This window comes from Nelumbo lutea, chromosome 5 (assembly GCF_056320005.1).
Source record: "Nelumbo lutea isolate HS-2025 chromosome 5, American lotus-T2T, whole genome shotgun sequence".
Lineage (NCBI taxonomy): Eukaryota > Viridiplantae > Streptophyta > Magnoliopsida > Proteales > Nelumbonaceae > Nelumbo > Nelumbo lutea.
In genome coordinates, this window is record NC_142688.1 from 65,521,607 (window position 1) to 65,665,785 (window position 144,179).

Consider the following 144,179-nt stretch of genomic DNA (forward strand, 5'->3'; position numbering starts at 1 on the left):
AGTAGATATCAATCTAACATAGGACAAGAGCACTACACTGCTATAAAGGACATACTAAAATACCGACGAAGAAGCAAAGACTATTGACTTGTCCTTAATGGTAGTTCACTACAAATGGTCGAGTACACAGATGCTGACTTCCAATCTAATCCATATGATCGGAAGTCTACATCTAGATACATTTGGGATCCTGTGTAGTGAGTTAGAAAATAGTCCATAATCGAGGGCAAGTACATTATCGTATGGGAGGCTGCCAAATAAGTACTATGGATGAAGAAATTCATCTAGAAATTTGGAGCCACACCACATCACCCATTCCACTATTGTGTGATAATACCAGTTCTACGAAAGATTGTTGGTAGAGGAGACATCCAAATTCAGAAGGTAGTATCGGCAGAGAATGGTGGCAAACCCACCAACAAAACCACTAACACAAAGTGTTTAACAAACACGTGGATAGTATGGGACTGAGGCTTATACACGATTGGTCCTAATTGCAAGTGGGAATTGTTAGATAGTGTATGCCCTTAGCTTTAATCAGAATGATGTACATAAACATTTATTTGTAAATAGATAAAGTACGTTGTTGTTTCATGTTAATATTGGTACTAATAGAGACCCATGCGATGCACAAGAAAATCTGAAAGATTTAATAATTTTATTTACTATTAATTAATATTAAATTAATAATCAAAATTTTTTATTAATTAACTAAAAGTATTCAAAGTTATTGTTAATATCTAAAATTTTAATAATTGTATCTTTCATTTAATGTTGATTTATAGAAAATAATTATTGATAATTTAATAAGAACAAATATTTTTTAATAAATTTAGCTTTATTAATAATTTGAAGTAATTTTAATAATTGTTATTGTTTTTTATTACTTTTAAATGAAATTTTGATTAACTTTAAATAAATAAAAATAATTACAAAAGCTAACATTTTTATTAATTTCACTAATAATTAACAATTGTATAGGAATGACAATGGGGTGGGTTCAGGGCGGGGCACTATTTTATGAAAAAGTTTGCAAATGGTTTTTATCCCAAGATCCATCTTAGCAGAGAGTGTGGCACTGTACCTTGCAGCTAGGGAGAGGTCCTTTCCTGTGAAGCAGTGTATTCATCATTATGGTCCGAGAGGTTAAGTGTAAGAGACCATTACAGGACTGATTTACCTGATGGGTTTTATCTTACCTGAGTCCATTATCCTTGGGTCTTCATAGAGTAGTTGAATCCAATGATCATTTAGGTGTAAATGTTGGGCCCAAACTGAAGTGATGCTGATTGGGTCATGGGTTCACTGCCCTGAGCAATGAATTTGGCCTACCCTCTTTCAGGGGTAGGATTGAACCCATGTGGATTCGTGTAAGATCATTGTGGGGTCCTACACCATACAGTATCAAGCCTAAAGTGGCCATGCAACACCTTCGATCGTGAACCTTCAATCGTGGTCATGCAACACCTTCGGCCATACAACATCTTCATATGGAGCACCTATTCTCCTAAGAGGATAAGGTTTATCTCTTAATAGAGTCCAGATCCAAATCAGATTTTAATAATCTCCTAATTAGATTAGGAGAGTGTTCCATAAGGAGATAAAAGAGAAGAGGGCGAAATAGGCTAGGAGACTTCACTCTCTTGCTCTCTCTTCTTGTCTCTTGTCTTCTAAGAAACCCCAATTCAACCTAGTCTTTCAAGAACTTATTTTGAACATTTTTTTCAGTTTTTGCAAGAAAAAACGTTGAGAAATATCAGTCTTACTCACCCCATTTGATCCAAGCAAGTTGGATAGCAATTTTGGAAAAAAGTGTTGATTAACCAGCTTCACCTATACACTGTGCCATCTTTAGTGGAGGCTGGTTTCAAGACTGATTTGGGCATGAACTTCCACCTTGGGATCTATGCTTGTAGTATCCATATCAAGTATAATTTCCCCTTTTGATTTGGTTTCAAATCGGGTCTGCTTTAGTGCAAAATCAATCCAATAAATTCTAGTTTTTCAAAACACTAGAAAATTGGTTCCCATTAGAGTTAAATTTTTTTTTGAAATTTCACCCCAGACATCTAGCATGAATCGGCCATCCATAAGATGAATTCTAACCCTTCCAACAAGTGGTTGGCCATCTTAGGTTAGTTCTCAATTGAGATACATTCCCACCTCATAATCGTACAATGTAGTAAAACTAACCCTTACATCTACCACTCTCTTTGCTGTTGTGTCAATTTTAGAGACCTCAACAAAGCCTAGCCAAAGGATGAGCTCCCACTATTCAACATGGAAATACTCATAGATGCTATATAGTAAACCATGAACTCTTCTCTTTTCTGGACACCTATGATATAATGAGATTTATATGGATCCTCTAGATGCTCCACATACTGCCTTCAAAATTCACATAAGAAATTTCTATTGTTAGATGATGCCTTAGATATTAAAGAATGTCGGGGCACTTATTAAAGAGATATGACATGTGTTTTCCATGACCTAATGCACAAAAAAATCAAATGCTATGTGAATGAAGTCATGGTCAAAGCCAAGAAAACGAATTGTCACATAGAGGTTTTGAGGAATTCACAAGATGTAGGTGGTATAATTTGCTATTTAACCCTTTAAAGTGTGCTTTTGGAGTTAAGTCAAGAAAATTCTGTTAGACAGTTTTGTATGCCCTTAGCTTCAATCTGATTTGATGTATTTTTGTTATTTAGTGGAAATAAATAAAGTGCATGTTTGATTCATATTGTTTGGTTTAATTCTGTGTAAAACCCTAAAACTGGACATTTATAGAGACTCGTGTTAGTTTTAAATGTTCACAGTCGTTAGATAAGTCTTGGGAGATTTATCCTACCAAGGCTGATGCTGGTGTGCCACCAAGTGTTGGGATGGCCTGTCTCAGCCATCAGGGTAAGACCCGAGGCACATGTAGTATGGGATTACTTGAATCCTTGAACCGGACCAGATTTCCAGTCTTGCCCTGGACCTTGGAGATAGATAGGCAAAACTGGAAAGTTACACCTGACCCCTAGACTCGATTATGACATTTCACTAGGTGTTGGATCAGGCTGCCTTTGATATGCCAATCAGTGAGATCCTTAGCGGGGATCAAAACCTGGGTATGTTGGGGAAGTTTGAGAATTCATCTGAGTAGGTGATCATAGTGACAGAATCAGCCACTTTCTCGGACAAAGGGTAATGATCGGGAATGCACTCTCTCTGATGGAAACCAAACTGCCGGCAGTTGATTTCAATCGTTGGAATTTTGTTTTGCAAAATAAATATATATATATATATATATATATATATATATATATATATATATATATATATATATATATATGTACGGTTTCAAACTGTTTGCAAATGGTTTTAATTCCCGGGATCCATGTGAGAGGAGAGTGCAGCACTGTTCCTTGCAGCCGAGGGAGAGGTCCTCTCTTGTCGGGCAGTGCTTGATCATTAAGGGCTGAGAGGTTAAGTGTAAGACCATTGAGGATAATACCTGATGGGATAATCTTGTACCTGCCCACAGTCCCTGGGTTTTTATAAGATGGCTTGGCCCAGGGACCACTTAATGTAAGTGTTGGGCCCATAGGGTCCATATGATGGACTCAAGGGGTTCATTGAGTTTTTCAGTGAATTCGGCTGGGCCTTGTTTTAGAGGCTGGGCCGAACCCATGTGGCTGGTGTGTAGATCAATGCTTGGGTCCCACGCCATACAAAGAAGCCCAACTGGGCAGAAGATTGGAAAATAATTAGACACTGAACACTTAATGGGCCAGAAGCCCATTTTGAGGTGGGCTGATATGATCACCCATCCTTGGGGAGAATCTGAGATTAATGTTAGTAAAAGGATTGGGCCTTTAACCTTATCCACTCTTGGAGACCAAATTCAAATTAGATTTGAATCTGGTAACCTCCTGATAAGATCAGGAGTAAACTAACTTTATCTGCAGACAGGATTAAGATTATCCCCTATCCAAATACTGATTTGGATTGGGATAACTCCTAATTAGGAGGATTCTTAATCAAGAAGAAAGGAGGAAAAACCCTAACCAAGAAAGAGAAAATATCAGATTTCGAACCACCTTGAAGAGATAGGATATCTCCTGCGAATTGAGATAGGATCTCATTCATACTCCAGAAAAAGAAAAAGGCAGTTCAGCCCTTTCGCCTTTAGAGTTCTCCTCCTGCCGCCGCCATATTTTTTTGCAAGATTAGATCTTTGCAGAAAAGGAAAGTCAAGAAATTTGTTCTTGACATTAGTCTTGCAACAAAGACTAAAAGGATTCAGTGTTTAGTGTTTCCAGAGGATTCTTGTGAAGGATCCAGTGTGTAGGACGCACCCTGCTTGTTCTGTTCCATCCACAGCTGTGTCATCTTCAGCAGGAACGGATCTTGGAGCATTCTTTGGGCGTGAACACCAACTTTGGGAGATACTGCTTCTCCGGATCAGGTATATTCCTCCCATTTATCTTTTGGTACAGATCTGGTTTGATTATGGTTCAAGTAGGATCCTTGAATATTGTATTCTAAACTTAGGGAATATGATTCCCAGTTGGGAGAAGGTAGGAAATTTTTGAAATTTGCCCACCCATTCCGCAACCTTTATGGCATCCATTAGATGGATCCTACCCTTCTTTCAGTGGTATCAGAGCCACAGGTTCGAATCTTGAACCAAAAGAAAATCAGATCTGACCCAGCGCAGATGGATAGAAGGTGTTCTTTCAAGATTTGCGCGGATTGTTTTCTTTTTCAAGAAACTGTTTCTTGTTAAGGGCGATTGATCTGAAATTAATTTTTATTAAATCCAAAATTTATTTAGATTTGTTCTTTATTTATTTTGATTTAATGGACTGTTCGAACCTGGAGATCACAGTGCAGATTTGGCGCAGATAGTCTGCGCACCCTTTTTCTTTCTATTTATTTATATTTAGTTTGTAAATAATTTTTTTTTATTTTTAGACTGAATGTATAGGATTTGATCAAGAATGTAATTAATAGAAATAGGATTTCTGTTATTTTTCTTGATTAAAGAAGAAGGAAGAAGAAGGAGGCGCTGGAGATTTGCAGTTGGAGAAATCGCTTTCTGCGATTTGCAGTTTGTGAAACTGTAACCCTTGTGATTAACCTCTGTTTTGCAGGTGGTGCGAACAGTCCATAGTTTGATTTGTGATTGTTTGAAATCAAAATTATTAATTTCAGATCTTTCATGAATTAATTCTTGAATTGAAAATCAGTTTTGGATCCTCTCGGACTAGATTGGACCAAATCTGGGGTTCGATAGGGACTGTTTTTCTGTTTGTATTTCTCACACTTGCTGTTCCAAATCTGATGTTCAATTACAGGGATTAATTCGGCCCACCTGTAAAGCCCAATTTTAAAGGGTTAAAACTGCAAAAGGCCCATTACTGTGAGATAAGCTGTATGGGCCGAACTGCTATCTACGATTCAGCCCATACACCTAGTAGAAATTAATTGTTAATGACTTGGATTTCAATGGGCTATTCGATGGGCTTTACAGCAGTTAATTGATTGGATCAATTCCTCCTTTACATGTGATGTTTGGATGTTTGATGTGCTGCGACCATGGGCCATAAGTACTTGGCCCATGAAGACTCGTTAGTGGCTCTTGCGCACACCATGGCTAAATGCACATCATTGCCATGGTGTCCTTCAAGGTCATTGGATGACCCCTCTTTGCTTGGTGGGCCCCACAACCCTGAAAAAGGATGCGTACGGAACCCCTAGCCGATTAAGGCCCACCAGAAATCTAACTTTATGAAAGTCAGTGGGAGCCACTCTAGTTTGACCTAAATTAAAACTAGGGCGTTTTTGTTCCCTCTAGCAAATATGAATGCATGTGATTGGATCAATTCCTCCTTTACATGTGATGTTTGGATGTTTGATGTACTGCGACCATGGGCCATAAGTACTTGGCCCATGAAGACTCGTTAGTGGCTCTTGCGCACACCATGGCTAAATGCACATCATTGCCATGGTGTCCTTCAAGGTCATTGGATGACCCCTCTTTGCTTGGTGGGCCCCACAACCCTGAAAAGGGATGCGTACGGAACCCCTAGCCGATTAAGGCCCACCAGAAATCTGACTTTATGAAAGTCAGTGGGAGCCACTCTAGTTTGACCTAAATTAAAACTAGGGCGTTTTTGTTCCCTCTAGCAAATATGAATGCATGTGATAGGGAGACCCATATGATGGACTCTCTAAAGGCCTTCCGTCATTAGCACAATGATGGGTCCTTCAGTAATGAGGAAACACACCATAAAATTGGGCTATCCATTTGCTGTTGGATCTATTAGAGTGTTTCATAAAATGATAGGGGCGTCATAGACCAATGTGGGAGGGGCTTCACCAGAAAATGGGAACTCTCTCACGGTACCTTGGCGTAACCTGAATATGATGGGTAAGCACTCATTAGACAGAAAGGTTTACCTGAAAATGGCTCTGAACCTTGTCTGACAGAGGCCAAAGGGAAACTCATTTGATGAGTGGATATAATCCGTCACAGAAAGGTGGTGGGGTTATGCAGCTGAAACAGTTGGCTTCACGCACCCCATGTGATTTCCCACATTTCCAGAGACATTTCGTCGTCTCTGTCACTGAGAAAGGAGGGAAATCTCAGAGATGAACAAATGGGAATGGAACATAGATTAAAAACCATATCTATGTAGGTAACATGAATCAAACTAAGGTTGTGGACAAATGATTTTGCTATTTTATCAGAAAATGGCAAACGGTCAATTTGCAAAGCTTCTAGACGATAACAAGCTAAAGGGCCCAAACTATGCTAACTGGTACTGAAATCTTATGCTGGTCCTAACTTCCGAAAAGTTAGACAACGTGGTGAAAAATCCTGCACCGGAACATCCGGGTGATAGGGCTTCTGAGGCCCATAGGAGGGACTACCAAGAGTGGGAGGATAAGAACTCCCTAGCCCGCTGCTTTGTCGTTGCCTCATTAGATAACTCAATACAGAGGCAGTTCGATCAGATCGAACTAGCCAAGGACATATTGGACAGTCTAAGAACAATGTATGAAGAGCAGAACCGTTCTACTCAACAGAAGGTCCTGAAATTGTTCATGACCGCGCAGATGACCAAAGGGCAGAAAGTTCATGACCATTGTCTTCGGATGATGGGTTACATTAACGAACTTGAAGCTCTTGGATCCGGGCTAGATCTTGGCACGCAAGTGGATGCCATCCTCAATTCTTTGCCCTCTTCCTTCAATGCGTTCACAATGAACTACAATATGAATAAGCTGAATGTCAGCGTCCAGGAACTCAGCAATATGTTGCAGAGAGCCGAGGTTCTACTCAAGAAGGATGAGGCTGTAGTTATGCTTGCTGAAACTAACAAATCGGGCAAGAAAAAGAGAAAGGCAAAGAAGCCTCAGAAGAAGGCTGCCAATCCTAAGAAGCAGAAGAAGAACAAAGCATCTGATGTCTGTCACTTCTGCAAGCAGACCGGCCACTGGAAGAGGAATTGTCCTGCCTACCTGGAATCTAAGAAAGGTAACATCAAAACTTGTGTCATAGAAACTAACATGTTAGTTACTTCTGTGTCCTGGTGTGTTGACTCCGGGGCTTCAACTCATGCGTGTAACTCACTGCAGGGGTTCAAAGTTAGCAGAAGGTTGAGTGAAGGTGAAGTGACATTATTCTTGGGAACAACTGCAAGTGTTGCAGCAGCGGCAATAGGAACCGTAGAATTAGTTTTTAAAGAAGGAATGCTTGTACTTAAAGATTGTCTTTATGTACAGAACTTGAGAAGAAATTTAATTTCTGTTTCAAAACTGTGTGCTGATGGATATACTGTTTATTTTAGTAATATGATTACTGTTAAACGGAATAATAAATTCATCGCATGCGGGGAACTAGAGAACGGTCTCTATGTTCTACATCCTTCTCTACAAACTTACTTAACCGAAACTACGTCGGTCAAAAATCCCAAGAAAAGGAATCGTGATACAGTAATTCCCACGTGCCTCTGGCATTACCGACTTGGCCATATCGGTATTGACCGAATCACAAGGCTGGTAAAGGATGGTCCTTTGGATTTTCTAACCGTAGAAAATCTTCCCACTTGTGAACCTTGCCTTCAAGGTAAGATGTCTAAGCGGCCATTTGACGGTAAGCCTGAAAGATCTGAAGGCACACTTGACCTAATACATACTGATGTATGTGGTCCCCTGAGTGTTAGGACACGGAACCAACACGTGTACTTCATCACCTTTTCAGATGATTTTTCACGATATGGTTACGTGTACCTAATGAGACATAAGTCTGAATCATTTGAAAAGTTCAAAGAGTTCAGACAGGAAGTCGAGAAATAGTTAAGGAGAGAAATTAAGGCCCTTCGATCAGATCGAGGTGGCGAGTATCTCTCTGACGAATTCAGGGACTACTTAAAGGCCAATGGGATAGTGTCACAATTAGCTCCTCCTGCTACACCTCAACTCAACGGTGTTTCAGAGAGGAGGAATAGGACCTTGTTAGACATGGTCCGGTCACTTCTCGTACGCTCACAATTACCCACATCCTTTTGAGGATACGCATTAGAGACTGCTATCTACGTGCTGAATCGGGTTCCAACCAAATCAATTCCGAAAACTCCATATGAACTTTGGACCGGAAGGAAGCCAAGTGTAAGACACTTGAAGATTTGGGGTTGTCCTGCACACGTTAAAAGAACAAGTGCGGACAAGTTGGAATCTAAAACCAGTCATTGCCTGTTTATAGGCTACCCAAAGGATTCGGTGGGTTGTCTATTCTATGACCCGAGTGAGCAGAAAGTGTTCTGCAGTCGAAACGCCCAGTTCTTAGAATCCGATTACATCCTGGACACCCATCGTCAGGAAATAGTTCTTGATGAGGAGAGCTCAGGAGCAGTGGGAGATGTCCCACAAGTTCCAGGTAATTACCAACCTAGAAAAACCACCCGGGTATCCAGACCACCAGTCCGATATGGTTATAACCAGGATAGTTACCTGGTGGAAACCTTGACTAGTGAAGAGGATCCCGTGACTTACGCGGAAACTATGTTAGACATAGACTCCCAGAAGTGGGTGGAGGCCATGAGAGCTGAAATGGACTCAATGGAGACCAATGGAGTCTGGACTCTAGTGGATCCGCCCCCCGGGGTAAAAGCAATTGGTTGCAAATGGATCTACAAGAGGAAGAAGGGCCCCGATGGCAGGATTGAGACCTTTAAAGCTTGCTTGGTGGCGAAAGGGTATACTCAGAAAGAAGGCATCGACTATGAGGAAACTTTTTCGCCCATGGCCATGCTTAAATCCATTAGGATCCTGCTAGCTGTAGCAGCGTACCATGACTATGAGATTTGGCAAATGGATGTCAAAACCGCGTTCCTGAATGGAGATCTTAGTGATGATATCTACATGCAGCAGCCGCAAGGCTTCATTGCTGCTGGTCAGGAACACATGGTATGTAAACTTAATAGATCCATATATGGACTTAAGCAGGCTTCTAGGAGTTGGAACATCCATTTTGATTCTGCAGTCAAAATGTTTGACTTTGAGCAGAATCCGGATGAGCCCTGTGTTTACAGGAAGTCCAGTGGGGATAAGATCACCTTTTTGGTGTTGTACGTGGACGATATCCTACTCATTGGGAATGATGTAGGAATGTTGACTTCGGTCAAGGTATGGCTATCACAGCAGTTCTCCATGAAAGATCTTGGAGAAGCTTCATACATACTGGGTCTTCGACTCTATAGAGATAGATCAAAGCGGATAATTGGATTATCCCAGGCTGCTTATATTGACAAAATTGTCAAGAGGTACAGCATGGAGAACTCCAAGAAAGGAAACGTTCCTTTCAGGCACGGAGTCACTCTCTCCAAGAAGATGTCTCCCAAGACTTCTGAGGAGATTGAGAGCATGAGAGACGTTCCCTATGCCTCAGCCGTAGGGAGCATCATGTATGCCATGCTGTGCACTCGCCCTGACATTGCTCAAGCGGTGAGTGTGGTAAGCAGATTCCAGGCAAACCCAGGGCAGGAGCATTGGACTGCTGTAAAGAACATACTCAAATACCTTCGAAGGACAAAAGAGTTTTGTCTGGTATTCGATGGTAGTTCACTGCAAGTTCTAGGGTATACCGATGCCGATTTCTAGTCGGATTCAGATGATAGAAAGTCTACATCTAGATATGTTTTCACGATAGGATCGTGTGCTGTTTGCTGGAAAAGCAGCAAACAGGGGTCCACTACAGACTCCACAACCGAGGCCGAGTACATTGCTGCATGTGAAGCTGCCAAGGAAGCCGTGTGGATGAAGAAGTTCATACACGAATTGGGAGCGATTCCATCCAGCACATCTCCCATCCCGTTGTTGTGTGACAACAATGGAGCGATCGCCCAGGCTAAAGAGCCTCGGGCTCACTCGAAGTCGAAGCACATCGAGAGAAAGTACCATGTACTGCGGGAGATCGTTGGTAGAGGGGACGTCCTGATTCAGAAGGTAGCATCAGCGGATAATGTGGTAGACCCATTGACTAAGCCACTGACACAGAAGGTGTTTGAGAAACACGTGGAAAGTATGGGACTCCGGGTTGTAACAGATTGGACCTAAGTGCAAGTGGGAGCTGTTAGACAGTTTTGTATGCCCTTAGCTTCAATCTGATTTGATGTACTTTTGTTATTTAGTGGAAATAAATAAAGTGCATGTTTGATTCATATTGTTTGGTTTAATTCTGTGTAAAACCCTAAAACTGGACATTTATAGAGACTCGTGTTAGTTTTAAATGTTCACAGCCGTTGGATAAGTCTTGGGAGATTTATCCTGCCAAGGCTGATGCTGGTGTGCCACCAAGTGTTGGGATGGCCTGTCTCAGCCATCAGGGTAAGACCCGAGGCACATGCAGTATGGGATTACTTGAATCCTTGAACCGGACCAGATTTCAAGTATTGCCCTGGACCTTGGAGATAGATGGGCAAAACTGGAAAGTTACACCTGACCCCTAGACTCGATTATGACATTTCACTAGGTGTTGGATCAGGCTGCCTTTGATATGCCAATCAGTGAGATCCTTAGCGGGGATCAAAACCTGGGTATGTTGGGACAGTTTGAGAATTCATCTGAGTAGGTGATCATAGTGACAGAATCAGCCACTTTGTCGGACAAAGGGTAATGATCGGGAATGCACTCTCTCTGATGGAAACCAAACTGCCGGCAGTTGATTTCAATCGTTGGAATTTTGTTTTGCAAAATTAATATATTTATATATATATGTACGGTTTCGAATTGTTTGCAAATGGTTTTAATTCCCGGGATCTATGTGAGAGGAGAGTGCGGCACTGTTCCTTGCAGCCGAGGGAGAGGTCCTCTCTTGTCGGGCAGTGCTTGATCATTAAGGGCTGAGAGGTTAAGTGTAAGACCATTGAGGATAATACCTGATGGGCTAATCTTGCACCTGCCCACAGTCCCTGGGTTTTTATAAGATGGCTTGGCCCAGGGACCACTTAATGTAAGTGTTGGGCCCATAGGGTCCATATGATGGACTCAAGGGGTTCATTGAGTTTTTCAGTGAATTCGGCTGGGCCTTGTTTTAGAGGCTGGGCCGAACCCATGTGGCTGGTGTGTAGATCAATGCTTGGGTCCCATGCCATACAAAGAAGCCCAACTGGGCAGAAGATTGGAAAGTAATTAGACACTGAACACTTAATGGGCCAGAAGCCCATTTTGAGGTGGGCTGATATGATCACCCATCCTTGGGGCGGATCTGAGATTAATGTTAATAATAGGATTGGGCCTTTAGCCTTATCCACTCTTGGAGACCAAATTCAAATTAGATTTGAATCTGGTAACCTCCTGATAAGATCAGGAGTAAACTAACTTTATCTGCAGACAGGATTAAGATTATCCCCTATCCAAATACTGATTTGGATTGGGATAACTCCTAATTAGGAGGATTCTTAATCAAGAAGAAAGGAGGAAAAACCCTAACCAAGAAAGAGAAAATATCAGATTTCGAACCACCTTGAAGAGATAGGATATCTCCTGCGAATTGAGATAGGATCTCATTCATACTCCAGAAAAAGAAAAAGGCAGTTCAGCCCTTTCGCCTTTAGAGTTCTCCTCCTGCCGCCGCCATATTTTTTTGCAAGATTAGATCTTTGCAGAAAAGGAAAGTCAAGAAATTTGTTCTTGACATTAGTCTTGCAACAAAGACTAAAAGGATTCAGTGTTTAGTGTTTCCAGAGGATTCTTGTGAAGGATCCAGTGTGTAGGACGCACCCTGCTTGTTCTGTTCCATCCACAGCTGTGTCATCTTCAGCAGGAACGGATCTTGGAGCATTCTTTGGGCGTGAACACCAACTTTGGGAGATACTGCTTCTCCGGATCAGGTATATTCCTCCCATTTATCTTTTGGTACAGATCTGGTTTGATTATGGTTCAAGTAGGATCCTTGAATATTGTATTCTAAACTTAGGGAATATGATTCCCAGTTGGGAGAAGGTAGGAAATTTTTGAAATTCGTCCACCCATTCCGCAACCTTTATGGCGTCCATTAGATGGATCCTACCCTTCTTTCAAATTCCTAGGCTACAAGGTTGACCAATCTAGAATTCATCCAAATGACACTAAAATAGGAGTCATCCTAGAACAACTACTGCCCTAAAAGAATAGACCTAGCTCAAAAACTTCCTAGGCAAATAATCTTACCTCAAAAGATTTATTCCAAGACTCATACCAACATTATCCCCCTTATTCAAGCTAAACCAAAATGACCAACCAATTCCAATGGATTGAGGAACTTAGAAGAGCTTTCAAAAAAATCAAGTAGGCCTTCACTAAAGCACCAACTATGTCCCCTCCTCAAAGTAATAAAGAGTTTAACCTATACACTACAAGCAACTAGGAAGCAAAAGGGTGTCGCATCACACAAGACAACAAGAAAGGTCATAAATGCCCAATCTATTATTCTAGTAGGACACTCAAGTTGACCGAAAAGAACTACTATGGCACGGAACAGTAGTGTCTAACCCTAGTATTCAGAATCCAAAAATTCATGCATTACATCCTTGGATAGAAGGTGGTCCTTATTGCAAAGAACGACTCCAATACTATGATAACAATAACAAACACTACAACTCGAGTAATGAATCATGCAATATCACAAAAGATATCCAATACTACAACTCTGATAAAGTTCATACACAATCATATCTACTTTGTTACCCGATCTGACATCGCAAAAGGTCACTAAGGCAACACCTGATGCAACAACGACATCAATTCCTTTGTAATGCCATTTATAAATATTTAAACGCCTACACAAGATGCATCATTCCACATAACCAGAAGTGAGCTTCTAAAAAGTTGTAGCTACAAACGTGCTCACATGAGGACATAACCTCTCTCTTGTGGTTACAAACGTAACCACAATAGGCATCATTCCACGTGACCCCCTTTTCGAAGTTGGAAAGTTTCCCTTTGTCATTTTTCTTGTTCCCTCTTATAGCTACACCTTGATGAGAATAAAATTTATCATATTTTTATCTCCAAATATTCAGTCTTTTATACTAAATTAAGGCTTATTTAGACTCATATTTCTTGTATTTTGGTTCAGGACATGAAAGAAAACATCAGGAGAAAAGCAAGGCAAATCGGATGATTTTTCACAGTTTCGGCACTGTTCAGTAATCTGGGCCTAACTCTCGTATCCAAGATCCGATTGGGCTGAGTCAAGACTCACTGGAAATATAAGAGAGAAATCTACAACTTTTATGTTTTGGGATTTCGCAGATTCGGCCTGCATTGAAGTCAAATTCGGGCCCGAAGTTGGGGCAAATTCGCATGAAGGCTCAATTCGCAGCTGAAGCCCAACTTGCAGAAAAGCTTTGCAGCAGCCCAATTCGTAGAGGCAGCCTAATACGAATGCAAGAACAAGAAACTGAGAAGGTGGCAGCAAGGAGAAGATGAGCAATCATTCAAGAAGCAAGAAGACTGCAAGAAGAAGGTGGCGGCAAGGAGAAGAGGAGACCTCAGCTCTAAGGGTGACACCATGAGTTCTTTATTTCCTCTTGTTTATTTTATTTCCTCTAGTATGAACTGATTTATTTGTAGCTAGGACTATGGAAAGTCTAATCATAACAATGAATATATTTTTATTCTGATTTATCCAAAATCGTGATTTCCATATAGTCTATGAGTTATCTTACTTAATGCTATTAGGAGTGACCATCTCTTAATTGATTAGGTTTATGTGAATGAATCGATAGAGGAATTCATATAGTAAACCACATAATTCATGGTGTGAACTGAATGGTATATACGGGTATATACACATGATTCATCTGAATGTAATTGTTTTTCCCTAAACTTAATGCACTTCTACCTTGATAACTCTAGTCGAGAGATCGAAGGGTTACCTTATAGAAGTAGTTTTAGTATATCTCGAGAGATAATATTAAATAGAATTGGAAAGACTTCAGCTTATGGGAATGACAAATTATCTTGGATAATCTCACACATTAATATTCATTGGATTGGTTAGGTGGACCAAAAGTCCTAGCGAATTCAATCAATCATTACATACTTCAGCATTGGTTACTTCTGCTCTTGTTTTCTTTTTCTGCTTTTCATTAGTTTTTATCTTTAAATCTGAATTTCGTATGTCCAAATAATTGAGGAAGGTTGTAGTTCTAATACTTATTTTGTTAAATCCTCATGGGAACGATATTTTTATACTACTTGATAAGTAGTGCACTTGCTAGGATAATAATTATAGCTATCACACCTCTCTCTCTATATATAAATAAGGGAGGACTAAAGCCCTCCACATGAGATCATCCTCGATAGTACCACAAGAATCCTATTAATCTAACATCCTACCTCTTTTAGTGTTCCATGTTCCCTTCTCTAGCCCTTGCCCTTACATCCTCAACTGATCCTCCGATCATCTACCATCCTTCATGTGGACCTCCACTATAATCTTACCCTTTAGCCTATAGTATTAATTCCTATTATTTTTAAGTGGACTTTAAATTAATAAAATAAACTAAAACAAATACATTTTTTGTTTTTACTAATATTTTTTGTTTGTATTAATAATTTAGTTTTTATTTTTAGCTATAAAAGTTTAAAATTAATTATAAAACTTTATTAATGTAATTATTTTAAATAAACATTAAATTAATAAAACATTATTACTTCTTAGCACAATTAATTTTTTAATAATTTTTAGTCATCTTAGTATTTTTATTGATTTTATAATTTTTAAATACAATTTAAATTGATTTAAAACTAATTAAAATCTTTACTAGTAACAAAATTTCTAATTATTATAAGATCATATAATTAATTATAATTGAAGTGTGATATATAATTAATTATTAATTGTTTTATGATTCTCAATTACCTTATTGGGTTGGACTCGGATAGTACCACTCTCGTTGTGTATAGGATAGTAAAAGAGCCGCCCCACAACCAGGACTGTTCACGGGTAGGGTTAGGTTAGTTTACTGGGGTTTTCCCAACCGACCCGACCCAGTTGGGTTACCTGAGGTGGAAACCAAAACCGACCCACTGATAGGCAAAACCGACCTGGTCGGTTTGAATTGGGTTGGGTCGGCTTGGGTATTTTCTTATCAATTACCTTCTCTTATGATCTATTTTAGATATCATTTTTTTACTTATCTTAATTTTAAATATATGCATGCATATTTTAGTTCTTTCATCATCTTTTTTAATGTTTAATAATGTATATTGATAGTTAACACTTATTTTGTCTTATAAAATGTATATCTAGTGTTATTGGTAAGTGTTTGAGTTTCATAACATATCCACGCCTATGCCTATCCGGTAGGTAAAATTCACGGATAAATTACAAAAACCCCTTGTACTATGAGGTCAATGACAAATATCCCCTAAACTTCATTTGAAACAAAGTACCCCTAAATTTTCAACGTGACAAATACCCCCTCCGTTAAAGTTTAGTCAAATTATCTTTGAAAAAGAGTCTCATTCATATGTTTGAAATTTTTATAAGTCCCCATACTACCTTAATACCTTTTTCCTTTTTGATTTAATTAATTTTGTAAAGATAACATTGAAGCCCTCTTGGTTGCTCCAATAGAGCCTTACAAATTTCTGATTAAATTAAACATTCAAATGAAATAGTAGAGGTTCCATTCTAATAAAATATAGATTTATGATTTCGTTTGGATTTTTCTTGAATTATTGAAGAAAAGGAATGTATAATTTTTATATTTTAGGATGAAGTCATGAAGAGACTCATGCGAGTGAAATGAAACAAAATTAAAAAAAAAAAAACATTTTTTATGCTAGTGAAATGATTCTTATTATTTTAGATGGTTTCATTCAGAGAAAATGATGATATTTTTAGTCATTTAAGTTTATGAGGAGAAAAAAGAAAATAAAGAAAGTTTAGGTAAGTATTTTAATATTTTAATGCATTCTATCATCTAACTTAACAACTAAGGGGTATTTGTTGCAAAGTGAAAGTTGAAGGGAGTCTGTCGCAATTGAAAGTTCAGGGGCATATTTCCACTGACCCCATAGCTTTCACAGAGAGTCGCAAAGCATATGATAAAACAAGAAAATCAAATATAGATGTGCTTTGCTTGTCACAAAGCATATGCAAAGCGAACGCCAAATTTTCCAACTATAGCTACAAGCCCACAACAAACCTTCAATGAATAATCATGGAAAAATACAAATAAAGCGTTGAAGAAACAAAAGAAAATACTATAGTACAACCATCACAATAGCCCACCACTGCTCTTCCATTCCAATGTGGTGCCTGTTCCGTGGTCTTGGGAGTTGACCATAAAGGGACTTCCTAACCTTCAGCATGTTTTGCACAAAGCAGCCGCCAAACTCAAACCCACATTCTCAAACCTGTCATCCCAAGATTCTTACCATTGTACAAACAATGGCTCCTACTTCAAGTACCCTACAATCCTACATAATTCTCATTGACCAGTTGGCTAGAACAAAGGTCGGGCCAAGAATTTATACAAGACAAATTTTTCTTCGTGTTTATGCTCTCGACTTCAATTTTTTGCTTTTCCTTTTGTTTTTGCACTCTAGCTGCCTCATGCCATTTTATGCTTGCAAACTAATATTATAGTACCTCATCATCAGGTACAACAGTCAAGAGGGAATACTTTACTTTTAGAGAAATTTTTCCCTTCTCAACAAGAAGCCTTGCACCAGAGACGACCCAGTATCCAGGGGGATCCTGTGGTCCCCTTGTCATCTCTGTCGTGTCAACAAACTTTAACAACTTGGGGGCCTGAACAGGAACTGGTGGACCACCAGGGTACACAGCTGAATTGATGTTCACATCAGCTGGACGTGGAGGCGGTTTCTGTACTGCCGAGAAGTGAGAACTGATCAAAGATGATATGAGCCCAGATTTTTGACCAAGGCGATGAGAGCCATCCCATTCAGGCTTCTTGACCAAAGTGGCACCTGAAACCGTTGAGAAGCGGAGACGCAAGAATAGCACTTTCTTTAGACCATAATCTCCAACTTGGAACTGGGCCCCAGTGACAATTGAAAGATCCTCGTCTGACTCCACCGGAGCAGTGCAAACATGAGAGAAGTTCTTCCACTGAACTTTCTCATAATACTTCCGATCATAAGACTCACGGGCAAAGTTTCTCATTGGATCATCATGTAGTTGGAAGACTTTGGGCAGGGAGGAGAGGTGTTGCAAGTGAATCGCCAAGCAGTTGCTTCTCTTCCCTTCTAAATATAGCCGAAGGCCAGTCACTGGCCGCTTACCAACATCTACCTGTAAGAATTGATAAACAGAAAAATTAAATACATTCTAGAGAGAACACAAATTCCTTCACAGGTATGACAATTAGTTTGGCAGGATGGGGGAGTGAAGGTTTAATTAAACGTTCAACAGAACCTGAGTTGAAACACGATAATTAAATTAAACCTCAAACCCCAACCTATGAAGAACTTATAGCTAAAACCTCAAACTGGCTCCAACAATGCACAAACCAAGGAAATCCAGTCAGTTCCAGTCAAGAATTACCCCCCAACTCCACATACCAGTGGACAAAAGAAATAAGTGCCAACTTAAAGAATATACAATTGCAGTGGAATTAATATTGGGCTGCATATAGGACAGATTGCCATCCTAAGAGGGACAAGGGTAATACTGCATGGCCTTAAAATCCATACCATTCACTGTTTTTCCCTTACATTCTGCAAGTTATACATAAATAAATAAAAAGTATATAAATAAATGAAAAAAAAAATTAATATTCTGGAAGCAACATTCTGCACCCTGATCCAATGGAAAGATGAAAAATCCAAACACCCTTAACCTTTCCAAAATCAGACAGATAATGCACTTCAACAAAAACATGGTCCTAGAATTTAATTTCATGGTAAGGACAGTCTTGACAATTACACCACATAGCATCCTGTCACTGATAATGGTCATCACTATTTTAATTCCAGTTGGTGTTTTTATTATGGTCATTTGGGCAAATCCAATTTTTGACAGAATGTGAACATCCCCAGTGGCGAGACAAAAATTTCCCTATCTAATGAGGGGTACTTCTGTCCTTTTAAAACAAGTACTAGTATGACACCACCTACTATGCCCATTTATAAAAAATGGGACTTCCCCAATCACCACCCTTTAATCAAAGTCAATGCAAATTGCAGTAAATAGAACCTTGTTTTGTCCATGTGCCATATATGAGGGCCATTACTCAATTTTGGAGACATCACTATCCATCCTTAGGCGTTTTAATCCATGAAGAGAACATAGAATTGAAGTCACATTTTCATGCTTGTCTGCACAACATTTTATCTTTATAACTATCCTTATACATAACCACAGACCATTTTTGAGATCATTATAATTATCATTAACCATAACTACAAGCAACTCTCATGATTGGCCCAGGCAGTTTCATTGAAAACTAGATGGTTCATTAAAAAATGTCTAATTTTCACCAAAACAACTAGGTCAGCTGGTTATTCTGGGTTTTAAAAAAACCAAAAGAACTGGTATATTAAAAAAACCAGAATTGACTGGTTAACACATACAACCGCCCAGTCCAGTCTGAATATGACAACACTGAGATGAAAAGCTAAAATGGAACTCAAAATCTTAAAGTGACAATTGAAAATTACTAATTATAGTTTATTTTTATGCTTATTTTTATAATAAATTCCCATAAATATTATTTATAGCATCACTATGATTTACTGTATCTACTAGTTCCTGGTTTGAAAATTGTGTATGAGAATAAAAGTTCTTATGTACTCTTTTTCTTGGTCAAGTATGAGTTTGTTTGGTAGGAATTTTTATGCCTCTATATATTGAGGTTGATGAAATAAATATGAACTTTGTTTGAGGTTGTCTTGCTATTTGAGGTTGTCCTTAAGGCTCAGTTTGGAAGGAGTACAAATACAAATATGTACAGTTCAAATACATAGAAATTAATACAGAATACATAGTTTTGCACTCTACATATTTGTATTTGTACTCCTTCCAAACTGAGCCTAAGTTATTGAGTTTGTTAAAGCCACCAACCTCTCGGAATACTATCACATAAATTAATTCTCAAGCATGGCCTAGCTTAGTTTTATTTTATAATCCACAAATTTCATTGTTTCTTCATTCAGCCTAGTATAGATATAATTTAGAGGACTATCATATAAATTAATTCTCAAGCATAGCCCTGAAGGGATGGGAGATCCATCATATGGATGGCCGAACCCTACAGGAAAGTTGGGCAAAATTTCAAAAATTTGTTTCACTCCCATCCGGGAATCGTATTCCCTAATTATATCTATACTAGGCTGATACGAATTAACAGTAGCTCCCAACGTAGGTATTCACGCCAAAAGAGAATACCAAAACCCGCTTCCACTGAAGATGACACATTGTGTAGTGAAGCAGGATCAGCAGGATGGTTCTTCAGCAAGAACCCGAATTCTTCAACAAGAATTTGGTAAGGGCTGGTAAGCACGGCTTCAGATTGTTTCTTCTACCAAGAAACAATATCAAAAACATTTCTTGATCAGATCCACAAGTGCAGATCGAACTGGGTGGGGTGGCAATAACTAGGAAGAATTATGCAATTTGTTGTTGTTTGTTTAATGTGAAGAATTCGCCCCCTATTTATAGCCTTCTCTGGATCAGCCTCCTAATCTAATTAGGAGAGAGTTATCTTATCCTTCAGCTAATCCTAATCAGTTTAAAATTGAATTCGCCCCCTTTTAATTAACTAACTTAATCCCAATTCAAATGGGCCTTAGGCCCATTAAGCTTATGTGCTAACTTACTCTTTAACCTACTGTCCAGTTGGCTCCTTTTGTATAGCGTGGGACCCTAACATTGATCTACACATTAGCCACATGGGTTTAGCCTAGCCTTTGTTACAAGGCCTGGTCGAATTCACTGTATATCACAGTGAACCCCTGAGTCCATCACTATGGACTCTCAATGGGCCCAACATTTACACTAAATGGTCCTTGGGTCCAGCCACTTTATGAAAACCCAATGACTGTGGGAAAATGCAAAATTAACCCATCAGGTATTACCCTCAATGGTCTTACACTTAACCTCTCAGCCCATAATGAACAAACACAGCCCGACAAGAGAGGACTTCTCCCTCAGCTGCAAGGAATAGTTTTGCACTCTCTACTCACCTGGATCCTGAGAATTAAAACCTTTTGCAAACATTTTGAAACCATAATATATATATATATATATATATATATATGCATATCTTTATATAAATATATTTTGCAAAACCAAATTTCAACGTTTGAAATCAACTGCCGGCAGTTTAAGTTTCCATCAGAGAGAGTGCATTCCCTGATCATTCACTTTGTCCGACAAATGGGCTGATTTTTTCACTATAATCAGCCACTCAAGTGAATTCTCAAACTGCCCCAACATACCCAAGTTTTGACCCCCTCTAAGGATCTTATTGATTGGCATATCAAAGATAGCCCAATCCGACACCTAGTGCAGTACCATAATCGAGTCTAGGGGTCAAGTGTAACTTTCCAGTTTTGCCAATCTGTCTCCAAGGTCTAAGGCAATACTGGAAATTGGTCCGGTTCAAGGTTTTAAGAAAACCCACACTGCATGTACCTTAGGCCTCACCCTGGCAGTTGAGACAAGCCACCCCAACCAACTTGGCAGCACATCAGTGTCAGCCTTGGCAGGATAGACCTCCCCAAATCTATCCAACGGCTATGAAGATTCTAAACTAACACGAGTCTCATAAGTGTCTAGTTTATGGGTAAAAACACAAAAGCACACCATAATGACATGAATCAATTATGTACTTTATTCATTTATAATAAATGTCAAAAGATACATCAATTTGATTAGAGCTAAGGGCATAACTGTCCAACAAGCCCAGCTTAATTTTCTTTTATAATCTACAAATTTCATTTTTTCTTCATTCAACCTAGTATAAATTAATTCTCAAGCATGGTCTGGCTTGAAAGAACTTGACCCTAGCAAGTTAAAGGCATGATATTGCTCATAAAGGTCTAGATTAAGAGATACAAGCCTTCCAACTTTACTTGAAACTTCCGATAACCCCCACTTGGTGTAGAAATCAACTTCTCATCAAGTATGTCTTCAGGCACATCAGTAGATGGAACCAAAGGCAATTTAGGCAATGGGACTGTGGGACAATCACTATGGCCATTATATGCATTTAGGTCTTCAACATTGAAGATTGGGCTAATTCCCATGTCACTTGACAACTCTAAGACATAGCCATTAGAACTGGTTTTCACAATGATATTGTAGGGACCTGCACTCTTGGAGTGAAGATTCTTATAAATGTTAGACAATGTATCCCTTAACTCCAACCAGATTGATGTACATAAACAATTATCAGTAAATAAATAAAATATATTATTGTTTCATTTTCTTATTGGTGTGTTTCTATGAATTACTCCTTAAACCAGACACTTATGAGACTCATGTTAGTTTAGAATGTTCTTAGCCATTGGATAGACTTCGGAAGTTTAACCTGACAAGGATGACACTGGTGTGTTGCCAAATTGGTGAAGTAGCTTCTCTTAGCTGCTAGGGTTAGACCCCAAGCACAGTCTGTGGGTACTGAACCCAAACCAAATTCCAATTATGCCCTGGACCTTAGAGATAGATGGGCAAAACCGAAAATTTGCACTTAACCCCAGACTTGATTATGATACTACACTGGGTTTTGGACTAAGTTGTCTTTGATGTATCAACCAGTGAGATCCATCAAGGGTCAAATATCCATCAAGGGATTATTACCCTAAAAGATTTAGCTTTGGTCCACCATACATAGGCAGAACCTAGGATTCTTAGGGGACTGTTAACAGCCCCTTAGATCATTGATAATGTTATCAATTCTGGACCTAGGCCAAGGGTTTGATGGGCCATTGCATGAACCAATTCGGCCCACACTTGTGAAACCTAGTTTGGTTTAGATTAAAACAAAGTAAGACCATTTCAAAATGGAGATAAAAGTTCATTCTACGATACATAACATGAAACAATAATTAGGTCATGGATTAATTACTCGTGCAATTTGTCAAAAATGGCACATGGTCCATTCGCTAAGTTGCTAGATGATAACAAATTCAAAGGACCCAACTACACAAACTGAATTTGCAACCTTAGCTTGGTACTCACATCCAAGAAATTGGACAAGACTGCCAAGCAAAAAACACCACCGTCCTAGTGAAAGAACCCCTAAGGCTAGAATGAATGAATATCGAAAATAGGAAAAAATGAACTCTCTTGCCCATTATTACATCATCGCCTCACTAGACAACTCTATCTAGAGACAATTCGATAAGATAACAACTTATGAAGAAATTCTAGATAATTTAAAGGCCATGTTTGAGAAGCAAAACCGTTATGCACGACAAAAGGTCCTCAAATTGTTGATGACCAATAGGATGTCTATGAACCAATTGGTTAATGACCATGTCATGAAGATGACAAGGTTAATGAATAAACTTGAAGCTCTTGGCTCCAAATTAGATGATGACACAAAAACTGAAGCCATCCTGAACTCATGCATGTAACATTGTTGCAACTACTGTTATAGGATCAATAAGGTTAGTGTTTAAAGAAGTGATCATCACCCTTAAAGATTGTCTTTGTGTTCCACAACTTCGGAGAAACATGATTTCAATTTCCAAGTCATCTAAGGATGGTTATTCTATTTTATTTAGTAATAAGATTACAATGAAGTTGAATAACAAGTTCCTTGCTTATGGAGAACTTGAAAATAGTCTCTATGTACTCCACCCATCTTTAGAAACAAATGTAACCAAAACAACGTCAAAACACATTCCCATGAAAAGAACACAAGAAATTGTTAACCCCAAGTGTCTATGGCATTACCGACTTAGCTGCATAAACATAGAGAAAATCACAAGACTGGTGAAGGATCCTATAGATTTCCCCACCATAAAAGGTCTACCAACTCGCGAAACTTGCCTTCAAGGCAAAATGACCAAAAGGCTATTTACAGGTAAGCTTGAAAGAAGTACAGGCACACTTGACCTTATACATATTGTATGTGGTCCCCTGAATGTTAGGACACAAAACCAACAGCCATATTTTATGAAATTTACCAATGACTATTCTCGATATGGGTATGTACCCAATGAGGCATAAGTCTAAATCCTTTAAAAAGTTCTAAGAATCTAGACATAAAGTCGAGAACAGTTGGGGAAACAAATCAAAGCCCTTCAATTAGATTGGCGATATCTCTCTGATGAATTCAAGGACTACCTGAAGGACAACGAGATTATATCAGAATTGTCTCTTCCTACTACACAAGAATTAAAGTGTATCAAAGATGAGAAATTGGACATTAATAGATATGGTCCGAACACTCCTCATCCACTTAGAGTTACCCATATCCTATACACTGTTGAACTGGGTTCCAACCATGTCGATTCCTAAGACTCCATATGAACTTTGGATTGGCAAAAACCTAGTGTCAAACACTTTATAGTGTGGGGTTGTCCAACACATGCCAAAAATACATGTATAAACAAACTGAAATTCAAAACCAGCAATTACCTATTTGTAGACTACCTAATGACTCAATTGGGTATCTATTCTATGACCCGAGTGAACAAAAGGTGTTTGTTAGTCAAAATGCCCACTTCTTAGAAGAGGATTGCATACACCCTCAACAATACCCAACCTAGAAGATCTACTTGGGTATCTAAACTTGTTATACGTTTTGGCTTATGATCCAAAAAGTTACTTGATAGAAGCCATGGACAATGATAAAGATCCCTTGACTTATACAGAAGCTATGTTGGACATAGACTCCTTGAAGTGAGTAAGACCTACAAAGCTCAACTTGTGGTGAAAGGTCACACTCAGAAAGGAGTCAATTATGAGGAACCCTTCTCGCCTACAACCATGCTTAAATCCATTAGGATACTATTGGCTATAGTTACACACTACGATTATGAAATCTCGCAAATGGATGTCAAAATTGTGTTCTTGAATGTCAAAACAATGGGAATGCTTTGTTGCCAAGGGCCAGGAACACATGGTGTGTAAACTGAATAGATCCATATATGGATTAAAGCAAACTTCTACAAGTTGGAACATTTGTTTGAATCAACAGCCAAACAATTTGATTTTGAGCAAAATCCGGATGAACCCTATGTTTACAAAAAGACAATGGGATACAAAGTTGCATTCTTGGTTCATATGTAAACAACATTCTACTCATTGGGAATGATGCAGGAATGTTAACAATGGTGAAGGTATGGCCTTCGCAACAATTCCCCATGAAAGATCTTGGAGAAACTTCTAATATCTTAGGACTTTGACTCTATAAAGAAATCAAAGCAGTTAATTGGATTGTACCAATTTACTTACATTGACATGATTTTCAAAAGATTCAACATGCAAGATTCTGGTAAGGGATTCGTTCCTTTCAGACATGAAGTCTCCAAAGGAATTTCACCTAAAACCCCTGAGGAGATGGAGGACATGAGAAAGGTTCCCTAAGCCTCTATCGTAGGGAGCATCATGTATACTATGTTGTGCACTTTACCTAACATTGCTCAGGCCGGTAGTACTGTGAGTAGATATTAATCTAACTCAAGACGAGCATTGGACAGCTATGAAGAACATACTAAAATAACTACGAAAAACTAAAGACCATTGTCTTGTCTTTGATGGTAGTTCAATACAAATGATCGGTTATACAGATGCCAACTTCTAGTCTGACCTAGATGATGGAAAGTCTACATCTAAATACATATTTATATTGGGATCCTGTCCAGTCAGTTGGAGAAGTAGCAAACAAGTTTCTACAACAGACACAACTACCAAACCTGAGTACATGGCCACAAGTGAAGCTGCCAAGGAAGTAGTGTGAATGAAGAAATCTATCCAAGAATTAGTAGTACCATCCAACACATCACCCATTCCATTATTGCATGACAACACAAGAATCATTGCTCAAGCAAAGGAACTAAGAGCCCACTTGAAGTCAAAGCACACCGAAAGAAAATATCACATTCTACGAGAGATTGTTGGTAAAGGAGACGTCAAAATTTAGAAAGTGAGTGTTAGAGGAAAATGTGATAGACCCATTAACTAAGTACCATATTTCTTTTAGGGGTGGCTATCGGTATTTTATTCTGTTTGTGGATGATTATTCTCAACACTCTTGGATATATTTGATGAGATCATGTGATAAAGTATCTTCTTTGATTAAATAGTTCCATCAAATGGTGTTGATGTAGTTTGGGGTATGAGTGGAAGTGTTTAAATCAAATAATGCCAGAAAATACTTTGAAAAAAAACATGGCATCATACCCCTATTAGAGACAGTGTTTTAAAAGGCGTGGGAGGCGCACCTCCAGGCGAGGCACAGCCAAAACGCCCCGAGGCATATGCCAGAGGCGCTAATACCTCTGAGGCGTACACCTCAGGTGCAAGAGGCGTACACCTCTTGCGCTTTTTTCATGAGGTGTGCTAGAGGCGTACACCTCTTGCGCCTCATGCACACCTGTTATGAAAATACTTGAAAAAAAAAAGAAAAAAGAAAAAAAGGAAAGGAAAGGAGAGGAAAAGAAAGGAAAGGAAAAGAAGGGAAAACAAAAGAAAGGGAAAGAAAAGGAAAGAAAAGAAAAGGAAAGGGAAGGAAAGAAAAGATAAGGGTAAAGAAAATGGTTTGCCCCTTGCCCCTTTGGCTGGGGGGCTTCGACGCCTTTTAAAACACTGGCTGGGGGGCTTCGACAAGACACACCCCCCTTTGAACTACTATTATGCACCTTTATTCTTCTTAATATAAAAGATTTTTATTAAAAATAAAGAAAAAACGAGATCCCCCCTTCCTCTTCATCCTCCTACCCCCCTCCTCTTAAGAAGGCTTATGCCTCCTTGTGTTCAGGAGGCTTATGCCTCTTGCGTTCTGAATTACGCCTCACACCTCTAGGTAGTGGAACGCCTCACGTCACGCCTCCGCATTTTAAAACATTGATTAGAGCATGAAGTAGTCCACCAGAAAAGTTGTACATACACTCCACAACAGAATGATGTACCAGAAAGGAAGAACAAAAATATTGTGGAAGTGAAAATAAACATGATGTTGAGATCTGTAGTTCTAATTCGTTTTTGGAGTGTAGTTCTTACAGCAGTTTTTTAGATTAATCGGATGCCTTCTCGTGTTCTTAGATATAACACTCCGTTCAGCCTTCTTTTTCCTAAGGGAGAGATGTTCCACATTCCTCTTAAGGGATTTTGGATGTGTATGCTTTGTCCATATTCCTGGTCCTCACCGCTTAAAGTTGGACCCTAAGGCGAAGAAATGTGTCTTCCTTAGGTATACAGGAAATCATAAGGGATATTGTTGTTATGATCCAGTCTCCCAAAATCGGTATGCTACGATGGATGTCACCTTTTTTGAGTCCACACCTTTTTTCTCAAGGGGTTCTTCTCAGGGGGAGTGTTTTGGGGAAGGAAGTGAGCAATCTATACCACTTCCTATTCTAGCTCCACTATCCACTCCAGTGTGTAACCCGCCTACTCCACGCACTTTGCCACCTCCATTGCGTCCTGCCTCTCAATGTTTTAAACAATAGCACAAGAAGGTTGATTCCACAACAGAGGAACCGATGACACTCCCTATTGGCTCATCGAAGATTCTAGGTTCGACTAACACAGATCTAGGTATGCCCCTTGTTTCCTCTGATGGTTTAGTTCCTATTGATACCACTACCTATGCTCCTAACACCATTGCAAATAACCTTGATCTTCCTATTGCACTCCGTAAAGGGAAGAGGAAATGTATCGCTCATTGCATCTCACCCTTTCTTTCCTACAGTGGATTATCTCCTTCCTACTGGGCCTTTCTTTCTTTCCTCGACTTTGTGTCTATACCTAGGAGTGTTAGTGAGGCTATCTCCAAATCCAAACCTGAGTGGAAGATGGCTATGCAAGAAGAAATGAAAGCATTGATTAAAAATCAAACATAGGAGATTGTGGGATTTACCTAATGCATGAAGACAGTTGGATGTAGATGGGTTTATATAGTGAAGTATAAGGTAGACGGAAGTATAGAGAAAGATACAAGGCGAGGTTGGTTGCAAAAGGGTACACTCAGACTTATGGCATAGATTACTTGGAGACTTTTGCACTAGTGGCAAAGATGAGTTATGTTTGAATTCTTCTATCACTAGCAGCTACATACTCTTAGCCCTTCTCCCAACCTAATGCGAAGAATGTTTTTCTTAATGGGGACATGCAAGAGAAGACTGGTGCATTCTTTGTAGATCCCATGGTGAGGATTGTAATCATCTATTTTTATCTTGTAGTGTAACTACAGAGCTCTGGGCTTGGCTTCTTTCTTTGTTTGGGTGTAGTTGGGATATGACAGAAGAAGTAAGCACAAGCTTTAACCCTTCTTTTTTCTCTTGGCCCCATAAAAGAGGAAGAAAAATGTGGAGGTGCACGCGAACAGCATTGTTATGGACAATGTATTGACCTACATTATGTACAGGTCAATACATTGGTTAAAGACTCTAGAATTATTTAACCATTTCTCTTTTACTGATTGTTGGAAGGATAGGAAGTTAGTAGCAAGTTGTTCTTCCTAGAAGGTAAGGGTAATGACTAATTGGGTCCCCCCTCCTCTTGGTTCTTTGAAGCTGAATTTTGATGGGAGTAGCCAGGGTAACCCAGGTCCCTCTGGGATGGGAGGTATACTGAGGAATGAGGCTGGAGAGGTTGTCTTACTCTACTCTAGCCCTTTAGGTGTTGGGAACTCTATCAGGGCAGAACTGTTAGCTGCAATACAAGGAATACTTCTTGCAAAAGAAGTGGGCGTGGAATAGCTTTTGATCGAAGGAGATTCTAAGACAATGGTGGACTAGTTAAATAATCCTAAGGATGTCACTTGGGGCTGCAAAAATGAGTTAAAGAAATTCAAATGGTTGACAAGAAATATGTCTATAATAGTAAAGTGGGTTGGGAGATCAGCTAATGCATTTGCCGATGTCTTGGCAAAACAAGGGGTAAATAGGAAAACATTGTTCTGAGCACAACTGTAACCATTGTTTAACATCAACATTCATGTATTTGTTGTAGTTTTTGTATTTGCTTTTCGGAGAGGCGGCCCCTCACACCTCTAAGAGGATTTTCATGTAACCAATCATTAAATTAATGGAAGATGATTTTACTTATCAAAAAGAAATGGGGACTTGCAAGAGGAGGTGTACATGGCTCTTCAAGCTGATTTTTACAATGATGTGGCTAAAGGTAAGGAGGGGATCACTGGTGTCAGTTTTGATATTGCATTGGTCGCTTTTGGCTATACTCATACTAAATATGATCATACTCTGTTTGTGACAAGGGGATCACTGGTGTCAGTTTTGATGTAGTCATAGGAAATGATTTGCGTGGGAATGAAACCTTGAAGAAGAACCTACACAAAGAGTTTGAGATTAAGGATATTGGGGATCTGAAGTACTTTCTTGGCATTGAGGTGGCAAAGGGCAGCTGATACACCTATTTAGCAAAACCACAAGATAAATGCTTCAGAAGGTGAACTAGTGAAGGATGTTGGAAGGCATTAAAGATTAGTGGGCCGGTTGCTATACTTGTGTATGACACAACCAGGCATCTCTTATGCAGTGAGTGTGGTGAGTCAATACATGCATGCCCCACGAGTTCAACATTGGGAGGCCATTGACAGGATACTTTCCTATTTAAAGGGGCACCTAGGTAGAGTCAATACATACTCTATTTGTTAAAAGGAGGATGTTTGATGACCATGGACATTGAAATTTAGAGGCTTACATAGATGTTGATTGGGCAAGGTGCCTAGATGACAAAAGATCTACATCAAGAGTTTGCACACTTGTTGGAGGTAATCTAGTTTCATGGAAGAATAAGAAACAATCAATTGTATCAAAGTCAAATGCAAAAGCTGAATATAGAGCCATGGCACATGGTGTTTCAGAGCTACTTTGAGTCGAATCCTTGTTATGGGAGATTGGATTCGAGACCGAAGAACCTATGATGCTATACTGCAACAATCAAGCAGCAATTAACATTGCCCACAACCTAGTTCAGCATGACAGGACAAAGCATATACATGTGGATAGACACTTTATAAGGGAAAGAGTGACGTCCGAAGAAGTGTGCTTACTATATGTTGCATCCGACTTGCAGCTTGCTAATGTTTTTACAAAAGGTTTGCAAGAAACAAGCAGGAGCATGATCTACACAAGTTGGGAATGTGCAACATCAATTTCCCAACTTGAGGGGGAGTGTTGGGTTTTGGGTTGATAACAGTTGTTTTTATTTACATAGCATAGTTAGTGAGTTATTGAGTCCAAGGCCCATTAGTTTATGATTAAGTTAAGAGTGTTTACTTAGCTTTTACAAGTAGCCGACTTACTAAGGGCATGCTTGTCTTTGTATTCAGTTTTTATTTGTGAGTATATAAGCTAATGAAAGGATGACCAAACCTAATTTTGGCTTCTCCCATTCTTTTCAACTTCCTCTCCTCTTTTCTTCTTTGCACAAACCTTCTCTTTCCTTTCTCTTTCTTACACAGATTTTATATCAAAACAGATTTTCTACACTTTTCTACTCAAAGAAATCTTCATTAGCTTCAAAAGGAATAGAAAATATCTATTTATAAAGTGGCTTGTGTGGCCTAGAATATTGCTCACCATAATTACAAAAAAGCCACTCCTTTTTTGCTCATCAAGAATCATTACAACCAACAACAAAATGTTTTTCACCATTGGTTGTAAAAATGTGTTTGCTAGAAGGAAGAGGATAAGATGACTGACCACATGTAGCCTCCACCATATGATTGGAAGCACCAGAATATATTATCCACAAATGACTAAGAGAAGCACAATAGTAGCTATGCTTACTAAACAAGCCAAAAGCAAAAAAAGCAGAGGAGATTGTAGAGCACATTATTTGTTGAATCTTTTCTTTAGTCAAAGCATTTGCAACATCTGTCTTGGTCCGAGATGTAGAGGTCGAAACATCATCTGCTCCTTCAACTGAAGTCTAATATGCCTTGTGATGACTCTTCTTCCCACCACATTGATTCCCTTTAGGTGGACGTGTGAGGCTTTCTGTAATGATGTGACCAAATTTTTTGCAGGAAGTATTTCTCTTTTTACAATGAGATATCACATGGCCGAATTCCTTGCACTCGTAACACTGCACCCTAGATAAATCCTTTGGTTTGGACTTGTCAGTTGCTAGGAACATAGCATCTAGTTTATCATTTTTCGCATTCATTTTTATTAAGTAATCATTCTGGTTTGCTCTTTGAGTAATTCATCCAAAATAGTATCAAGTGATGGTATAGTGTGCCTACACAAGATGTTTGATCTTATTACCTCAAACTTAGGTTGGGGGTGTATCAAAAAGTGCATTACTTTCCTTCTATCAAAATGTCCCTTCAGAGTCTTCATACAACAAGTTGAGGATATCTCACCCATGTGAATAAGCTTGTACTCTTTCCATTGATTGAAGAACCCTATATAATATTCCTAAATTTTCCTTTCGCCCTAGCTATTGGAAAATATCTCAGTTTTAATCTGATACAATTGTGAGATGTTGGACTATTGATACACTTCCTCCGAATAATCATACATCTCCTTGGTTGTCCGAAGACGCCTCATAGGATGCTATCTGGGCATTATTAATCTTCCAAGTTTGCTGCCCCTTTGCATCAATCACTTCAAGCATAGTAGTTGATCCATCAATATAACCCCACAACCCTTTGCCTTCAACATAAAACTAAAAATGGAACTACCACAAAGCATAGTTGGTTCCATCAAACTTAACAGAAAGAACATCACTTCTTTTAGATGCCATAGTGAGAGAAACAAAGAGGAAAAGGGTTCTAACAAGCTGAAACAGAAATATGAAGAGTTTGTAGTCCAAAAAAAGAAGGTTCTCAGATGAACCGAATAAAGGAAGTGATCAAAACCCTAGAAAATCAACTCCGAATCTCACTAAATTTCTAGGGTTGTAAGAACAGTCTAGGGCGACACCAGATCTAAAATCTCAAAGTAAACGGAGCAGTAGTTTGAGAGAAAACTTCGAAAAAACTGACCTGATGGGCGTTTCAGTCCAGAAAATCTAGCTTTCTTGTCTGGAACAAAACAATCCAGGAAGAAAGAATATAATAGTCCGAAATAGTTGTGAAGTATACCCAGCTCGATGCTGAATAAAAATGATTTAATTCTAAGATCAAAGCCAAATAGAATGAACCTCGCGTGAACAGTAATGTGAATAGTATCCGTGAACAGTACTCGATTGTTAGTCTTTGTTCACCAAACTAATTCCCACACTAAACCTGCTCTAATACCATGTCAGTGCAGTTCATACAAGAGAGCACACAGCAGATTTGGGGTGTGTCTCATTAAGGCAACCACACCAAGAAAGAACTATTGTCCTTATATAAGTTATGTACAAAAATAAAGAATAGAAAATTACTGATACTATAAGAAAGTAAAATTACTATTCAACCCTCACTTTCACTATCTCTATACAAATTGGAATCTATAAAAGGATATCTAAGTTCTCATGGATTGTCTATAAATAGTCATCAACATTGCAATACAAAAGGAAGATTGACTTGATCAAAAGATGTTCAATTTAGTCAATTCTGGTTGTTGCCAAGAATTTTTCGCTTTTTTCCTTCTCTCTCTCTCTCTCTCTCACCTATTTCTTCTTGTAAGTAATTATCTCTTTAGTCTTTGCTGTTTATAAAACAGCAAGAGTTCCTCCTTTTCTTTCTACTTTCTTGCTCCTTCACCACATACAGCCCACCACCGGATCTACAATTTGTAGAATGTGTATCCTGTCCTACATCGCTGTTACAGAATTGAAGTTGAATATGATGAAGAAAGCTACACTATTCAAATTTTCAACTCCTACTAGACAAAGTCCAACTAAAATGTAGATCATATACACTACAACATTAATAAAGGATTAATAGAAAAAACAGAAAAAATAAGATTTACCGCACTGGTATTAACATAAAGCTTGGGACCCATAAAACTGAACTGCAGAGTTGCAGTGCGCTGCTGCCTACATTGTGGACCAAGAGGAAGATCACTGAATACCGGTGCCCATGGCCTCGGTAGTTGAAATTCCAAAAACTGATGAAGCTCTTCAATGTGGGGTTTATCTGCAACCAGAAGCCAGGGTTAACAATCATATCATCAAGTGACAACAGCAGATCGCTGATTTTTACACATTTGTTTTTCCAATAACTAGTAAAATGCATGGCAAATCTTTCACTGAGGTCACATTTGAATATGAAAATATTCACACTTACACCTGAAACTAGAAATTGAAGTGATTATGCCCCTATTAGTTCATCTGGTTACACCTCTGATAAGGCTACTTCTACCTGAACTTAGGCTCTGATTTATAAGAGATTGAATCACAACTTATCACTTAAGTTGTATGCACAAGTACTGCCTTTTCTGAATTGACACACTCTGATGAAAGGGACTTGTGCAGCAGCTTGAAGTTCCACAGGAAAAGGGAAGGAACTAAAGAAAGAAGAAAAATGCAGAGAAGAGATAAAGACAGAAGATAGGCATACAGGAAGACAGACATCAATAATGTGTCAACAAAGAAAAATGATCCCTCCTCAAGCCATAAGATCCAAAAGTTTCAGAAAAACAAATTTCATTGAAAACAAGTCTCCACTAATCTTTTTTGATTGGTAGTCAAATAACCTTCTTCACAAGCTCCTAAAAGAGAAAACAACTACTTATAGAGAAACAAGAAACCCAAACCCTATTGCTAGTCAAATAACCTAAATCAACACGTTGGAGTCCAACACTCCAAGTACATTTGAGGGCATATATGCAACATTTCTTTATTATTTCCGATCTTATTTGATTTAAATGAACAGCTAATGTACAAGATGAACAACATTTTTCTATCAATTGTTACTTAGTGACAAAGGCAACATTTTTTCGCATGATATACAATATCAAAGTCATTTTTATTTCATTTTTATTAATAATACATAATGTTCTAATCATTTTTAGTTCAATTCATAATGATGTTCAATATCTGAATCAAATCCAAGTCTGATAAGAATTTGATTAATATCTGACAAACTAACGATCCAAATTTGGATCTAAATATGTCCAATTTGATCCTATCTGTTTGCAGTCAGCATCTAGTTTTCCTTTCAGCTGATTTAAATTTAGGGCTTAAAAAATTCTGGCTTGGCTTAGGAATTTAAGGTGATATGGTGATGAATGATAATCTGCTGGAAGATCCATTTGATGCAGTATTGCAGTTAGGTGATCAACAAGCTTCCCATGTCTGATACAAACCCATTCAGAAAATGCAAGATAAAATACATCCTTGTGAAAAAACTCTGACCCGTTATAGTTGGGACAAAGCTTAGATGATGATGATGATGATGACTTATGAAGAGTGCAGATCATGCTTACATCGTAAATAAAGATTGACGGCATGGCTCAAGAATCCACTCCCAGGGACTCCATTCAAAAGGGATGTGATGGGGATAAAAGACATTGAAATCACACCAGGATGTTGCTGGACTGTGTTTAACCACAAATTATGAGATAGGGTTATATCATCAGTTCCCCCTCTCCTCTTGTAAATGAATGTAATATCCTGCAATTAAATTAAAAAAAAAAAATGATAGGTGAGGATTAGTACTGTAGTAATATCCTGCAGTTAAATAATATGTAAATAAAACTATAATTAAGGTCAATGGGCCTCAATGGCTTTCATTATATATCTTCAACTAGAATACACGGCAAATGTCACCCAAAAGTAAATCCTTGTGTGAATCAACTTGATACCTCCTTATGTGAGCAAGAACTTGAGATGTTGGTCTCTGCAAACCTTAGCCGCTGCTCCCTAATCTCAAACTAAAAAAAATGTCATCATAAGTTAAACAGTTGTGTAAGGAGCCCTCATATAATGCTTTCTTAAAAATAATATGATAACCAAAGTTCATAATGATGATGGTAAGATGACCAAAGTTCATAATGCTTAGGTTTCTCTTGATTCATCATCCAGTAGTATTTCATAATATTTTTTATTTTGTTTGGATCAATTTAGGCATGAAAAAGATCATTTCTAGTTTATTGGTGCATGGTATCAAATATTGATATTGTTGAATATGTTGGCCAATTTGTGTCAGAAAATGACCCCCTACCAACAGAAACAATCTATATAATATTAAAAGTATAGGATGCAGGTCAAAAAGTTATTAATTTCAGTCCATGTTGTAACATATCAATTATATCAGCCCATATGGCACAACTTTGCAAACATATGGATATCCCTATTTCCCGTTGTAAAGGTAAAAGGCTCTATACTGGACATCCTATTTACCAACTTGCTTCATATAAATCTCTTTTTTCCTAGAATTAGCAACTTTATCTCCAAGTCGTTCCAGGGTGCTATGTTTGAGCTGGACTAGAGGACAAGTGGACAACAATGGAAGAACATCAACCTTGCATGTGAATAGTAACTGGAACTCATGTACCGGACGTATCTGGGTTTACACCACTAAATATATCAAGGATGGTTCAGTGGACCAGTTGCTCATCTACTCTCCAAGTGATTTACAAAAACATGGCATAAACTATGCAGAAACCTTTTCTCGGGTTGCCAAGTTAGCTGCAATTCAAATCATAATTTCCCATGCAACAACATATCAAAACTAGTGCCTTTTAAAGCACAAGAGGATTTTTCATCCAAGGCATAAAGGTAAAGCCTGCACCTTTTACAAGCAAGGACAAATTTTTAAAACTTTTCAAAATATAAATTTTATTCAAAAACAGCAAACTTAATTTTAAAAGAAACTAGATGTTTTGAAGAGCCTATTGGCTCAAACTAAAATACATAAAGACAACATATATAACATATTCACGGTAAAAAATGTAGAAATAAAATCAACCATAACACATAAAACATATTCAAGCACTTGATAATTCAAGCATTTAAACTCTCAATCAGTTTACTTCTCTCCCATTTGCATTGCTTCATGTACCTAATGTGATGTTAAACATCCTGCATTCCTATTTCTATGAGGTCGCCTATCCACCAGTAGACTTATTTACCAAGGCCCTTTAATGCAAGTCCAAAGAAGTTCATAAGAGGGTCCTAAATTCTTGGCCTGTATACAGAGAAAATAGTTTGGTGACTTTAGTTGTAGTTGTGATAAAAAAACAAAAGAAGTGAGGAAAAAGGGTGAAATAAAAAAGAATAGAGATGAGAAGGAAATTCAGTTGAGACACAGTCCAACAAAAGAGAAAAAGGAGAAGAGAGAAGAAACGAGGTCTAATAGAGAGAGAGAGAGAGAGAGATTCTAACTATTCTCTCCCTCCTATTGACCTTTTGTTTATTAAGTTTCTGATAAAAACAAAATTACAAAAATAGCCTTCAATCGTTACATAAGGCTAAGAAACAAAGGGAAAAGGACACTAGTGCCCTGACAACTAGATTTTAACACTTCCCCTCAAGCTGGAGCATATATATCATAAAGCTCCAGCTTGTTACATATGTAACCCTGTTATGAGCACCCGCACCACACGGCAGCAGTTGAGGCAGCAACGCGCACACGACCGGCACCGCACGGCAGCGGCACCATGAGCCACGCGCACGCACTACGCGGCAGCGGCACCGCGCGTAGCACTACACGCACGCACCGCACGGCAGCAGCACTGCACGCAGCACCACGCGTGCCGTGCGGCAGCGGCACCATGAGCCGCACGCACGCACACCGGCAGCAGCAGCAGCAGAGCGGGGCCCACACGACAGCTCATAGGGTGGGCCCACCCTTATCTGGACACGTCAAGAGACGTGCCTTATCCCTTATCCCATTCTCCCTTATCTTATCCCCTATTCTTAGAAGGAATTGTAGTACCATTAAAAGTAAGTAGTCTAATTAGAAGTAGGAGTTTGAGTCCGTTTAGGACTAACCTAGCCGAATCCAACAAGGAACCCTCCTCTTGTAATCTCCTATTTAAGGAGATGCCATTATTGAATGAGGATATCGAATATTCAGTCAAGAAAGAGAGTAAAGGAGAGTTCGGTGATCACTTGGACAAATCACCCACGAGATAGTCAAAATAGGGCCTGTACGCAAGGCCAAGGGCAAGGAAAGATCTGAGGTTCCTACGGTGGAGCGACCCGTGATGCGATCCTACGCTCGGGCCCATAACATCTTGGTATCTGAGCCTACCGTCATGAGGGAATAGGAGCCGTTGTCTTTCAGAGTCCATGAACTGGAGCATAGGCTCACAGAGAACAGTATGGAGGTCCGAGAGGTCAAAGATGACATTCGGGAGTTGCGTCGCCTGTTAGAAGCGTTCCTCTCCAACAAAGAAAAGAATTCAGAGGGACTAGCCTCTACCAGCAGTCGCCGCACGGACGGGACAGAATCAGCCAACGAACATCAAGCCACCGCACCGACGACTGCAGTTGTCCCCAAGTACAGCCGGCTTGAATTTCCATCTTACGACGGCACCGGAAACCCATTAGGTTGGTTGTACCGCTGCGAGCAGTTTTTCCGCAACCAGTGCACGGATGACAAAGACAAGGTCAGCCTGGCAGCCTTCCACCTTACGGAAGAGGCACAGCTCTGGTTCTATCCCATGGAGCAAGAAGAACCTGGGCTCAGTTGGGAGCAATTCAGGTCCTATTGCCTCCTCAGGTTTGGACCCCCGATGATGAGCAACCCGCTGGGTGAGCTAATCAATCTCAAGCAAACGGGAACTGTAGCTGAATATCAACGCCAGTTCCAAACCTTGCTTGCCAGAGCGGCCTCGGTTAGACCAAATCAGCAAGTGGACATGTTCACAGCAGGGATGATAGAACCCTTAAGGGTAGACGTAGAGATGCAGCACCCCCCAAATCTGGTTACGACAATGAACCTCGCCCGCGCCTTTGAACGGAAGATGCAGCTTACTCACGGACCCTTCAGCATTGGACGACCAGCCACGACTTGGGCACCGTCAAGGCCAGCGGGAGTGTCTATCCCTGCGCCCAACAGGGAGTAGAGGACCCACACCAGTAACCCCTCCAAATCAGTATCACAGACAGGGAGCAGCAGGGTGTCACCCCCCATCCGGCGTCTGTCCCGAGCCGAGATGGCAGAACGACGCGCGAAGGGGCAGTGCTTCAATTGCGATGATCTATACTCCGCAAGGCATAGATGCAAGAAACTATTCTGCCTTCTAGTAGACGAGACTAAAGAGGATGAGGAAGAGCCATCACCAACTGAACCCGAGATCTCACTTCACGGAATCACAGGGATCAAAACCTCCCAGACAATGCAACTAAGGGCGCTAGTGACGGGGAAACCCGTGCGCATTCTGGTAGACTCCGGAAGCACCCACAATTTCATCAGCAATTAGGCGGCCCGCAAGTTAGAGTTGCCCATGGAAGTCAGGCCACAACTACAGGTAGCCGTGGCGAACGGGGAAAGAGTTCACAGCCCCGGTATCTGCAAGAACACCAGAATTCATGTTGAAAAAGAGTTCTTCCGAGCATATTTATTTGTACTATCCTTGGACGAATTTGACATCGTCCTAGGCGTCAAATGGCTAATCACGCTAGGCCCAATCCTGTGGGACTTCGCTGCCCTGACCATGACCTTCCACTTGGATGGCAAACCGGTTACTTGGCAGGGAACCCGGACAAGGACCAAGACACAACTACATGCACTCCAGGGGGAGAATTCGCGCACAACTGATGTGGAGAGACTTCTCACCGATTACTCAGTCGTTTTCCAAGAACCCAAGGGCCTCCCACCTCCTAGAGCCTGCTACCACCAGATCCCTCTAATAGTAGGGTTAGACCCGGTCGTGGTTCGGCCCTATCGCCACCCCCACCGACAGAAAGATGAGTTGGAGAAGCAATGCACAGATATGCTACAACAGGGGATCATTCGGCCCAGCCACTCCCCTTTTTCCTCCCCAGTTCTGTTGGTACCCAAACAGGATGGGACTTGGAGATTTTGTGTGGACTATAGGGAACTCTATAGCCGAAGCGTCAAAGATAAATTCTCGATCCCCATCGTAGATGAATTATTGGACGAACTCCATGGCGCACAATTCTTCTCCAAATTAGACCTCAGGTCAGGCTATTTCCATGTCAGGATGTCTCCCGCAGATGTAGAAAAGACAGCCTTCAGGACGCATCATGGCCATTTCGAGTTCCTAGTTATGCCATTCGGCCTCTGCAATGCCCCTTCCACATTCCAGGCCCTGATGAATGAAGTCTTCCACTCCCACCTCCATAAATATGTACTGGTCTTCTTCGACGACATCTTGGTCTATAGCAAGATGTGGGTGGAACACATTCAGCACCTGCGGGTCGTGCTCGAGCTCCTAAAGTAGCACCGACTCTTCCTTAAAAGATCCAAGTGATCCTTTGGGGAACACCAAGTCCTTTACCTTGGACATGTAATCAGCGGGCAAGGTGTAACTGTGGACAGCTCCAAAATTCAGGCCATCAAGGACTGGCCCCGGCCACAATCCACCAAGGCCCTCCGTGGGTTCCTAGGGCTAACAGGGTACTACCGAAAGTTCGTACAGAATTACGGCCTGTTAGCAGCCCCGCTTACCAACCTGCTCAAGAAAAATGCCTTCCATTGGGATAGCATAGCCGATGCGGCCTTCGTAAGCCTAAGGGAAGCCCTCTCTTCCACACTAGTCCTCTAGCTACCAAACTTTGATCTTGAGTTCACAGTCGAGTGTGATGCTTCCGGCACAGGCATAGGAGCCATCCTTCAGTAGCAAGGGCACCCGATAGCCTTCTTCAGCCGCAAGCTAGCTGACCGCCATCCCAAATCACCCGCCTATGAACGCGAAATCATTGGCCTAGCCAAGGCAATACAACACTGGAGGCCATACTTGTGGGGCAGACCCTTTGTCGTTAAAACAAACCACTACAGCCTCAAATACTTGCTGGAACAACGACTGACCTCTTCCCCACAACAACATTGGGTCAGAAAACTTATGGGTTTCGATTTCCGGGTGGACTACAAGGCAGGATCCCTGAACCGTGCAGCAGATGCCCTGTCCCGACAAGAAGAAGATAGTATGCTCCTCCATGCGATCTCCCAACCACGAGCCACCCTGCTAGAAGACATTCGGAACACACTACCACAATCATCTGAATGGAACAACCTGGTCCAACAAATACAGTCAGGGTCTGCTAACCCGAACTGGTCTCTCCATGATGGGCTGGTATTCTACAAAAAGAAGATCTACCTACCCGCCGATTGCCCCCTAATCCCCTCCATCATCGCCAGCATACACCACTCGACACACATGGGCATTCAAAAAACGTTGCATCGTATTCACGCTAACTTCCACTGGCAAGCTATAAGGGCCTCGATGCGGGACTTTATCCAGAACTGTGCAGTTTGCCAACAGCAAAAATGGGAAAATCTACACCCCGCAGTCGGGGGGAAGTCAGTCTTGTTCATAGTAGTGGACCGGTTCTCCAAATATGCTCACTTCCTCCTTTTATCCCATCCTTATACCGCAGTCTCGGTCACCCATGCCTTCTTCACCCACATTTTTCGCTTACATGGACTCCCCGAGTCCATCGTCAGTGACCGGGACCCGATCTTCACAAGCACATTCTGGAAAGAACTCTTTAGATTACAAGGCACGGCCCTCGCTTCTCCTCCCCTACCATCCACAGTCAGACCGCCAAACAGAGGTGGTGAACCGGACAATTGAGATGTACCTTCGCTGCTTCATGGGTGACCAACCACGGTGCTGGGTGGAGTACCTCCCATGGGCTGAATACTGCTACAATACATCCTATCACTCCTCCCTTGGAATGACTCCCTTCAGAGTTGCGTACGATCAAGATCCTCCACGCCTTCTGTCCTACGAGTCGGGCTCAACGCGGTTGGAAGAAGTTGACCGCAGCCTCCAAGCTCGCAATGCCCTTCTGGCCAAAGTCTCCTTGCGCTTACAGCAGGCGCAAGCACGTATGAAACACGCCTACGATCGGCGGTACCACGAAGTCACCTTCAAACCAAGGCAGTACATTTGGCTGAAACTCCGACCATACAGGCAGCTGTCTCTTAGGCGTCGGGGGCCCCCTAAGCTAGCCCCAAATTCTATGGGCCCTTCAAGATTCTAAGGAAGATAGGAAAGGTAGCTTATCAACTCGAGCTCCCGGAGCATTGCAAGATCCACGACATCTTTCATGTGTCCCTCTTAAAGCTTTATGTTGGCACTCCTCCCGACCATGTGCCTCCCCTACCCCCTTTGCAGGACGGCAGACCTATCCTTCAGCCCTGCGCCCTCATTCGGTCCTGCATCCATCAAGGCACCTTCGAGGTTTTAGTAGAATGGGAGGGACTACCTCCAGCGGAGGCGACCTGGATCCCCTGGACCGATTTCCACAACGCCTATCCAGACCTCAAGCTTGAGGACAAGCTCGTAGTCCAGGAGGGGAGTGATGTTATGAGCACCCGCACCACACGACAGCAGTTGAGGCAACAGCGCGCACACGACCGGCACCGCGCGGCAGCGGCACCATGACTCGCGCGCATGCACTACGTGACAACGGCATCATACGCACTGCGCGCACGCACCGCGCGACAGCAGCATTGTGCGCAGCAACACGCGCCGCGCGGCGGCAGCACCATGAGCCGCGCGCACGCACACCAGCAGCAGTAGTAGCAAAACGGGGCTCACACGATAGCTCATAGGGTGGGCCCACCCTTATCTGGACACGTCAAGAGAACGCACTTTATCCCTTATCCCCTATTCTTAGAAGGAATTGTAGTACCATTAAAAGTAAGTAGTCTAATTAGAAGTAGGAGTTTGAGTCCGTTTAGGACTAACCTAGCCGAATCCAACAAGGAACCCTCCTCTTGTAATCTCCTATTTAAGGAGACGCCATTATTGAATGAGGATATCGAATATTCAGTCAAGATAGAGAGTAAAGGAGAGTTCGGTGATCTCTTGGACAAATCACCCACGAGATAGTCAAAATAGGGCCTGTACACAAGGCCAAGAGCAAGGAAAGATCTGAGGTTCCTGCGGTGGAGCGACCTGTGACGCGATCCTACGCTCGGGCCCATAACAAACCCATTCTGGCACAGCTTAAACTTTTCATGAACAGATCAGCTAGCTGATCTACTGATCTCACATATAGTGTGACAACATCACCACTTGTCACCTTTTACCTTACAATGTGTGTAGTAGTATAATCATCACAGAAGAGCTTAATTGGCTTACTAATAGAAATGTCTATCTATTGGAGGAGATGCTTTAATGAAATCAATTCACAAGTGGTGTGTGTCACGGCCCTGTACTCAACTTAAGCACTACCAATCTCCATCTGAATACCCTTCAAGGGAAAATTCTTCCCCTTTCTTATATAATAAACCATGGCCTGGAGCATCCTTCAAGTACCTCAACACTCTACCAACTCCTTCCCAATGAGTAGTTGTAGGATTTTGCATAAACTAGCTCAACACACCTAACTGAAGGAGATATCTTGACGGGTGGTAGCAAGGCAGATTAGCTTTCCAACTAGCCTCCTATACCTCCAAGGGTTATTCAATAGCTCCCCTAACCATTGGTCCTCTTTACATTGTGATCCATAGGTGTCTGAATTGGCTTAGCACTTAATAGCCTACTTTCATCTGACAGATCCAAAACATACTTCCTCTGTGACAAAGAACTTCCTGACTTAGAACGGGAAACTTAGGCCATGTTTAGACTTTAGTGGTACTTTTGAAAGTGCTTTTCATATTTTCAAAAGTATGAAAGTATGAAAAAGTACCAGAAAGCATTTGTTTGGGGTTTTTTTTTACTTCTAAAAAACATGAAATAAAAGAACAAAAAACACGAAAAGCATGATGTCAGATTTTGATACTTCGTGCTTTTTGGCCCTCTGACATACTTTATACTTTCTAAAACGTGTGCATCAACCACACCCATGATACTATACACCCCACCATGTGAAAGCATATATGAATGCCACATGGACGTATAGATACATTAATGTATTCAGTGACACTTGGCACGTAACATGGCATACAGTATCGTCGACTTACCTTTAGGTGCCACGTGGCACTCATCTATGTTGTCACATGGCATCCACATGTCAATGATCCACCTTTCAAATGCCACATGGCATTTGCATATGCTTCCAAGTGGCATATATGGATGCCACATGTCATCTGAACATAGTTACTGACAAGCATTAATCTATGCTACCACGAGCATGTAATGTCATTGATTTCCTTTCAAATGCCATGTGACATCCATACATACCACCACATAAATGGCATCCACATATTATTGACTTACATTCAATCGCCACATGGCATCCATAAATGATGAAACATGACATGCATACATTTAAAACATTTTGTTGTATCCAAACACCATCATTTACTTTTACTTTGAAAAAACATGTTTTTGAAGTGAAAATACAAAACCAAAAGTATACCACATACTTTGTATTTAGTGCTATTGAAAGTATAAAGCATAAAGTACCACCACAAAGGCCTTAAATTCCCAAGAAATACTAAAGATCCTTGATTTGAAAATGTTGCTACAAGAAATGCTTTAGTTCAATAACCCTTGTGCATCCCAACATATGAGAACTATATCATCAACATGCATAGCCAAGACAATCTTCCAAGACAAGGTGTTCCAACTAAACACAAAATGGTCAGCACTACACTCCTTTAGGCCAACTTCCCGCACCACACCACTAAATCGGCCAAACCAAGCTCGTAAAGATTACTACATCCCATAGATAGCCTTCCACAATTTACACACCTTTCTTACCTCCTCGTAAACAACATACCAAGAGGTTGCTCCATGTACACCTTCAGTAGATCATCATTGAGGAAGGCATTCATAACATCAAGCTAAAAAGGAGGCTAGTCGAAATGAGGAACTAAAGACTCATAACTCTTTTATCTTCTCTAGGAACAAAATGAACTCCGTAATGTTTACTAAGCTCACATGACTCACATTCTAATTGAGAGATTGACTCTAAACTAGGAACCAATTTTTCCAAACATGAATGGAGGGATGACCCAAACAACAATGTCATTGATGAGGAGTGAAAGACGAGTGAAGACCTCTTTGTGGACCATTGTCATCTAGGTAGTACAGTCCTCCAACTTCACAACCTCCACCAATCATCTTCCACATCGTAAGGTCCTAGAAAACAAAATGGAGAAATGGAGAATGCTCAGTGTCCCTATTCCTCCCCTAGATCCCAAAGAAAGTTTCTCTTTAGTTTTTCCAATATGCGAGCCACCTTTATTGGGATCTTGAAAACCAACAAAAATAAATAGGCAGGTTAGCTAAAGTAAACCTAATCATGGTTATTCTTCCTCCAAGAGTTAAGTATATTTTCTTCCAAGAGCCAAGTTTCTTTTCAAATCTCTCCACAACTGGAGTCCAAAAACTACCTCTTCCTAGATTGTCTCCCAACAACAAACCTAAGTAGTTTAGAGGCCAATTAGACACTGAGAATTCTAAAATGTCTGCAACTTCAAAAATTTCCCCTTCCTCCATATTGACTCCCACTATACAACTCTCAAAACTCACTTTTATGTTTGACATTTGTCTGCAACTTCAAAAATCCCCCCCTTCACAGGAAAGTATCATGTCATCTACAAACTACAAATAACCCCTTACAAAGCTTCTAGAATGTGCTCTAGATATCAAATTCCCCAAAACTTCTGCACCAAGGTAAGCAAGAAAGGAGATAGGTGATCACCTTGTCTTATTCCCCTCAATGTCAACAAGAAATCCACCACTGTCCCATTTAACAATGTAAAGTGATGTAAAGTCCTAACACACCCTAACACCTAATTGCACAATCCATCTCCAAAACCAAAGCTACTCATCACCTCCAGCAAGAATGACCAATCTATCATATCTTAAGCCTTCTTCTAGATCAAATTTGCACACCACTCCCTTTTTCCCTGATTTCTAAAAATCCTCCACACTCTCATTTGCTATTAGGATCTGATCTGCTATTTACCTTACCCTCACAAAAGTTCCTTGGTTATGAGCGATAAGGTTGGGGAGCACTTCTCTAATCCTAAGCAGCAACACCTTTGCAATAATCTTGTATAAAGTATTCGCCAAGCTAATTGGTCTATAGTCCCTCGGATGGGTAGCTTTTCTATTCATAGAAAACGATGCTTCCTTTACCTCTTCTAGCTTGAAATTTCTCTTTAACTCCTCTCTAGCCTCCTCTCTCGACCACTCCATCCCCTCTAACCATAGTCTATCATTTAAGGATCTTCAAGATATAGATTTGAAGTGATTCACAAAGGCGTTGGCAATCTCACTCTATTGGTAAGTGATTGAGCCATCAACTTCTAATCTCGAGAAGAAATTCTTCCTCCTACCATGTATCAAAGCATGAAAGAATTTAATGTTCCCGTATCCCTCCTTCACCCATTTGCATCTAGATTTTTGCCTCCATCTAATCTCCTCCTTGAGCAAAACATCCTCCAATTGATTTCCCATTCTCCTTTGCTCCTCAGCCTCTTCTACTATAGGCCCCTTCCCTTGAAATACAATTCCTCAAACTGTTCAATCAAATTTTGTTTGTTTCTTCTAGCCTACCAAACTCCAATATGTTCCACTCCTTAATTCTATCCTTCAAATATTGAAGTTTCTTATGAAATCGCATCCCTTCCCACACCATTTTTGGATTACGCTTTGTCCACCACTCTCTAACTTTCTAAATGAAACTTGGATGGTGTATAACCACATGTTTTCAAACCAGAAAGTAGCAGCCCTAGTGTTTCAAAAGCGCAAGGCACAAAAAAAGTACAAGGGCCAATTTGCTCCTGAGGCGCGAGGTGCACACCTTTTTAAAGCAAGGTGCAAAAATACAAAAAAAAAATCAAAAAAAAATGCCAAAAAATTTTTTAAAATGCATAATATTTCAAAAAATATTAATCATTATATTAATAAAAAATATAAACTTAATACAAATGTTTTAAAAAACCTACTATCTAAAATTAAAGTACATAAACATAACAAGGAAAGAGTATTCAAATGAAAATTTAAAAATAAAAGCAAACATATAAAGAATTTTCAAGCATGTAAAACCCACAATCTCTTTTTTTCCTCAATTGCATTACTTCAAGTAGCTAATGTGATGTAAACACATATTGCATTCTTGATTCAATGAGCTGCCTTTGTAACATGCCCCTCGAGGCAAGCTTGAATAAGTCCATGTTAGGGTCTTAAATTCTTATTTCTCACATTAAAAAAATAATGATTTTATAACTTTAATTGCCTTTAAGAAGATATTTTATTGGAATGAATGAATGAACAACGTTAGGCTTAAAAAAAAAAAAGCAAAAAGCACATACTTTTAAAAAGGCGCATGCCTGGGCTGAGGTGCAAGGCACACTAGGCATGCACCTTTTGAAAGGGGTGTGCCAAGGACCTGGGCAAGGTACATACCCTAAAATGGGCTTCACCTGTGTGCCTAGGCATGCCTTTTAAATCATTGAGCAGCCCCAGTATTTCCCAACTCTTCCTTATAAATCAGTATAGGCCATTGGTCTGATGTTAACCTTGGGAGAGCTCTAGAATTCAAATTTCCAAAATGCTCCACCTAATCTGTTGAGAAAATAAACCTGTCCAGCATAGAACTGATTGGCTTCAATTGGAGATTGGACCAAGTGAAGTTGCTATGCAACAAAGGGATCTCTTTGAGCTCAATAGCATCCACAAATTAGTTAAATTTCCCCATACTAGTGGCCATTCTCTTTCTAGGATTGTTGGTTTCTTCTAAGAATATAATTACATAGAAGTTGCCTCCTAGACACCATGGTCCATCCTACAAACCCCTAAATTTCAAATATACTGAAAACTTGCCTATCAACTCCTCTAAACCAACTAGCACATCACTCTTCCACAAGGTCACTTTGCGCCCAACAGTTCCCCAAGACGGTGCAGCTGCCCACTTGATCCCCCTAGCTTTCCACACACTTCTTGCCCACCTATCACCAAAATATGCTCTTCGGACTCCTAAATCACTACACAGCCAGATTAAATTTCTTAATCACTTCTTTGATTACTGCTCTCTTTCTAGCACTAGCCCATATTTAGTCTCTTTCCTCCTTTCCCCTTATATACCAAATTTCTTGTCTCTTTCAACATCCCTCTTTAATCTCTCAACTTCTTTTTCCTTGCCTTGAACTCATCTCTCTTTTTTAATAAAACCTTAAGGTTATTTGGGTCCTTTAGTTTCCACCCAAGTTTTGCCACAAAGTCCTCATTATTCATTTCCCCTTTGTTCACCTTGCTGATATTCCCCTTTTGCCCCCCTCCACATTCCTTTCTTCTCTCTTCTCGATATTTTCTGCACTTGGCCCTTCTATTGTTTCCTTTTTTTTTTTTTATCAGCAAAAAACTTTCATTAATAACAGAGAAATTAAGTTACAATAGATAAAGATTGCAGAGGAATACACTGCAAACTCCAGCAATTAGCTACATTTCTGCCCAGTACAATGAAGATCTATTTGCCCCTTGTTTTGCTAGGGTATCCGCCATCCCATTTGCATCCCGTTTGACCCAACCAAACTGAGAGTTGAACTTCCTTGCAAGTGTGTCAATTTCTCTGAAGATAAATTTGAGCTTCCAAGGTACTGGTGTGATGTTTTTGGCCCAAGAGATGACCAATAGTGAGTCTCCTTCTATTTCTAAGTCTGTTGTTCCTATCTGCTGCTCAGCCATCTTTAGACCTTGAATTGGGCTAGAGATTCAGCCTGTATTGAGTCACCAAAACCTACTGGTCCTGAGTAAAGTACCACCACCACACCCAAATGATTTCTAAACACACCCTCAATGCCTGCCCTTCCTGGGTTGCCAAGAGAACTCCCATCAAAGTTCAGTTTTAGTTTGTTCAGTGCTGGTGGCTTCCATTCCATGCTTAAACCCATTCCATAGGCTCTCAAGAATTTCCGAAATTCTTTTTCCTTTTTGCTTCCTCCTCTAATGCCTTTCTTCTTTTTTTGATCATCCCTTTCTCCAATGTCCCTTATTTCTCCTTCTTTTCTAACACAGGTTGTGTTCTTTGGCCTGGGAAGCGAATCTAGCACTACAGACACAGAACATTCATTAGTACCACAAAATGAATGAACACAATTATCGGGGTTAAGCTGAAGAGGGAGAAAATTAGGACTGATGCAATTGGTTGTTCATCCTTGTTTAGGAGGTTCAAAATCAACTATCTCTTTCACTTGGCTTCCATGAGAATGTGAACCCACCACTTGTGCAACACAAGGATTCCTTCGACCTTCTGCTTATCTCTCAATGAAGCAGTCCTGCCTAGCCTCTGATAAGCCTTGGTTACTTCTTTACACACACCTTGTCTAGATCCACTTCTCTGTTGCTCTGGACCACTGGGCCATTTAGTTTTCCTTCTCCCAAATCTTCCTGAAATAGCAGCTCCAGATTTAGGGTTCCTATAATCTCTTCGTTAGGCAAGACTTCATCCTCTACACTTGCTAGGCTGGTCAAGTCATCTGAGTCATCCTCTTCAATATCCTCCTCCACACTACATGCCACCCATCCTTCGTCCACTTCCTCCCTCTCCTCAAACCAAGTTCTCAAGTATCTTGGATTTGGAGATTCCAAAGAGGAGTGAACAGCACTAACGATATCTGAATCTGGTCAAGGAGACCACTGCAAGGGGCCTCCAGGAACTTGGTCTGCCAACCTTCAATGTTGTGGCACCTCTAAAGACTGGACCCTTCAAAGTAGAAGAAGATAGACAATTGGTATCATCTATAAGCAGCTGCCCCTTAACCCGATCCACATGATTACTTAAGGTGTCATGTGGGTAGACAACCTTCAAGCCCAGCCCACTTGCTAAACCGCCCTACCTCCAGATAGGTCAGAGATAGTGGCTTGAAAGGTTTTAAAGGTTGGGCCACACTCTCTCCTAGCCATGTCTGCAAAAGATAAATGTCTTGCCACCTTTCCCTTTAAATCAAAACAATTTAAATAACTTTCTTTTGATGAATTACTTGTCTTTTGGTTAGCCTCAAGCAACTGTCTAGTTTCCTGTTTCATCTTCCCTTTGATTCCCTTTCTTTCTTACCAACACTCATGTGCCATGTGGACACAAACTCAACACATCAGAGTCGTCTTCAACCTTGGTTCTTCCTCCCCAGAGCAAGGCTTCCACTTCCAGAATCAGCCAGACACGATTCCATACACCATTGGAGAGAACTTCAACAGATCAAGGCAAAAGCTTTGATTTCACTCTTGCCAAGCTAATCTCTATGGCATGGAGATCTTGAAGTTTAACTTCTTCCAAGACTCCTCTCACAGAACTCACTATTTTTTTGATGATCATCTTACTCCATAAGTGGAACGGAAGACCTAACATCATAACCAATAAGCTTTTCATAATGCCTTCCACCTCGTTGCACAGCAGAGTCCATTCCTGAACCTGGATCAAGCCCTCTTCTGAATCAAGCATAGTAGAACTCTTTTTTCCACCACTAACGTCGAAGATTGCCTTCCTGTCTATAAACAGTAATAAAGCTGCCTCATTTTCAGGTTCCAACTCTTGTGCCACCACATCCAAAATTTTCCCCTAGCCTTTTACTTTATCTTAGTTGTTACTACCAATCTTCGTTACCATTTACCTCTCCCCGGCGTTGCAGTCCTGTGGAACTCACAACCACTACTTCATGAACAAAGGAGCTTTGTTTTCCACTTCCCCTTGTGTGATGGATTTAACTTCTTCCCTCTGGCTAAGAAGATTCTGCACAACAAGATCTTCATTGGAGGAAGCTTCTTTCGTCCTTGTAATCTTGTCAACAAAAAGAAGGAAGTGTTGAAGCTTGTTCGAGAACACTTTCCACCCTTGTTTTTCCTCTCCTTCCAGCACGCAAATCATCTATTTCCTATTGTTACCAAAGTTTTCTGTAACAGTGATAAACCAGGCTTTCCCATTCCTTCTCAGCTCAGCTTCAAGTCGTTACCCACTCATCTAGGGGAGTTGAGTACACAAAAACAAAACCCTTCAACCAGAGCATAGCTTCTGTAGGCAAGAAGATTGTCGCTCTGCTGTCTTCTCTGATTTTCAAAGCAGCCTTACCTCCTGTTCTTCCAAGTTCAAACAATATTTCCTTTGCTTCGACAGCAATTTCAGACCTCCATCTTCTTGATGTATGGAAAGTTCCATCACGTCGAATTGCCTCCACTGTCGAATCCCCTTATCTTTGGAATAAGCCTGTATTTGCTGGAAAATTTTGAACTGCTGGACTATTATGCATCGACCATTTTGTTCATCTAAAAGAAGTGTTTCTGCCCCAACTTTTGGAAGCCCTCAAAGCACTGGGATTGGCCAAGGAAACTTCTGTTTTCATTATTCTTTGCGGGACAGCAAGCTGTCTACTTGTTTTGCAATCCTAATTCTTCATCCTTGATCACCCTAAGCTCTTCTTTCACTGCTACAAAGCCCACTACCAGATCTTAAATTAGTAGGACCCCTACCCCATCCTACATCATGTCTTATCTATATACCAGGAACCAATCATGCACAATCACAAATTCTCAAAGCAACTAGAATGAATACAACAGATCAAAGACTATATTATACCATTTTAAATTAGGGCTGAAATGGTTTATTCAGTTAAAAATCAAACTGAATAAATCAAATTAAAAAACAAAAAAAAAACAAAAACTAAACCAAAACCGAATTATAGAAAAACTGAAATAACCAAAACCGGAATTTTTTGTTCGGTTTTCGGTTATTTGGTTACATAATATACACTGTATTATATATTATAACATACAATATGTGTGTGTGCGTGTGTGTATATATATATTATAACATACAATATATATACTATTATATACTATATATTATAACATACAATAACCAAATTTTCAGTTAGTTAATGAATATAATTCTGTTAATGATCAAAAATAGTAATCTTTACCAAGAAATCATGTAGTATATGATATTGTAACATCTAGAAGAGATCTGAGAGAGCAATGTTCTATCTGTGGGCTTTCCTTTCTGACAAGTATGATACCTGAAACTTCAACTTATTTTGCCAGTGACAATTTTGTCCTTGAATTAACTATAACACTTCAGTGACTTAATAATTGCTTAAATTCATCTAGCTAGAAGCACAATAACTACTATGTTCTTTTTAATTTCAGAAAGATGTAGAACTAAAGGACGCCAGAAATGGAGATAGCACAAACCTTCTCGTTCTCATAAGCTTCTTCAGGGTTCATCTCATACTGCCCATTCATGTCTAGAAATCTTTTATCTGCCATCTCTTTTAACCTTTTTTGTACTTCAGCAGATTGAAGATTTGATGAATGCTGTTGCTTCAAATATATTACATCCTTTCCCCCCATCTTTACACCAACAATAACATGGGTACCAAACCTTCCAATAAACCTGAAACCAAACAAAACAATAATAACTCAAGAGCTTCCTAGGATCTTCAAGTTAAGAAGAACATTAGCAGATCAATTATCATAATTCATAGGAAACTGGAACTTAATATGTAATTTATCATAAAATTGGTACAACCTGCACGGTTGATTAAAAATATATAGAATACATAATTCAAATAATAGCAAATATAGATGGCAATTTTGGACTAGCAGATTGGTTTCAAAGATTATAGTTATTTAGAAATGAATAGAGATATTAAAATAAGTATTGGGTTCAAATAAAATATATCAAACACTTATGTTAGCATTAATCAACAATTCCCTTCATTTCTGGATGCATGTTTTACTTTCTTCTCAAAATTAATAAAATTGGACTAACATATGTATCAAATACAAATCAAGGAAAAAAAGGAGGAAACTTGAATATGAACTTTCTATTTATGGAATAGGTTATCTACATAGGACTAGTTGATACCAAAATAGCAAAGTTTTCAGCTTGCAACATAGGTACCATTAAAGGAGGGAAAGAAAAACTGAAAAAGATCATAAAAGACTTTTATGGTTGTAAACACTTTGATGTATTCCAACATCTTGAACAGCTGTATGGGCAATTCTGTAATTTTAGATTTTCTAAATTTAGTGCCCATTTGAGAGGGCCTTGACGTAGCGGCTTCTGGCTTTACAATGTGTGTCCCACCTGGACAACCCATAAGCTACTTTTGTGAAAACCCTAGAAAGCCCCAAATGACCATCTTTTAGTTTTAGCCAATAATATGGTTTTCTGTTGAAGATTCTTCAAGTCACTTCACTTTTCAAAGCAGCTCCATCCATGCTTCAGCACTCCCAATGTGCATCACCTATGTTTCAGTTGATTGAAGTTTTGCAAGTAGATCCACACACTTTTGAATTTCTCAGTCAAATAGAGATCTCCTGAATTTTAGGTACCACACAGCTCTACCTTGATTTATCTCAAAATTTTCCACAACAGAGCTATTTTTCATACCCAACCTATATAGCTGAGGACAAAGATCACACAGTTTTCCAATACCTAACCAGTCACCTTCCTAAAATTTGATTGTTGAACCATCTCCAACCTTAAAAGACAGTAAGATGAGAAAATCCGAGTAGAAACACATAATTCCCTTCCGAACACTTGCTCCATGTGAGGTCTTCACTCCTCCAAAATCCCGCCCATGACCAATCACCACCATATTTACAAGCCACCACCCTCCTCCAAAGAACCTTCCTCTCCAAAACAAATCTCCACAACCACTTTCCCAGGAAACCTTTATTGAAATGCTTCAATATTCTTATTCCCAGACCTCCATGGCTCCATCTTTCTTTTCCTTGCAGACCCTATCCCACTTTACTAAGTGAAATTTCTTTTCGATTCCTTTGACTCCTCATAAGAACTCCTTTTGCATTTTTTTTTCAATTGAGTTTATTACAGAAGCCATAGTGAAAGGTAATATACCGGTAGATTAGACAACACACTCTTTATAAGAGTTATCCTTCCACCAAGTGAAAGATACCTCCCCTTCCAACCTACCAATCTTATTAATATGTGAGTTGTCTAACAAAGACTGTAATCAGTCTTACTTTAGGTCTGCAAGAAGAAGAAGAAGAAGAGAATGAGAAGAAGAGAGAAAACAAAAGAGAGAAGAATTAGAAAAGAGTGTGGGTCAATGATAGAGTGGCGCCCCACTCAGCTATTTATATTAACAAATTACATAGCAAAGTTTCACTATTGCCCCTACTGCTTACATAAACAAACAGAAACTAAAATAACTGAATAACTAACACAACTAACATACTAACATCAACAAAAATAACATAAAGCAAGCATGCCCAATGGGGACCACAAATAATCATAGTATTGCTCTACATCTTTACACTTCCCCTCCAGTTGAGAGTAGATATTAATCATTCCCAACTTGCGTAAATTTGTTTCCAACTTAGTCTTTGTAACTAAAAAGCAACTCCCGTAAATTTGCAAGCTACATCGGAGGCAATATATGGAAGATACACTTCTTGAGAAGCTCTCTCTCTGATAAAGTGTTGATCCACTTGAATATGCTTAGTTCTGTCGATGTTGAGGTCCTGCCCCAACATAAGCTTCTCTTCGAGGGAGAAGCTACCTCCTAAATTGAAGATGGTGAAAGAACAGAGGGCGAGTGGAAAGTGGATTATGGTAGTTCTAGTTAATACACCAAAGGACCAATGCGCTGCACCACTTTAAAAGGTCCATAATATTTTGGGAGCCAACTTATTGTAAGGCCTTGTAGCTACCGAGGACTGCCTTGTAATCTGGGGTAAACCAGATCACCAACCTGAAACTCCAAGGGCCTATGTTTTCTGTCATAGTGTTTTTTCATCTATTCTTGAGCATGTTTCAAGTGGACCTTGAGGTCCCTTAGGACTTCATCCCATTGAGTGAGGCACTCATCTACTGCTGCATTGGCCGAGGACCCTTTGTCATATGGCAGGATAGCTGGAGGTTCTCTACCATAGAGAACCTTGAATGGTGTGGTACCAGCTGATACATGAAAAGAGGAGTTGTACCAGAATTCAGCCCACGGTAGCCATTGAGTCCATTGGCGTTCAATCAATCAGTTGACAACTTCAGTTTGGCCATCAGTTTGTGGATGGTAACTGATTGATGTGTTGTGTTTGCTTCCTTGCAGCTTGAAGTATTCCTTCCAAAAGCTGCTGAGGAAGGCTGGGTCCCTGTCAGATAAAATGTCCCTGGGTGTGCCATGTAATCTTGTAATTTCTCAAACAAATGCTTCAGCCACCCTTCTTGTTGTGTATGGGTGGACTAGAGGGATGAAATGGCTGTATTTTGAGAGGCGGTCGACAACCACTAAGAGAATTAACTTGCCTTTACATGGTGGTAGTCCTGTAATGAAGTCTATTGAAACTTCACCCCAGACCTCATTAGGGATGTGCAAAGGTGTAACAAGCCAGCTGGGGATTGTGCCACATATTTCTGTTTGTGGAACAAAGGACATGAAGTAGCTAAGTCTCTATGGTCTTTTTCATGCCTGTCCAGAAATAATGAGCTACAATTCTCTTGTCTGTTTTAAAAAATCCTGAGTGGCCTCCCATGACAGGTTGTGGAATAGTGTTAATACTTCTGGTATACGTGCGGAATTAGCAGAAATGACTAATCTACATTTGTAGTAGAGTATAGAGGACTGAACTGAATATCCTGGAGTTAATCCCGGGTCCTGGGCCCACTTAGCTCGAATCTGGCTTAATGTAGGGTCATGCTATGCTTCTTGCTTGAGTTGTAACAGCAAGGGATAGCTGGATTGGGACACTATGAGCTGGGCCATTTCGGGCATGCACGACAAGGCATCTGCTACACGATTGTGCTTGTTGTGATAGAGACTTGTTGAAGTAAGCAATTGGCTGGCCTTCTCACATCAGTACAGCACCTATACTACACAATGATGTGTCACATTCTAGCACAAATTGCTTAGAAAAACCTAGTAGTGACAGTGTTGGTTGTGCAGATATTGCATTTTGCAATCTTTGAAATGCCAATTGTGCCTCATCTGACAATTGAAATGCATCCATACGCAGCAGCTATGTGAGTGGTGCAGCTATCCACCCGTAATAAGGGATGAATCTCTAGTAGTAGCCTGTAAGGCCCAAGAAGGCCTGCATTTCTTTAACAGACTTTGGCAGGGGCCAATTTTGGATACTTTTAACCTTGCCTAGATCAGCCATGACCTGTCCTGCCTTCACCACATGGCCCAAATATTGGACTTGTGATTATCCAAAAACACATTTGGCAACCTTTGCAAACAATTTGCATTGCCTCAAATAGTTCCAAGGTAATAGACAAGTGTTTTAAATGAAATACCCAATCAGCACTAAACACAAGAATATTGTCAAGGAAGACTAACATGAAGCAATGCAAATATGGTCGGAATACCTCATTCATGATGGCCTGGAATGTTGATGGGGCATTGGTGAGCCCAAATGGCATAACGAGGAATTCATAATGGCTGTCATGTGTGCAAAACACTGTCTTGGGCACATCCTCCAGGTGCATCCATATTTGATGATAACCCGATCTAAGGTCGAGTTTAGAGAACACCTTGGCTTCAAGGTGCTACTACTACCAATTAAGACCAAAACTCTTCGGCCTTTTATAGACAAACACTGTCTTGGGACTTTATCCTAGTGAGGGCATGCAATGATATTTCCGGTTGGTCGGGTTCACATTGTTCTACAATTCTGACTTTAGTTTGAGCCTCTTTTATCTCTTCAATCTGGAGCATGAATAACTATTGGGCTTGGCATCTGTGACCCGGCCCAAATTTTTCTTCACAGTTGTAGCAGAGACCCCAGTCTCTACGGGCTTGCATTTTGGCCCATGAGAGTTTCTTGAGAAGAACTGATGCAGGCACTACCGCAATAGATTTGGACTGTGGGCCTTCATTATGTTGGGCCAGTCTATTCTTTCCATTAGGTAGAGACCGATTGTTGACTAGTTCATCTATGCTGGCTGAGGTGAACCATGGCGTCCAATTTGAACCTAGGAAGGCCATAAGAGGGGGTTTGGGTTGAGTTTCTTGAGGCGATTTAGCCTCTCTTCCTGAATAGGCTGAAAGCTGCAAGCAACGACAAAGTTTGGAGGTCCTTCACCTCCACTTCAATTTCTTCTTTTAAGTTGCCGATGAAACAACCCAATAGAGCAGTCTCTGGCCAATGTACCCTCGTCGAAAGCTTCTCAAACTCAACCAGATAGTCTCTTACAAATCCAGTTTGCTTCAGCTTTGATAGGGTTTCATCATAGCTATCAAATTTGACTAGCCCGAACCTTATGCACAGGGCTTCCATAAAGTCAGCCCAATAAGAAACCACTGGAACCACAGTATTGCCTCTCCTTCAAGATGGAAGGAGGCTATGGAGACTCTATGAACTGTGATAGCTCGGTGTGTTGTGGTATTCAAAGAACTTTTCAGATTTGAACATCCAAGGTAATGGGGTCTTCACCTGCGTAGTTTGGAAAGTTGAGTTTCGCCATTCTCATGGATGCTCTTGAATCTCTTTTATTTCCTTCAGCTTCTCAGTTGGATTCTTCATTCTCATTCTCAAGATTTCCTATCGATGAGTTTTTCTCCAACTGTGCCATTACCGTTGCTAGTGATTGCTTGATGTCTTGCAAATGACCTATACTCCATATTTTTCAAGGCGCCACGCCAAGGCTAGGCGACTAGAGGGCGCCTTGTCGCCTAGGCGATGGATTTTTTATAGGGTAGTTCCCTAGGTACCATAACCATATTTCTTTAATAATTATTCATTATTTTCATATGAAAAGTATAAATTTCATATTAAAGTATAGAAAATCAACATATTCATGAGAAGAAAATGAAGAAGGAAAATAAAATTCAAAAAATATAGGGGCTGAACCCTTATTTGTGTTATAGGAAAAGAAAAAAATAAAAAGTAGTAGTAGTAGTAGTAGTAGTCGTAGTAGAAGAAGAAGAAGAAGAAGAAGAAGAAGAAGAAGAAGAAGAAGTAGAAGAAGAATATATGGAAGAGGAAAATGTGCAGATTAGATAAAATTTTAAGTTCCTCCTTACTTATTGGTTCAGGTTTTCAAGTCTTTGAGGGTTCAATACAGCATTTAGCAATGTTTGTGTTGACTAAACCCTAATAAATAAGAAAATAATAAAAAGGAATTAGTATATAAACGCACAAAATGATTATTTTAGTTTAATAATGTCTATTTTATAATTATAGTCTCAAAAAAGAATAAATACAAAAGTATTTTATAATAGGAAGTAGAAAACTTCTTGGTGATTAAATGAGGCGAGCCTCAAAGGACACCTTGTCACCTAGGCATCGCCTTGACAACTATGAAATCACCCATGACTTTGTGTATTTGTCTATATGAATCTCCATGCGAACTACCCTTTCATCGACAGTCCCAGATTTGGTGTTTGACATTCTGTTGTCTTCTTCATCGACAGTCCCAGATTTGGTGTTTGACATTCTGTTGTCTTCTTCAAGCCTTCAACGCTTTAATACCAATTATTGAGGTACTACCCCAACATAGGCTTCTCTTGAGGGAGAAGTTGCCTCCTAAAATGAAGATAATGAGGGAACAGAGTGAGAGTTGATGTTTTAAAAGCGCAAGGTGCGAAAAGGGCGCAAGGGCCAATTTGCGCCTAAGGCGCAAAGCATAAGGCGAGGTGTGCACCTTTTTGAAACAAGGAACAAAAATACAAAAAAAATGTCAAAAAATTAAAAAATGCCAAAAAAAATTAAAAATGCAAAAAATCAAAAAAAATATATTAAGCATTATATTAATAAAAAATTGATGAGAATAAAAATTATCATATTTTTATCCCTCAATATTCAGCCTTTTATACTTAATTAGTGCCTAATTGGACTCACTATTCTTGTATTTCGATTTAGGGCACAAAAGAATGCGTTATGGGAAAAACAAGGCTAATCGGGTAATTTTACACAGTTTCGGCACTGCGAGATAATTTCGGCATAACTCTCCCATCCGGACTCCGATTGAGAAGATTCAAGATGCATTGAAAAGATAAAGAAAAACTCTACAACTTTCATGTTGAGTATTGATAGATTCGGACTGCATCGAGGTCAAAATCCGGCCCGGATTCTAAGTAAATTCGTAGAGAAGCCCAGTTCGCAGCTGAAGCCCATTTCGCAGCTGAAGCCCAGTTCACAGAGAAGCCTTGCTGCGGCCCAATTCGTTAAGGAAGCCCAATACGAATGCAAGAATAAGAAACATCAAAGAATCCTATCAGATTCAATTTTCTGTTGTATTTTTAGAAAGATAAAAGAGATTAGGATTACCAGTTAAGAGACAGGAATAGATTAGATCTAATCTAAGCATTATCTATTAGAGAACTAACCTCCCAATGGAGAAAGAACTCCTTAGAGAAGAAGGAGACAGTTCCCTCCTAATTCTATATAAAGGGAGGCAGACTAGCACCCAGGTCCATCATCAAATCCTCCAAGAGAGCTTCAGCCTTGAGAGAGCAATCAGCAACCAAGGAGGAAGAAGCAGAGTTCACCCCCTCTCATCTGGAAGCTACGATTTCATCATGAAGTGTCTGTAAGGTTTTATTTTCTGGTTGAAGGGTTAGGAAAGATTTGATTCTATAAACATTGTGAGATCTAATAGATTTTTATTTCAGTTCATTGTTTATGGGTATTCATATGTTTTTTGCGATTAACTATGAGGATTACTTTTATTGATTAAGCAAGAAGGGCCCCTTGCTCATTCAATGAAAATAATCTGTGGCCGATTGAACCTCCAATTTCGTATATGATTGGTAGGTTCAATCATGGTGGCAACTAACAGAAATTGATTGCAAAAAAGTTTTCGATCTATGTTAAGAAAATGTATGATCTGGTTTAAACGGTCCGAACTTGTGAGATCGTGACCAGAATTGGGTCTCTCCCCTCTTAATGCTATTAATAGATTAAATCCTAAAAGCTTGTTTAGGACTATCTATTAATAAGAGAAGCAATCAAAGAGCTTGTTTTGGTTATCGAATAATACGAGTAGAGGCTGGCCGTTAGAGCTTGTTAATGGCTATAACCAATTCATTCGTAAACATATGAATCTATCTTTGCATCGAGGATCAATGATAAGAATCAAAGTTGAACTTGTCCCTTCAACCGGAAGCTATCTTCCATCGATTTAATCTTTTGTTTTCTGTTATTTTCTTGTTTTCCTTAGCTTTACAACCCCCTTACTTCGTTTACTTGGAAATAAATCCACCCAATCCCTGTGGAGACGACCTTGCTCATCACTATCTACAAATTGTTTAATTGGAGCAAGACTATTTATATTTGGTTGGATTCAACACCCACCAAAAATATAAACTTGAACTTTAAAATAAATGTTTTAAAAAACCTATAATCTAAAATTAAAATACATAAATGTAACATGGAAAGCATATTCAAATGAAAATTTAAAAAACCTATAATCTCTTTTTTTCTTCAATTGCATTACTTCAAGTAGCCAATGTTATGTAAAACATATTGCATTCTTGATTATACAAGTCGCCTTTGTACAATGTCCCTAGAGGCAAGCTCGAACAAGTCCATGTTAGGGTATTAAATTCTTATTTCTCACATTAAAAATATAAGGATTTATAACTTTAATTGCCTTTTAAGAAGATATTTTATTGGAATGAATGAACAACATTAGCAAAAAGCACAAAATTTAAAGACTCCCTATTTGCTAATATTGGCCATTCATTCATTCCAATAAAATATCTTATTAAAAGTCAATAAAAGTCATAAAATCAATATTTTTTATGTGAGAAATAAGAATTTAAGACCCTAACATAGACTTGTTCGGGCTTGCCTCGAGGACCGTGGTTGGGGGTCCAGGGGCAAAGCCCTCGGCCCAGCCATTAGGCTCAAAAAAGAGCAAGCGGAATTTTAAAAAGGCACACACCTGGGCTGAGGCACAAGGCGCATCAAGCGCATGCCTAGGCACATCAGGCATGCGCCTTTTGAAAGGAGTGCGCCTAGGCGCTTTGCGCTTACCCTAAAATGGGCTTAGGCGCATACCCTAAAATGTGCTTTGCCTGTGCACCTAGGCGTGCCTTTTAAATCACTGGGGAGAGTGGGAAGTGAATGAGGAATTCAATAAAACTTTTCTACTTCTACTCAAATTACAATACCCTCTTTTTATATCTCAGTAATCGCCATATGGCATTTTATTACACCTAATCTTGATTTCTTGGTTTGTTACTTGTAACCGAATCTTAATTAATTGCCAACTAATTCTTGGTCAGTTGTGTTGAGTTGTCCCTAAGGCTAAGATGGCTTTTTCTTTTTTCCTTCTAGAATAAACATTCAACTCATTGTTCTTTCTTTCTGGGTCCCTAACAGTCATGTTGCATCGGATTATGGGCAATGTTAATAGCAACCTGAATATCACAGTACAATATTAGGGGCTTCTCATAAACAATGCCCAATTCCTCAAATATGGATCTCAATCATAACACTTTAGATGGTGTAGAATACCCTGTCTGGCTTGCTACCTCCATTGAAGCCCAGCTATGGAGGGAGGGACGAAGGACGGAAGATGAAGGGATAGAACAGGCCTGGTTACGTGGGTTGCAAGGCAGTACGGTAACTACAAAAGGGGTTAAGTCATCTGCAGGGTGGGCAGAGGGATGGCAGATCCTATGTTCAGACTGTGACAAGAGGATTAAATGGAATCAGATATGAGACAGAAGTTCAAATTTCAAAAGAAACCGAGCATAGGTTGGCAAGGGCTCAGGTTTCAAACCGGTCTTGTGAGCCGGTTTATTCTGGTCCACTGAACCAAGACCAGTCACATGAAATTTTAAGTAGGCACGTGACTGGTAAAGAGATTGGGGGTTTGGGCCCTGGCCCATCTAAAAATAAAGGGCCTCTTCTTCTGACTGGGCCGGTTGTTTTAAAACAGGTGGACCCAAGTTTTAAGAAGTCATGTGCCTCTTTAAGTGGGCACGTGACTGGTAAAGAGGTAGGGGGTTTGGGCCCTGGCCCATCTGAAATTAAAGGGCCTCTTACTTTGACTGGGCCGGTTGTTTTAAAACAGGTGGACCCAATCTTTAAGAAGTCATGTGCCCCTTTAAGTGGGCACGTGACTAAAGGAAAAGGGTTGATAATAGACAAAAAAGTTTGGTCTATTATGGTCCCCATTGAGCAAGAAGCAGCCAGGAAAGAAACCCAACCGCAGTGGAGCGGCAAATCAGAACCGGGCATGGGCCCCAAGCTCTAAGAAAACAGTCAGTTCCCTAGAACAGCGCATCCCGAGGTTCAAGAAGCACCCGAAGACAGTGGAGTCAGGGTTGAGGTTACAGGCCCTTTTGAAGATTGTGCGACAGAGGAAGAAAGCAGTTTAGGATCAGATTTGGAAGGTTCCTCAAGTATCGGAAGTGTGGAACTTAAAAAAGCCAAATCACTCGGTGCTGATGAGAGCTTACACACGGAGCTGTTATTTTTGGAAAATGACGGCTTTGAAATTATAGACTCAGCCCAGAAGAAGCACTCTCAACTACCCAAGGAAATAGAGTTTACCGCAGCTATTATAGAGGAGAGGCAAGGGATACCAGTTCCTAAATATGCCCCCAGTTCACTAGAGCAGTACAGCATGATAGAGGACTAGAGGAACAGAACACATCTCGGTCACCGATCACAGAGTCATCAATCAGGGGACCACTTAAAAACAGATTCTGATGCAAGGACTAAAACAACATTGATTGAACACAATGGAAACCCACAATCACCTATTCTGGAAGGATAAACCGTGACCTTACCCCCATGTGTCATCTCTCCGGAGTCATTGCCCCCTTCCCACAACATTTCAGGTAATCTTGTCAATTCGTTTTTTGATACTGATGTAGGTTTTGTGCCTGGAACGGGTACCTATGCAGCTCAACTTGAAGCAGCAACCATGGATGGAAAGTTTTTAAGTGGGGACAGGGGGGGCAAAGAACAAGCGAAAGAGGTGAGGAAGAGGAATTAGAGAAGATCTGGTAAAAACAGGGGTTCAAAGTAGCAAAAAAGTTGGGGATGAATCAATCTTGGGAAAGATGCAGAGGGAGGAATTAGGGAGGATTTGGGGACAGATTTGTGCTTTCCTTGAAGAGTATAGGCAAAAAGAGGAATCATTGGAGGAAAATCAAGGAATTGTGGAAGGGCAGAACATAACAAAAGCAGTCTTAAGTAGATTTGGAACAATAAACAACCGAAGGAAGAAGAAAAGATCAGAGGTGGAAAGGTTGATCTTAGATAGAGAAGGAGATTTAGAATTTAGCGAAAGAGGGGAGAGAAGAAAACCCTCCAAGTAGGGGCCTGACCTCAGAAGGGGAAGTCAATTCTCTTATCTCTATGAAAATCATCAATTGGAATGTGAGAGGCCTAGGGAGTGTTAGGAAAAGAAGGCTAATTAAGGACCACCTTAGAAGAGAAAGGCCGAATATAGTGATGCTACAAGAGACCAATTTAGCTGATATTGGTAGAAGATGGGCAAAAAGCATATGGAAATCTAGAGGAACAAGTTGGGTTTCAGCACCTTCTTGGGGGACTTCGGGAGGCATTGCCACTTTTTGGAGAGAGGATACGGTAGAGGAGAGGAGCTAATAGATAATTTTTCAGGGTTGTTAAAATTCAAGATGGTAGAGGATGGACTTACTTGGGCACTACCTAATGTGTATGGACCAAGCAACTATAGAGAAATGAATGATTTTTGGGAATAACTTTATGGGATTCAAGGGATTGCCCATGGTGCTTGGGGTGGGGGGTGGGGGGGATTTCAATGTAATTCGTTTTACAAATGAATCAATAACCCCAAACAGGTCATTACAACCAACATACGGAGATTCAATGATTTCATTAATAATTGTGAGCTAAAGGAACTCTCATTGTTGCAAGCCCTCTATACTTGATCCAACTTTCAAGAGACACCAACCTACTCCAAATTAGATAGGTTCCTTTTCAATGAAAGCTGGGAAAACAAGTGGGAGGACTTGATAACAAGAGCTCTACCTAGAGTCACATCTAACCATTGCACCATTTGTTAGACAGTGTATGCCCTTAGCTCCAATCAGAATGATGTACCTTATGACATTTATTGTAAATGAATAAAGTACATATTTGATTCATGTTATTGTGGTGTGTTTCTGTACCCTTAAACTAGACACATATGAGACTCGTGTTAGTTTAGAATGTTCACAACCGTTGGATAAGTCTGGAGAGATTTATCCTGCCAAGGCTGACACTGATGTGCCGCCAAGTTGGTGGGGTGGCTTGTCTCAGCTGCCAGGGTGAGACCCAAGGTACATGCAGTGTAGGTTTACTTGAAACCCTGAACCGAACCAGAATTCTAGTATTGCCCTGGACCTTGGTGATTAGTGGGCAAAACTGGAATGTTACACCTCACCCCTAGACTCAATTATGATACTGCACTAGGTGTCGGATTGGATTGTCTTTGATATGCCAATCAGTGAGATCTTTAGAGGGGGTCAAAACCTAGGTATGTTGGGACAGTCCGAGAATTCATCTGAGTGAGTGATCATAGTGACAAGATCAGCCCCTTTGTCGGACAAAGGTAATGATCGAGGATGCACTCTCTCTGATGGAAACCAAAGCCGCCGGCAGCCGATTTCAATCATTGAAATTTGTTTTTGCAAAATAAACTTTTATAAAGATATAAATATATATTACAGTTTCAAAATGTTTGCAAAAGGTTTTAATTCCCGGGATCCATATGAGTAGAGGGTGCAACACTGCTCCTTGCAGCCGAGGGAGAGGTCCTCTCTTGTCGGGCAGTGTTTGATCACTATGGGCTGAGAGGTTAAGTGTAAGACCATTGAGGGTAATACCTGATGGGCTAATCTTGCATCTGTCCATAGTCTTTGGGTTTTTATAAAGTAGCTTGGCTCAGGGACCACTTAGTGTAAGTGTTGGGCCCATTAAGAGACCATGGTGATGGGCTCTGGGGTTCACTGCCCATAATAGTGAATTCGGCCAGGCCTTGTAACAGAGGCTAGGCTGAACCCATGTGGTTGATGTGTAGATCAATGTTCGGGTCCCACGCCATACAAAGAAACCCAACTGGGCAGCAATTTGGAAGGTTAGTGAGCACATAGACTCAATGGGCCTAAAGCCCAATTCGAATTGGTCTAATTTGATTAATTAAAGAAGGGGGCAGATATGGGATTTGGATCAGCAGATTGGATAGAGAGTTATCCCTATCCACTCAGAGAGTCCAGATCTAAATAAGGATTTGGATCAGGAAGCTACTAATGAGATTAGGAGGGCTGATCTAAAGAGAGTCCAAATTCAAATAAGGATTTGAATCAGGAAACTCCTAATGGAATTAGGAGCTTATCTCTTTAAGGCTATAAAAGGAGGAGGAGGGCGAATCTCCATTCATCTCAAAAACAAATCAGATCTCAGATCATAGAATGAGAGAAGATAGCTACAGTAAGACTGCGCCATCTTCTGCTCTTGCGCCCTCCTCCTGCTGCCGCCATTGCCAGCTCGTTCTCCACTATAGGAGCGATCAAGAAGAGTTTTTGATATCAGTTTTTTGGAGAAAAACTGATCTGAAATTGTGCTCACATACCCTCCATCGAATTCTTGCTGAAGGATTCGGTTCTTGAGAAAAACCTGTTGATTCTGCTCCACCCTACACTGTGTCATCTTCAGTAGAAGCAGTCTTTGGAGTTTTCCTTGGGCGTGAACACCTTCGTTGGGAGTTACTGCTACTCCGTATCAGGTATATTCCCTCCTACCTTTTGGTTTCAGATCTGGTTCGGTTTAGGTTCAAGTTTGATCCTTGAAAATGCAAATTTTCTAAAACAGGGAATGTGATTTCCACATGGGAGAGAGAAATTTTTTTGAAATTTCGCCCTACCTACCTGCAGGGTTCGGCTATCCATATGATGGATCTTCATCCCTTCACCATTGACCTAGGACAGGAGCCGCTTAGGCAAGGACCCCGACCCTTTAGGTTTGAAAACATGTGGTTAACTCACCCGGATTTCGTAAAGAAGGTTGAGGAATGGTGGAGAGACGACCTAAGGAGGGTGAAGTGGAAAGTAGTAAGATTTCTTAAAAAACTAAAAAGTCCGAGAGCACATGTGAAGGATTGGAATAGGGAGCACTTTGGAAGAATAGAATAATTGAAATCCTCTTTGATGACACAAATAGAGGAATTATATGCGAAGGAATCCCAAAGAGTCATAAACTCTCAAGATAGAGACCGGAAATGGAAACTGAAAAGAGAGTTAGATGAAGTCATTTTGAGAGAAGAAATTTCTTGGAGACAGAAGTCTAGATGCAAGTGGCTCAAGGAAGGAGATGGGAACACTAAATTTTTTAGCCAATGGAAAAAGAAGGAAAAACCTAGTTTCCAAACTGGAAGTTGATGGACTAGTCCTTGATTCCCAAGAGAGGATAGCCAATTGCTTTGTTGACCATTTCAAATCCATATTAAGGAAGCCCCTAGGTCCTAGTGTGGAGTTGGAAGGTGTGACCTGGCAGAGGCTTCCAGAAGAGAGCAAAAGCTAGCTAGAAAGGAATTTTGAGGAGGAAGAAATAAGAAAAGTTGTCTTCTCCATGAACAGATCTAAAGCACTAGGGCCGGACGGTTTCACAATGACTTTCTTTCAAGATTGTTGGGACATAATCAAGGAAGACTTGATTGAGGTCTTCACGGAATTCGAGGATAATTTAGTGATTAGTCGTGGAGTTAACGCTACTTTTTTAGCCTTAATTCCCAAGAAGAAAGAGGTCAAGCATCCAAAGGACTTTCGACCTATTAGTTTGGTGACTAGTGTATACAAGATTGTGGCTAAGGTCTTATCTTTGAGGATTAAAAAGGTCTGGCTAAGGTCTTATCTTTGAGGATTAAAAAGGTGCTTCCTTGTCTTATCAGCCAAGCCCAAAGAGCTTTTGTTCAGGGGAGACAAATAGTATATCAGATCCTATTAGCAAATGAATGTGTGGAGGAGATGAGGAGATTGGGTTGTAAAGGTTATGTTTGTAAACTAGATTCGAGGATAATTTAGTGATTAGTCGTGGAGTTAACGCTACTTTTTTAGCCTTAATTCCCAAGAAGAAAGAGGTCAAGCATCCAAAGGACTTTCGACCTATTAGTTTGGTGACTAGTGTATACAAGATTGTGGCTAAGGTCTTATCTTTGAGGATTAAAAAGGTCTGGCTAAGGTCTTATCTTTGAGGATTAAAAAAGGTGCTTCCTTGTCTTATCAGCCAAGCCCAAAGAGCTTTTGTTCAGGGGAGACAAATAGTATATCAGATCCTATTAGCAAATGAATGTGTGGAGGAGATGAGGAGATTGGGTTGTAAAGGTTATGTTTGTAAACTAGATCTTGAAAAGGCTTACGACCTAGTGGATTGGGGATTCTTATTACTCGTGCTAAGGAAGTGTGGGTTTGGGGATAGATGGTGCAAATGGATAAACGATTGTCTTTTCTCTTGCCATTACTCCATCCTAATCAATGGGGTAGTTAACAGTTTCTTCCCAGCTAGAAGGGGACTGAGACAAGGTGACCCCCTGTCACCTTTCCTATTCACTTTAGCTGATGATGCTTTTAGTAGACTTCTCTCAGAAACGGATAGGGTCGGATCCTTAAGAGGGTGGAGAATAGGTAGAGATAGAGTTTCAATAACCCATCTTCAATTTGCAAATGACATAATAATCTTTTGTGAAGGTTGTGATCTGATGAAGGTAAGAAATCTAAAGGATTTGATAATTCACTTTGAGAGGGCCTCAAATTTGAAGATAAATTTTGAGAAAAGTTGTGTTGTGGGAATAAATTTGAGTATAGAGGAGATGGGGTTTATAGCAGCCTCGTTAGATTGCACATGGTCTCAGTGGCCTCTATCCTACCTAGGACTTCCCTTAGGCGCAAATCCAAAGGAAAAAGTAGGTTCTAGAACCCTGTGGTTGAAAAGTTCAAAAAGATATTGACAACTTGGAAGAGAAACTATATTTCCCTAGGGGGTAGAGTTACTTTGATTAAAGCAACTCTAGCCAACTCGCCATTATACTTCCTGTTAGTCTTTAGAATTCCTAAAAGGGAGGCAAAGAGGTTGGAAAAACTTATGAGGGATTCCTTATGTGAACCTGGGGAAGAGAAAAAATATCACTTGATTAGGTGGGAGGTGGTGAGTAAAAGCAAAAATGAAGGCGGCCTAGGTTTAGGGAATGTGGTGAGTAAGAATGAAGCTCTTTTAAGTAAGTGGCTTTGGAGGTGGCCCTTGGAGAGGGAGAGGTTGTGGCATGAAGTAGTGAAGAGTATCCATGGCTGTTCTGAATCAGGTTGGGATGTGGAGGTATCCCAAAGGGCTTCGCTCACAACACCTTGGAAGACTATTTATGGCATTCTCCCAAAGTTCCTCAGATTTGTAAGGTATGATGCTTGTTCTGGAAACTCCATTCTTTTTTGGGAAGATATTTGGGTGAGCACTCAACCCCTAAAAGATTACTTTCCTTCTCTCTATTCCATCTCCCTCTTTAAAAAGAAACCAATTTCATGGTTTCTTTCCCCCCGATTCGCCCTTTGGATTTAAACTGGAATTTTGGGTTTCGAAGAGGGTTAAGGGGTGAAGAACTTCTTTGTGTTTCAGAGCTCTTGTTGCTTCTAGACTCAATGTGCCTGGACCCCCCTAACCTAGATAAAAGGGTTTGGTCTCTAACCTCGGTTAGCTCCTTCACTTGTGCTTCTTTCTTTAAAGCCCTCTTCCCCAATCCCTCCTCTCAGGTGTTCCTTGTTAAAGAGGTTTGGTCAGGGCCAATTCCTCCTAAAATAGTAGTGTTCTGTTGGGTAGCCTACTTGGATAAGATCAATACGATGGAAAACTTGCAAAAAGAAGAAACCTTACTTGTGTTTGTCCCCAAATTGGTGCTTCTTGTGTAAAGTGAAAGGTGAGGACTATAACCATTTACTGATATCGTGCTCTTTTGCTACCAATATTTGGAACTGGGTTGTTGCACTATTTGGGTGCAAGTGGAACTTGCCCTCCGAAGTAAAGTTGTTGTTCATTCCGGCTACCTTTGGGAGATTGACAAAAAGAGGGAAGCTAATGTGGAAATGTATTAGAGCTGCCACCTTGTGGACTTTATGGGAGGAGAGAAATGCTAGGAGACTAGGCGACAAAGCGCCCCCTGTCACCTAGCCTCGCCTTGGCGCCTTGAAAACTATGGCCGATATGTATCATTTCGACAAGAGCCTGATATGTGGAACGAGTAGAAATCATCTGTTCCACTTCTTTTCATATGTATCGCACCGATACAGGCCCGTATCGGGCTATTTCGGCTCTGTATCGGCCAATACAGGCCCGAAACAGTCCGATATAGCTCAATACAGTCCAACACACTTGATTTTTTCGGGTGCCCTTCACTCATTAATCACTTTAATTACTTCTATATTTCATTTTTAACTTTTCTTTCATTAATTAATCAATTACTCCTACTTTAAATTTAAATTTGAATTTTATCGCCTAATTCAAATTCTCTTATTAATTCCACTAATTAATGATGCTCTCTCATTAATTCCACTAATTAATGATCATGTCTCATTAATTTCGTTTTGTTAGTATAAAAACTATAGCCTTTAAACAATGGCACTATTCGAACCTTAGTCACTAGATTTTAACAACCATAAGTCACCACTAGGCCACGCCCATTTGTTTGTTATGGTCATATGCATTATTATTTTTAAGTAAGTTTTCTCTTTTCTCAATGGAAAATTTATTAATAAATGCTAGAACTAATTATTAAAATTTATATACTAATAAATATTAATATAAATTAATGTGCACACATAACATTTATATTGGTTATTTGAAAATTGATGTATACAAATTCATATTTTAGGTTTTCTTGTTTTCTCACATTTTATTTATTCTATCATTTTTCAACAGTTATTGATTGTAATTATTTACAATTAAATGATTGTAAATATAGATTTTTACATTTAAATAACTTGTTTACAATCATTTAAAACTTGTAATTATTGTTAGTAATATATTTTTTAGGATAAATTTGAATTTCCTAACATATTTTTACGTATCTTAATTTTGCATCCATATTTATGCTTATCCAAAGCGTATCCCGATACATCTCTTAAAATTGTCTTTCCGATACTTTGAACCGTGTCGCAAACAAAATACTAGGGCTAAAATCAGAGAACTGATCATAGGGTTAAGAAAACCCTTCAAAAAAAATCTACAGAAATGAAAGACTTTCAGCCGCTCCTTCCAGATAATTCTAATTGGTTTTTGATTGGTGTCAATCTCAAAGAAAAACCAAAACTTACCCAAAAATAGCTAATCACCACTTCCAATCCTCAGACTGAACCCTAATCTTGAACTTCCTTTTTCTCAGATTCTTCCAGATCACCGAACACTCTCCAAGGCTCTACAATCCCTTGGGCATCTGCTGCACTCTTCTAGTAATCTCCAAGAATCATTCGATGGATCAATCTTGCTAAACTTCCAACACTAGGAAGTTCTCATGCAGTCAGCTGGATAAGCACATGAGAAACCCTAGGTTGGCTATGGTACCAAGTTGTCTAATCAGTATTAGTTTAGGTCTGAATTCAATAAGAAAAGGTTCAAAGAATAGAAGAAGAAGAAGAGAATGAAAAGAGAGAAAGCGAAAGATTGAAGAATTAAGAGTGTGGGTCAATGATAGAGTTGCCGCCCCACTTAGCTATTTATTAACAACTTAAAACATAGAAAAGCTCCACTGACGCCCCTACTGCTTACATAAACAAACAGAAACTGAAATAACTAACAAAGTTGAGATATGTGCCTTAATGGAAGGTTTACGAAAGACGGAGCTTAGTATTCATAGACTAAATGTTGAAGGAGACTCAAAGTTGGTTTTAAGCTGGTTACAAAAGGACAATAGACTGTAGAAATACGCAAATGAGAGAAGGGAAGCTAAATGGCTAACTAGGGGGTTGGAGGTTCAATACCATTGGGTGAAGAGGACTGCAAATGCTTTTGCAGATACATTGGCAAAACAAGGGGTGGGAAGGGGACAGATGTTTTGGGCTGTATTGTAATCCTCTTTTCTTTTTTCTTTTTTCTTTTATCTTTTTCAGGAGAGTTAAGACTTTTTACCACTTCCGGGGTTATTGTAATTTTATTGTCCATTAATAAATTGAATTCTGTTATTGATAAAAAAGAAACATACTAACAGCAACATAAATAACATAAAGCAAGCATGAAGTAGTGGAGACCACAAAATCATGTTTTGTTTTTGAAATTTAAAAAAAAAATCAAAGGGCTTTCAAAAGAGAAAAAGAATGAATGAATAAAAGTGTAAAGAGGTTTCTTTTTTTTCTATTCTCTCTCCCTCTCATCAATTAAATAAAATAGCAACTTCATCCTTATTTTCTTCTATTTTACTTTCCATCTTGAATTTTTATCTTATAAAGTTAACAACCTTCTTTGGGTGCTAATTGATATGAAATTGATCTATTAAATATTATAGGAGTATTATTTTTGAAAACAAAGAAATTAATATATTTAAAAGATTTTTATCTTCTAGATAGTAATTTGACACATTTTTAGAGGAAATTTAATGCTCTTAATAAAGAGAATGTTATTGTTTCAATTAATATGTATGCTGAATGGTATATAAAACCATAGAACTAGCCAAAAGTTAATTCTTCATATTATAGAATTTTTATCGCCTTGGCAACTAGGCAAACTAGGCACCCCAGTGTCACCCAGAATCGCCTAGACACCTTGAAAACTATGACCCCTCCATCTTACCAATCCTGCTCTAATTCTATGAGTAGCATCCTCTTCAATCTTTCCATTGTTATGAATTATTGAACCAAGGTAACAAAAGAGGCCACACAGAATTATCTCTTGGTCTCCAATTCCAATTATACCCTCATTTTCAATCCTATTATTATTAAATTTATATTGCACATATTCTAGTAGAGCTACTTATTTTAAAATTCTTGTTTCTAATGTATTTCTCAATAAACCTAATTTTGTATTTAATCCTTCGTAAGCTTCATCAATTTTTTTTAATCAATTCGTAAGCTTCATCAATTAATACCATGTCATCAGCAAACAATATGCATCACATGACCTCCTATCAAATATGTTTAGTCAATTCATCTATGACTAGTGCAACTAAACAAGGACCAAGTGTTGAGCCTTGGTGAAGACCCATTGTAACTCTACCAATGTGAGCTTGTCTTACACGGTTATGCCACTGGACCCAAGCCCTAGATAAAGGAGGAGGAATGTGCCAAGTTGACGATCAGCATTAAAACTTTTTGCCAAAATCCTACAGTCATGAAAGAAGATTCTCTAATAGAACACAAATAAGCATGCACTGTAATACAAGGTACCAATGTCCACTAAAATTCTCAAAGGAAATATGCAATATATATATATATATAAGGGTGTAGCTATATTTTCACAATATATATCCATGGCTTAAAATGTCAAAAATGCCATATGAAAACAATTCATCGAAAAAAAAAAGACATGGAAATATTGTACAAATTATACACAGTGTATACATTGTGCAATAAGTGAAAATATAGAACAGTATTTCAAGAAGTGATAAAAAAAGCAAAGCTACACCCTTATAAATTATCATCTTGTTCCAAAGCATCAAACAGAGAATAGAAATTTAGGTTAACAGAAAAATTAATACACAGAAAAGTTGTCCTATAAACTTAAGAGTCAAAGTTACATAATAGACTGAGTTTAAGCAAAATTTAAACTCATAGAAAGTACAAATGATTCTAATAGATCAACCAAATTATTTTTCCACAAAAAAAAATAAAAATAAAACTAGGAGTGACTTCACAGCTGGAGAGAACTCAAGCTTGCTCAAAATGGTAATAATGTCCATACGGTGAGCCATAATACTACTACTACACATCACAATATTCTTACCAACTTATGTTATAATACCATCTTGTGTACTCCACATAGTGCTGGTAGTTTTCACTAGGAAATAAGTCAATTCTAGTAATATTATGTGCCAATACAATACCCATGGACTTGGAAATATGTCACGGGAAAATTAGGAAATATGTGGACATTTTAAACCAGGTGTGTATAATATTGCCACTAAAAGCATGCACATCACCATGTTTGTGTATAAATGAAAACAATGAAAAGAGTGAGTATTAGGTGATTATCAAAAAAAAAGAGTATTAGGCAAACACAGTAAAGGCCACAGAAATTCATCCGTAGACCTGAATTATTCAAAGAGTTCTTTTGCACATTATATCATCAATCCCATGAAAAGTAAAATGGTGAGGACAGGATCTCACTTCGCCAATGCAGCAGGATCCCATGATGATGGGACAGCTTGTTTCACATGATCTCGCAGTATTATCTGAGATTTTGCCAATGCAATGGTATATAGTGAAATGAACCAACCATCAAAAGCAAGGGTTTTAGTGTTGGCTGCATCTTTCTGCCAGCAACCCGAAAAATCAAACATTGAATTGAAAACGCCTGAGGGGATTTTTCCAGACAAAGATATTTCCTGGTTAAATTGCTCCGCCATCTGAGAGAAACCAAAACGTCAAAATGCCTAAACACTGAACAGCATCAAGGTACTTATTGTCTGTTGCATTTAAGGCTTTCATATGCTAATTCCAAAAATTAGAGCTTCAGTCCAATTCTATTCTTCACTAACTGCATTCATTGTGAATTTTACCTTTCATACTTTATGTAATGGCGTTATTTATGCAAGTAATGTACACAAATTCTTGCATCACACCAATTTATCATGGGAAATCCTGAAAGAGTGTGGATCCTCAAAAAATAAAATGACATATAATAAAATTAAATAAAAATCATCACGCAAATCAACTCTACTTCAATTAATTTATTAGGGGCATTATTCATGTGTTATATGTAATGTATAAGTATAACTAGGAGAAGAAAGTTACAATGTTTCTTCCCTTCTTTTATAGACAATTTCAGGGATTGCTCAATTAACAATGAGGAAAAGCAGCACATGTTCCTTCGGCCTGATCTATGAATAAAGAGACTCGGACAATGAATTCTGAAGTTCGTTATAACAGAAAGATACCCAGTTTGGTTTTTCTAAGAAGCAAAAAAACAAATTACCAAACTAAGTCGAACCCATGAGAGAGAGACAATGAATACCTGCTGAAACGAGAGCACATCGGACCTGAAACGCATCCGTTCCCCTTTATCGCATTTGATCCACTTAGGCACATTTGGAACTTTGATACCACCAGGTAGAACAATTTCCTGAACCTGATCTTCATCAAACTCAATTAACCGTGAACCGGACGAATCCCTCTTACAGTACTTGAGCCTCAGATCCTCAGAAACATCATATCCCAGCCCAACTGACTGAATCGCAAGCTCGGCAGCTTTCTGCGGTGTAGTTCCTTTAGGAGCCATCACTCAATCATTCCTCTTCTTCTAACTCCCTTTGAACAGAAAACCCAGTAACTCCACACCTAATTAACAAGCTGTTACTCCAAATCATCAACAGAACCCAACAAAAATAAAAATCAAGCACAGCTAGAAACCCTAATTTCTGTAACGTTTTCAAGGTCGTGCGGCGAAACTCCCAGCTTTCCAGAACATCCCCAAACTGGCGCACCGCAGCCAAAGCCCTGTTATAAGCCGATTTCAGAACCAAATACCTCAAAAACCTAGATTTCCTGAAACTTTTAACAAGAATAACACCGATAGTCAATCAAAGCCAACAGAAAATGTCAAAATGGAACCCAAAAAAAATAGTTTAGGAGTCACAAGCAGGCAAACCCTAAATTCAGTGAAAACAGACGAATAAGTAAGAAGAAATTCCGAAGAAAACAAGGAAATTTCCTATGAGAGTATTTATAAATTTTAAATAGCAGAAGTCGTCGATCAGACCCAACCCATCATAGAATACTTTTCAACAACTAATTCCCTTTTAAAAATCAACTATATTCTCCTTTTTTATTAATTAATATATTATACATTTATAATGGAAACCGTACGAAACTCAATTACCGGACTGACTTCTAACTTCTTTTGTTCGTTTGGTAGAATCGAACTGTTCTAATTGGGGATCGTAAAATTGTTTCATCTATTACTCTGGTTTGGCGACTTTATTGATGGCTACTCGACTACACAAACCCTTCTTTGGTTTGGTTTACAAACCCTTCTTTATTGATGTAATATTAATTGCGAGTCTGCGACGTGTGAAAGAAAAAACGAAGACACAAAACAAATGGATGGAGAAAGTCAAAGCTTTACTGCTGTTTATTGGAATCCGCAACTCGGAGTTACTTCGAGTCTGCTCTGTATCCTGAGTAACCATATATATATATATATATATATATATATACCTATGTATACTTACGGGGTTGCGCAAGGCCAAATAAGTAGGGGTGCAACTTGCGCGTGCCCAACCCGGGGTTGCGGAGGACCAAATAAGGGGTGTAACTTGCGCATGCCCAATCCGAGCTGGATTGGTTCAAAATTTTCCATGGGTTGGGTTTAGATTTTCGTTCTCTGATTAGGCTTGGGTCCAAGAAATCAGACTTTTTTATTTTTCGAGTCAAGCCTGGGCCTGGCCCTTGGTAGACCAAACCAGTCCGATTAATTTTACAAACATATTTACATATATTTATTTATTTATTTATTTACATACATATTTTGCATACATATATACATAAATATGTGTATATATATTTGTATAAATACATATATGTATAATTTTAGAGTGAATTTTGATGATGTGTGATCTAATGCTCCCTATTGGAAGACAGCTCGGAAGTTGGGCTAACGAGGTTGCCTACTAGAGTTGTAAGAAAAAGAGGTCAGAGTGTCCAGGGTGGTTTACCCAGTGTAGGCACTTAGCAAATTAGAGGTTTTTGAGAGAATTGAAAGCAATATTGCTAGAGTATTAAGAGAGTTGAATCGTGCATGCCTTTGTGAGGCTTGAGGCTAGGCCTTTATATAGGCGAGCTATTATGGGCCTCACGATGTGTGTTCGAGATCCTCGGCTCGTCTAGTCCAAAGTTGGTTTTGCACCCGAACTCCTTGGTCAAGCAATTTGAAAGGCATCTAGCAAGGGCCCAATCTACCGAGGCGGCAGTGAGCAAGTACCAATCTTGGGTTAAACAAGTTGTTTTATTCATCGACGACCTAAATAACAAGCTAGTTGTAGAGCGGAACCGGATTGGTGAGTTGGAGCTTCACGTAGAAAAGCTCAACCAGGAGCTACAAGAAAAGGAAGCTCTCTTCATCAAACATGAGGCAAAGCTCCTCGACGAGGTCCAGACTGCCAGGGTCTGAGCTATCAAGGAGTTCAAGACTTCGTTGGACTTCTTGAAGGAAAGGGAGGAGTTTGACACTAACACTTTTCGCCAAGGTTTCAAGCTGTGTCAGATGCTAATGGGGTCGATGTAGCCCGATGTTGACCTTTCCAAGATAAAGTCTTTGGCCTACACGAACGAAATGATAATTCGGGTCAGTCTAGAGCTTGACTTCGAGGATGAGGAAGATGAGGTCGACAAGAGAGCTATGGCATTATTTTTTTTTATGATGTAACTCTTTGTTGCCTTTGATGAAATTTACTTTTTTTACACCTCGTGTTTACCTTCTCCAAAGATAAACTTCAAAAAATAGATTAAGTATGAGATTATGACCTGAAGTGCCTAGGTGCCAAAGCGACTAGGCATAGTATGGTTTATGAAAAATGTTTGAGATTTGATTTTGCAAAATATATTTATATGATATATATTATGTTTTATAAAAAATATTTGCAAAAGGTTTTGATTCTCGGGATCCATCTGAATAGAGAGTGTGACACTGCACCTTGTACCCATGGGAGAGGTCCTTCCCTGTCGGGTAGTGTTTAATAATTATGGGTTGAGAGGTTAATTGTAAGACACCATTACAGGGTTGATTACTTGATGAGCTTTATCTTACTTAAGTCCATTGTCCTTGGGTCTTCATAAGATGGCTGAATTCAATGATCATTTAGGTGTAAATGTTAGTCCCATATTGGGCCCATAGTGATGCTCTCAGGGGTTCACTACGTTTAGCAGTAAATTCGACTAAGCTTGTTCATAGAGGCTGGGCTGAACCCATGTGGACATATGTGAAGTCACTATGGGGTCCCACGCCATACAAATCTGGCCTAAGTTGGTCATGCAATATCTTGGGTTGTGATCCTTTGAAGTAAATGGGCCTAAGGCCCATTGTGAGCTCCAAGAAGCTCATGGCCGGCTCAAAGAGATGGAGTCGCCACCCATTTTTTAGAGGAAATGGGGCATCATTTTTATATTTGAAAAGCTCGATTTAAGTTTTTGATAGTGACTGTTTTCCATGGAAAAAGAACATAACTGAGAGGTTTTAGGTCTCAAGGATTGGGAGAATGAAGTTATTAGGCACCCCTCTCTCCAAGCTGATGTAGTAGCCCAATATGGGAGTTTTTCAGGCTTAATTTTTTTCATAGCAAAACAGAAATGGTTGCAATAATTTCTTAAATCTGGAAGAACATGTTTTCAACTTCTCATAAAACTGACTTTGAGGTGATATTATCAGGTCTTAGGTATTGATTTCCATAAGACTCTTGCCTATCTATCTCTATTCTCAGTCAATAAGAAATTGCAAGTGATGGTTTCCCAACATTTCAGAACCTCAAACAACCCAAAAAAACAAAAAAGACTTACCTTTTGTATGTACCTTGTCAAAAGTTTTCCAGCAGCTAAGAGGGATTTAAATGAAACTTGAGCAAGGCAGTGGTTGGGCTGAGTGTTTATGGCTTTAATTTTGGAAGATAGGGGATGAGGCTTGAGCTTAACTTCAAGGATTTCGGGATTACAAGCAGAATGGGTGTATCACCGAAGTTGGGAAATTGCCCCCCCCTCAAAATGATGGGAGATGGGTATGAAACTCGTCCAGCTATAGTGCTTGGAATTTAATAGAGGTTTTCACAAAAAAGGTAAAGATATTTCAAAGAAATAGATGCTCAGTCAAGCTTACCTATTTGTAAAGGTGTAAATCGGGTCGGGCCGCCTGTAGGACAGCCACGATTTTGGACTGGCCTGGCACAAAGCTCCATGTCGTGCTGGGTCGGGGGTTCGAGGTCCATGGGCCAGCACGTCACGGCACGATAATTCGTTTCGTGCTGGCATGGCCCAGCTTGTAGCATGGCCCCTCACGGGCCAAACGTGGCCCCCTCGGAATATAGCCATTGAGGCCCAATGGCTAGTTTCAACTTTTGGGGGTTTTACAAAAATACCCCCCAACAGCTATAAATAGTCGTATTAGGGGGGTATTTGTGTATTTTGCTTATGGGGGGATAAAAAATAACATAAATGCTTCCCCAACACCTATATAACAAATAGTTTAGGGGGGCTTTTTGGGTAAAGTTATAAATAAATTTACAATGACCAAAATACTCCTCCCAACAATTAAATAACAACTAGTTTTTTGGGTATTTTGGGCAATTGAATTATGTTCAATTCCTATAAATAGCCCTATCCTCCACCATTCTCATCCCACCAAATTAATAATCAACATTCAACAATTATCTTATTAAGTTATTATCTTAATCTCTTCAGCCTTTCCTCTCTCAGTCTCTCACACTCCCAGTCTCTCATACATTATTTGCAATCTGAGTGAACTCTGATAGTCTCATAGCCTGATTGGCTGATTGTCACGTTGAAAGGCTTTAACCGTTGAAATCAAGTTGGGATTCTAAACTAGCAATCTGAGGTAAGTCCAATTCAAATAATTTTATTTTTTTAGAATTTGAAAAAAAATGGCTAGCTCTTCCCAAAACCCTAAGTTTAGTAGCTCGATTCGGAGAATATTTAAACTAGAGGATGTTGAGGGGAAGGGGAAAAGAACAGTTTGCCAAAAATGTAGAAAAGACTTTAGCTATTGTAGCAAGGGTGGTACTAGCCATTTGACTAGACATTTTCTCACACACGAAAAGGAAGAAGAAATAACCCATAATTTAAATGAATTTTTTAAATAATGAAAAATAATTTTTCAAAATTATGGGAGAAGTCGGAGTCTCGGAGAACATTTCTTGTCGCCAATCCCGTCATGGCACATGATCCATGATCTAATAACCCCTTCGGTGTCTACAGGCTACAATTCCATCAGAGTCTTGTTTAGTTGTTTTAGTACAGATCCTACAGGTATCGCGCTACCACTGTACCAGGGTTGGCTAGATGCAATCATGAACCATGATGCAGAAATGCTGAATATAGATTACAACTTTATAATTACAAGACAAGGAGGGCATGATACTACTACATACACCGGGTATTTCATTTTTTACCTGAAGCAGATGATGAAACTGTGTGTGAATGCTTTCATCATAATGTATATGTAAATTTTGTTTAAATTGTAAGTTTTAACAAATAACTCATAATTTTTTATTTTGTCAAATTATTATAAATTTTGTTTTAATTTTATTTAATTTATTTGCTATTAATGTAATTTTGTATTTTCAGTTTGTAACTATATAGTCTTTATAGTCTATTATTCTATATTGTATTTTTATATTTTATTAATTTATTCCATTTTCATATTTCATTCATCCAAGTATGAAGTATCCAATCATTGTATATTTCATAAGTTTAATATTTGTATAATTGTATGTTTCATAATTTGTATCATTATTCATTCATATTTAAATGAAATAAAATTCTCAAATTCCTATTTGAATTGTTTTATACTTTTATTTATTTATTCTTTGGGTAATCGTAAATTCGTTATTATTCGTATCATGTCCTTATATCCATAATCTATTCAATCTAGCTCGGTTCGGCCTAGGCCCAACCTGACACGACCCAAGCCCACGGCCAGGCCCGCAACACAGCGCGGGCCCGCCTTGGCTTGGGCCGTGGGCTGTGCTAGGCCGACCCCCAAAATTTTCACCAGGGAGGGTGGCACAGCTTATGACGGCCCGCGGGCCAGCACAACACGACCCACTTTACACCTCTACCTATTTGGTGAAACACTCTCTTTGATTTGGGGGTAGTTTTCACGGGGTTTGTATGTTCAATGGGAGCTTAGGGCATGCCTGTCATGGTAGTCTCATATATTGGGGTTGTTAATGGCAAAAAATGTAAATTTAATGAACTTTTAAATGTTATTTTGTCTTTTTTTGGTTTTAATTAGGGGTCTATTTGGTATTTTGAGCATTTTAAGCCTGTTAGGCTCAATTTCATTGGTCGAGGTGTTTTAATGGTCCAAGAGTGGGTCTGACATCAGCCATCACCCTTTTGAGCTTCAGGTTGGGATAAATGATGTGGCAATCTAATCTAGTGCATCGAAATGGCATCTTTCTAGTTTAATAGTCAAGCGAATGAGTCTGGTCATGAAATTTGGCATGATGGGATTTTTTGGGTCTCTGAACACAGTGGTGAGGTCTGATCGGACAAATAGGGTTTGGATGGTTGATATCTATGGCTGAAAAGTTTAGATGAATGAGATTTGCTAAAGTATAATATTTATTTGATGATGGGTCAAACGAGGGAAGTTAGGGATGAAATTTGTTGGTTTAGCACTTTTGAACGTCTATTGAAGTGATGGATCTTTGATCAAAGGTGTAGATTGGTTGTTCTAGTTTAGATCATTGTCTTAGTTTATGGTTTTCCAATCAACGAAAGGGCCTGAAATGGAATCTTACTTTTTCAATGGTCAAACAGAGGTATTTGGTCATGAAATTTGACGTGTTAGGGTTTTTTTGGTCTTCGAATACAGTGGTAAGGTCTGATTGATCATAAGAAGTTGGGATGGTGGATGGTAAGTTCTAATTAATGAGATTTGCTGAAATAGGATATAGGCTTGATGATGGGTCAAACATGGGAATTTTGACATATAATTTGGTAGGTAAGAATGGATTAGGATGAGGGATCAAGTGGATGGTCAGGGTTCGCAAAAGATGTGGTCAATCATGTCATTCATTCAGGGTCATCAGAATGGGGTCTTAACATTTTTGTAGTTGATCATCGTACATTTGTGGTGGGATTCGCTAGTTGATTGTTTCCTAATGATCTTGAGGTGATGAATATGTTGGATTTGATTTTGAGGAGTTAGAGTTTGAATATCACATAGATCAGGGTCATTAAAAATGAAGTTGGCATGATGAACGATGGATCTTTGAAGTTTAGTAATGAAAAGTGATGTGTAATTAAGTTATATATTTTCATGTTTGGGATGATGTCTTATCAATGTTGTTGTTTGTTGATGCGGCACGATCCAGGCACTCATAGCTGGCTGCTGACCGGCTCCTTGTTAGCAACGGACGACACCTGAGAAGATGGAAAGAAGGATTCCCGAGGATTTACCCGGTGGGAATGCTCCGAAGCTTAAGTCAGAACGTTGGGGAAGGAGAAAAAAGAGAGTGCAAAATCTAAGAGTGTAGGTCGCGCTTTATCAATATGCTCGAGAGATTAGCTCACGAGCAAGTAAAAAACTCAGGTTGAGGATATGAGTGCGGAAGTATTTAAAAGTCTGAGAGAAAGAGAGTTTCTCCTTTGCCCCAGGGGCTTTTATAGGGCAGTTACTATCAAATCGGGTGCAACCGCCACTGGGCCCCTATCGCAGCCGTTACCTAGCAGGGCTGCGCAGATGATCATTGCAACGCTCCTATTGCTCGGATGCATGACACGCCTCAAAAGGGGAGGCACGCCCCCGCCTACTAAAAGACGTGGGTGCAGACTATAGAAAGGACATGGGTTGCGCCGTCAGTCAAGAGACATGGCACATTCCAAATGGTACAGCCTGTTAGATAGAAGCTTCTTGAGAAACGCTTGCACTGCTCCCTCATGAGCTACTTTGTAGCGAGCTTAGGGATACTTCGGAGTTACCCCTAGTTGGTCCCTTGGGATGACATCTGCTTAGGGGCTGGAGCGAGCTAGTTTCCTTAGCTTGCGAGTTGAAATAGCCTCGGGATATCCCCTTCGGGTTAGCTCAAGGAACCCGGAGCTCGCGCCCCTTCTTTAAGCTATGATATAGCGAGCTGTCCTATAGGCTCGTTACTTAGTCGTTGCCAGACCATGATGTTAAGCTATTGCCCATGCTAAGTCAGGTCCATCATTTCCTAGGTTGGGTCAAATCATCGTCCATCAATTGCCCCCCACTCTTTGAGCTGGAAGCATTGCCTTAGTGCAAGGAGTTCATGAAGTGTGATGGACTGATTTGACCGAGATTCAAACTTGATTGACGGCTCACATTAAATGCGTTCGCGAAAATCGAGAGATTTTATGACTTTTTGGATTCTGAAAACGTGCTGGAGTGGCTCTTAACTCCAGATGTCGTGCAGTTGTCACTACCTCGATCGTGGAAGACGTGTAGCCAATTGCTTTTCGGTTTTAGGAGGCGTGCGGACAGTACGTCTACAAACTGTTGGATCTGCCATAGTCTGGGCCGTTGATTCGGAGGCGTGGAGACTATAAATAGGAGGGCAGACAGTACGTCTATGCCATCTTGCTGTCTTCAGATTGTGAGGTTGCGCATCTATCAAGTCTACTTGAGTTCCTCACTTCGTCCTGTCCTTTTTCGGTGAGTCTCCATCATTATCAGTTATGTTTGGGTACCCGTACCATAGTCACCACCGGGGCGGTGACCAGGGGGATGATGCTCCCTTGAGCTCTGGGGGAGCCTGGGAACAGGTCCCGGGGGCCCGGGAGACCTCCGGTGACTTAGCATCCACTTCCCGGGGAAGGGAGCCCGATACTTTCAGCCCTTTCTCTATGACAGAGGGGAGACTTAGGTCTCTAATAAGCTATTTTCACCTCCCCAGGGACCTTGTTTACTGCCTTCCCACCAGTAACTTTCCATGGGATCACGGTCCCAACGAGATGGTTGTCTATCAGGAGCAGTTTGAGGCTGACCTACGTCTCCCCCTACACCCCTTGATAGTGGAAGTGCTAAACCACTTTAACGTCATATCGATCAGCTTCATCCCAATGCCATTCGGAACATGGTTGGGACTATATCCTTGTGTTGTGAATACTGTCTTCCTTTAAACCTCGACATTTTTTCTACTATCCTCTGCATAAAGAATACCACTCCCGGGACTCCACCAGAGAGGCGTCTCTACTATCGAACTAATACCTTATGGTTTCTTCTTAACGGCCATCATATCTGGTGTTGACTCGTGCCGTCTTCTTTCAAGCAGCCAGAGGCACAAAGTGAAGAGGTCGCGCCCCGACCAGACTCCCCCCTCTGGGGGTATTGAGTTTGGGTCTGTCGAGCCAGGCTTCACCTCCCCACCGCCCGAAGTTCCGCCACCCCCAACCGAAGAAGGTGTCGGTGGGGCTAGCCTTGAGGAGGGCGAGCTCCTGCAGCAGGAGGTAGTCCCTGCAGGTCCTTCTCGGTCGTTTCCATATCCGCGACTCTCAGTAGGGAACTGGGAGGGCATAAACGACTTTGTTGTGGCTCGTTGGAGGAGCCAAAAAGCGATCGGCAATGAGGAGGTTGCTAAATGGGGAGCGATGGAGCTCGGGGATCTTGCCGCCTCTCACTATATGGTGGTAAGTGGTCATTCTCTTCTCCTTTGTCCTTCACTTCCTTTTGCTGTTCTTTGACTCCGGTTTCTTGTTGGCAGGTGAACACCACCATACACGCCATGGCCCTCTAGACACACGACCACTCTTGTGACCCTCGTAACCAAAATGTCAACGTTCAAAAGCTCCAGGGCGAGCTCGACTGGACTCAGGGCGAGCTCCTTCACACTCGCAAGCGGAGTGAGTCCTAGGAGCTGCTCGTCCGAGACCAGGAGGTGCAGATTGCCAGGCTTTCTGAAGAGAGCACACGCTACGGGGAGGAATCATCAAGGGTGGCAGCGGACTCCTTCGTCAATAGGTTTGGGACTTGGAGTCCACTCTTCTGGACCGGACTTGGAACTTCGATAACATGCTGAAGGCCGAGAGAGAGAAGGCATTTTTGAACTTCAAAGACTCCCAAGAATATCATGACCTCTAGGTAGAGTATGGCTCAAGTTCGTACCGCTCTGGGTTCAAGCTCTGCTAGTGGTTGGTTCAGGAGAAATTCTCTGGGCTCAACCTCGATGGCATCACTATGAAGGGCCTGTCTCCCGAGACGGCGGACCAGGCGAAGGAAGAGGAGCCTGACTCTCCAGAGGATGAGGATGAGGAGGTGGATTCCTAAGGCTTTGATGGCGTTTGATCATCTCCTATTACTTCTGTTGGCTTCCGGGTGCCATAAACCCGGTCTTGACAGGATCTTTTGCTGGGCGGTTGTACCCTTTTGTAAGACTTTTTGAGCTTTTTAGCGCAGTAGTTATAGGTAATTCTCCTTAAGTTGACAATATTCCATGCCCGAGGTATTTGTTTCCCTTTGAGGGTCTCGAGCTTGTATGTTCCTTCCCCGAGGACTCGTTTCACTTGGTAGGGTCCTTCCCAATTCGGTTTGAGCTTGCCAACGCCGAGCTCAGGTACCATAACTTTCTGAAGGACCAGGTCACCAACGCGGAGGTTTCGCTTCTTGACCCTGGCGTTATAGTACCGGGCTACTCTTTGTTGGTAAGCTATAGTCCTGATATACGCGAGGTCCCTCACTTCATTGAGTAGGTCGAGGTTGGTACGTAACTCGTCTTCATTTGCCTTAACATCGTAGGCTTTTAGTCATAATGAGGGAATCTCGATTTCAACTAGGATGATTACTTCGGTGCCATAGGTGAGGTTGAAGGGAGTTTCTCCTATGGCGGTCTTTTCTGTAGTTTGGTAGGCCCATAAAACACTGAGTAGTTCATCAGCCCATAGTTCTTTAGCTCGATCTAGGTGCGCTTTCAGTCTGCGAAGAATAGCTCTGTTTGTAACCTCTGCTTGACCATTCGCTTGAGGGTGTGCGACCGAAGTGAAGTTCTGTTGTATCCCCATCTCTTGGCACCAGTTCTGGAATTTTATGTCCTCGAACTGCTTGCCCTTGTCAGAGATTAGCACCTGAGGTAAACTAAAGCGACACACTATGTTATTCCAAAAGAAGTTCTGGACGTTTCGGGCTGTGATTGTTACAAGAGGTTCAAATTCTACCCACTTGGTGAAATAATCCACTGCTACCACTAGGAACTTCCTCTGGCCTGTCGCTAGTGGGAACGACCCAAGTATGTCGATACCCCATTGTGCAAAAGGCCACGAGCTGGTGAGGTATTTGAGGTCAGCGGTGGGCTGATGATGGATGTTGGCGTGCTTCTAGAACTTGTCGCACTTCCTGACCAGTTCGGTGGCGTCTGCTTTCATTGTCGGCCAATAGTACCCTTGTCGTAGTGCTTTTTGGGCGAGGGCCCTGCCCCCCAAGTGTCCACCGCACAGGCCTTCATGAGTGTCACAGAGTACAAGCTCTACTTCGGAAGGTCGCAGGCAACGCAGGTAGGGGAGTGTGTAGGATTTTCGGTACAGTCGTTTGTCTATTGTGACGTATTTGGCCACTTGATGCTCTACCCTTCTGGCATCATTACGGTCCGCAGGGAGGGTCCCATGTAGCAGGAAGCTCGCGAGCGGGTCGATCCAGCTTGGCTCTGCTTGAATGATGGGAGCGACCTCCTCTATCCCCCCGAGAATGCTAGGCCGAGGTAGGTCCTCTATGTCCACGGTCCTCATGGTGTTATCACTGGTGCTGGCTAACCGAGACAGGGCGTCGGCCTCAGTGTTCTCTGACCTTGGGATTTGCCTGATAAAGTATGACTGGAAGTTGAGCAGAGCCTCCTGTACTTTGGCTAAGTAAGCGATCATAGTCGGTTCGCGGGCTTCATATTCGCATGTGACTTGGTTGACTACGAGCTGGAAGTTGCTGCAGATGATGATGTGTTTAGCTTCCACTTCTTTGACTAGGGCTAGCCCGGCTATCAGCGCTTCGTACTCCGCTTCATTGTTGGATGCTGCGAACTCAAAGCGTAGTGCGTACACTAACTTTGTGCCACTTGGGCCGTGTAGAATTATCCTGACTCTACTGCCCTGCTGGTTGGAGGAGCCATCTACGTGAAGGATCTAGGGCTCCTCATCCTAGTTCACGCTTGGCCTCATTTGGAGAGATGCCACACTAGCAGCTATCTCATGACGCTCGGACTCAACCGGCCTGGGAGTTCCGAGCTCGTTCAAACTGGGGGCCTCATGCTCAACCGGCCTGGGGACTTCAGAGCTGAAAGTGCTCTCTACAATGAAATCCGGTAAGGCTTGGGCCTTTATAGCAGTTCGCGGCTTATATCGGAGATCATACTCACTGAGTTCAACAGACCACTTCGTCAGTCGATCAGAGACCTCAGGCTTGAGCAAGACCTGCCTCAGAGGTTTGTTGGTGAGGACGATAACAATATGAGCTTGGAAGTACGGGCGAAGCTTTTAGGCTGCGATAACCAGTGCGTAGGCCAGTTTTTCTATCTCTGGATATCTTGTCTCTGGATATGAGACCACTTCGTCGCTGGCCGAAAGATACAACTCTAAAACATCGCCCTCTTCGGGTCGGGTTAAAATCGAAATACTGGCGAGGTTCCTTTTGAGCTCATCAAACACGAGCTGGTAGTCTTCCATTCGAACCCTTTGCTTTTCATTGCCTTAAAGAAAGGCAGGCAGCGGTCTGTCGACTTGGACATGAAGCGGCCTAGAGTGGCTATCCTGCCATTTAACCTTTGAACTTCCTTCACTTTCCGAGGTGGTCTCATATCTAAGATGGCCTTTATATTGTCCGGGTTGGCTCGATGCTGCGCAGGTTCACAATATACTCTAAGAATTTACCCGAAGTGACTCCAAACACTCACTTATTCAGGTTCAACTTCATACTGAATTTACATAGAATCTCAAAAACTAAGTTCAAGTCTTGTATTAAATCACAAGAAAGTCAGGTTTTGACGACCATGTCGTCTACATAACATTCCACCTTTTGGCCAATCAATGGCTTGAATAGTTTATTTTCAAGTCTTTGGAAGGTCGCTCCAGCATTTTTTTAACCCAAAGGGCATGACCTTGTAACTGTACAGGCCAAGCTCGGTTATGAAGGTAGTCTTCTCATCATCTATTGGGTCCAGCCTGATTTGGTTGTAGCCCGAATAGGTGTCTAGAAAGCTCAACAACTCATGCCCTGAGGTCGCGTCCACTAGATGGTCAATCCTAGGAAGTGGGAAGCAGTCCTTTGGGCAAGCTCGGTTCAGGTCGGTGTAGTCGATGCACATGTGCCATCTACCATTAGCCTTTTTCACCAGGATGAGGTTGGTCACCCAACTCGGGTAATGGGCTTCTTTGATAAAGTCAACTGCAAGGAGCTTCCCAACCTCCTTGTCGACTGCTCTCCACCACTCTGGGGCTAGGTTGCGTTTCTTTTGCTTAACGGGCCTAACTACAGGATCAATGTTAAGCTTATGAGTTATAATGTCGGGGTCTATGTTAGACATTTCTCCCGCAGACCAAGCAAAAACGTCTAAATTCTTACGTAAAAAGCATACCAATTCGGACCGTAGGGGCTCTTTGACAGAAGCGTTGATCTGAAGCATTTGGGTAGGGTCCTCTGTCGAGGTCGGAATGGAGACAGTCTCCTCCATGGGTGCTGCTTGCTCCTCACCCTACTCCATAGGCTGCTCCAGCTCGAGGTCGTCAGCCACCTTAGCTTTTCCCTTGAGGGCGGCGACGTAGCACTTGCGAGACTCAAGCTGGTCACCTCGCACTACCCTGATACCGAAGTCCGTGGGGAATTTCATGGCCAAGTAGTAGGTGGACAACACAGCCCGTAAGGCATGGGTAATCGACCGACCTAGTATGGCGTTATATGGGGAGGGGGTTGCGACCACCAAGAATTCATGGTTGAGCCTTACAATGCTAGGCCAGGTGCTGGCTTCCACAGGTACTGTCACTCTTCCTAGAGGTCAAACTTCCTCTCCGCTGAAGCCAACCAGGAGAATGTTTGCGGGCTTTAGGTTGCTCTCCTGAAGTTGGAGTTTGTTGAAGGCCGCTTTGAAGAGGATGTCTGCCGAATTGCCTGAATCAACGAGGACTCGCTTGACTTCAAAGTCGTTGACCCTCATCTTTATGACGAGTGCGTCGTCATGAGGGTAGTGGACCCCATGCGCATCGCCCTCTGTGAAGAAGATGGGGTCTTATGTTCTTGGCCATTTCAGAGGGTTCTGCTCTTCCCTGCTAGACTCATGAGCTGACGTGCGAGCTGCTGCTGAAGTGCAACCCGCCACAGTCGATCCTCCGACTATGACGTGGATGATCCCTCGAATTGGTCTCTCTTCGGGGGGCGGCTTCTATGGTTGCTCTGCTTGTCAGCTTGATAAGGGGGCATCTCTACCTTGCTCCCCCTGTCGACCTACTTTATTATTATTATTACTATTATTGCTTTGTACAAAATTTCGCAAATATCCGCGATAGATGAGCTCTTCTATCTCATCGCAGAGGTTTTTACAACTTTCGGTACTATGACCGTGATCTTTATGAAAACTACAATACAAATTTTTATTCCGGGTTATGGGGTCGGCCTTCAGCCGCGGAGGCCACTTCACATATGGGGCGTCCTTGATCGCCATGAGGATCTCGACCCATTTGGTGTTGAGGGGTGTGTAGTCCCTTTCTACTGTTGGGGCCTGGGTGGGCTGGACCGGCCTTGCCCCCCGAGCTACATCCTTTTTCTTCTTGCTGTCGCTTTGGGATGGGGGCTCCGACTCCCTCTTTCTTTTTTCTGGGGCCTTCTTGTCCCTCTGGTTGATCTCTTCCTCTATCCCAATGAACCGATCCGTGAGCTTAAGGAACTCAGTCACGGTTTTGGGTTGGTTGACAACCACGTGCCACTTGAACTCCTTATGAGTGGTACCTCGCTTGGCTATCGTGAGGCGAACTGCAGGTTTTAGGTCAGGTATCTACAAACAAGCGTCATTGAATCGCCTGATGCAGCTCCAGATGGACTCCCCTTCTTTCTGCACTATGCTGAGGGGGCTCTCTTGGGTTCGCGGGCACCTGTTGCTGGTGACGAAGTGAGAAGTGAAAATCTACGCAAACGACGCCCAACTTCTTACCGAGCCGAGCGTGAGGTTTTGGTACCAAGTGTGGGCGACTCCCTTGAAGGTGGTGGAGAAGGCCACACACATGCAGGACTTGTTGGCTCTGGCTAGATGCATCTGGGACTGGAAGGCATCCACATGGTTGTTTGGATCGAAAGACCCATCATACTTCTTTAGAGGAGGGAGCTTGAAGTCTTGTGGCATGGGGACAACAAGGAGTTCAGAAGATAGCGGGGTAGAAACTAAGAGGAGGGGGTAGCTCTCACTTCGCCGGAGCATACCTCCTCTTTCCTTTTGAGCTCGGAGAGGCTCTGGACGTGGTGCGACAGGCTCGCCAGTGTCTTTGCTGTTGCTGCTTTGCCGATTCGGAATTGGTGCTTGACGCTTCAGTGTCTCTAAGCTCAATGGGCTCAGATTGTTGGTGATGAGTTTGGACTGAAATGCCCTGTCTGAGATCCGTGGCCAAGACCTCGAACGGGTTCTCTATGAGCGGGAACTCAAACTGTGAGGGTTGCGGTGACACGGGCTTGGTTGGCTGGGAGGCCCCGGTCCTGCCCATAGGCCGGGAGGTGGGGGCTGTCGGGCTTTCCTTCTTGCTGCGGGAAGAGGCTTGGCTCCTGGCAGGATCTTGGACTGGGACACCTCTCCACTGTGAGACTGCTCACCTCGGTGGGACAGCTTGGCCTGCTTTGCGGCTGGGTGCCGGGGAGGAAGTGGCTGCTGGGCCTGAGGTAGTGAGGGAAATTGTTGCTGGTACTGGTACTGGGAGACCTGGTGCAGCACTTGCTGCTGGTAAAGCTGGAACTGTTGAAACTATTGCATTTGAGCCTGCGTGGCCCACATGCACTGCACCAAGTCCTCCACTTGGTTTGGGTTGGTCGCTAAGGGCGCAACCGAGGGTTCAATGAAGGTTGCTCTGGTTGTAGTCGGGAGTGGAGCAACAATGGGTGCCCTTGGAAGAGGCACATTCAGACTAGGAACTCCGTCCGCTGAGAGAGGGACAGTAAACTGTCCAACGCAGACAATAGGAAGCTGGGGCTGCTCCCCACTAGCGTTCAGACTGTTGCCACGTTCGACATAGCTGGAAGAAGCCATGAAGAATGCTAAGTTTTTTGGAAGAGAAGTGTTGTAAAAGCTTGGAGGAAGGCTTTTAGAAGCGGATCCCATAGACGACGCCAAATGATGCGGCACGATCTGGGCACTCCTAGCTGGCTACTGACCGGCTCCTTGCTAGCAATGGACGACACCTGAGAAGATGGAAAGAAGGATTCTCGGGGATTTACCCGGTGGGAATGCTTCGAAGCTTAAGTTAGAACGTTGGGGAAGGAGAAAAAAGAGAGTGCAAAAGCAAAGAGTGTAGGTCTCGCTTTATCAATATGCTCGAGAGATTAGCTCGCGAGCAAGTAAAAGACTCAGGTTGAGGATATGAGTGCGGAAGTATTCACAAGTCAGAGAGAGAGAGAGTTTCACCTTTGCCCCAGGGGCTTTTATAGGGGAGTTACTGTCAAATCGGGTGTAACTGCCATTGGGCCCCTACCACAGCCGTTACTTGGCAGGGCTGCGTAGGTGAATGTTGCAATGCTCCTCTTGCTCATATGAGTGACACATCGTAAAAGGGGAGGCACGCCCCCGCCTGCTAAAAGACGTGGGTGCAGACTGTCGAAAAGATAGGGGCTGCACTGTCAGTCAAGAGACGGTGCGCAGTCCAAATGGTATGGCCTGTCAGATAGAAGCTTCTTGAGAAACACTTGCATTGCTCCCTCGCGATCTACTTTGTAGCGAACTTAGGGATACTTCGGAGTTGCCCCTATTAGAGTTGGTCCCTTGGGATGACATCTGCTTAGGGGCTGGAGCGAGCTAGTTTCCTTAGCTTGCGATAGCCTCGGGATATCCCCTTCGGGGTAGCTCGGGGAACCTGGAGCTCGCGTTGTAGCGAGGTCCCCCTTCTTTAAGCTATGATATAGCGAGTTGTCCTACAGGCTCGTTACTTAGTCGTTGTCAGACCATGATGTTAAGTTGTTCCCCGTGCTGAGTCAGGTCCACATGTCATCATTTCATAGGTCGGGTTAAATCATCCTCCATCAATTGCCCCCACTCCTTGAGCTGGGAGCATTGCCTTAGCGCAATGAGTTCATGAAGTGTGATGGACTGATTTGACTGAGATTCAAATTTGATTGACTGCTCACATTAAATGCGTTAGTGGGAATCGGGAGATTTTCTGACTTTTCAGATTCTGAAAACATGCTGGAGTGGCCCTTAACTCTGTATGTCGTGCAACCATCACTACCTCGATCGTGGGAGACGTGTAGCCAATCATTTTTCGATTTCAAGAGGCGTGCGGACAGTACGTCTATGAACCATTGGATCTACCTTAGTCTGGGTCGTTGATTCGGATGCGTGGAGACTATAAATAGGAGGGTCCTCTGGGTCTCATTTTATTTCATGCCATCTTGTTGTCTTCGGATTCTGAGGTCGTGCATCTGTCAAGTCTATTCGAGTTCCTCACTTCGTTCAGTCCTTTTCGGTGAGTCTCCATCATTATCAGTTATGTCTGGGTACCTGTACCATAGTCACCACCGGGGCAATGACCAGGGTGATGATGCTCCCTTGAGCTCTGGGGGAGCCTGGGAACAGGTCCCCAGGGCCCGGGAGACCTCCAGTGACTTAGCATCCACTTCCCGGGGAAGGGAGCCTGATACTTTTGGCCCTTCCTCTATGACAGAGGGGAGACTTAGGTCTCTAATCAGCTATTTTCACCTCCCCAGGGACATTGTTTATTGCCTTCCCACCGGTAACTTTCCGTGGGATCACAGTCCCAACGAGATAGTTGTTTATCAGGAGCAGCTTGAGGCTGACCTGCGTCTCCCTCTTTACCCCTTGATAGTGGAAGTGCTAAACCACTTTAACGTCACTATCGATCAGCTTCATCCCAATGCCATTCGGAACATGGTTGGGACTTTATCCTTGTGCTGTGAATACTGTCTTCCTTTGAACCTCGATGTTTTTTCTACTATCCTCTGCATAAAGAATGCCACTCCCGGGGCTCCATCAGATAGGCATCTCTACTACTTCTCTCCCCGCCGTGGCTACAAGCATTTATTTGAGCTTCCGAATAAAATTCCCGCCTGGAAGCGGGATTAACTTTTGGTCCACAACCCTGAAGGGTGGCCTTTCCGTACTTCTTGGATGGGCGCCATCCAACACTCCGGGGTCGATCTGGACCCTGATACTCAAAAAATGATGTTGTCTTGTGTATCAGTTGGCTTCCTCTGTTCAGATTACTTGACTATGGAGAAGCTCGTGCAGGTTGGCCTGAGCCCGGGTAAGTTGCTTCTTTAGGTCGCGTAGTACCTTTGTGTATATACATATACTTTGTTCTTACCAAACTAATATCTTATGGTTTATACTTGACAACCATCATGTTTGGTGTTGACTCACGCTATCTTCTTTCAAGCAACCAGAGGCGCAAAGTGAAGAGGTCACGCCCCGACCAGACTCCCCCCTCTAGGGGTACCAAGTTCGGGTCTGCCGAGCCAGGCTTCACCTCCCTACCAAAGAAGGGGGTCAAAACTTGGGTATGTTGGGGCAGTTTGAGAATTCACTTGAGTGGGTGATCATAGTGACAGGATCAACCCCTTTGTTGGACAAAGCGAATGATCGGAACTACACTCTCTTTAATGAAAACCAAAACTACAAGCAGTCAAATTCGACTGAGTTTGAGGTTTGTTTTGCAAAATATATTTATTTGATAATATATATATATATTATGTTTTAAGAAAAATGTTTGCAAAAGGTTTTAATTCCCAAGACCCATCTAAGCAAGGAGTGCAACATTGCACCTTGTAGCCAGGGGTGGCGTCATTCCTTGTCGGGTAGTGGTTGATCATTAAGGGTTGAGAGGTTAAGTGTAAGAGACCATTTAGGGCTATTTGACCTGATGGACTATATCTCACTTAAGTCCATTATCCTTGGGCCTTCATAGGATGGCTGGACTCAAGGATCATTTAGTGTAAACGTTGGGCCCATTAAGAGCCCATATTGATAGACTTAGTGGTTAATTATACTTGATAGTGAATTCGGTCAGGCTTTTTGACATAAGCTGCGCCGAACCCATATGGGCTTATGTAAGGTCATTGTTGGGGTCCCACACCATACAAAGAGAAACAAATGGGCCAGCAACTATCTAGGGTCATGAGCCACTTGCTTAATGTAAGGTCATTGTTGGGGTCCCATTCTTTTGGTTTCAAATTTGGTTTTGTTTCAGTGCAAGAATGATCCTAGAAAAATGCAATTTTTCTAAAACTGGGAATACGATTCCCAGAAGGGTGAAAGATTTTTTTTTTTGAAATTTCGCTCAGCCATCTAGCATGGTTCAGCCATTCATATGATGGATTTACCCTTCCTTCAGTGGTATCTAGCATGGTTTGGTTCAATCTTGAACTGAAATAAACCAGATCTGAAATAAAACCCAAATCGGTAGAACTGTTCTACCCGATTTGTGCAGTTAGCAGTTATCTGAGAAATCGGTTCTCAGATTTTGGGCGATTTGATCTAAAATTAATTTTGTGATATTATTATATAATTTTAGAATTGTTTTATTATTATTTCTTGGATTTTTGGGTTGTCTGTATGATGGAGATCGAATTCTTTAATTGGCGCCAAGATCTGCACACCCAGATTATTTATTTGATCGTTGGTCTATAAATATATTTTTTTATTTTTAGAAAAAAACGTATTAGGATTTATTCTGATATAATTAATAGAAAATTAGGTTTTTCTATTTTTTTTACATTGGAAGACATGCGGAGCCCATGGAGAAGAAAAAGGATATTTTTGTAGAAAAATCTGCAACCTGCGATTAACCAGTTTTTGCAAGTTTGCGGTTCGTCCAGATCAGATTCAGACCATCACACTTGCGGCCCAAGATTATTTATTTTTGTCATGATTGATTGTCAATATTCAGCTGTTAAAAATTTTAGATCGAATTCTCATGAATTGTTGCATGTTTTGGACACCAAACCTATGCTGAATTGACCTAGTTTGGTCCAAATTGGTTGGACCTAACCCATGGTTCAATGGGGTCTGATCTCAGCCCCATGGGTCACATCTTAGGTGGCTCAAATTAGGTTATGGGGATGGCCCATCACATGGAACAATTTGTTCCTCTTTTGAAAAACCTAATTTATTTTAAGTTAAAGCAACATTAGCCCTTTTGCTATGTGGGCCGAACTGCCTTTTGCAGTTTAGCCCATATACCAAGATGATATTTTTGGATAATTCCTGGGCCTTTAAGGGGCTGATTGTGTGTTAACTTAAATTAATTAGGGTTTTACAAGCTTTTAATTGATTGGATCAATTTGTGATTGTGTTTGCTTGTTATATGCTAAATGTGATTCGTACATGGGATATAAGTGCTTGGCCCATGTTTAATCGTATGTGGCTCTCTGCGAACATCATGGCTAAGTGCGCATCGTTGCCATGATGCCCACAGATCATTGGATGACCTTTTCAATGGGCTCCCTAATCAGCTTCCTCCCCAAAAGGAACCCGGTAGAACCCTAGCCCGTTTTGGGCCCATTCAAATCTGACTTTATGAAAGTCAGTGGGAGCCACTTTGGTAGGACCTAAACTAGACCTACACACTGTTTGCTTGTTCCCTCCAGATTAATATAAGTGCAAGAGATAGAGAATGTCATATGATGAATTCTCGAAAGGCCTTTTGTCATTAGCATAAAGGCAGGCTGAATCGGTGGGTGGAGATGCACCATAAAATTGGGTTATCCATTTTGTTGGTCCATCGGTTGGATTGCTTCATGAGTTGATAGGGATGTTATAGACTGAGGTGGGAGAGGCCTATCCTAAAATGAAAGACTCTTTCATGGTACCTTGGAGTCCACGATATGATGGGTCAGCACTTACCAAACACAAAAGTTTAACTTAAAATGGCAATGAACCGTATCTGATGGAGGCCAAAGGGAACGCTCATTGGATGGGTGGATATGATCCATTTTAGAAAGTGGTGGGGTTTTGCAGTTGAAACTATTGGCTCCATGCACCTATGTGATTTCCCATATTTCTAGGGACGTGCATGATAACTTTGTATTTTGATGCCTGAAGGACATAATTTCAGGGGTATTTTAGGCCTTAGAATAGTCAAAATGTGCCCTTTTCCCAGTTAAATTCAATATTGTGACCTCTGAGGGTCCCTGTAGAAATCTTGGGGAAAACTGGGGAGGTTTCAGGGCTGGATTGCTATTTTTGGGAATTTTGTGTGAATTGCAATTGAGAAAGGCGGTGTTTCTGTGAAAAACTGAGCACTAGAGGGCGCCTCTACCAAACCCAGATAGGTGCCCCCTCCTACTATATTATGATACTCCCCTCTCCTTAGCAAACCATACGGCGCCTCCACACTCATTCTTTTCACCTCTAACAAACCCTATCCGCACTAGGCTATCAAATCTCCACCCTCTACCCTCCACTTTCTCCTAACCTCTAATCTCAACCATCTAAGCCTTAGCAGCCCCTCATACCCTTAGATCTCTCCCTATACAACATCCTAGCCTTATACTTCACTCCTTAAACCACAACCAATCATCTTAGGGTGCCACACATCACACCAACCAATCACATTTCTCCAGCTCTAGGCATCCAAATCTGCACCCTCCATTCTGGGCGCCCAAATCTTAGCCCTATATAATATTGGGTGCCATCTCCTTCTCTTTTCAACCTTAGGATCACCTTAGAACAATCCTAACCTTCCATTCTCAACCCTAAGGCGCTCATGTTTATGCAAAAAACCCACTTGTCGCCCCTCTCTTTCTCTCTAATTCCAGTTTTTCCACCCTTCTCTATAAAAAGGACCCCAGGGGCCCTGGAGAAGGAGTTGATCAATTCACCCAGTTTGCAAGGCCAAGGTTTCTTGAGAAGTTCAAGGGTTGTAGAAGGAAAGGACACCCAGATCTTGTCAGGAGGGGTTTCTACAAGCAGTCCAACCAATCTGTAACTACCGCCACTAGATTTGATCAACCATCCCTTTTGTTTTCTTTATGTTCTTTTAGGTTGGATTCTGCCCCTAGGTACGATGAAAGGCTGTTCTTGAGAAGTTCAAGGGTAAAGGAAGAGAAGAACACCCTGGCAAGAGGAGGGGTTCCTGATTGCAGTTCACCTAGCCACTACTACCACCTCTGGATCTGGATCCCAACTAGTTTTCCATATTTTTAGATTTACTTTTTACGCGTGTTTTTATTTTCCATATTCTGTAATTTATTTTTATCAAATTTAATTTTTGTCTTCCTTTCTGCAGAGTTCAAATTCAGCCAGATAAGACGGAAGGCCCAACTCAAGGAGTTTGAGGGTCAAAGGATAGATTTGGAGACTGCTACCTTTGACTGAGTAGTAGATTTTTTTTTATTTTTTTCTATTATTTATTTATTTTTTTGCAATTTGTACTTTCAACATTGTTAGAATTTATTTTAATGGATTCCAGTTCAATTAATTAAATTTTGAGATTTTGCAATTTTCAAATCTTGTTATTTTGTTCGGATTCTAGTACATAATAAATTTTCCCTTATTTCCCTGTGGATACGACCCCTTTCTCTTCACTAACTATGTTTTGTAGTTATTTTGAGAATCGAAAAATTTATAAATATTGAAAATAGTGTTTTGAAGTGGTTAACGACTCGCTTCCGGAAACACCAAGTTTTTGGCGCCATTGTTAGGGAAGCAACGGAGAAAAAAATTTTATTTGCTTTGTTCGGATCTGTTTCATTATTATTTTTTTTCATTTGATTACTTTATCTATAATCTTATTTTAATTCTTGTTTCTCTTTGATTTTGTAGGATGTAATAGCAAAAGGTGGGGTACTAGAGCGTTGCCACACTGCTAAAGAAAAGAGAAGAGAAGAGAAATTGGGATTGCGATTCAGGTTTAGTCGTCCCAATATAATCTTGTTTTTTTTTTGTTTTTTATTTTCGAACTCCTTTTCGGTAAAGTAGTGTTTTCGAATTGTTAGTTAATTATTTTTATTTCTTGATAGATTATATTTATTTTTTTAGGATTATTTTTTGTTTTGTTCTTAGATCTATTTTTTTCTGTTTATTTCTGGGTTTGAATTGGGTTTTTCATTTTTTTAACTAGCGAATTCCATTCTTAATCTTCGTTTCTATAGTATTATTTTTTTTTTGCAAAATTAGTTCATTTATTTTTTTTAGGATTAATTGTTGCTGTAATTAATTCCTCCCTTAATTAGTGGTTTAATTGAATAATTGATTATTAATTAGGAAATTAATCAAAGTTTTGAAATTGAGTTTAAATTTCAAAAATTGAATTTTAATTTAAATCTGAATTTGAATTTGAATTTGAATTTGAATTTGAATTTGAATTTGGATTTGAATTTAAATTTAAATTTCAAAATTTCAAATAAAAGAAAAATAAAGACAAAAAAATTAATATTTAAAAATTTTTGCATTTGCATTCCAACATTTAGGGTTTCATATGTTCTAGAGCATAAGTCATATAGATTATTTAATTGCTGAAATTATCTTGTTAGTTGTTAATGTGTTAGAGTTTTTCATTTTTTCAATTGCTCTCTTTGCTGAATTAATTTGTTTTATTGTTTTATTGCTGAATTGCATATTATTGAAAACTGTTCATGCATTGTAATTAGTTGCATTTATTTTGTTTATTGTGTTTTTTTTTCGTTAATTTGTTTAAGGGCAATTTAATTTAAATAAGATAAGGTGGGGATTTCATCACCGTTCGTTGACCCAAAAACCACCACGCTTTCACGTGCTGTTCACCCTAAACCTTAATTTAAAATTTGGATAGCAAGATGAAAGGGTTGAGAGATCCATCCCATGGATGCCCAAAGATTGCGGAATAAGGGGCGAATTTCAAAAATTTTTCTCTCCCTTCAACTAGGAATCACATTCCCTATTTAGAAAATCATATTTTCAAGGATCAATCTTGAACCTTAAACTGAACAAGATCTGAACCAAAAGGAATGGGAGAGAATAATACCTGATACGGAGAAGTAATATCTCCCAACGAATGTGTTCACGCCCAAGGAAGGATCCAAAGACTGCTCCCACTGAAGATGGCGTAGTGCAGGATGGAGCAGAATCAGCAGTGTTCTTCCCAAGAACTCTGTCCTTCACAAGAAACAACAGGATGGAACGTCAGCACAGTTTCCCTTTTCAGTTCTTTCTCAAAGAACTGATGTCAAGATCCAATCTTGACTTCTCCCACAGCTGGAGATCGAACTGGCAAACAGGGCAGCAAGAGCAGGGAGGCGGCAAGAGAGTATTCGCAGGGTGCAGAATTCTCTCTTCTTGATTTCAGCATTAAAGAGAATCTGATGTGTTTCTTTTTTTCTCTGTCAAGGCTGCCGCCCCCTCCTTCTTTTTGTTACCTTGAAAAGATAAGCTCCTAATCCCATTAGGAGGTGCTTATCCAAATCATATTTTGATCAGCCTTCTCTTTTAGTGATAAGGTTAAACCCTTATCTTATCTGCAGATTAGATTAGCTTTATCCTAATCCCATTAGGAGGTTTCTAGATCTAAATCACATTCAGATCTGTACTCTCTGAGTGGATAGGATTAAGACCCTATCCTAACTGCTAATCCATCTCAGAATTCGCCCCTTTAATTAACTAAATTAATAGCCCAGTTCGAAATGGGCTTTAGGCCCATTAAGCTTATGTGCTCACTTAACCTTCCTAACTGCTGCCCAGTTGGGCTTTCTTGTATGGCGTGGGACCCAAGCATTGATCTACACATCAGCCACATGGGTTTGGCCCAGCCTTTGTTACAAGGCCTGGTCGAATACACTGTTAAGGACAGTGCACCCCCTGAAACCCATCGAATGGGCTCTATGGGCCCAACACTTACCCTAAGTGGTCCCTGGGCCAAGCCACCTTGTAACACCCAAGGACTGTGGGCAGATGCAAGATTAGCCTATCAGGTATTATCCTCAATGGTCTTACACTTAACCTCTCAGTCCTTAATGATCATACACTACCCGATCATTACCTTTGTCCGACAAAGGGGCTGATCCTGTCACTATGATCACCCACTCAGATGAATTCTCGAATTGTCCCAACATACCCAGGTTTTGACCCCCGCTAAGGATCTCACTGATTGGTACATCAAAGACAGCCCGATCCGACACCTAGTGCAGTATCATAATCAAGTCTAGGGGTCCGGTGTAACTTTCCAGTTTTGCCCATCAATCTCCAAAGTCGAGGGCAATACTGGAAATCTGGTCCATTTCAAAGATTCAATTAATCCCACACTGTATGTGCCTAGGGTCTCACCCCGGTAGCTGAGACAAGCCACCCCAACCGACTTGGTGGCACCACAGTGTCAGCCTTGTCAGGATAGGTCTCCCTAGACCGACCCACTGGCTGTGAACATTCTAAACTAACACGAGTCTCAATAAGTGTCCAGTTTAAGGGTAATACACAGAAACATACCAAGGGAACATGAATCAAATATGTACTTTTATTCATTTACAATAAACTCATAAAGCACATCAATTTTGATTGAAGCTAAGGGCATACAAAACTGTCTAACACAAGATCCTTTAGGAGGTCCCACACATTTGGTTCAAATGTATGCTGAATTTTAGGGAAGTTTGTGATTGCTTTCCATAACTGGTGGTTGGTGTCTAAGGAACGAGGTTAATCGGCTTAGCCTAAGCGGGTTTTGTGGTTACTTAATTAGGTCCTTGAGAGAGCAAGGGGAGCCTCCGACATCCCCACCTCTTACTTGGCTAACCAATGGAAGTGGTGTAATTCCAAGTGAACTTAAGAGGATTCAAATTGGTTGAATCACTAGTTTAGGAAACCTTAGGTCTGTTAGACAATTTTGTATGCCCTTAGCTTCAATAAAAATTGATGTACTTTATGAGTTTATTGTAAATGAATAAAAATGCATATTTGATTCATGTTCCCTTGGTATGTTTCTGTGTAATACCCTTAAACTGGACATTTATTGAGACTCGTGTTACTTTAGAAAGTCACAGCCAGTGGGGCGGTCTAGGGAGACCTATCCTGACAAGGCTGACACTGTGGTGCCATCAAGTTGGTTGGGGTGGCTTGTCTCAGCTACCGGGGTGAGACCCTAGTCACATACAGTGTGGGATTAATTGAATCTTTGAACTGGACCTGATTTCCAGTATTGCCCTGGACCTTGGAGATTGATGGGCAAAACTGAAAAGTTACACTCGACCCCTAGACTCGATTTTGATATTGCACTTGGTGTCGGATCGGGTTGTTTTTGATGTACTAGTCAGTGAGATCCTTAGCGGGGGTCAAAACCTGGGTATGTTGGGACAATCCGATAATTCATCTGAGTGGGTGATCATAGTGACAGGATCAGCCCTTTTTTCGGACAAAGGTAATGATCGGGGATGCGCTCTCACTGTTGGAAACCAAGACTGCCGGCAGCCGATTTCAACCGTTGAGATTTGTTTTGCAAAGTATATTTTATATGAGATATAAAAGTATATATATTATGGTTTCTAAAATGTTTGCAAAAGGTTTTAATTCCCGGAATCCATATAAGTGGAGAGTACAACACTGTTCCTTGCAGCCGAGGGAGATGTCCTCTCTTGTCGGGCAGTGTATGATCATTAAGGGCTGAGAGGTTAAGTTTTAGACCATTGAGGATAATACCTGATGGGCTAATTTTGCATCTGCCCACAGTCCCTAGGTGTTACAAGGTGGCTTGGCCCAGGGACCACTTAGGGTAAGTGTTGGGCCCATAGAGCCCATTCGATGGGTTTCAGGGGGTGCACTGTCTTTAACAGTGTATTTGACCAGGCCTTGTAACAAAGGCTGATCCGAACCCATGTGGCTGATGTGTAGATCAATGCTTGGGTCCCACGCCATACAAGGAAGCCCAACTGGGCAGCACTTAGGAAGGTTAAGTGAGCACATAAGTTTGATGGGCCTAAAGCCCATTTCGAATTGGGCTATTTATTTAGTTAATCAAAGAGGCGATTTCTGAGATGGATTAGCAGATAGGATCGGGTCTTAATCCTATCCACTCAGAGAGTCCAGATCTGAATGTGATTCATATCAAGAAACCTCCTAATGGGATTAGGATAAAGCTAATCTAATCTGCAGACAAGATAAGGGTTTTATCCTTATCACTAGAAGAGAAGGCTGATCCAAATATGATTTGGATAAGCACCTCCTAATGGGATTAGGAGCTGATCTTTTGTTTTAACAAAAAGAAGGAGGGGGCGGCAGCCTAGAGAAGAAGAGAGACCAACAAGAAAAACATCAGATCCTCTTGTGTTGAAATCAAGAAGAGAGAATTCTGCACCCTGCGAATACTCTCTTGCCGCCTCCCAGCTCTTGTCGCCCTGTTTGCCAGTTCGATCTCCAACTGTGGGAGAACTTAAGATTGGATCTTGACATCAGTTTTTTGAGAAAGGATTGGAAAGGAAGCTGTGCTTACGTACCATTCTACTGATTCTTGCGAAGGATAGAGTTCTTGGGGAAGAACACTGCTGATTCTGCTCCATCCTGCACTGCGCCATCTTCAGTGGGAGTATTCCGGGTGATAGTGCTTCTGAGGCCGGAAGGAGAGACTATCAAGAATGGGAGGAGAAAAACTCCCTTGCCCGGTGTTACATCATTGCCTCCTTAGACAACCCGATACAGAGGCAGTTCGATCAGATCAAACTTGCCAAAGACATATTGGACAGTCTCAGGACAATGTATGAAGAGCAAAATCGTTCTACTCGACAAAAGGTCTTGAAACAGTTCATGACCGCACAAATGTCCAAGGGTCAACAAGTTCACGACCATTGTCTTCGGATGATGGGATACATCAACGAACTGGAGGCTCTTGGATCCGGGCTGGACCTTGCAACCCAGATAGATGCTATCCTTAAATCTTTGCCTCCTTCCTTTAATCTGTTCATCATGAACTATAACATGAACAAGCTGAATGTCAGCTTACAAGAGCTCAACAATATGTTGCACAGAGCTGAAGAACTGATTAGAAAGGATGAGCCTGTAGTGTAGTCATGCTTGTTGAAGCTGGCAAGATAGGCAAGAGAAAGAGGAAGGCAAAGAAGCCTTAGAAGAAAGCCGCTAAGTGCAAGAAGTAGAAGAAAGACAAAGCATCGGATGCCTGTCACTTCTGCAAGAAGACCGGCCACTGGAAAAGGAACTGTCCTGCCTACCTGGAATCCAAGAAAGGTAACTTCGAAACTTGTGTTATAGAAACCAATTTGTTGGTAGCTTCTGCATCCTGGTGTATTGACTCCGGGGCTTCAACTCATGCTTGTAACTCACTGCAGGGGTTTAAGGTAAGCAGAAGGCTGAGTGAAGGAGAAGTCACACTCTTCTGCAACTGTTGCAGCCGCGGCCATAGGAACCGTGGAATTAATTTTTAGAGAATGAACAATTATACTGAAAGACTGTCTTTATGTGTAAAATTTAAGGAGAAATTTGATTTCTGTTTCAAAACTGTGTGCAGATGGTTATTCTGTCTTCTTTAGTAATACGATTACTATTAAAAGAAACAACAGATTCATCGCATACAGGGAACTAGAGAACGGTCTCTATGTTCTACATCCTTCTCTAGAAACTAACATAACCGAAACTACGTCGGCTGAAATCCCTAAGAAGAGAGCTCGTGATACAGTTAATCGCACGTGTCTGTGGCATTATCGACTTGGCCACATCGGTGTTGACCGAATCACAAGGTTGGTAAAGGATGGTCCTTTGGATTTTCTAACTGTAGAAGATCTTCCCACTTGTGAGCCTTGCCTACAAGGCAAGATGACAAAACAACCATTTAACGGTAAGCCTGAAAGATGTACGGGCACACTTGACCTAATACATACTGATGTATGTGGTCCCCTGATTGTTAGGACACGAAATCAACACGTGTATTTCATCACCTTTACAGATGATTTTTCACGATACGGTTACGTTTACCTAATGAGACACAAGTTTGAATCCTTTGAAAAGTTCAAAGAGTTTAGACAAGAGGTCGAGAAACAGTTAGGGAGAGAAATTAAGGCCCTTCGATCAGATCGAGGTGGCGAGTATATCACAATTAGCTCCTCTTTCTACAGCACAACTTAACGGTGTTTCAGAGAGGAGGAATAGGACCTTATTGGATATGGTCCGCTCGCTTCTCATACACTCAGAGTTACCCACATCCTTTTGGGGTTACGCATTAGAGACTGCGATTCATATGCTGAATCGGGTTCCAACCAAATCGGTTCCGAATACTCCATATGAACTTTGGACTGGAAAGAAACCAATTATCAGACACTTGAAGATTTGGGGTTGTCCAGCACACGTTAAAAGAACGAGTGCAGACAAGTTGGAATATAAGACCAGCCATTGCCTATTTGTAGGCTACCCAAGAGGCTCTGTAGGACACCATGGCCTGTCTAAGTGGCAAATTGTCCAAGCCTTCTATGAAGGTTTGAGTGATCAATACAGGCAAATGGTAAATGTATCCTGTGGGGGGCATTAATGAGTAAAAGTGATGATGAAACGTATGCTCTGTTCGAAACATTGAGTGAAAATTCCATCAACAATGCATCATTATATTCCTATGAGAGGTTTGTGGGACCCTCAAAAAGGGCAGGGCTCTACGAAGTCAGGAACAGTATAGAACCCGAGGCAAGAATGGACCTGAATGCAATCTCTAGAAAATTGAACAAGGTAAATCTTCTAGCCCAAAAGATTGATCAATTTGTCACCTATAACCCGCAACCGGGCCCATCTACACCTTATCCTGAAGTTTGTTTCATTTGTGCCTGCCCGACCTACCAAGTTGATGATTGTCCAACGATGGCCCTTTTTCAACCGTTTATCCAAGAATAGGTTTAGGTAGCCCAGAGTTTCTCGAGGCCTAATAATGACCCATTTTCAAATACTTACAACCTTGGGTGGAGAAAATCACCCTAACTTTTTTTGGAGGACACATCAACCGAACTCATAGTCCTAGTAGTACCATCCATCTAACTTGATGGCCCAGCAATTTTAAAAGCCACAAGTGCAGAGCCAATTCCAGCAGACTTACCCTTGGAACCAGTCAGTCCAACCTTATCAGGTTTACCTACAACCTCCCCAGACTAGTGCAGTTGATGACAAATTCCTGTAGCTTCAGCAGCTGATTCTAACTTAGCAGTAGTTCATCGCTAGATTAAAGAGCTAAATAGGACACTAGCCAAAGCCAATGCGAGGAGAGAAGTAGGGCAACTACTGAGTTAACCGGTTGTGAATCCTAGAAATCAACCATTGGGTTTTCCTCCACAACAGATTCAGCCACTTTCTAAGAACCCTCAGTTTAAAAATGCCAAAGCTATTACGACCTTAAGGAGTGGGAGGATTTTAGAGGACCCGTATGAGAAAAGGGAACTTGAAAACAATAGTGACAAGGAAAATGAGCAAGAAGACTATAATTTGGGGGAAGAAAAAGGAAAAGAAAATTTAGAAAAATAACCTATAGTGAACCGACCTATAGTTCCCTTCCCAACCGCACTCACAGTTGGACCATTGCGAAAGACGAAAGAGACTTGTAACGAGGGGATCAAGGAGTTATTCAAGCAAGTCTATATTAACATCCCTCTGCTCGATGCGATCCAACATGTCATGGCATATGCCAAGTTCTTGAAAGAGCTGTGTATTCAAAAGAGAGAGCCACGACGACCCCACAAAATTGTTGCTCTCAGCAGATGTTAGTGCGGTTCTCCTAAACCAACTCCCTTAGAAAATGAAAAACTCTGGTGCTCCTTTAATAAGTTGTATCATCTTTAGAATCACTTTTGATTGGGCCCTATTAGATCTTAGGGCCAGTGTAAATATGCTCCCCTCTATTATTTATGAAAGGTTCAGGATCAACGAGTTAAAGCCTACCCTAGTAATTCTACAACTTGCTGATCAGTTAGTGAAGACTCCTTGAAGTTTTATTGAGGACGTCATTGTCAGAGTAGAGGATTGTTACTTCCTAGTGGATTTTATTGTCCTAGACATGACCCCGACTATTGAACTGAACCATAGTGCAATAATCTTAGGATGTCCGTTTCTAGCAACTGCCAATGCAAACATCAATTGTAAATCAGGAGAAATGGACATTTCATTTGGGGTGCAGAAAGTCCGATTAAATGTATTTAGTGCTACTAAGTATCCAATCGTAGGGGAAGATGAGTTCAAGGTAGAGGTAGTGGACGACCTTATAGATGCCTTGTTTACCCTTTGGTTAGCCCAATCTGAGCCTTGTTTGTGTAAAAAAGAAAGCGAGTATGGGAGGAAACCCAATGTAGTTTTTAGTTTCTTTTGCTTATAGGATTAGAGTTTTTGTTTTCTTGATTCGAGACCAGTTGGCAGATCCTGGACCCCTGTTGAATCCTTACCTCTTGATTATTCCATTTGGCCCAATTCCCTTTTGCATCATTCTAGTCATGCCATTGGGGACAATGGCATTTAAGTTGGGGGGTGAGGAAAGAGAGAGAAAAATTGAAATAACGGAGAAGGAAAAAAAAAAAAAAATAAGTGATAAGTCTTTAAAAATGCAGAACTAAAAATTTTACTAAGAAATTTTTATGTTTTTCTATTAAAAGAGATTCCCAAACAGAAAAAGTTGAGGAAATTGATAAAAGAATATTGGATTTTGTGGAAATTGGTAGCAAGTGATAGGAGTCAAAATTGGTCTTATTTGAATCTTGTCGAAACCATTTAGAAATTGGAAAATACTCCCAAGTTTGCCCTTGGTAGGATAAGAAGAGAAAGATTGAGAAATTAGACAAAAATTCTTCACGTTATTAGAGATAGTGGACTACCCTGAACTGTGTTCCCCCCCCCCCCCCCCAAAAAAAAAAAAAAAAAAGAATGAAAGGTTAATAGACACCTTGGACTTAGTAACCGGGTCTGTTCACCTAAGTCAAGTGTGGAGATTTGCGTCAAACAGAAAAGGGAATGCCAAAGACAATCACCCAACACTTAGTAATTGGGTCTCTTCACCTAAGGCAAGTGTTGAGATTTGTGTCAAACGGTGGAAGGTAGTAATAAAAATAAGTGTGCATCTCAAAGTTCAAGGGTAGAAATTCATTGTTAGAAATGGTAAGAAGAATACCTGTCCGATTTTGAAATCAATCTTAGATTTTCTTAATAAACTGCAAATGGAAGAGTATACTAGATTTTAAAGCTAAGCTTCTAAAATATTTAAAGCAAGACAGTTTTACCCCTTAAGCCCAATACTGATCTATACAAAGTTCGAGAATTCTAGAATCAGGATAATTGGATAATTTTGTCCAGGATGATCTTGCTATGGGAATGACCTTTTTTTTTATACTCGGTAGGATTTTAAGGTGGCATTACTAAGGGACTAGCAATGATCAAGTTGGGGGGTGTGATAACTCTATATTTTGATGCCTTAAGAGTATCTTTTCAGGATTTTATGCCATAGAATAGTCAAAATGTACCATTTTCCTAGTTAAATTCAGTATTATAACCTCTGAGGGTTCCTCTGCAAATGCTGGAGAAAATTGAGAAAGTTTTAGGGCTGAAATGCAGTTTTTGGAAAGCATGTGCAAATTCTAGTTTTGAAAGGGGATGTTTTTGTGAAAAGCTGAGCACAGGAGGGCACCTTCTATCTTTCAAACCTAGACCGGCTCCCCTCTCACTGTATTAGCGTACTCCCCTCTCCTTAGCAAACCCTAGGGTTCCTCCCTACTCATTCTTTTCACCAATAACTAACCCTAGTCTCCCCTAACTGCTAAATCTTCACCCTCCATTCTCTCTTAACCTCTAATCTCAACCATCCAAGCGTTAGCAACCCCTCATACCCTTAAATCTCTCCCTAGGCAGCATCTTAGCCTTACAACATGAACAAGGTAAATGTTAGCCTTTAAGAACTTAGCAATATGCTGTAGAGGGCCGAAGAACTGATTAAGAAGGACAAGCCGGTAGCCATGCTTGTTGAAGGTGGCAAATCTGGCAAAAGAAAGAGGAAGGGCAAGAAGTAGCCTCAAAAGAAAGTGGGCAAGCTAAAAAGGCAGAAGAAAGACAAGTCATTGGATGAATGTCATTTATGCAAACAGACCGGAAACTGGATGATGAACTATCCTCAATATTTGGAATCGAATAGCAAAGAAGGAAACTTTGAATCTCTTGTCATAGAGACCAATATGTTGGTCACTTGTGCATCCTAGTGTATTGACTCTGGGGCTTTACTCATGCATGTAATACATTGTATGGGTTCAAAGAAAGCAAAAGGCTGAATGATGATGAGGGGGTTCTTTACTTAGTGACTTCTGTAGTGGTTGCAGCTACATCTACAGGAACTATAGATTTAATTTTCAAAGAAGGAATTGTAATGCTTAAAGATTGTCTTTAAATACCGTTACTAAGAAGAAATTTTATTTTAGTTTCAAAATTGGGTTAGGATGGTTATTTTGTTCTTTTTAGTGATAAGATTACTATTAAATTGAATAACAAATTCCTTACCTACAAAACTCTTAAGACTGGTCTCTATGTCCCTGTCCTTCTCTGGAAATGAACATAACCGAAACTATGTAAAAAATTATCCCCAAAAAAAGATCATGTGGTACGGTTAATCCCACATAACTGTGGCATTACTGACTTTTCCATATTAACATAGATCGTATCACAAGATTGGTAAAAGATGGTTCTTTGGATTTTGTAACTGTAGAAGATCTTCCAACTTGTGAACCTTGCCTTTAGGGTAAGACGACGAAACGACCATTTATAGGAAAGCTTGAAAGACCTATTAGTGCACTTGACTTGATACATACTGATGTATGTGGTCCCATTAATGTTATGACACGCAACCAACACTGTTATTTCATAACTTTCACCGATTATTATTCTCAGTATGGTTACGTGTACCTAATGAGACATAAGTCTTATTCCTTTAAGAAGTTCAAAGAGTTTAGACAAGAAGTCGAGAAACAGTTGGGGAGACAGTTCAAAACCCTTTGATCAGATCAAGGAGGTGAATATCTATCCAAAAAATTTAGGGACTACTTAAAGGAAAATGAGATTATATCACAATTGTCTCATCCTGTTACACAACAATTAAATGGTGTATCGTAGAGGAGAAACCGAAGTCTATTAGATATGGTCCGATCACTTCTTGTCCATTCATAATTACATATATCATTTTGAGGACATGCATTGGAGACTGCTATATATGTGCTGAACTAGATTCTAAACAAATCTATTCCTATGACTCCCAATGAGATATGGACCGCTAAGAAACCAAGTCTATCAGAGAGGAGAAACTGGATTCTATTCGATATGGTCCGATCATTTCTCCCTATGAGCTATGGACCGTTAAGAAACAAAGTATAAGGCACATGAAGATTTGGGGTTATCCAACACTTGTTAAAAGAACAAGTGCAGACCAATTAGAATCCAAGACCAGCCATTTCCTATTTGCGAGCTACCCCAAAAGCTTTGTAGGATACTTCTTCTATGACCCAAGAGAGAAAAAAGTGTTTTGCAGTCAGAATGCCTACTTCTTGGAAGAAGATTACATCTTGAAGGATCATCATCAGGAAATTATTATTGACAAGGAAAGCTCAAGTATAGTGGGAAATTTCCCACAGGTTCCAAATAATACCCAACTTAAAAGATCTACCCGGGTATGTAGGCCTCTAGTTTGTTATGGTTATAATCAAGAAAGTTACTTAATGGAAGCCACAACCAATGAGGAAGATCCCATGACTTATGCAGATGCTATGTTGGACATAGATTCCTTGAGGTGGGCAGACGCCATGAAAGCCGAGATGGACTCGATGAAAACTAAGAAGGTCTAGACTCTTATAGACCCATCCCCTAGGGTAAAAGCAAGTAGTTGTAAATGGATCTACAAGAGGAAGAAGGAGATTGAGACCTATAAAGCTTGTCTTGTAGAGAAAGAGTACACTCAGAAAGAGGAAGTCAATTATGATGACACCTTTTCACCTGTGGCTATGCTTAAATCGATATGGATCTTGCTAGCTGTAGCAACACACTATGATTATGAGATTTTGCATATGGATGTCAAAACCGTGTTCCTGAATCGAGATCTTACTGAAGATAACTATATGTAGCAGCTGTAAGGCTTTATTGCATTTAGTCAAGAACATATGGTGTGTAAACTTAACAAATCCATTTATGCACTTAAGCAAGCTTCAAAAAGTTGGAACATCCGATTTGACTGTATAATCAAATAGTTTGACTTTGAGTAGAATCCGGATGAGTCCTATGTTCACAACAAATTGGTGGAAGATAAGGTTACATTCCTTGTTCTGTATGTAGACGATATTCTACTCATTGGGAATGATGTAGAAATGTTGACTACGATGAAAGTATGGGTTTCACAGTAATTCTCCATGAAATATCTTGGAGAAGCTCCTACATCTTGGGACTTTGACTCGATAGAGATAGATCAAAGAGGATAATAGGATTATCTCAATCTACTTACATTGACATGATTGACAATAGGTACAACATGGAGAACTCCAAGAAGGGATTTGTCCTATTCAAACACAGAGTCATTCTCTCTAAGGGTATGTCTCCCAAGACTACCGAGGATATTGAGAGCATGAGAGAGGTTCCATATTCCTCAATCGTAGGGAGCATCCTATATGCCATGTTGTGCACTCTGCTAGACATTGCTCAGGCTGTGAGTGTAGTAAGTAGATACCAGTCAAACCCAAGACAGGAGAATTGGACTGTTGTAAAGAACATACTTAAATTCCTTCGGAGGACAAAAGAGTTTTGTCTTGTCTTCGATGGTAGTTCACTACAGATCATCAGGTATAATGATGCCGATTTCCTCTTAGGCCTAGATGGTAGAAAGTCTACATCTTTTTACATCTTCATGATGGGGTCCTGTGTAGTTAGCTGGAAAAACAACAAACAAGGGTCCACAACATTGGAGCCATTGCTCAGGCTAAGAAGCCAAGAGCCTACTCGAAGTCAAAGCACATCGAGAGTAAGTACCTTGTATTTTGGGAGATTGTTGGTAGAGGGGATGTCCAGAGTTAGGAGGTAGCATCAACGGAAAGTGCGACAGACCCATTGATTAAGCTACTGACACAGAAGGTGTTTGAGAAACACGTGGACGATATGAGACTCAAGCTTGTACCCGATTGGACCTAAGTGCAAGTGGGAGCTGTTAGACAGTGTATGCCCTTAGCTCCAATCAGATTGATGTACATATCCATTTATTATAAATGAATAAAAGTACATAATTGATTCATGTTATAATTGGTATTAAACTGGACATTTATGAGACTCGTGTTAGTTTAGAATGTTCTCAGCCGTTGGATAATCTTGGTGAAGTTTATCTTGCTAAGGCTGACACTGATGTGCTGCCAATAAGGTTGGGGCAGCTTGTCTCAGCTACTAGGGTAGGACCGAAAGCACATATAGTGTGTGTTGTCATAGTGATTGACTCAGGGGTTCAATGTACTTGACAATGAATTCGACCAGACTTTTTTTACAGAAGCTGGGCCGAACCCATATGGGTTTATGTGAGGACATTGTTGGGGTCCCCTACTATACAAAGAGAACCAAATGGGCTAGGAACTATCTAGGGTCGTGAGCCACTTGCTTAATGGGCCTAAAGCCCATGATTAATTAGATTAATCAAGTGGTCACATGACAACTTAAGTAGTCGTGTGAGGACAAGTCTTATCCACTTAAAGAGTCCAAATCCAAATAAAGATTTGGATTAGGATCCTCCTAATTCGATTATGAGTGCTAATCCTTAAGGCTTATAAACAAAGGGCATAAAATCTACTCCAGATCACTTTGCTCTCAGTTCTCTCCCTCTGCTATTGCAGCTCCAGAAACCCTAGTTCATTCTCTCCACCTTGTGGCTGAACTTGATTAGTCTTGACTTCTGATTCTTGCAAGAAAATATCAACATAATTTTGTGCTCACCTCCCTTGCTCGATCCAAACTTTGGATTACAGTTTTTGTTGAAAAACTTTATTGCTGAGTCGACTTCAATTCAAGCTGCACCATCTTCAGTGGAAGTTGGTTTTGGAACTCTCTTTGGGCGTGAACTACCACTTTGGGAGCTACATTTGTAGAATCCTGATGTTTGCTCTTTTATTAGAAAATGGCAAACGGATCTTTTGCAAAGCTTCTTGACGACAACAAGCTTAAGGGCCCAAACTATGCCGACTGGTACAAGAACCTTATGTTGGTCTTAACCTTTGAAAAGTTGGATAAGGTAGCCAAGAATCCTGCCCCGAATCGTCCGGGAGATAGGGCTTCTGAGACCCGTAGAAGAGAATACCATGAATGGGAGGAGAAAAACTCCTTTGCCCGCTGCTATATCATTGTTTCTTTGGACAATCCAATTCAGAGACAGTTCGATCAGATCGAACTTGCCAAGGATGTATTGGATAGTCTCAAGACAATGTACAAAGAGCAGAATCATTCTACTCGGTAGAAGGTCTTGAAACAGTTCATGACCACGCAGATGTCCAAGAGCCAACAAGTTCACGACCATTGTCTCCGAATGATGGGTTATATCAACAAACTAGAGGCTCTTGAATCCGGGCTAGATCTGGTAACACAGATCGATGCTATTCTCAACTCTCTGCCTCCATCATTTAATCCATTCATCATGAACTACAACATGAACAAGTTGAATGTCAGATTACAGGAACTCAGCAATATGTTGCACAGGGCCAGAGAATTGATTAAAAAGGATGAGCCCATAGCCATGCTTGTTGAAGCTAGAAAATCGAGCAAGAAAAGAAAGGCAAAGAGAAAGCCCCAAAAGAAGGCTGCCAAACCCAAGAAACAGAAGAAAGACAAAGCATTGGATGCCTGTCACTTCTGCAAGAAGACCGACCACTGGAAAAGGAACTGTCCTACCTACCTGGAATCCAAGAAAAGTAATTTTAAAACTTGTGTTATAGAAACCAATTTGTTGGTAGCTTCTGCATCTTGGTGTATTGACTCCGGGGCTTCAACTCATTTGTGTAACTCACTGCAGGGGTTCAAGGTAAGCAGAAGGATGAGTGAAGGAGAAGTCACACTCTACTTGGGGACTATTATAATTGTTGCAGCCGTGGCCATAGGAACCGTGGAGTTATTTTTTAGAGAAAGAACTGTTGTACTGAAAGATTGTCTTAATGTAAAAAATTTAAGGAGAAATTTGATTTCTGTCTCAAAACAGTTTGCATATGGTTATTCTGTCTTCTTTAGTAATACGATTACTATTAAAAGAAATAACAGGTTCATCGCATACGGGAAACTGGAGAACGGTCTCTATGTTCTACATCCTTTTGGGGTTATGCATTAGAGACTGCGATTTACGTGCTGAATCGGGTTCCAACCAAATCGGTTCCGAATACTCCATATGAACTTTGGACTGGAAAGAAAATAAGAGTAAGACACTTGAAGATTTGGGGTTGACCAGCACACGTTAGAAGAACGAGTGCAGACAGGTTGGAATCGAAAACCAGCCGTTGCCTATTTGTAGGCTACCCAAAAGGCTCTGTAGGTTACCTGTTCATCTTTCATCTTTCTAATGCTTCTTGAATTGTCCAATTCGGTGTCCGGAATTGAGAGTTAGGCCTAGATTACTGACTGTCGCCGAAACTGTGCAAAATCACCCGATTTGCCCTGTTTACTTCCAATTGCCTTCTTTATTGCCATAGATCGAAAGACAAGAGTAATGAGTTCATTTAAGTGATAAGTAAATATAAAAGAGTGAATATTAGAGGATAAAAATTGGGTTCTTTTTGGTCTCATCAACGCCTTCTGCCTATTTGCACAGGTTCAGATCTGAAACAGAATGGTTCAAGATTTGAATCATGGCTCTGATACCCCAAAAGGGATAGGATATCCATCACATGGATGCCCAAAGATTGTGGAATAAGGGGGGCTAATTTCAAAATTTTTTCTCTCCCTTCAACTGGGAATCACATTCCATATTTAGAAAATCATATTTTCAAGGATCATTCTTGAACCAGTATCTCCCAATGGAGGTGTTCACGCCCAAGGAAGGATCCTAAATCTGCTCCCACTGAAGATGGCGCAGTGCAGGGTGGAGCAGAATCAGTAGTGTCATCCAAAGAATTTGACCTTTCGCAAGAATCCACTGGATGGCACGTGAGCACAACTTCCTATCAATTCTTTCTCAAAGAACTGATGTCAAGATCGAATCTTGAATTCTCCTACAACTGGAGATCGAACTTGGCAAAACAGGGAGGCAAGAACAGGTAGGCGGCAAGAAAAGAATTCTGCAAAGATGCTTAATTCTTCCTTCTTGATTTCAACACTGAAAAGGATCTGAATGTGATGTCTTCTAAAGGCTGCTGCCCTCTCTTGCATTTCTTAACCTAAAAGATCAGATCCTAATCCAATTAGGAGCTGCCTATCCAAATATGATCTCTCTTTAGGTTATAGGGATAAACCCTTATCTTATCTACAGATTATATTAGCTTTCTCCTAATCTCATTAGGAGGTTTCTAGATCTGAATCACATTCAGATCTGAACTCTCTGAGTGGATTGGGTCAAGACCCTATCCTATCTGCTAATGCATCTCAGAATTTGCCTCATTATTAACTTATTAAATAGCCTAGTTTGAAATGGGCTTTAGGCCCATTAAGCTTATGTGCTCACTTAACCTTCCTAACTGCTGTCCAATTGGGCTTCATTGTATGGCGTGGGACCCAAACATTGATCTACACTGTTATGGACAATGCACCCCCTGAAACCCATCTCATGGTCTCTATGGGCCCAACACTTACCCTAAGTGGTCCCTGGGCCATGCCACCTTGTAACACCTAGGGAGTGTGGGCAGATGCAAGATTAGCCCATCGGGTATTATCCTCAATAGTCTTACACTTAAGCTCTCAGGCCATAATGATCATACACTGCCCGACAAGAGAGGACCTCTCCCTCGGCTGCAAGGAACAGTGTTGCACTCTCTGCTTATATGGATCTCGGGAATCAAAACCTTTTGCAAATCATCTCGAAACCATAATATATATACTTTTATATCTCATACAAAATATATTTTGCAAAACAAATTTCAATGATTGAAATTGGCTGCCGACAATCTTGGTTTCCATCAGTGAGAGTGCATACCCGATCATTACCTTTGCCCGACAAAGGGGCTGATCTTGTCACTATGATTACCCACTCAGATGAATTCTCAGACTGTCCCAACATACACTGGTTTTGATCCCTGTTAAAGATCTCGCTGAATGGTATATCAAAGACAACCCAATCCGACACCTAGTGTAGTATCATAATCGAGTCTAGGGGTTGGGTGTAACTTTCCGATTTTGCCCATCAATCTCCAAGGTCCAGGGCAATTCTGGAAATCTGGTCCAGTTCAAAGATTCAATTAATCCTACACTGTATGTGCCTATGGTCTCTCCCTGCCAGCTGAGATAGGCCACCCCAACCGACTTGGTGGTACCACAGTGTCAGCTTTGTCAGGATAAGTCTCCCTAGACCGACCCACTAGCTGTGAATATTCTAAACTAACACGAGTCTCATTAAGTGTCCAGTTTAAGGGTATTGCATAGAAACATACCAAGGGAATATGAATCAAATATGCACTTTCATTCATTTACAATAAACTCATAAAGTACATCATTTTAATTGAAGCTAAGGGCATACGAAATTGTCTAACATATTCCACAATCTTTGGGCGTCCATGTGATGGATATCCCATCTCTTCAATCGACGTGTAGGATGTGGTTATGTAGGGATAGCTAACCTTGGTTAGTTGCAGGTTTAAGTATCGTAGAGGTTTTCCTACGTGCGATTTCCTGTACAACACTCTTTCTAGGATGTAGAACCTCTTGACCTTAGACAATAACTTTCTCCGCAATTGAATATCGATGGGGAGTGTGTGTTCCTGCAGGTACTCTATCTATATCCTCTTCTAGTCCTCATCATAGTCAACTAAACATTGTCAATCATCTATTTGTGGGATACATTTATTGCACTCTCTTTGTACCTTAGTAGAGTCCCACTTCATCGTAGGCCAGTAATACCCTAATTGTTGTAATTTACGAAATAGGGTACTTATGACATCCCTGCAATTGGCCTTATGAACTTCGTGTTGTACTGCTTCCGCCTCTGGCTTGCCTAAGCACCTTGTCTATACACCATCTAATTCTCTATGATACAACAACCTGTTCACTAGTTGAAACTTTGCGTCTATCCTAATGTCCTATGTCCCTATGGCATGAATTTTTAGCTTCTATGTTACCTCATGTCTCCAATCACTTACTGCTATTTGTTCATCATTTTCCACTCGGTCTTTCAGGGTGAAAGTTGATTACTTGTCAACTAACTGAATGGTAATCTATATTGGCTCTGGGCTGGTTTGCATTTTTTACCCTAAGGTAGCTAATGCATCGTTGAACCTATTTTTGGCTCTATTTTGATGTTTGAAATCTATGTCCAGGTTGTAGATTAATCTTTGGATCAAGGTCCTATAAGGTAGGATGGTTGGCTCCTTTCCTATCTATCTTCCGTCGGTCTATCTTGATAAGAACCCACTAGACGATATGCTCTAGGAACTCTTGAATCAAGTTATTATGCGCTCCCAAAATCTAGAAAACAATTTGTAGTTGATCAGATTTAGAACCTTAAGGAAACTAAGTCCTTAAAGAATCCAATCTTGAAGACGCCACAAAGGTTGATCACTCCCTTAATAAGTCAAGATATTGTATTCTACCAAGAACACAAGAAGGCAAAGCTAAGTTTGCTGAAAATACCACTATTTTATTGATGATCTCATTTTACATAGTTGTGGCCATTATATAGGCATGTAAACATCATTATCTTATAAGGAAACTCCTAATCTTATAAGAAAACTCCTAACTAATGAGGATCCCTTTAATTTAGGAAAACAAATCTACCTTTAAATAGGAATCCTTATAAAAGACTACAACTAATGACAACTAAGCATAGAAAAGTCAAAGTAAAACAAAACAAGACAAAACAAGCCCAAGCCCATTAACACATCTTAGCATGCGAATTGGTCATTTTCTTATCATGTCCATGCACCAAGCCCATCAATACATCTTAGCATGCAGATTGGGCCTTTTCTTCAAAATCTAAGCCTTGTACATCGTTTTGCACATAAAGATAGGTGATTATCCTTTGTGAAGCTTTGGAAACTTCTAGAACAGTCTTAGAATCTTCTAGAATAGCCTCTTTGTCATGCACTTCAATGATTAAGCCTTCTAAAGCCTCTTTCATCCTCTTTGTCCTTGCCCTAGTCATTGAACCACCGATTCCTTGCAAAGGATCTTGAGAATGTTTGGGAAAATTAGCTTAATCCATTTGGCCAGTACCTCGATCTCCATTATTCCCTCATTCCTCGGAAGGATTTGTCCTCGAATCTTTGTTATTTTGTTAATGGCTCGACAGTCCACACACATACGCCATGTTCCATCTTTTTTTGGGACTAAGATGACAGGAACTGAACATGGTTTAAGGCTCTCCCTTACAAAACCCTTTTGCACCAACTCATCCACTTGCCTTTGTATCTCCTTTGTTTCCTTGGGATTAGCTCTATAAGTAGGTTGATTTAGTATGGCAGAACTGGGTATGAAGTCAAATTGATGCTCAATACCCCTTAAGGGAGGTAATTCATGAGGAATCTCCTTGGAAAATAGGTCCTCAAACTCCTACAATAAAGAGACAACAACACTAGGCAAAGAGGGGCTAAGGTCATTAGTTGAAAAGTAAACATCCTTGTACATAAGTACAAGTAGTTGCTGCCTTGCAATCGTGACACTCTTAACCTCATTTTTTTCAGCAAATACACACATTCCCTTGCTTTTCTCTCCCTTTTGTACACTTTTCTCTCTATTTTTCCTCTCGGCCTCACTCTTTCCACTTGCACTTTTCCTCTCGGTCTCACTTGCTCTCTCTACTTTTGCTTGTTCACTGTCTTTTTTTTTTTCTTTTCCTCTTGCTCACACTTTTGTTCTTCTCTCATTTTGCACTCACTTGCTATCCTAATTTGATCTTCATAGGCTTGCAAAGGTTTGAGAGGGGTTAGTACAATAGTTTGGCTATTCATTACAAAAGAATAATGGTTTTTATACCCATCATGTGTAACCTTCCTATCAAACTGCCATGGTCGGCCAAGCAATATATGACCAGCATGCATTGGTGCCACATCACATAGAACCTCATCCTCATATTTGCCAATTGAAAAGGAAACCAGAACTTGCTTGGTTACCCTCACTTCTCCACATTCATTCAGCCATTGCAATTTGTACGGTTTAGGATTTTTTATGGTATGCAAATTCAGCTTATCCACCAACAACGTACTAGCAACATTAGTACAATTTCCACTATCAATAATCATAGTACATACCTTATCCTTCACATGGCATCTTGTGTGAAAAATATACTCACGTTGCTCCTCATCACCATCATCCTTAGGTTGCATACTTGGGGCTCTCCTTGTAACCAGCAAATCACCATGCACAGGTTCTGCAACTTCAGTATCAGAACAATCCTCCAATGGTGGCATCCCATCATCACTTGAGCTAGCACTTTCTATTTCTCCATTCTCCAACACAATCATAACTCTTTTGTTTGGGCATTGAGAAGCAATATGCCCGAATCCTTGGCTCCTAAAACACTTAACATCATGTGACTTAGAAGAAGTTTTAGTTTTGATTTTACCTTTATGAACAGTAACCAAATCCTTTTGTTTTGCTTCCTCCTTAGTTTTTGATGCAGCTTTCTTGTCCTTCCAATTAGGCTTCCATGAAGAACTAGATCTGTACCCTTTTGATTTGATTTGCTTCTCCACTTTAATGGCTTTGTGCAACAGCTCCTCCATCTCCACATAGTGTTGTAAATCAACCACAATAGCAATTTCCTTGTTTAGGCCACCAATAAATCTAGCTATTGTTGCTTCTCGGTCCTCATCTATGTTTGCTCTAATATGGCTATCTCCATCTCTTTGTAATAGTCCTCTACACTCATGGAACCTTGAACCAGCATCTGCAACTTTCTATGCAAATTTCTATAGTAATGGCCAGGCATAAATCTATTGTGCATCACCAATTTCATCTCTTCCCATGACTGAATTGGCCTCTCTCCATTCCTATGCCTATTGATCACCAATTGATCCCACCATATGCTTGCATAATCTATGAACTGCACGACTACTAGTTTTACTTTCTTCTCCTCAGAGTAATCATGGCAATCAAATACGTGCTCAACCTTTCTTTCCCACTCAAAGTATAGTTCGGGATCATTCTTTCCTTGAAAGGTCGAAATCTTCATCTTTATGCTACCCAAATTGCTATCTCTTTTGGAAACTGCTTTATTGGCTCGTCCAGAACTTGATTCCTCCAAATCCGAATCATCTTCCTCTTCTTCCTCAAACACACATCTTCTAGTGGACTTAGAAATAGATGGTGATTGCAAATCATCCAACCTCGCATTCAACTTTCTAAATTGTTCGTTAACAGCCCTTCTGAATAATTTTATGTCAATCTCTTGTGGTTCTCCTCCAATACTCATGTTTATAACCTAGAAAAACTCACTGGAAAGAAATTTTGTTCCTCACCTCTCTTTGCCTCTATTTTTTTTGTTCCTCACACACTCCCACACGTGTTGCACTCAAATCAGATAGTTATCACTATTTAACTATTCTTGATGATGATATCAACTCTCTTTGCCACTTTTTTTTCCCATTCAAGCAGCCCCTTTTATCTTCTTAACAGAATCAAGACCAACAAATCTCAAGGAGCAATCAGTTAGATGGTGGAAAATCTCAAAATCAGAACTTTAAAAACTTAGTTGAGGCAAACGGTAGAAATAAGTAGGAAAAATCAATTATAGGAGACAAAAAGAAAATAAGAAAAAAATTCAAAAGGAATGAAAAGACATGCAAAAAAATCACTAGAATATGGAGCACGGAATTAAATTAACTTAGACACAAGAATCCTTATTTGATAAGGATTAGTACTAATTAACATAGTAAGACAACTGTTTATGGAAAAGAAATCCCAGTTTAGAAAGGACTACATAGGTGGCTCTTGAATTAGTCAACTAGTCAAACCCTAAAAAAAAAGGAAATATGATCTTGCACTTCAAGAAATCCCCTTCATGTTGGGAGAATGAAAAAAAATCAGATATGCAATCTAACTCCTTTTTTTTTTTTTTGAATTGGATGTTCTTTCCTATCTCTCTGTTTTTTTTTTTTACCAAACTAAACTCACAAAATAGAATTAACTCTATTCAAAAACACAAAGAAGTCGAACGGAAGAATTCAAAGAATCTATGCAAGGACAAAACAAGAAATGCGCAAAGATTAAAGAAAAACACAAAACAAGGATAAGGAAAGGATAAGTAACATGTTTCTAGAACCAAGGCTCTGATACCAAATGATAAGAACCCACTAGACGACCTGCTCTAGTAACTCTTGAATCAAGTTGTTATGCACACCCAGAAGCTAGAAAACAAGTTGTAGTTGATCAGATTAGAACCTTAAGGAAACTGATGCAACGCGATACGGACACTCGTAGCTGGAGGACGCCTGGCTCCTAGCTGGTGACAGACGGTACTTGAGAAGAGGAAGGTAAAAGATTCCCGGGGAGCTCACCTGTAGAAATACTCCGATGCTTAAGTTAGAACACTTGAGAGAGCTGTAAGGAATGCAAAGAGAGCTAAGAGTGCAGATAACGCTAGATCAGTTGAAGTTCAACATTAATTCAAGATACCTTTGCCACTTCTCCACTGGGGCCTTTAACTACAGATGTCCTTATCAAATCGGGCGTAACTGCCACTGGTCCTCTGGCGTAGCCATTATTTGCTAGGGCTGCGTAGGTAAGGTTGCAAAGTATTGCCCAATCGGATGAGACACATGACCTGAAAAGGACCGACACGACACCACCTGTTGAGAGACGTGGGTGTAGTCTGCTGGGTTGGCAGGGACTGTGCCGTCAGTTAGGAGACGTGGTGCAGTTTGATAGGTATGGTCTTGTCAGATAAGAAGCTTCCTGAAAATGCCGCCTCGCTTAGTAGCGAGCTCTTGGAGGTATCCCAAGGTGGTTCCGCCTGAGGTTGCCTTTGGGGCAGTCCTCTTGCCTAAGTATTGGATCGAGCTGGTTATCCGAGATTGCAAGCTGGGATAGACTTGACTTGGAGTTTTCCCTTTTAGTACACTGGGGTCCTCGAGCTCGCGCTGTAGCAAGCTTGTTCCGTGGTGAGCTGTAATGTAGCGAGTTGTCCCGTGAGATATTGTAGCCAAGCTGTCATGCTGAGATATTGCTTATGCTAAGTCACATCCACATGTCGCCTTCTTAGGAGGTCGGGTCAAATCACCCTCCATCAATTCCCCCCCACTCCTTGGGCTAAGGATTCTACCTTGGCATGAGGAGTTCATGGAGTGTGATGGGTGGATTTGACCCGAAATTCAAACTTGATTGACTGATCGCATTAAATACACACGCGGATGTCAGGCGATTTTTGGACTTTTCGAATGCTAAAAATGTGCCAAAACGGCTCTCAGTTCTGGAAGACGTGCATCCGACATTACCATAATCATGGAAGACGTTCAGCCAGTCGCATTTTGGTTTCAGAAGATGTGCGGTCAGCTTGACTACGAACCATCAGATTCACCTTAATCTGAGTCATCGATTTGTGGGCACAGTGGCTGTAAATAGGAGGGCCCTAGGCCTCATTTCCTTTATGCCAACTTGCCTTGCTTTCGGATTTGAGGTCGCGCCTTTACCTAGCTGCTCGAGCTCTTCTCCTGTTCACACCATCTTTTCGATTCAGCTTTTTCCTGGTGAGTCTTATTGCTTTGTCAGCAATGTCTGGGTACCCGCACAGTGTCTTTCCTCGGGGCGGTAACCAGGATAACGCCCCTTTGAGCTCAAGGGGAGCATGGGGGTAGGCTCTGGAGGCTCGGAAGGCCTTCGGTGAGACGACTTCCACCTCTTGGGGTAGGGAGCTAGACAACTTTGGTCCTTCCTCCATGTTGATGGAGAGACTCAGGACCTTGGTCCTCCAATTCAACCTTCCCAGGAACCTCATCTATAGTCTCCCATCCGGTGACTATCCTTTAGAACATGATGAGATCGTGATCTTCCAGGAATAGCTCATCGCTGGCCTTCGTCTTCCTCTACATCCTTTGATAGTGGAGGTTTTAAACCACTTTTTTGTTACTATAGACCAGCTCCACCCCAACTCAATCTGGAATGTAGTTGGGATGATTTCTTTGTTTTATGAATACTGTCTTCCTCTTGACCTCGACATCTTCTCCACCATCCTTTCTATCAAGAATGCTTCCCCTGGAGTGCCTCTAGAAAGGTGTTCCTATTACTTTTCTTCCCGTCCTGGCTTCAAGCTCCTACACGAGCTACCGAACAGGACCTCGGTTTGGAAGCAGGATTACATTGTAGTTCGCAACCCCAAAGAGTGGCCCTTCCCAACCCACTGGAGGGCTGCCATCTAGGATTCGGGTGTTGACTTGGATCCAAAAGTTCGGGAAACACTACAATCCTGGGCAGCGGTTGGCTTCCATTGGTCGGACTACTTGATCGAGGACAAGCTTGCGTAGGCCAGCCTGAGCCCCTGTAGGTTGCCTTTTAGGTCGCACAATGCCTTGTGATTTTTTTTTAGTTGGATTAATGATTTGTGATTTTTGGCAGTCAACATGTCCGGAATGCTGAGTTCGAGGCTACAGATCCAACCTTCGTTCCACCAGCGCCTGAGGTCCCTTCGGTCCCGTTTGAGGGAGTAGCCACAGAAGGTGGCGCAAGGGCAGTACCCTCTGTTTGAGCAGTCCCACCCCTTCGCCTTTGCATAGTTCCCTACTAGGAATTGGTAAAGCGTCACTGACTTCACCGTGGCTTTGCAAAGGAGTTGGAATGTGGTCACCCATGAGGAGGTTGCCAGCTGGGGAGGGATGGACCTTAAGCAGCTCGCCTGGCTGGCCTTAGCCCATTGCATGGTGGTAAGTGGTTGCTTTCTTCTTTTCCCTTCTTTTTTCTTATTTTTTCTTTTTTGACCTTAGCCTTCTTTCGGTAGGTGAACTCCGCCATCCACGGCATGGCCCTCCAGACCAACATCCACTCCGACGATGCTCTCACTTAGAGGTCAAATGTGTGGAAGCTCTAGAGCGAGCTCGACCGGGCCTGAGGTGAAGCCCTTCAGACTCGAGGGCTAAGGGGAGTGCTGAGGAGAGTGCTCGTCTGAGACCAGGAGGCACAGATCGCCCGACTGTATGAGGAGAGTGCTCGCTACCGGGAGGCATCAATGAGGGTGATAGCGGAGAGGAAGCTTCTTCGCCAGCAGGTCCAAGACCTGGAGTCCACACTTCAAGATTGGACTCGGAATTTCAATGCCATGGTGGAGGCTGAGCGAGCTAAGGCGGTGTGGGACTTCAAGGACTCCCAAGAGTACCATGACGTCTAGGTGGAGTACGACTCAAGCTCCTACCATTCTGGATTCAAGCTTTGTCCTTGGCTGGTCCGGAAGAAGTTCTCCGGGCTCAACCTTGAGGGCATAACGATGAAGGGTCTGAATCCATAGATGGCGGACTTGGCGGAGGAGGAGGAGCTTGACTCTCCGGAGGATGACGAGGACGTGGAGGCAACTGATCCATGAGGCTGGTTGCTCTTGTTTTTCTCTTCTCGAATGTATTCTGAAGTGGTTGTTCCTGGGTATCTAAACCCAGTTTTAAATATTTCTTTTTTGATGAACTCTCTCGGGCTATTAGGCCCTTTTTTCTTTGTTTTTGATGAACTTCTCTTGGGTTGTTAGGCCCAATTTTTTGTTTGTTTTGTTTATGAGGACTAGTAGTGAGATGTTTTTTCTTTTCTGCTAAGTGTTGTTCGCTCTTTATTTTCTACTGAAGCGATTTTATCACTCGAGCTGTTAGAGCTACATACCCGAAGTAGGGTCTTTCGGTAGTTGTTACCCCGAACTGTTCCCTGGTACTTTGGGTAGTTTTATAGTATACCCTGAAGTGTTTATCATATATGCCTGAACTGTTCCTCCCTTATTGGGTTCAACTAGTATACTGAGGCGAGCTGCGCTCCATAGGGTCCACAGCTGAGCTGCCTGTGCCTTCAGTATTAATACTTAGCATTTGCCGATGAAACGGTTAGGTCTTTTACGGTGCCGATGTCTTTGTTAGCTCGGTGTTCTAGCCCTTAGGCTGAGGGAGTGACTTATAGTCCACTCTTAGAGTTCGCCCATGCCATAGAGGCGACAATGTCTTATCACGCCGAGGTCTACGTTAGCTCGGCATTTTGGCCCTTAGGCTCTAGGAGTGACTCGTGGTCTACTCAGTAGTTTATAGGTAATATTGTCTTAAGTTGACAATATTCCATGCTTGAGGTACTTGTTTCCCTTCTAGGGTTTCAAACTCGTATGTTCCTTCTCCGAGCACCCGCTTTACTTGGTAGGGTCCTTTCCAATTTGGCCCGAGCTTACCAACACCGAGCTCAGGCACCATAACTTTACGAAGAACAGGTCGCCGATGCGAAGGTTTCGCTTCTTGACCCTGGCGTCATAGTACCGAGCTACTCTCTGCTGATAGGTTGCGGTCCTAATATATGCAAGGTCTCATACTTCGTCAAGTAGGTCGAGGTTGGTACACAGCTTGTCTTCATTTTCCTTGTCATCAGACGCTTCTAGTCGTATCAAGGGAACCTCGATCTCGGCTGGGATGACTACTTCAGTGTCGTAGATGAGGTTGAAGGGGGTCTCGCCTGTAGCAGTCTTCATTGTGGTGCGATAAGCCCATAGAACACTGGGTAGCTCGTCTGCCCATAGTCCTATAGCTTGGTCTAGGCGTGCTACTGACATAAAGTTCTGTCAAATTCCCATGTCTTGGCACCAGTTCTAGAGTTTAATGTCCTCGAACTGCTTACCATTGTCAGAGATCAGTACCCGAGGTAACCCAAAGCGACACAGTATACTTTTCCAAAAGAAGTTCTGTGCGTTCTGGGCTGTGATTGTTATGAGAGGTTCAACTTCTACCCAATTAGTGAAATAATCAACTGCTACCACTAAGAACCTCCTTTGGCCTGTCACTGGTGGAAACGATCCGAGTATATTGATTCCTGATTGTGCAAAAGGCCACGGACTGGTGAGATACTTGAGGTCGGTGGTAGGTTGATGGTGGATATTGGCATCCTTCTGGCACTTATCACACTTTTTGATGAGCTCGATTGCATCTGCTTTCATTGTTGGCCAATAGTACCCCTATCATAGAGCTTTTTGGGCAAGGGCCCTACCCCCCAAGTGTCCATCACACAAGCCCTCATGAGTGTTGCAGAGCATGAGCTCAGCTTCGGAAGGTCGCAAGCAGCGTAGGTAGGGGAGCGTGTAAGATCGTTGGTACAACCATTCATCTATCATGACGTTTTTGGTCACCTTACGCTCTACCCTTTTGGCGGCATTGCGGTCTGTAGGGAGGGCCCTGTGTAGCAGGAAACTCGCGAGTGGATCAATCTAGCTCAGCTCTACTTAAATGACAAGAGCGACCTCCTCTGCCCCCCCGAGAATGCTAGGTTGAGATAGGTTCTCTATGTGCATAGTTCTCATGGTATTATCGCCAGTGCTGGCTAACTGGGACAGGGCGTCGGCCTCAGCATTCTCTGACCTTGGGATTTGCTTGATAAAGTGTGACTGGAAGTTGGGTAGAGCCTCTCTTACTTTGGCTAAGTAGGCAATCATAGTTGGTTTGCGAGCTTCGTATTTGCCTGTGACTTAATTGACCATGATTTGTGAATCACTGCAGATGATGATATGCTTGGCTTTCACCTCTTTGGCTAGAGCTAGCCTGGCTATTAACGCCTCATACTCCGCTTCATTGTTGGATGCCACAAACTCGAAGCGCAGTGCATACTCTAGTTTTGTGCTGCTTGGGCCGTACAGAATGATTTTGGCTCTGCTACCCTGCTGGTTTGACGAGCCATCTACGTGAAGGATCCAGGGCTCTTCATCCCAGTTCATGCTTGGCCTATCTAGGAGAGATGCTGCACTGATTACTACCTCACAGTGCTCAAGCTCAACCGGCCTGGGAGCTTCGGCTCACCCAAGCTAGGGGCCTCGTGCTTGATCGGCCTAGGGACTTCGGAGCTGAAAGTGCATTCCGCGATGAAGTCTGCTAAGGCTTGGGCCTTGATAGCAGTTCGCGATTTGTATTGGAGGTCGTACTCGTTGAGCTCAACGGCCCACTTTGTCAGCCTACCGGAGACCTCAGGCTTGAGCAGTACTTGCCTCAGAGGTTTGTTGGTGAGGACGATGATAGTGTGAGCTTGGAAGTATGGGCGAAACTTTCGGGCTGCAATAACTAGTGCAAAGTGTTAGACAGTTTTTGTATGCCCTTAGATTCAATCTGATATGATGTACTTTTGTTATTTAGTGGAAATAAATAAAGTGCATGTTTGATTCATGTTGTTTGGTTTAATTCTGTGTAAAACCTTAAAATTGGACATTTATAGAGACTCGTGTTAGTTTTAAATGTTCACAGCCGTTGGATAAGTCTGGGGAGATTTATCCTACCAAGGCTGATACTGGTGTGCCACCAAGTGTTGGGATGGCCTGTCTCAGCCACCAGGGTAAGACTCGAGGCACATGCAGTATGGGATTACTTGAATCCTTGAACCGGACCAGATTTCCAGTATTGCCCTGGACCTTGGAGATAGATGGGCAAAACTGGAAAGTTACACCTGACCCCTAGACTCGATTATGACACTTCACTAGGTGTAGGATCAGGCTGCCTTTGATATGCCAATCAGTGAGATCCTTAGCGGGGATCAAAACCTGGGTATGTTGGGGCAGTTTGAGAAATCATCTGAGTGGGTGATCATAGTGACAGAATCAGCCACTTTGTCGGACAAAGGGTAATGATCGGGAATGCATTCTCTCTGATGGAAACCAAACTGCCGGCAGTTGATTTCAATCGTTGGAATTTTGTTTTGCAAAATTAATATATTCATATATATATATGTACGGTTTCAAATTGTTTGCAAATGGTTTTAATTCCCGGGATCCATGTGAGAGGAGAGTGCGACACTATTCCTTGCAGCCGAGGGAGAGGTCCTCTCTTGTCGGGCAGTGCTTGATCATTAAGGGCTGAGAGGTTAAGTGTAAGACCATTGAGGATAATACCTGATGGGCTAATCTTGCACCTGCCCACAGTCCCTGGGTTTTTATAAGATGGCTTGGCCCAAGGATTCATGTTGTTTGGTTTAATTCTGTGTAAAACCTTAAAATTGGACATTTATAGAGACTCGTGTTAGTTTTAAATGTTCACAGCCGTTGGATAAGTCTGGGGAGATTTATCCTGCCAAGGCTGATACTGGTGTGCCACCAAGTGTTGGGATGGCCTGTCTCAGCCACCAGGGTAAGACTCGAGGCACATGCAGTATGGGATTACTTGAATCCTTGAACCGGACCAGATTTCCAGTATTGCCCTGGACCTTGGAGATAGATGGGCAAAACTGGAAAGTTACACCTGACCCCTAGACTCGATTATGACACTTCACTAGGTGTAGGATCAGGCTGCCTTTGATATGCCAATCAGTGAGATCCTTAGCGGGGATCAAAACCTGGGTATGTTGGGGCAGTTTGAGAAATCATCTGAGTGGGTGATCATAGTGACAGAATCAGCCACTTTGTCGGACAAAGGGTAATGATCGGGAATGCATTCTCTCTGATGGAAACCAAACTGCCGGCAGTTGATTTCAATCGTTGGAATTTTGTTTTGCAAAATTAATATATTTATATATATATATGTACGGTTTCAAATTGTTTGCAAATGGTTTTAATTCCCGGGATCCATGTGAGAGGAGAGTGCGACACTATTCCTTGCAGCCGAGGGAGAGGTCCTCTCTTGTCGGGCAGTGCTTGATCATTAAGGGCTGAGAGGTTAAGTGTAAGACCATTGAGGATAATACCTGATGGGCTAATCTTGCACCTGCCCACAGTCCCTGGGTTTTTATAAGATGGCTTGGCCCAAGGACCACTTAATGTAAGTGTTGGGCCCATAGGGTCCATATGATGGACTCAAGGGGTTCATTGAGTTTTTCAGTGAATTCGGCTGGGCCTTGTATTAAAGGCTGGGCCGAACCCATGTGGATGGTGTGTAGATCAATGCTTGGGTCCCACGCCATACAAAGAAGCCCAACTGGGTAGTAGATTGGAAAGTAATTAGACACTGAACACTTAATGGGCCAGAAACCCATTTCGAGGTGGGTTGATATGATCACCCATCCTTGGGGCGAATCTGAGATTAATGTTAGTAAAAGGATTGGGCCTTTAGCCTTATCCACTCTTGAAGACCAAATTCAAATTAGATTTGAATCTGGTAACCTCCTGATAAGATCAGGAGTAAGCTAACTTTATCTGCAGATAGGATTAAGATTATCCCCTATCCAAATACTGATTTGGATTGGGATAACTCCTAATTAGGAGGATTCTTAATCAAGAAGAAAGGAGGAGAAACCCTAACCAAGAAGGAGAGAAATACAACAGATTTCGAATCAAGAAAAATCGCAAGAAAGGTTCCTGCGAATTGAGATCAGATCTCATACTCCAGAAAAATAAAAAAAAGGCAGTTTAGCCTTTTCACCTTTAGAGTTCTCCTCCTGCCACCGCCATCTCCTTTGCAAGATTAGATCTTTGCAGAAAGGAAAGTCAAGAAATTTGTTCTTGACATCAGTCTTGCAAGAAATACTGAAACAGATTCAGTGTTTAGTGCTTCCAGAGGATACTTGCGAAGGATCCAGTGTGTAGGACGCACCCTGCTGGTTATGTTCCATCCACAGCTGTGTCATCTTCAGCAGGAACGGATCTTGGAGCATTCTTTGGGCGTGAACACCAACTTTGGGAGATAGTGCTTCTCCGGATCAGGTATATTCCTCCAATTTGTCTTTTGGTACAGATCTGGTTTGATTATGGTTCAAGTAGGATCCTTGAATATTGTATTCTAAATTTAGGGAATATGATTCCCAGTTGGGAGAAGGTAGGAAAATTTTTGAAATTCGCCCACCCATTCCGCAACCTTTATGGCGTCCATTAGATGGATCCTACCATTCTTTCACATAGGCCAACTTTTCTATCTCTGGATATCTCATCTCTGCTCCCTGCAACACTTTACTAACATAGTAGATTGGTCGTTGGACCCGATCTACCTCTTTTATTAGTACCAAGTTGACCGCCTCATCACTTGGCGAGAGGTACAACTCTAAAACATCGCCCTCCTCGGGCTGGGTTAAGACCGGTATACTAGTGAGGTACTTTTTGAGCTCATCGAATGTGAGTTGTTACTCTTCAGTCCATTCAAAACCTTTGCTTTTAATTGCTTTAAAGAAAGGTAGGCAGTGGTCTGCCGACTTGGATATGAGGTAGCTCAAAGCAGCTATTTGGCCATTCAGCCTCTGAACCTCCTTCAGTTTTCGGGGTGGTTTCATGTCTAGAATGGCCTTTATTTTATCCAGGTTAGCCTCAATGCCGCGCCGATTAATGATGTACCCCAAGAATTTACCCGATGTGACAACAAAGACACACTTATTCGGGTTCAATTTCATGTTAAACCTATGTAAAATTTAAAAAACTGAATGCAAGTCTTGTATTAAATCATACGAGAACTGGGTTTTGACGACCATGTCATCTACATAACATTCTATTTTTTTGCCAACCAATGGCTCAAACAATTTATTTACAAATCTCTGAAAGGTTGCCCCGACATTTTTTAGCCCAAAGGGCATGACCTTGTAACAATACAGGCCAAGCTCGGTTATGAAGGCAGTCTTCTATTCATTAGTTGGGTCCATCCTGATCTGGTTGTGACCCGAATAGGCATCTAGAAAACTCAGCAACTCATGCCCTGAGGTCGCATTGTAAGAATGGTAGGATCCATCTAATGGACGCCAAAAAAGGGTTGCGGAATGGGTGGGCGAATTTCAAATATTTTCCTACCTTCCAACTGGGAATCACATTCCCCAAATTTAGAATACAATATTCTAGGATCCTACTTGAACCATAATCGAACCAGGTCTGAACCAAAAGCAAAAGGGAGAAATATACGTGATCCGGAGAACCAACAGGGTGCATCCTACACATTGGATCCTTCGCAAGAATCCTCTAGAAACTCTAAACACCAAATCTTTTTTTTTTAGTCTTTCCTGCAAGACTGATGTCAAGAATTGATTTCTTGACTTCCTATTGCTGCAAAGATCCAATCTTGCAAGAGGGAATGGCGGCGACTGGAGGAGAACTCCAGGGACGAAGAGGGCTGAACTGTTTCTCTTCTTTCTGGAGTCTGTGTGATCAAATCTCAATTCACAGGAGGTATACCTGGCATACGAACCCTGGTTCGAAATCTGATATATCTCTTAGGGTTTCTCCTCTTTCTTCTTGATTAAGAAAACTCCTAATTGGGAGTGGATAAGGTTAAATGCCCAATCCTTTTACAGATTCAATTCTGTAGATTAAGTTAGCTTACTCCTGATCTTATCAAGAGGTTACTAGATTCAAATCTAGTATGAATTTGGTCTCCTAGAGTAGATAAGGTTAAAGGCCCAATCCTTTTACTAACATTAATCTCAGATTCGCCCCATGGATAGGTGATCGTATCAGCCCAGTTCGAAATGGGCTTTTGGCCCATTAAGTGTTTAATGTTTAACTATTTTCCAATCTGCTGCCCAGTTGGGCTTCTTTGTATGGCGTGAGACCCAAGCATTGATCTACACACCAGCCACATGGGTTCGGCCCAACCTTTCTTATAAGGCCCAACCGAATTCACTGAAAAACTCAATAAACCCCTGAGCCCATCATATGGATCCTATGGGCCCAACACTTACATTAAGTGGTCCTTAGGCCAAGCCATCTTATAAAAACCTAGGGATTGTGGGCAGGTGCAAGATTAGCTCAAAAGGTACTATCCTAAGTGGTCTTACACTTAACCTCTCAGCCCATAATGATCAAGCACAGGCCAACAAGAGAGGACCTCTCCCTTGGCTGCAGGGAACAGTGCCGCACTCTCTATTCACATGGATCCCGGGAATTAAAACCATTTGCAAACATTTTGAAACCGTACATATATATATATATATATTAATTTTGCAAAACAAAATTCCAAAGATTGAAATCAACTGCCGGCAGTTCGGTTTCCATCAGAGAGAGTGCCTTTCCCGATCATTACCCTTGTCAGACAAAGGGGCTGATCCTGTCACTATGATCACCCACTCAGATGAATTCTTGGACTGTCCCAACATACCCAGGTTTTGATCCCCTCTAAGGATCTCATTGATTGGCACATCAAAGACAACCTGATCTGACACCTAGTGAAGTGTCATAATCGAGTCTAGGGGTCAGGTGTAACTTTTCAGTTTTGTCCATCTGTCTCCAAAGTCCAGGGCAATACTGGAAATCTGGTCCGGTTCAAGGATTCAAACAATCCCATACTACATGTGCCTTGGGTAATACCCTGGTGGCCGAGACAGGCCATCCCAACATTTGGTGGCACACCAGTATCAGCCTTGGCAGGATAAATCTCCCCAGACTTATCCAATGACTGTGAACATTTAAAACCAACACGAGTCTCTATAAGTGTCCAATTTTAGGGTCTTACACAGAATTATACTAAACAACATGAATCAAACAAGCACTTTAATTTATTTCCACTAAATAACAAAAGTACATCAAATCGGATTGAAGCTAAGGGCATACAAAACTGTCTAACAGCTCCCACTTGCACTTAGGTCCAATCTGGTACAAGCCGGAGTCCAATACTTTCCATGTGTTTCTCAAACACCTTCTGTGTCAGTGGCTTAGTCAATGGGTCTGCTACATTATCCGTTGATGCCACCTTCTGAATTAGGACATCCCCTCTAGCAACGATCTCTCGCAGTACATGGTATTTCCTCTCAATGTGCTTTGACTTCGAGTTAGCCCGAGGCTCTTTAGCTTGGGCGATCGCTCCATTGTTGTCACACAACAACGGGATGGGTGATGTGTTGGATGAAATCACTCCCAATTCGTGTATGAATTTCTTCATCCACACGGCTTCCTTGGTAGCTTCACTTGCGGCAATGTACTCGGCCTCGGTTGTGGAGTTTGCAGTGGACCCCTGTTTGCTGCTTTTCCAGCAAACAACACACGATCCTATTGTAAAAACATATCCAGATGTAGACTTTCTATCATCTAGATCCGACTAGAAATCGGCATCGGTATACCCTAGAACTTGTTGTGAACCACCGTCGAATACCAAACAAAACTCTTTTGTCTTTTGAAGGTATTTAAGTATGTTCTTCACAACAGCTCCTGGCCTGGGTTGGCCTGGAATCTACTTACCACACTCACCGCCTGAGTTATGTCTGGGTGAGTGCACAACATTGCATACATGACGCTCCCTACAGCTGAGGCATAGGGAACATCTCTCATGCCCTCAATCTCTTCAGAAGTCTTAGGAGACATCTTCTTGGAGAGAGTGACTCCATGTCTAAAAGGAACGTTTTCTTTCTTTGAGTTCTCCATGCTGTACCTTTTGACAATTTTGTCAATGTAAGCATCCTGGTATAATCCAATTACCCGCTTCCATCTTTCTCTATAGAGTCGAAGACCTAGTATGTAGGAAGCTTCTCCAAGATCTTTCATGGAGAACTCCTGTGATAGCCATACTTTGATCGAAGCCAACATTCCTACATCATTCCCAATGAGTAGGATATCATCCACGTACAATACCAAAAAGGTGATCTTATCCCCACTGGACTTCCTATAAACACAGGGCTCATCTGGATTCTACTCAAAGTCAAACGTTTTGATGGCTGAATCAAAATGGATGTTCCAACTCCTACAAGCCTGCTTAAGTCCATATATGGATCTATTGAGTTTACATACCATGTGTTCCTAACCAGCAGCAATGAAGCCTTGCGGCTACTGCATGTAGATATCTTCACTAATCCTTTCAGGAACGTGGTTTTGACATCCATTTTCCAAATCTCGTAGTTATGGTACGCTGCTACAGCTAACAGGATCCTAATAGATTTAAGCATGGCCATGGGTGAAAAGGTTTCCTCACAATCGATGCCTTCTTTCTGAGTATACCCTTTTGCCACCAAGCGAGCTTTGTAGGTCTCAGTCCTGCCATCGGGGCCCTTCTTCCTCTTGTAGATCCATTTGCAACCAATTGGTTTTACCCCAAAGAGCGGATCTACTAGAGTCCAGACTTAAAGAATGGTAGGATACATCTAATGGATGCCATGAAGGGTGTGGAATGGAGGGCGGGTTTCAAAAAAAATTCCTACCTTCTTTCAACTAGGAATCATATTCCCTAAATTTAGAATACATTATTCAAGGATCCTACTTGAACCATAAACAAACCAGATCTGAACCAAAAGGAAACAGGAAGGATTATACCTGATCCGAAGAAATAATATCTCCCAATGTTGGTGTTCACGCCCAAAGAAGAAACCAAGATTCGCTCTTGTTGAAGATGACACAACTGTGGATGGAACGGAACCAGCAGGGTGCATCCTACACACTGGATCGTAGGGCATGGTGTTAGACAGTTTTGTATGCCCTTAGCTTCAATCAAAATGATGTACTTTATGAGTTTATTTTAAATGAATAAAAGTACATATTTGATTCATGTTCCCTTGGTATGTTTCTGTGTAATACCCTTAAACTGGACACTTAATGAGACTCGTGTTAGTTTAGAATGTTCACAGCTAGTGGGTCGGTTTGGGGAGACCTACCCTGACAAGGCTGACACTGTGGTGCCACCAAGTCGGTTGGGGTGGCTTGTCTCAGCTACCGGGGTGAGACCCTAGGCACATATAGTGTGGGATTAATTATATCTTTGAACTAGACCAGATTTTCAGTATTGCCCTGGACATTGGAGATTGATGGGCTAAAACTGGAAAGTTACACCCGACCCCTAAACTCGATTATGAAACTGCACTAGGTGTCGGATTGGGCTGTCTTTGATATACCAATCAGTGAGATCCTTAGCGGGGGTCAAAACCTGGGTATGTTGGGAAAGTCTGAGAATTCATCTGAGTGGGTGATCACAGTGATAGGATCAGCCCCTTTATCGGACAAAGGTAATGATCGGGGATGCACTCTCACTGATGGAAACCAAGACTGCCGGTAGCCGATTTCAATCGTTGAGATTTGTTTTGCAAATTATATTTTATATGAGATATAAAAAGTATATATATTATGGTTTTGAAATGTTTGCAAAAGGTTTTAATTCCTTGTAGCCGAGGGAGAGGTCCTCTCTTGTCGGGCAGTGTATGATCATTATGGGCTGAGAGGTTAAGTGTAAGGCCATTGAGGATAATACCTGATGGGCTAATTTTGCATCTGCCCACAGTCCCTGGGTGTTACAAGGTGGCTTGGCCCAGGGACCACTTAGGGTAAGTGTTGGGTCCATAGAGCCCATTTGATGGGTTTCAGGGGGTGCACTGTCCATAACAGTGCATTCAGCCAGGCCTTGTAACAAAGGCTGGGCTGAACCCATGTGGCTGATGTGTAGATCAATGTTTGGGTCCCACACCATACAAGGAAGCCCATTTGGGCAGCAGTTTGGAAGGCTTAATGAATACATAACCCTAAATGGGCCTTAGGCTCATTTCGAACTAGGCTAATTTGATTAGATTTTAAGGGGCAAATTCTGAGATAAGATCAGTTAATAGGATTTGGCCCACACCCTATCCACTCAGAAAGTCCAAGATCTAAATGAGATTTAGATTTGGAAACTTTCTAATTAGATTAGGAACTGGCTTATCTAATCTGTAGATAAGAAAATGATTATCCCTTATCTTAAAGGGACTTCTAATCCTGATATGATTTGGGTTAGCAACTCCTAATGGGATTAGGAGCTGATCCCTTTAAGTCTATAAAAGGAAGGGGGGGCGGTAGCCTTTAGACACAACATCCAATAGACTCATGTCTTGTCTTCAGAGCTGAGATCACATATGAGAGAATTCTGCACCCTGCAAATTCTTTCTAGCCGCCTCCTTCCTGCAGCCGCCGCCTATTGCAGTTCGATCTCCATTGCTTGGGAGAAATCAAGATCGGATCTTGATTCCAATCTTTTGGAGAAAAGATTGGTAGGAGTTGTATTCATTAGTCGTCCAGGTGATTCTTAGGAAGAATCAAGTTCTTGGGAAGGACACTACTGATTCTGCTCCACCTTGCACTGCGCCATCTTCAGTGGGAGCAAATTTTGGTTTCTACCTTGGGCGTGAACACCTCCATTGAGAGATATTGTTTGTCTGTATCAGGTATTATCTCTCTCTCCTCCTTTTGGTTCAGATCTGGTTTAGTTTATGGTTCAAGAATGATCATTGAAAATATGATTTTCTAAATAGGGAATTCGATTCCCAGTTGAAGGGAGAGAAATTTTTTTGAAATTCGCCCCCTTTATTCTGCAATCTTGGGCATCCATATGATGGATTTCCTATCCCTTCACATGGGTGATCTCGGCCAACCTACTAAGGCATTGTACAGGGAGGGGGTTGCGACCACTAAGAAGTCATGGTTGAGCCTCCCTATGCTAGGCTAGGTGCCGACTTCCACAGGTACTGTAATCCTTCCTAGGGGCCTGACTTCCTCTCCGCTGAAGCCTACTAGGGGAGTACTTGCGGGCTTCAAGTCGCTTTCTTGGAGTTGAAGTTTATCGAAGGCTGCTTTGAAGAGGATATCTGCGGAGCTGCCCAAGTTGACGAGGACATGCCTGACTTCAAAGTCATTGATCTTTATCTTTATGATGAGCACGTCATCATGGGGGTAGTGGACCCCGCGTGCATCATCTTCTGTGAAGAAGATCGGGTCTTTCATCCTTGGCTGCTTCGGGGGATTCTGTTCTTCCCTGGCGGCCTCGCAAGCTGATGTCCAAGCTGCAGCTGAGGTGCAGCCCGCCACAACCGAACCTCTGACAATCGCGTGGATAGTCCCTTGAACTGGTCTCTCTTCAAGGGGCGGCCTCTGTGGTTGTTCAGCCTACCTGCTAGATTCGGGAGCATCTCTACCCTACTCCCCCTACTGACCTGCTTTATTATTATTATTATTATTTTTACAAAATTTCTCAAGTATCCACGATGGATGAGTTCCTCTACCCAATTTGCGTAGATATGGGTTTTGGGAAATTTGTTCCCAAAACAGATGGGCAAATAATATGAAATTATTTTTAAATAAATCTGATTATTATTTAGAATAGTTCTTTATAATTTTCTTGATTTATGGGCTGTTCGTACAAGAGGAGATCGAAATCTTGGTTTGCACAGGGAGAACTGCAAGATTTGCAGTTTATTGAATTTATATATTACATTTGGTCTATAATTTTTTTTTAGACTGAATGTATAGGCATTCGATCTGATGTAATAATTAATAGAAATAGGATTTCTATTTATTTCTAATTTTGGATCGAAGATGGCGGCGCAGAGAAGGAGATTTCGCAGATGGGAGATTCGCTATCTGTGATTTGCAGTTTAAGAAACTGCAATCTGTGATCTAACATCTGTTTTGCAGGATGGAGTGTGCGAACAGCCCTGATTAACTGATTTCTATTTTTCTTTTATCAATTATTTAATTTCAGATTATTTACTTGAATTAAGGATTTAATTAAAAATCAAACCCTAGACCCATTCGAACCAAGATTGGTTCAAACTGTTTGGACCAATTGATGTGTGGCTCATTGTGACACTAGCAAGTGCACTAGCCGTTCAAGTAATAAAGTAGTGAGTGAAGTATCGTTCCCACGAGGATTTAGGAAACAATTACCAATACTAAATTGAGCACTTCTTATCTGATCAACAAATAAATCAAAACTTTAATGAAAGCTAAAAAAATCCTAAATTAAAATCTATCTAAATCATTGGCCCAATTGCCTTCAAATCAGGTTAGAAGAGTAAGCAGTAAATGTCAATCTCAGAATTCAGCAATCTATCAATTTGGATCATTCGAATAAATCATGATTGAGCCTTGGTTTGGTGAAACCCCAAGGTCATGAACAGCCTCTCTCAAGTGCATGTTCATCCTATGCATGAGTGACGGTTCTTCTATCTCTAGCAAGAATCTAATCCCCATGCATGCATTTCTTCAAATACTTCTAAGGCATCAATTCAAATCTGAATTGATCACCAACTGAATTGTGCAAGTTATCTCTAACCTTGCACTCAATTCAATTCTTGAATAGTAGATCTGAATTCCTAGAGTCTCTCTTAAGCACTCTAAGAATTCCAAGCTTTAGATCCATTCGGCCAATCTGAAAATTACAGATCTGAATTCTCTTTCAAGCATTCAGATCTTGCAATCTCAGATCTGAGAATTCAGATCTGAGTTTTGAAGGTTAGTTGGCCGAATTAATCTACAATAACACCCTTATTCAAGAAACTTCAAGTACAATTCATGACCATTTGAATGAATAAAAAAGAATTAGATTGCTGAACTGAAATTTTACAAGCTGAAATACATCAAGGAAGAATGGAAACAAGGAGAAAGAAGAAAGAAAATATAACAAAGAAACTGAATTCGAATCAAAAGAGAATGAAACTACAATTGATTTATTACAAAAGATCTTTGAATCACAAACCCTCAATTCGAACTCACCTTCTCTTCTAGCTTGCTTGTCTTGAACTTCCTTCAGCCCTTCTTCTTCTTCTTCCTTGTGCCTAGCCTTCTTCTCTTCTCTTCTCTCAAGGGGGCCGAACCTCTAAGAGTGGGAGAGCCTTCCTCTCAAGCAATTGAACACCTCTCCCCCCTCCTAGAGGCCTCCTTATATAGTTTTTCAAGGGGGCTCTTGCCCCTTCTTGAAGTCTCTAGAATTGGGTGTATTACACCCCTCATGAACCTTCTAGAGTGCTCCCTCCTTCTCTTCAAGAAACTTCTAGGAGTTGCCGTCCCTAGCTCCCTTTGGGCTGCTATTTGGGCTACAACTTAGCTTGCTTTTGAGCTCATGTGGGCTACACTCTAGGCTGTTATTTGGGCTAAAAATGGGCTGGGCCGAAATTTCCTTCTTGCTAGGCTTCTTCCCTTGGGTTTTCCAAAGAGTTAGCTTGCACTACTTGGGCCGAATGAAACTCCCTTGCTCTCATGGCTGGGCCGGGCTGAACTTGATAAATTTTGGGCTTTCTTTTCTTGCTTTTGCCTTCTTTTTGTTGATTTGGCTCCCCCTGAAATCTTTTTTGCAATCAAACTAAAATAGGGCAAAATCTAATTAAACCAGCATAAAATTTCATGCAAAAACCTCATAAAATATAGATAAATTGTAGGTTCATCACCAATTCTAGGGTTTAATCAAGGTAGAAAGTTAGCCCTAATTTTTTCACTAATGGGCCTAAGGATTGATATTTAATTAAATGATTAGTTTGGCCCAGCTTGTAAAGGCCCCGTTTTAAATAGTTAAAACTGCAAAAGCCCATTTTAAAGGTAAGCAGGAGGCTGAGTGAAGGATAAGTCACTCTCTACTTGGGGACTACTGCAACTGTTGCAGCCGCAGCAATAGGAATCGTGGAGTTAATTTTAGAGAAGGAAAAATTGTACTCAAAGATTGTCTTTATGTACAAAACTTAAGAAGAAATTTGATTTCTGTTTCAAAACTGTGTGTAGATGGTTATTCTGTCTTCTTTAGTAATACGATTTGCTATTAAAAGAAATAACAGATTCATCGCATACGGGGAATTGGAGAACGGTCTCTATGTTATACATCCTTCTCTAGAAACTAACATGACCGAAACTACGTGGGCTGAGATCCCCAAGAAGAGAGCCCGTGATACGATTAATCCCATGTGTCTGTGGCACTACCGACTTGGCCACATCGGTGTTGACTGAATCACAAGGTTGGTAAAGGATGGTCCTTTGGATTTTCTAATTGTAGAAGATCTTCCCACCTGTGAGCCTTGCCTATAAGGCAATATGACAAAACGACCATTTGAGGGTAAGCCTGAAAGATGTACAGGCACACTTGACCTAATACATATTGATGTATGTGGTCCCATAAGTGTTTGGACACGGAATCAACATGTGTATTTCATCACCTTCACAGATGATTTCTCACGATATGGTTACGTGTATCTAATGAGACACAAGTCTGAATGCTTTGAAAAGTTCAAAGAGTTTAGACAAGAGGTCAAGAAACAGTTGGGGAGAGAAATTAAAGCCCTTTGATCGGATCGAGGTGGAGAGTATCTCTCTGACGAGTTCATGGACTACTTAAAGGACAATGGGATAGTATCACAATTAGCTCCTCCTGCTACACCACAACTTAATGGTGTTTCAGAGAGGAGGAATAGGACCTTATTGGATATGGTCCGGTCACTTCTCATACACTCAGAGTTACCCACAGCCTTTTGGGGTTACGCATTAGAGACTGCGATATACGTGCTGAATCGGGTTCCAGCCAAATCGGTTCCGAACACTCCATATGAACTTTGGACCGGAAAGAAACGAAGTGTCAGACACTTGAAGATTTGGGGTTGTCCAGCACACGTTAAAAGAACGAGTGCGGACAAGTTGGAATCCAAGACCAGCCGTTGCTTATTTGTAGGCTACCCAAAAGGCTCTGTAGGTTACCTTTTCTATGACCCAAGTGAGCAGAAAGTGTTATGCAGTCGAAATGCCCAGTTCTTGGAGATTGATTATATCCTGGAAACCCATCGTCAGGAAATTGTTCTTGATGAGGAGAGCTCAGGAGATGTGGGAGATGTCCCACAAGTTCCAGGTAGTGACCAATCTAGAAGATCCACTCGGGTATCCAGGCCACTAGTCCGTTTGGGTTATGACCAGGATAGTTACCTGGTGGAAACCTTGACTAGTGAGGAGGATCCCGTGACTTACGCGGAAGCTATGTTGGACATAGATTCCTAGAAGTGGGTGGAGGCCATGAGAGTAGAGATGGACTCAATGGAGACCAATGGAGTCTGGAATCTAGTAGATCCACCCTCCGGGGTAAATGTAATTGGTTGTAAATGGATTTACAAGAGGAAGAAGGGCCCCGATGGTAGGGTTGAGACCTTCAAAGCTCGTCTGGTGGCGAAAGGGTACACTCAGAAAGAGGGCATCGATTATGAGGAAACCTTTTCGCCTATGGCCATGCTTAAATCCATTAGGATCCTGCTAGCTATAGCAGCATACCTTGATTATGTGATTTGGCAAATGGATGTCAAAACTGCATTCCTGAATGGAGATCTTACTGAAGATATCTATATGCAGCAGCCGCAAGGCTTCATAGTTGCGGGTCAGGAAAACATGGTATGTAAACTTAATAGATACATTTATGGACTTAAGCAAGCTTCTAGAAGTTGGAACAACCATTTTGACTCTGACGTCAAATCGTTTGACTTCGAGCAGAATCCGGATGAACCCTGTGTTTACAGGAAGTATAGTGGAGATAAGGTTACCTTCTTGGTTCTGTATGTGGATGACATGTTACTCATTGGGAATGATGTAGGAATGTTGACTACGGTGAAAGTATGGCTTTCACAGCAATTCTCCATGAAAGATCTTGGAGAGGCCTCCTATATACTGGGTCTTCGACTCTATAGAGATAGATCGAAGCGGATAATAGGATTATCCCAATCTGCCTACATTGACAAAATAGTCAAAAGATATAGCATGGAAAACTCCAAGAAAGGAAATGTTCCTTTCAGGCATGGAGTCATTCTCTCCAAGAAGATTTCTCCCAAGACTTCTAAGGAGATTGATGGCATGAAAGACGTTCCTTATGCCTCTGCCGTAGGGAGAATCATGTATGCCATGCTGTAAATTCACCTTGACATTGCTCAGGCAGTGAGTGTAGTATGCAGATTTCATGCCAACCCAGGGCAGGAGCATTGGACTGCTGTGAAAAACATACTTAAGTACCTTCGAAGGACAAAAGAGTTTTGTCTAGTATTCGATGGTAGCTCACTACAAATCCAAGGGTATACAAATGCCGATTTCTAGTCGGATCCAGATGATAGAAAGTCTACATCTGGGTATGTTTTCATGATAGGATCATGTGCTGTTTGCTGAACATCAGCAAACAGGGGTCCTGAGTAGCAAATTAATAGTCCACAACCCAAGTAGAGCGCATTGCCGTAAGTGAGGCTGCCTTATGAATGAAGGTGTTCATTCCTGAATTTGGAATTCAGCACATCACCCATTCCACTGTTGTATGATAACACTGGACCTATGAGAGGATGATGTTAAGAGGTAGCATCAGCGAAGAATGTGGTAGACCCCTTGACTAAGCCACTGTCACAGAAAGTGTTTGAGAAACACGTGGAAAGTATGGGACTCCGGCTAGTACCTGATTGGACCTAAGTGCAAGTGGAAGCTGTTAGACAGTTTTGTATGCCCTTAGCTTCAATCAAAATGATGTACTTTATGAGTTTATTGTAAATGAATAAAAGTGCAATTTGATTCATGTTCCCTTGGTTTGTTTCTGTGTAATACTCTTAAACTGGACAATTAATGAGACTCGTGTTAGTTTAGAATGTTCACAGCCAGTGGGTCGGTCTGGGGAGACCTACCCTGACAAGGCTGACACTGTGGTGCCACCAAGTCAGTTGGGGTGGCTTGTCTTAGCTACCGAGGTGAGACCCTAGGCACATACTGTGTGGGATTAATTGAATCTTTGAACTGGACCAGATTTCCAGTATTGCCCTGGACCTTGGAGATTGATGGGCAAAAACTGGAAAGTTACACCCGACCCCTAGACTCGATTATGGCACTGCACTAGGTGTCGGATTGGGCTGTGTTTGCTATACCAATCAGTGATATCCTTAGCGGGGGTCAAAACCGGGGTATGTTGGGACAGTCTGAGAATGGGAATGGAACATAGATTAAAATCCATATCTATTTAAAGAAAATGAATCAAATTAGGTTGTGGACTGATGTTCGCTTTTTTATCAAAAAATGAAAAACGGACAATTTGCAAAGCTGCTTGATGACAACAAGCTGAAGGGCCCAAACTATGTCGACTGGTACAGGAACCTTATGTTGGCCTTGACCTCTGAAAATTTGGATAAGGTAAGCCAGAATCCTGCCCCGGATCGTCCGGGAGATAGGGCTTCTGAGGCTAGGAGAAGAGAATACCAAGAATGGGAGGAGAAAAACTCTCTTGCCCATTGCTATATCATTGCCTCTTTGGACAACCCAATTCAAAGGCAGTTCGATCAGATCGAACTTGCTAAGGACATATTGGACAGTCTCAAGACAATGTACAAAGAGCATAATCTTTCTACTCGGTAGAAGGTCTTGAAACAGTTCATGGCCGTGCAGATGTCCAAGGGCCAACCAGTTAATGACCATTGTCTTCGGATGATGGGTTATATCAACGAACTAGAGGCTCTTTGATCCAATCTGGATCTGGTTACACAGATCAATGCTATTCTCAACTCTTTGCCTCCATCCTTTAATCCATTCATCATGAACTACAACATGAACAAGCTGAACGTCAGTTTGCAGGAACTCAACAATATGTTGCAGAGGGCCAAAGAATTGATTAAAAAGGATGAGCCCATTGACATGCTTGTTGAAACTGGCAAATCGAGCAAGAAAAGGAAGGCAATGAGAAACCCCCAGAAGAAGTCTGCCAAACCTATGTGATTTCCCACATTTCCAGTCACTTCTCATACACTCAGAGTTACCTACATCCTTTTGGGGTTTCGCATTAGAGACTGTAATTTACATGCTGAATCGAGTTCCAACCAAATCGGTTCCGAACACTCCATATGAATTTTGGACCGGAAAGAAATCAAGTGTCAGACACTTGAAGATTTGGGGTTGTCCAGCACATGTTAAAAGAACGAGTGTAGACAAATTGGAATCCAAGACTAGTCGTTGCCTATTTGTAGGCTACCCAAAAGGCTCCGTGGGTTACCTATTCTAAAACCCAAGTGAGCAGAAGATGATTTGCAGCCGAAATGCCCAATTCTTGGAAACATATTACATCCTGGACACCCATCGTCAGGAAGTAGTTCTTGATGAGGAGAGCTCAGTAGCAGTGGGAGATGTCCCACAAGTTCTAGATAGTGACCAACCTAGAATATCCACTCGGGTATCCAGGCCACTGGTCCATTATGGTTATGACCAGGATAGTTACGTAGTGGAAACCTTGACTAGTGAGGAGGATCCCGTGACTTACGTGGAACCTATGTTGGACATAGATTCCTAGAAGTGGGTGGAGGCCATGAGAGCTAAGATGGACTCAATGGAGACCAATGGAGACCAATGGAGTCTGGACTCTAGTAGATCCGCCCTCCGGGGTAAAAGCAATCGGTTGCAAATGGATTTACAAGACAAAGAAGGGCTGATCTAATCTGTAGATCATTTTCTTATGAGGAAACTCCTAACTAAAGAGGATCCCTTTAATTTAGGAAAATAAATTTGCATTGAAATAGGAAACTACAACTAATGACAACTAAGCATAGAAGTCAAAGTAATACAAAACAAGACAAAACAAGCCCAAGCCCATCAATACATATTACCATGCGGATTGGGCCATTTCTTCAAGATCTAAGCCTTGCACATCATCTTGCACATAAAGATAGGTGATTATCCTTGGTGAAGCTTTGGAAACTTTAGAACAGTGTATGAATCTTCTAGAACAACCTCTTTGTAATACACTTCCATGATTAAGCCTTGTAAAGTCTCTTTCATCCTCTTTGTCCTTGCTCTAGTCATTGGATCACCGTTTCCTTACAAAGGATATTGAGAATATTTGGGAATATTAGCTTGAGCCATTTGGCCAGCACCATGATCTCCATTATGTCCAATGACCAGCTTGGCGTCACCAATTACCTTTATTCTCTTTGCACTAGTTTCTATGGCTTTTATCAGACTGAGGACCAAAGCTTCATTTTCTACTATGTTGTGAGATTAGGGGAACTGAAGTTTGGATGAATAAGTGGAGGTTTGTCCGTTAGGGTAAGTTAAGATTACTTCGGTACCGTTCGAAGTGCTCATGCTGCTTTCGTCGAAGGTTAGGATCCATTCTTTGCTTCCGGCTAGGGCAATCATGGGTGTGCCTCCAATAATGTCTTCTAAAATTGGAAAGTTAGAGCTCGACAGGAAAACGTCCAATAAGTTTGCTGAAGCCTAACACTTGATGGCTCTAGTCTGTGTATATTCTATCGCATACTTGTTGAGCTGCATCATCCACTTGACGAGTTTTCCAGAGAGAGGAGGTCTGTCCATGAAGAACTTGATTGGGTCGCTTCGTGTGATTAGCCTCACTTTTTGACCTAAGATGTAGTGCCTAAATTATTTTGTGGCAGAAACCAGGGCTAGGCACTTTTGCTCTATGTGGGAATAGTTCTTCTCCACTGGTTTGAGGGTCCTACTAGTGTAACAGATGGGGAGTTCCATTTTACTTTCATCTTCCTATGCCAGTAGGCATCCTATGGCCTATGGCCTCTGTCCTCATGGCAATGTATATTCTGAATTCCCATCCATCCTTAGGTGGTGACATCGTAGGTGCCTTAGCCAGTGCTGCCTTTAATTGTTCAAAGGTATTTTGGTGCCCCTGAGTCCATCTGAATTCAGTAGTCTTCTTTCCTAATTTTATCAATGGTAGAGCCGCGTGCACGAGGCCGTGGATAAATCTTCTCAAATATGAAACATTTCCTACGAATGTTTTTAATTGAGACACATTCGCTAGTGGCAGCAGATCTAAGATGGCTTCAACCTTGGTCTCGTCTGGGTGTATCCCGGTCTGATCTACCTAGAAACCTAGAAATTTTCTGAATTGTACCCCAAATGCGCACTTTAATGGATTCAATCTTAGCAAGAATTCTCTGCACCCTGTGAACACCTTTCTCAAAACTTTTGTGTTCTCCTCCTTTCTTCTTGCCTTGACCAGTATGTCATCCACATAACATTCTATTTCTTTATGGATCATATCATGGAAGACACTGGTCATTGCTCTCTGGTATGTGGCCCCAATGTTCTTTGGTAACCCTACATTTTGATGCCTTAAGGGCATCAATTGAAGAGTATTTTTGGCCTTAGAATAGTCAAAGTGTACCATTTTCCCAATTAAAATCAATTATGTGACCTCTAAGGGTCTCAATGCAAATTATGTAGAAAATTGGGAAGTTTTCTAGGCTGAAATGCAGTTTTTGGGAAGCTGTTATAAAGACCAGCTGAGAGAGGGTGTGCTTTTGTTAAGAAATAAGAACAGGAAGGCGCCTCCTATCTGCTAAACCCAGTTGGAGCTCATCCTATTGTATTACCATGCTCCTCTCTCCTTAGGAAAAACCTAAAGAGCCTTTTTAACCTAATCTTTTCACTCTTAGCAAACCCTAGCTGCCCCTAGGTGTTCAATCTCCACCCTCCACCTCTTCTAATCTCCACCATCCATTTTAGGGCTCTCATTTGTAACTTTTAAACCCTAGGGTGCCACCTATTTTTCTAATTCTCACCATTCATCTCCCTACCATTAAATCTCTGCCACTCCCTCCATCTTGTATCCTAACCATTCAATCTAGGGCACCACATATTCTTTTAATCTTAACCCTTCAACCCTAGATGTTCTAATCTACACCCTCCATTTCTGGGTGCCCAAATCTCAGCCCTACATAATATTGGGTGCCCTCTCCTTGCATTTTCAGCCCTAGGATCACCCTAAAACCTTCTTAGCCATTCATTAGAAACCCTAGGGCATTGCTAACTTTGTTAAATCCCAGTTGCCACCCCCATCTTTCTCCCTATTTCTAGTTGTGTCCACACTTCTCTATAAAAAAGATTCTAGGGGGCCTATAGAAAGGGTTGGTCAATTCACCCAGTTAACAAGGCTAAGGATTGTTGAGGAAGTCAAGGGTTGTAGAAGGGGAGGACGCCCATATCTTGTCAGGAGATGTTCCTGCAAGTGTTCAACCATTCTACAACTACCACCACGGGATCTGATCAACCATTCTTTTCTTCTCCTTATTTTCTTTTCTATTATTTTTATTTTTGCAATCTTTTAGAGAGTTTTTTATGCCCTTAGCTTCAATCAGAATGATGTACATTATGAGTTTATTGTAAATGAATAAAAGTACATATTTGATTCATGTTCCCTTGGTATGTTTCTATGTAATACCCTTAAAGTGGACACTTAGTGAGACTCATGTTAGTTTAGAATGTTCACAGCCAGTGGGTCGGTCTTGGGAGCCCTATCCTAATAAGGCTGACACTGTTGTGCCACCAAGTCGGTTGGGGTGGCCTATCTCAGCTGCCAGGGTGAGACCCTAGGCACATACAGTATATGATTAATTGAATCTTTGAATTGGACCAGATTTCTAGTATTGCCTTTGACTTTGGAGATTAATGGGCAAAACTAGAAAGTTACACCCGACCCCTAGACTCGATTATAATACTACACTAGGTGTTGGATTGGGCAGTCTTTGATGTACCAATCAGTGAGATTCTTAGCGGGGGTCGAAACCTGGGTATATTGGGATAGTCTGAGAATTCATCTGAGTGGATGATCATAGTGACAGGATTAGTCCCTTTGTCGAACAAAGATAATGATCGGGGATGCACTCTCACTGATGGAAACCAAGACTGCCGGTAGCCGATTTCAATTGTTGATATTTATTTTTGCAAAGTATATTTTATATGAGATATAAAAGTATATATATTATGGTTTCTAAAATGTTTGCAAAA

At 41.2% G+C, this 144,179-nt stretch overlaps 1 protein-coding gene across 6 annotated transcripts; it reads right to left on the reverse strand.

Annotated features, from left to right (window-relative positions):
- Positions 1 to 16,664: 16,664 nt before the first annotated feature.
- On the reverse strand, positions 16,665 to 73,930 carry LOC148852744 (MAC/Perforin domain-containing protein). Of its 6 annotated transcripts, none has more exons than XM_088945979.1 (8): positions 73,831 to 73,930; positions 72,721 to 73,202; positions 71,874 to 72,112; positions 50,818 to 51,019; positions 34,399 to 34,467; positions 34,021 to 34,207; positions 32,563 to 32,729; positions 16,665 to 17,809 (listed from the first exon to the last, which is right to left on the reverse strand). In XM_088945979.1, exons 2-8 carry the CDS (start codon positions 72,982 to 72,984, stop codon positions 17,135 to 17,137), a joined length of 1,803 nt encoding a protein of 600 aa, XP_088802105.1. In that variant the 5' UTR covers positions 72,985 to 73,202; positions 73,831 to 73,930; the 3' UTR covers positions 16,665 to 17,134. The 6 variants fall into 6 exon arrangements, with proteins under 6 accessions (XP_088802105.1, XP_088802101.1, XP_088802104.1 ...); XM_088945975.1 differs by having other exon boundaries at positions 72,721 to 73,256; positions 73,585 to 73,877; XM_088945978.1 differs by having other exon boundaries at positions 73,585 to 73,872.
- Positions 73,931 to 144,179: the final 70,249 nt, after the last annotated feature.

Coding starts and splice junctions, on each gene's coding strand:
- LOC148852744 (XM_088945979.1), bottom strand. CDS start 72,984: ATGGCTCCTAAAGGAACTACACCGCAGAAAGCTGCCGAGCTTGCGATT. Junction 32,730..34,020: donor CGTCAATCTTTATTTACGAT/GTAAGCATGATC, acceptor TTCTGGTTGCAG/ATAAACCCCACATTGAAGAG. Junction 17,810..32,562: donor TTTATGTTAATACCAGTGCG/GTAAATCTTATT, acceptor CAATTCTTACAG/GTAGATGTTGGTAAGCGGCC.